The following is a 130,134-nucleotide window of genomic DNA, read 5'->3' on the forward strand; positions in this document are numbered from 1 at the left end:
CTACAAATTGAATTGTACACAGAGCAACGATAGTTTCTGAAAATTCTCAAAAATGCGCGTTTATTTGCTTTGATATACATTGAAATTTGGGGTGATCTGTTCTTTGGAAGTGACTGTGAATTACAAACGCTGATTTGCTGGGAAATATGTTATCCAAAACACTTGTGTCCGTAACTTAAGAAAACATAGTTTCATAAGCGTCTGCAAATACGCAAAAAGAAACTATTCCTCGAGTACAGTAATTATACAATGAAATTAGAGAACGGTTGCTCTGAATAAGAAATTTTAAAAGAGTACAAGTAAGTTTAAGCCTAGAATTGACGACAACAGTACTAGTTTATCGTGGCACTCACGAATGTTCGCACTTTCACAATATATCGCCACACAAATAGGTATTGACACAATCAATGAACGATTACGCAGAAGCAATGTGAAAAATAAAATATGTAAATCCAGGATTTAAAATCAGCTCACTAAACTTGCACATGAAGTCTCATGCAAAGGAAAATTCCGAAGATGGCTTTTACATATAATTAAACGTGCGAATTACAGGGATTTTTCACTTAGCTGTTTCTGTGGCAACTTCTATACTGGCGTGCTGAAGAAGAAAACTGCAGCGTGAGTTTATGTCAGTCAAAATCGTGAAAATGTGCAGCACCAGCAAAGCTTGTATTCTGCCTGAAACTCAAGCTTTTGGCTCAGTTCAAAACGGAACTTATCGGTGACAAAAATTCTACTCTAGTCAATGAGATTCCAGGCTGAAGAAGTATCTGGAGACGCCCCAGAGGGCGGTGGGATGTCAACCTGACTGTCGCCCACCATACGACCCAACAACCCGTAATGATGGTTCAGGGTGCCATTTCCTTTCTTAACAGGACCCCTTTGGTTATCATCTGTGGCTCCCTTTCAGTACAGTGGTCCGTCGATATTCAACGCTCCGTTTTGCTGCCTTTCATGGCAAGCAATCCTGGGCTTACATTTCAGCAAGAAATGCCCACCCACACATGGTGAGAGTTTCTACTGCTTGTCTTCCTTCTTTCCAAACCCTGCCTAGATCAGCAAGCTCGCTGAATCTCTCCCCAATCAGGAGTGTTAGGGTATTATGGCATGTCTCGGGATTTTGACGATCTAACGCGCCAGTTGGATAGAATTGGCACAATATCTCTCAAGAAGACATCCACCAACGCCATAAACCAATGCCAATCCAAGTAACTGCTTGCAAACTGGCCAGAGGTGGACCAGTGTATTATTAACTTGCTCAATTTGTGAAGCTCTTTCTCTTGAATAAAACATCCAGCTTTTCTTAAATTATTATCATTTATTTGTCTGGACATGCACTACGTTTCTACCGATTTCCGACCCATTTCGATAATTCCTTTGTGGTGAGCTGTTTTGTTTTTTTCTTAGAGTGTGTTTGGCATACTTCCACTCAACAATGTCTTATGGAGTAATTTTCTGGGATAGCTCACCACTTAGAAAGAAAGTACTGATTACCAAAGCAAGCAATAAGAATAATATGTGGAGCTGACCATAGAAGTAGATGTATATATCTCATCGAGGAGGTAAGCATTTTAATTTTGCTGTCACAATATGTATATTCGCTGATATAATTCATCATAAATAATCCAGCACATTTCAGAAGAACAATGAGGTCCATACCTACAACACTAGAGACAAACGTGGCCCTTGATGTGTGATCTGAGGTTTTCCCGGCATACAGAAATTTTCAAAACGTGGTCCTTATCACCTATTATTAAACCTGTCAGTGCTTCAGAAATGAGTTCAACATGCAGCAACAAAAATCTTTGATCATTTGCACAGTACAGTAACTTAGTATGTCTGACAGGTATCGAAGTAAATTCCAAATCTAGTCTAAAACCATTTCTCCTTCACAAGTCCTGTTATTCCATGCTAGCCTAATGTGTTCTTTAATGTTGACAGTAATCGTCTATACATATTGTGTAAACTGACTTGTTCAACAAAGGAATCATGCAAATGATCTATGGAACTTGTAAATCACTAACTTATATATATATATATATATATATATATATATATACACACATATTGTGTAAACTGACTTGTTCAACAAAGGAATCGTGCAAATGATCTATGGAACTTGTAAATCACTAACTTATATATATATATATATATATTAGTTAGTGATTTACAGATAATATGGCGAATTTTCAGAAAATAGCATCTTGATAGATTTACCCATCTTCAAGTACTTAAGTGTACTGAAGTTATTGTTGTAAGAGCACAGACAAAAACAAATACAAATATCCAGCTTGCACTAATGACTGTTCTTAGACAGTATATATTCAGGTACCGCATTTATGTGCATGAGAACAAAGAAACATTTAGCATGAGAGATAAAAACCACAACTAAATTATTCGCAAAAAGGAAGACCTAGACATCTGAGGCTGTTGTTTATTCAAAACCTGGGACAGCTTTCCCCTATTCGTTCTGAATATTATGCTGTTTATGAACGACCCCGGGGTAGACAACATTCAATTAGAACTACTGATAGTCTTGGGAGAGCCAGCCATGACAAAATTCTTCAATCTAGTGAGCAAGATGTATGACACAAGTGAAATACCCTAGACTTCAAGAAGAATGTAATAATTCCAATCCCAAAGAAAGCAGGCATTGACAGGTGTGAAAATTACCGACCTATCAGTTTATTAAGTCATGGCTGCAAAATACTAACACGAATTATTTACAGAGGAATGGAAAGACTGGTAGAAACCGACCTTGGAGAAGATGAGTTTGGATTTCATAGAAATGTTGGAACACACAAGGCAATACTGACCCTACAGTTTAAATTAGAAGGTAGATTAAGGAACAGCAAACCTACGTTTCTAGCATTTGTAGACTTAGAGAAATCTTTCGACAGTGTTGACTGGAATACTCCCTGTCAAATTCTAAACGCGGCAGGAAGCGAAATGCTATTTACAATTTGTACAGATACCAGATGGCAGAGTCCAGGGCCATGAAAGGGAAGCAGTGGCTGAGAAGGGAGTGAGACAGGGGTGTAGCCTGTCCCCAGTATTATTCAATCTCTATACTGAGCAAGCAGTGAAGTAAACAAAAGAAAAAATTGTAGTAAGAATTAAAATCGATGGAGAAGAAATAAAAACTTTTGAGATTTGCCGATGTCATTCTGGCAGAGACAGACATTCTGGCAGAGACAGAAAAGGACCTGGAAGAGCAGTTGAACGGAATCGACAGTGTCTTGAAAGGCGGATACAAGATGAACATCGACAAAAGCAAAACAAGGATAATGGAATGTAGTCGAATTAAATCAGGCGATGCTGAGGGAATTAGATTAGGAAATGAGACACTTAAAGTAGTAAATAAGTTTTGTATTTGGGGAGCAAAATAACTGATGATGGTCGAAGTAAAGAGGATATAAAATGTTGACTGGCAATGGCAAGGAAAGCGTTTCTGACAAAGACAAATTTGTTAACATCGAGTATAGATTTAAGTGTCAGGAAGTCGTTTCTGAAAGTATTTGTATGGAGTGCAGCCATTTATAGAAGTAAACATGGACAGTAAATAGTTTAGAAGAGAATAGAAGCTTTCGAATTGTGGTGCTACAGAAGAATGCTGAAGATTATATGGGTAGATCACGTAACTAATGAGGAGGTACTGAACAGAATTCAGAAGAAAAGGAATTTGTGGCACAGCTTGACTAGAAGAAGGGATCATGGTAGGACACGTTCTGAGGAATCAAGGGATCACCAATTTAATATTGGAGGGAAGTGTGCAGGGTAAAAATCGTAGAGGAAGACAGAGGTATGAATACACTAAGCAGACTCATAAGGATGTAGGTTGCATTAGTTACTCGGAGATGAAGACGCTTACACAGGATAGAGTAGCACGGAGAGCTGCAGCAAACCAGACTCTGGACTGAAGACCACAGCAACAACAACAACATGAACGACCATCATTGGCAACGGAAAAGTTCATACCAAACAAAGATTCAAAATGCTCTGTATTCAATCTGCTATTTGTTAACACTGACACTGAAGAATTAATGTGTAGAACTGTTCGAACATTATGCTACCATATTGCTACTAAGATATGGCTATTGTAAATATTTCTTGAGTTCAATAGCTACTGATTTTAACCATGGAATGTTTTTCTCTCAAGTTATATAAGTTTTTATTTAATGTGGTCCTACTTCACTTTCCCTAATCTTTATATTTCAATGCTAGCTCAGTCTCTATAATTTGATAATGAAATGCTAAAGGGGCCCTCACACGTTCAATAATACTGTCAAACTGACAGTATATTGACTGTCTGAGGGCGCGCACGGAAGCATTGTCAGTATTAGAAACACTTACGAGCAGTATTGATGGATCTCAAAATATTCTCAATACTGTCAATACATGCTGAACGTGTGAGGTCAAGTATTGACGATTTGACAATATTCTCCATTCAGATGTTCACAGAGCTTCAGGAATCAACTAAGCGACGTTAGTGTGCACTAATTATTTTTCAATACGCCGTTGTGTGTGCTATGCCTCTCATTCAGTTTTTAAGACGTCTTTTTAATACAAAAGAATTTTGATATGCCTATTCAAGGGTAATCATTGTATATACCACTTTAGGACGGTTAATGTTGATTCATCTGCATCTACATCTACATCTATACTCCGCGAGCCACCTTACGGTGTGTGGCGGAGGGTACTTATTGTACCACTATCTGATCCCCCCTTCCCTGTTCCATTCACGAATTGTGCGTGGGAAGAACGACTGCTTGTAAGTCTCCGTATTTGCTCTAATTTCTCGGATCTTTTCGTTGTGATCATTACGCGAGATATATGTGGGCGGTAGTAACATGTTGCCCATCTCTTCCCGGAATGTGCTCTCTCGTAATTTCGATAATAAACCTCTCCGTATTGCGTAACGCCTTTCTTGAAGTGTCCGCCACTGGAGCTTGTTCAGCATTTCCGTAACGCTCTCGCGCTGACTAAATGTCCCCATGACGAATCGCGCTGCTTTTCGCTGGATCATGTCTATCTCTTCTATTAATCCAACCTGGTAAGGGTCCCATACTGATGAGCAATACTCAAGAATCGGACGAACAAGCGTTTTGTAAGCTACTTCTTTCGTCGATGAGTCACATTTTCTTAGAATTCTTCCTATGAATCTCAACCTGGCGCCTGCTTTTCCCACTATTTGTTTTATGTGATCATTCCACTTCAGATCGCTCCGGATAGTAACTCCTAAGTATTTTACGGTCGTTACCGCTTCCAATGATTTACCACCTATGGCATAATCGTACTGGAATGGATTTCTGCCCCTATGTATGCGCATTATATTACATTTATCTACGTTTAGGGAAAGCTGCCAGCTGTCGCACCATGCATTAATCCTCTGCAGGTCTTCCTGGAGTACGTACGAGTCTTCTGATGTTGCTACTTTCTTGTAGACAACCGTGTCATCTGCAAATAGCCTCACGGAGCTACCGATGTTGTCAACTAAGTCATTTATGTATATTGTAAACAATAAAGGTCCTATCACGCTTCCTTGCGGTACTCCCGAAATTACCTCTACATCTGCAGATTTTGAACCGTTAAGAATGACATGTTGTGTTCTTTCTTCTAGGAAATCCTGAATCCAATCACAAACCTGGTCCGATATTCCGTAAGCTCGTATTTTTTTCACTAAACGTAAGTGCGGAACCGTATCAAATGCCTTCCTGAAGTCCAGGAATACGGCATCAATCTGCTCGCCAGTGTCTACGGCACTGTGAATTTCTTGGGCAAATAGAGCGACCCTGCTTACTTCATTAATTTGAAAATATAGTACAAATTGATGTATTATATAGCAGTTTGGAAAAACGCACCCATTTCGAAAAATAGGTGATATATCTTCAATGACTAATAAGTGGTCTGTGAAATAGTGCCAGTTTCGCCAAATGATCAAAAAGCGAGAAAAGAAACTGTTAAACGTTAATTGCCTGAACAGATTCTTGCCAGGCAGATATAATTGCTTAATAGGTTTCCACGGAATTTTACTAATGGTGCTAGCTGATATTACAGAACTAAACTTAAACATTAGGATGACTTGCCTGCCGCCAGAAATCACTAACTCACTCCTATCCTCTTCTCGACTGCGACTGCCTCTCTCATTAACGTAAGGTATTTTGCTTCTCTATTTTATCTCGTATCAGCGCTAATAACTATACGCATGAACCAGGGCTCATGGGAAAACAACTTTCGGGTCCATGGTTCTGACTTCAGACAGTAAATTAACACGTGATCAGTCGTTCCTTTTTTCCAACCAGTCTCGGGCCCGTTTCGTCTTTTTAGTTGTTTTCTAACGCTTGCAAGCTATCTACGGCTAATATAACAGCAGCACACGCTTTCATTTGCGTGTTCGACATTTTAACTGTAAGCTCTCGTTGCCAGTTCTCAATTTTTGTCAATGTTATTGATAGTCTGAGATCGCTTCAGTATGTTGAAGGTTTGACAGCTATAATTGTCAATAAATTTGAACATGTGCATGCCTCTTAATAATAATAAAAATGATATTAAAATGCGACAATTCTGGCCATGACACCCGGCACGCTTGTACAGGCAGACTTTAATTTTTTTCTTTTCTTTCGTCTGAAAAGTCTTACTTCCCTCTGCTGCACTAAATTCACCATCTGATCTCTAACAAATCGTTATTACCGCGTTATTTTGCTGTAATGCATCATGTTTCAAGCCAAGTTGCGTCTGTAACTACAACAATGAGTAAAACGGATCGCTTTAGTGTTGAGCATTATATGCTTTAGAAAGATGACACAGAACTTTCACACTGTTACTGGACCCTGAAATTATAATAATACTTGAGAAATGATAAATATAAGAACTATTCCTATTTGTTACGTTCAAAATCGTTACCGTCGTACAGCACTTCATAACTACGCAGTGATTACTGTTGCTACGAGCCGTTTGCATCTTTGGTCTATGAAGTTGTGTTAAAATGTGTGACTTGTGTTTAAAGGCATGCGGATCAGCTGTGTGATTTAAAGTAAGCTAAGCACGAGTCTTATCGGAAGTTTAGACGCCAGTGTTTCTCTTTCTGTGTATAGAAAATATATCGATATAAATAAAATAAACATTGTGAACGCGTTTTGGTGTATTGCAGGTTAGGAAAGGACAACATATGTGCGTTTGGTTTGTTATGGTACTGTGTATATTTGTAAAACGTTTGTCGCCTCAAATTGTTTAAAATACGTCTTGTTCCTTCGCGGCTCAACTGCGTAAAGGTAATTCTCAGAAGTTCACTTGAAGCTAGGATAGTACGACTTTGTTAGTATTACCTTAACTATTTCGCTCCTCGTTTACGTCAAGGGGTGCTGGGATGTCTTCACTCAGGTCATTTTCTTGGTGTACCTTTCAGTTGAGAAGGGACTTTGCGTTTCTTATGCGGCGAAATGGGTAAAAGTGGTAATATAAAGGTGTCTGTAAATTTCACTTTTTATTTAATCTTCCCAAGAGCACTTCTTAAATTTGAAACATTGATAATCGTTTTAACCATACAATAAGTGCGCTAAATGTGAAAGAATTTGCAGAAAATCTGAATGGACTGATGACATAACCAGGAAACTCTTTAACTGAAAATGATAATTTTATTATTCATCGCCAAATACCGTTCCCTTTTTGTCTTCTACCTACTCCGCCCACTCCCTTTCTGTTGTGTAAGTTCCACTTAATAATGCACATGTGTTAGTCATTGACTCCGACGTCATTCAGTAACACGTATAACGTGATTACATTTCAGGTTTTATATACGGAAAATATATGATGAAACATTTTTCCCGAATGAGTAATCCATTAATGCTAGTGTTCACCATCTTTAACTTTACAAATTCGTCAGAGAATAACAGCTTATCATTACATCAAACAGTTTTATAAAGCTGAGAATAATTACTAGTTGTACTTTCAGTACATGTTAACATATCAAAATAAACTCTCTTACAGCTGTACACTGACATTTTTCATTGACCTTGCCTATGTAACATTTCACAAACGACGTGTATTCACTGTGAACTTTTACTGCATAACGTAATGGTAGTTGTCAGAATAAGAAACAGTTAAATGCTGCTTGCAGCTTATTTCTATGTTGTGACAGGCACAAAATCCTTCTTGCTGATAACTGTTTACATGCCTATAGGGGACTTGTTTATGCAGTAAATGATCATTTGTGAAACAAAAGAGAACACTGTGAATATCAAAAACCAAATGGAATGACATGTACTTCTTTTCATGGTGTGCACTGACCCATTTAGAAAGTTCAGGTTTCTAAAACAGGGCTTCTTAGTACTTTATGTAACAGCCTAGTGTTTAACATTTAATTTTTGCTAATTATAATAGTGTTCATTTTTCAGGCTCAACATACAACTTGCCATTTTAGTATGCATGTTAATTTGTACATAATGTCTCTAGCATGAATAGTATCATTTAATTATTAAACATTTAACTGAACTTACATAATGTGTGCTTTGGTACTTTCTTTATAGTATACTCTGGACGCAAAAGGAAAGCCATGGAGGGAAAACAGGTATTTTCCGAAAGCTTGGAAAATAACATTGTAAGAGCTTCCTGTAATGCTGAGTTTTTGCCAGAATTTCTATTCTGTAACATGCTTGTGCATTCTAACGAAGCAAGTAGCCAATTGTATAAAACCTGTAGCCTGTTCTATAACTGCTTTCTCCTTTCACCATTCATCTCATGATTTTGGCTGACAGTAACTTGATTTGTAGCAGTCTCTTTCTTCAGAAACATGATTTCTAATGACTAGTTAACTCTGAGAGGTACTCTTTTCTGTAATGATTTGATTTCCAAGTTTTGCATGAAGCTCTTCTCATGGCTCTAACAAAATATGATATGATACTGTATTTTGGGCTCTGACTATGCATTTGCTTGCCGGAGATTTAAGTAACACCTTCTGTTTTTATTCTGAAATGTGGTTCCCATTGCTAGATTGTAATGGGTTTGATGACACATTCTATGAAGTATATAGTTTATTTATATAATAATGGTAATATGTGATATGCTGTTGGCTTTTATTAGCTCTTTGTCAATGATTGTCTATGTTTTCATTTTCAAACTGTAAGTAGATGACCACATTATAGGCTACATAATGAATGACAGTAGTTTGTGATATTTGTTCTTATGTTCATGTTTAGTTTCAAAATCAGTTTTGCATTTTAATTCGCAAACTTGGCAAACAACAGGGTTATAACTCACTATATGGGCTTGATGACAGTGTAGTCCTAGTACCCTAGATTAAAGTTTAAGCTTTCCTTTAGCATTAGGACAGCACAGATGAGTTTTATGTAATCATTTTGTAATGTAATTATGCAGTCTTGAACATGGCTGTTAAAAGCAATTGTGAGTAAGCTTTGATTAATAAGACAAACTGCCAATCAGTTGTCATAAGTTTATTTATTTAAACTTGATCTAGGTTTCAATACTTCTATAATTATCTTCTTCAGAAGTACAAGACATTACTTGGTTACATTAGTTGAAACATATTATGTGAATCTTGAGCTAACCACTTGAGTCACATGCAGTAATTGAAGTATCTGTTAAAACAGTAAAAGTGAAACATATATTGCTGTTGACCAATTGCAAACGTCTAACTAAGATTTACAGTTTCATTGGACATTTTAATTACTGCATGTGACTTGAGCTGATTAGCTCATGATTATGTAATATGTTTCAACAAATATGTACCAAGTAACATCATATACTTCTGAAGGAGATACTCACAGTAGTATCGAAACCTAGGTCAAGTTTTAATAAACTTCTGGCTGCTGATTGGGGCTTTTTATTTTCTTGATCAAAGTAATGTTGTTATATATTTTGTCATTTGACATGATATTGTGCTTGGCTTTGATCCTCTCAGCACCAGCTTTTTACATTTCAACATTTCAGGCATCCTCTTCATGGTGCAATTTTGGCCTCAATTCTCCATTTGTTGTTTGTCATCATGAATGGATGAACATTGTTCAGGGCATTACTATGCAACACATTGAGATTTTCAGGGTCAATGTCAGTGACCTTGCTTGTAAAAATTCTTAGAAACCCACCATGTTACATGTGAACCTGAAGCTCTACTCATTAGCTTTCTGTTACGTTAAGTTTGACTGCTGTATCAGCATTGGAACTGGAATTATAGTCATTTATGTTTCGAGACAGATAGATATAAATTTCACACAATTTCCAAACATGGAAGAGCTGTAATTTTATTCACAATTTTCAAATACCTATGCAAATTAGTAGTTTTACACCACATACCTAGATCATTGAATTATCCAGATTTGAAATAAATCTAAAATTGTCTGTTTTATAAGCAGTAATTTAAAAAGTTAAAATATGTAATTTTTGTTAAGAAATGTAATTCTATATTTCTTAATCTACATTTCCATTTGGTAATAAATATGGAATTTAAATTTTTAAAAATTCTAATAACGAGATTGGAACCAGCGACTTTATGAGTACAGAGTTTTGCATTGCACACTTTTATTTGCTGTTAGTTGAATTCTGTGTTAGGAAAATGATTTAGTTCTGTAACAGATCAATTTTTTGATAGTTTAATGGTTAAGTGGAAGAAATTATCCACACTTTATCACTTCAGTTTATTAATTACTGGCTGCTCACCTATATTTGTGCTCTCGTGTTATTAGTTTTGTTGTGATGAGCGATGGGGAGTAAGAATGCTACTGTATGAGACTTTCACTCTGCAGCGGAGCGTGTGCTGATATGAAACTTCCTGACAGATTAAAACTGTGTGCCAGACCGAGACTCGAACTCGGGACCCGAGTCTCGGTCCGGCACACAGTTTTAATCTGCCAGGAAGTTTCAAGCTACTGTATGTTTGTATTGGGTTTAAGACTTTGGTGGTAATCTGTGACACTATTTCCAGTGGTCACAGGCTCCTTTCTCCATTGTAGTGGTCACATATAAGCTGTCACACTCTGTGAACAAAGGTGGCGTCTGGAAACTAGTAGGTGCAACGAACATTTAGTCAGGTGGATAGCGTGTACACGTCAGCCTCGGGTGGGACCAGGCATTTTCAAAATTCGAACTATGAAAATTGGTGATTTGTTCAAACAAAACAGACTAGAATGGACTCGAGGTTGTCTGACTGTCCTTTAATACCTTTAGAGTATAGCAGATGCACCTCTGAAGCTGAAAAATGTAAATGGTACATGGAATTGTTTTGGTAATTTAATTTCATTTTGAAACTTAAGTTGTTGACAATGTGTATAAAACACACACACACAGAGATATATATATATATATATATATATATATATATATATATATATATATATATATATATAAAAAGAAAGATGATGAGACTTACCAAACAAAAGCGCTGGCAGGTCGATAGACACACAAACATACACACAAAATTCTAGCTTTCGCAACCAACGGTTGCCTCGTCAGGAAAGAGGGAAGGAGAAGGAAAGACAAAAGGATATGGGTTTTAAGGGAGAGGGTAAGGAGTCATTCCAATCCCGGGAGCGGAAAGACTTACCTTAGGGGGAAAAAAGGACAGGTATACACTTGCACACACACACATATCCATCCACACATACACAGACACAAGCAGACATTTGTAAAGGCAAAGGAAACTCCTGACAGGATACTTTTCGGGACTGGATCAGATTCTGAATGTGGCTCTCCAGCAGGGATACGACTTCCTCAAATCCTGCCCTGAAATGAGATCCATCCTTAATGAAATCCTCCCCACTCCACCAAGAGTGTCTTTCCGCCGTCCACCTAACCTTCGTAACCTCTTAGTACATCCCTATGAAATCCCCAAACCACCTTCCCTACCCTCTGGCTCCTACCCTTGTAACCGCCCCCGGTGTAAAACCTGTCCCATGCACCTTCCCAGCACCACCTACTCCAGTCCTGTAACCCGGAAGGTGTACACAATCAAAGGCAGAGCCACGTGTGAAAGCATCCACGTGATCTACCAACTGACCTGCCTACACTGTGATGCATTCTATGTGGGAATGACCAGCAACAAACTGTCCATTCGCATGAATGGACACAGGCAGACAGTGTTTGTTGGTAATGAGGATCACCCTGTGGCTAAACATGCCTTGGTGCACGACCAGCACATCTTGGCGCAGTGTTACACCGTCCGGGTTATCTGGATACTTCCTACTAACACCAACCTATCCGAACTCCGGAGATGGGAACTTGCTCTTCAATATATCCTCTCTTCCCGTTATCCACCAGGCCTCAATCTCCGCTAATTTCAAGTTGCCGCCACTCATACCTCACCTGTCATTCAACAACATCTTTGCCTCTGCACTTCTGCCTCGACTGACATCTCTGCCCAAACTCTTTGTCTTTAAATATGTCTGCTTGTGTCTGTATATGTGTGGATGGATATGTGTGTGTGTGTGCGCGAGTGTATACCCGTCCTTTTTTCCCCATAAGGTAAGTCTTTCCGCTCCCGGGACTGGAATGACTCCTTACCCTCTCCCTTAAAACCCACATCCTTTCGTCTTTCCCTCTCCTTCCCTCTTTCCTGATGAGGCAACAGTTTGTTGCGAAAGCTTGAATTTTGTGTGTATGTTTGTGTTTGTTTGTGTGTCTGTCGACCTGCCAGCACTTTCATTTGGTAAGTCACATCATCTTTGTTTTTAGGTATATTTTTCCTGCATGGAATGTTTCCTTCTAATATATATATATATATATGGTTATAATAGAAGGAAACATTCCACGAAGGAAAAATATATCTAAAGACAATGATGATGTGACTTACCAAATGAAAGCGCTGGCAGGTCGACAGACACACAAATGAACACAAACATATATATATATATATATTGAAAAACAAACTCCTTGTAAAGGAACACTAACTTTTCCTGAAATTTCCAAGGACAATAAAATATTATAATTGTGTAAAGAAAAATAATATGTACGTGAAATGAAGTTTCTTCAAGAACCACCACAGCACTTGCTTCAGGGTTAGGAAAGACCATAGGAAACCTAATCAGAATAAATGGATAGGGATGTAAAGTTACTACAGTAATCATCTCTCTCTGTCAGGCACTATTTTATGAGAACCTGCTGCTCACACAGCTACATTTGATGTTGAATTATCAGTGGCAGGCAGTCAGTGATGAAGTTGAACTTACTGCAGTACCTTTCAACATCATATTCAAACCACCTTTCTTCTTGCATTGGTGAGGGCAGTTACAGCTAGCAGTGCATCTGAAGAAAAACAAATGAGAAACAGCAGCAGTGAGCATTCTTATAGCCTATGGTAAGCAGAACTTGTTTGCTATCAAAAATTTAAATTTAGATATGCCTTTCAGTGTAGGGGCAAACCAGAGTCATGTGCTGCTTTAATTTGTCAGAAGGCAGGCAACACTTTGATATTATTCATGTCGTGTGGAAGCTTACTGTAAAAAAATACTGCATGCACCTATTGAGTCTTTATCCATTAATTTCAGACACTTACTTTCTATGTGTTTATCATTCTGATTTTGTGTTGTAATCATGTGTGTCTCGACTGAAATTAGCTGAGCAGTGAAGATTTAAGAAAGGAATGACTTCGTATGTGTACAGTGCTCGGACAGTTAATATCTGGAGATATTTAAATTTGTCTCTGCAACAATTTCTACAACATATTTTCATGGTACGTGTAGTGACCGTCTTTGGAAGCTTCAACAAATTCTGCATATATACATTTGCAGCACAGCCCCAGACCATAGTACATTTTAGTAAAATGTCTTCATTAGAACTAGACATTTTCCCCGTAAGAAATATGTTGAAGCTTATTTTTGAGAAAATATGTTCCTGTGATATTCTCAAGTCGCGTGCCTGTCCAATACCACTTCCACAGATTTGTCTCTGTTTGTCTCCTGTAGAGCTTAGTTTCGAAGACATAAGTGTGCTATCAAACTTATGTTTTCTGATTCATAATGAGCATGTGTAAGCGAAAGTGACATACTCAGGTTTTGCCTGCAATGGACCAGCCACTGCAACAACCCAAACACAGCACAGTGAAATGAGATACACCATTCAGCAGTGGCTAGTGCAATAAAACTGTGCTACATTATTGTTTGTGAATTTTCTTTCCTTGGTCATTGTACATGAAACATTGCATGTTTCATGTTAAAATTTTCTTTCTGTACCAGGGAAATTCGCAAGACGTGTTTCATATGGACCTTTTGTATGATGTGAAAGCTTATATCATCCTGCGGATTGTCATTTTGAATGGTATGTAATGATGGTGTTTTCATTAAGTCTTTTGATCTTTTTGATCAACTCCTTTCCCAATTCATTTCCTGTGGGATTTATTTTCTTTACTGACAGATGTTAGAAACAGAAGAATAATAAATCAGTTTTTACATTGGTATGTGAAGAAACTGACTGTTGGCCTTTGCCAATATTAATGCTGTACAAACCACTTACAGTGTGCTGTGTACTGATACCTTTCTTTGCATACGTTTCACTATCATTACCTAATCTGATGTGAACTGTGGACTACACTACAGATAAGTCCTTCACTACAACCAAGATTCCTTAGTAACAACAAAACTGTCGCCTTCCGCCTTAACCTAGGCCTTGGACAGTGGTGTAGATCTACGTGCCACCAGAGTCAAGATTTTATGTTTCAGCCTAAATCATTAACAGCTACTTCCAACATTGCAAGCAGGTGCAAAGGTACTATGAATAAATTGATAGCATAAATGTTTATGTAAAACTTGCATAGGAAATGTGAAAAATTCTTACTTCTGGCATATGGTCATCATCTGTCATTGGCTACACCATTCCACCCTCCCATTGACTACCTCTAACTTGACATGATGAAACTTTGCCAATATGTGCTCTATACGACACTCAAGTGCATCATGTGGAAAGTCATTTTAGACTGTAGTCGGGTATGTAGATAATTCCTTTCTTTCCCTTCAGTTTTGTACAGTAGTCATTGTAAGTTGTGATTCACTACCATTTTGGTAAAATCGAGCACTTTTGTTTGTCAGTCAGCAATTCTAAGTCTTGCCTTATACCTGTTGTGTAGCATCTGTTGTGTTTAAGATATTTCCTATTTCTTACCTGCTATTTTCCTTTACCTTTCCTGGTTGCTACAATCTTTTTTTACAGATTTAGCAGTTAATTTTTTCAACATGAGCTATTTTCATGTACATATCTGTTGCTGGAATTAATTGTTTGTAGTTCCTGTTTGAAATATGGCACAATCAACTACTTGTCCATTTTACTATACATACATGGAAACTTTAATGTTTGTTTTACAGCCCTCAGTTGCTTGATAAACATTATTGCAATATCTGCATTTTGATGACTGATTCCAGTATGTGTGTGAACTTGGTCAGATATGTAAGTTTTATTTGTTTTCAAAAGATTTTCCCTGTGGAAGTGTTTTCTTCCATGCAGTGGTTAAGATATTGGTCTTCAAACAAGCTCGAATACCCATCTGATCATCCAAATTTAGCTTCTGTCTGTTTTTCCTAAATAATTTAAGATAAATTCCTGGATGGTTCCTTTGAAAAGCATATGATCAGTTTACTACCCCATGCTTGTCCTCTTAAACTAATCCACTTCTAATGATGTTGTTGATGACATTTTAAAATCCTGATATACCTTCTTTGAAAAGTGCTTCATTTAATTTCCAAAGAAAATTTTATAACAGTTGTACAGAAAGTTTGTCTCATGTGATGCAAGTAAAATAGGTTTTTTTTCCTAGGATAGTTAAAATTATTTCAAATTATACTGCATGGTTATGTAACATCTGTAGTAATGAATGAAGGTTTTCTGCTCCTACATTTTTGGCTACTTCTGATAATTGCCATGGCAGTTGGTATAGGTTTCAAACAACATTCAAATTCTTCCACAGTAAATTAAAATGGGGTATCTTTAACAGTTATAAATTACTTCCCTTTTCATGTAACCTGTTGTTCCATTAAACAATGAGGTTTGTCCTAAATATCATACTGTAACCGATTTCAGATTTTAGCCCAGACCCTGTGAAATGTTACGTGAGTCCTGTTGCTATTCAGGAGGGCTAGAAACTCTGGTAATCCTTCAAAAGTATGTACTTTTGATCGCCAATAACTTGATATTGTACATTGTCAGGAACTATTCTTGGAGCCTTATATTTGCTCTTTGGAGCAGCAGTCTGGAGACAGTCTCACAATTAAAAAAAAAAAATTCTGCCACACACTGTGACATAAAATGTGTGTTGCAGCCTAGAATGTCTTGGGGCCCAGCAGTTCTTGTCTCGGTGGTGCATGTACAGGTTGTCAGAATCACACAAGTCTCAGGTTTTGTCCTTTTGGCTCAAAATCACAGTATTACAGTTGTTTCGTTGTTAGTTGCATGAGACTGTGTCGTGGTTGTTCAACTCCACCTTCTGTGACCATCGTGTTTTCTCAGAATCCAGGTGACTGGCGTTATTTATTTTGGCATTGCTGGCAGTAACATCTCAGAGTGACCTACATCCTGGTGGCCATGAGGGAGACCTCTTAAACTTGTTGAATGGGTCGTGTGGATACACACTGAATGCACATTGTTTTCTTTTCGTTCCTTTCTGTCATCTTTCTAAGGGACACCAGTATGTGCCATGTGTTTGAAATGCATGAAGTTCGTGCACCCATTCCCCCTGCACCTTATTTAATGTAGTCGTTTCAAACAGCGTTTCATATTTGTTGATAGGGGGTAAGGGCATAGTATCCTCAGCTCTTCATTATTACTATCTGTGCTGTACAGAGGACTTAATAACTGCCTCTTTTGGTATAACTTACCACTGACAGTCTAATGGGTATGCAGTTTGTGGATCAGTTGTTCTGAAGAGAAAGCAGTGTAGTTCAATTACTTAGAGTATTCCAGTATATTACTTGTTCCATTATGCCCAACTGCCACATATACAATAGCTGCCAGTTCCTTGATAGCAGTCAGTGCACCTTTCAATTGCACAAAAAGCAGGTTCAACATGGTGATATGTTGCAATCAGTATTTAACAGTTTGTCTCTCATTTGTACTGAATAAGTTAACTTTCATAGTAACAAGGATGGACAAAAACTAACATTTACAATAAATGAAAATAGAAATAGGCACTGAAGTGGCTTTATGGTACCAGCTGTATCACTAAATGAACTCGAGGAACATCTGGATTAAATAGGTATTGGTTAAAAATAATGTAACAGATTTTTAAGATGCAATTTGAAAAGGAAAAATAAAATATGAGAAAGTATTGCTTAACACACAAATATGTGCCAAAATGAAGGAAGGTGAATCAAAGTACTAAAGGTATAGTTTTTACGGGTTACAAAAATGTCATTTGCGGCTTTTGGTTTTGTCTATGACACTACTAAATTTTGGAAACTTCACAAAGCAAGACATTCAGAAAGTTAGTACTGTTGTTCTGCTTGTTAATAGGTATACTAAGATCAAATTTCTGCCATCTTGTCTGAAACACCATGTCTGGTATAAGTAATCAAGTAGTGGTACAATCGTACCCATAGTAGTTGTTAGCTTATTTGCACCATTGATATTTTACATAGCATGTAAACAACAGTTATGGGAACATTTGTGTTGTAGTATCAAGTTGATAGTAATATACTCACCAGTTGGACATCTGCATTTGAGATTAAGTGCCACAATAGTGAATGAGCATTATTATTATTATTATTATTATTATTATGTCCATTTCTCCAAATTAAATAACAACTTTCCTATACATCAGTAATCAGTACCAGTATTTATTACAAGGCTTCATCTAGAAAAATAAAAATGGGATCTACAGTTTTCTGGATTTGAAGAAGAAGAAGAAGAAGAAGCAGGAGTGGCAATAATATCCCCAATACACCAATGTGTTGACTGGAGCTTCCAATAATGTATGTGTCATGGCATGATGAGTTATCCTTATTTAAAGTGCATGGGGACAGTGCCGAACAGTCAGTTTATTTTTAAGAACAGGTGTTTCCATTATGTTATGACTGTTGCATGTGTAAAGGGAATAAATACTAGCTCAATAAAATATATTATGCAAATATTCTTCCTGCAAGTGTTTATAGAATGTACCCATTACATTCCATTATTATTGACTGATATTGTTCGTTAAACAATTATGAAATTTACTGTTCTGGTAACTTGTTTTTATATAGTGGTTTCCTTTTATGACCTGTGTTTCCAGTAAATTTATTCTATGTATACAAATAAGGGAAAATCCAAGATGGTATAATGACAATATTATGAGAAGTGATGGATTGCTACGCACCATATAGTGAGGATATTGAGTTGCAGACAGGCACAACAAAGAGACCGCTAAACAAGTAAGCTTTTGGCTAAAAGGCCCTGTTCTGGAGTAGAAAACACACACACGTGTGCACTCCACTACTCACGGATACATGACCACTGTCTCTAATTGCCAAGGCCAGACTGTGAGTAACTGTGCGTGATGGGAGAAGCAATCTGGCTAGTGGGTGTAAGGAGGAGCTTGGGCTGAGAAGAGGAAGGGGTAGCTGTGGAGGGACAGTAAAGTGCTGCACGGTTTGTTGGTAGCCATTCATGTGGATAGACATTTTGTTGGTTGTCATGTCATGCCCATGTAGAATGCAACACAGTAGTTGCAGCTTAGCTTGTAGATCACATGACTGCTTTCACAGGTAGCCTCACTTTTGATTGGATAGGTGATATTGTGACTGGACTGGAGTAGGCAGTGATGGAGGATGTATAGGACAAGATCTGTTGCAGGAATATTAACCATGACTCAAGAAGTTGGGAGCATGGACAGAGTGGAGGTGAATGAGGACATTGTGTAGGTTCAGTGGCTGGTAGAATACCACTGTGGGTGATATGGGAAGGATATATTTCAAGGAACAACGAGAGGTAGACAAAACCTGGTGGAGAATGTGATCCAGTTGCTCCAGTCCTGGGATGTACTGAGTCATGAGGCGAATACTCCTCAGTGGCTGGACAGTGCGACTTTATGAGTTAGTGGGTTACTGGAGAAATAAGACACAGGAGAGCTGTTTCTGTACAAGAGTGGGAGCATAATTTCAGTCTGTGAAGGCATGAGTGAGAACCTTGGTATATTTCGAGAGGGACTGCTTGTCACTACAGATGCGGCAGCAGTAGGTGGTTAAGGATGTATGGAAGGGTCTTCCTGGTATGGAATGAATGGCTGCTGTTAAAATGGAGGCATTGCTGACGGTTGATAGGTTTGATATGAAAGGATACTGAAGTAGCCATTTAGGAGGTGGAGGTCAATGTTGACGAATGTGGCTTGTTGGGTTGAAGACCAGGTGAAGCGAATGGAGGAGAAGGTGTTGAGATTCTGGAGGAATGAAGATAAGGTGTTCTCATTCTCGATCCGGATCACAAAAATGTCATCAGTGAATCTGTGAATCAGGTGAGGTGTTTGGGATGGTGGGTGGATAGGAAGGAAGCCTCTAGATGGCCCATGAATAGGTTGGCAGAGGGTAGTGCTATGCAGGTGCCCATTGCCATACCATGGATTTGTTTGTAGTTGATACCTTCAGCGGTGCCTTTTATATATGGGGCAGTAAACAGAAAACTGGTTACTATGCTTCCACTGCCGTGCAGTCAAGCACACTGCTTCCTGAACGGGAAGGTGTTCCAGTCCTCGGCATGAATCTGCCTGGAGGATTATTGTCAAGGTCTGGTGTGCCAGCCAGCCTGGTGGATGGTTTTCAAGGCGGTTTTGCATCTGCCTCTGCAAATGCGGGCTGGTTCCCCTTATTCCTCCTCAGTTACACTATGTCGGCGATCACTGCGCAAAACCGTCCTGTCACAGAGGAGTGTTTCCCTCTTGACTCAGTACCACCAGAACTGTAGCAACTGAATCACTTTTTCCACCGGGGTTTCGACTATCTTTCGTCATTCTGTGAAATGAGGAATGTCCTACACACTATCCTTCCCACCCCTCCCCCAATGGTACTCCACCATCCACCAACCTACACAGTATTCTCGTCCACCTGTACTCCACCACCACTCCCAACCTGTTGCCTCATGGCTCATATCCCTGTAATAGATATAGATGCAATACCTGCCCCATACATCCTCACTCCACCACCTACTTAAATCTGGTCACAAGTATCATCTATCCCATCAAAGGCAGGGCTACCTTTAAAAGCAGTCATGTGCTTTACAAGCTAAGCTGCAACCACTGTACATTTTATGTGAGCATGGCAACCAACAAGCTGTCTGTCCACCCAAATGGCCACCAACAGACTGCGGCCAAGAAACAGCTGGACTATCCAATTACTGAACACGCTGTCCGACACAACGTTCTTCACTTCAGCGACTGCTTCACAACCTGTGCCACCTGTATCTTTCCTATCAATGCTAGCTTTTCTGAATTGTGCAGGCGTGAACTCTACATAGCAACGCACCCAGTCTTTTTACTTTTCTCATTTTCCGCTCCCTTTCCCCTCCCCCTCCTCCCTTCCACCCTCTGTCTAACCTCCCGACTACACGTAGCTGTCCTACCCTCTCTCCACCTCATCCCTGTATGCTCCTACAAGCAGCAGTTTACCGTCCCCCTCTCCGCCCCCAGCCTTCTCCTTACCCCCACCACCCAGATTGCTTCTCCCATTATGCACAATTGCTCGCAGCCTGGCCCTGGCACCCAGAGAGAGTGGTGTGTGTGTGTGTGTGTGTGTGTGTGTGTGTGTGTGTGTGTGTGTGTGTGTGTGCGCGTGTGTGCGTGTGTGTGTGTTTCTACTCCAGAATTAGTCCTTTTGGCTGAAAGGTTATTTGTTTAGCAGTATTTTTGTTTTGCCTGTTTGCAACTCAGTATCTCCAACATAGTGTATGTAGCAATCCATCATTTTATGAAGGCTTTCACGACCGGATGACATATCCTCTGGTAAACCTTCCGGGATGTAAGGTCGTGGTTAGGAGCTGAAGAGTTTCATGGACCATGACCTTACATCCCGGAAGGTTTACCAGAAGATATAATCCATCATTTTCACAATATTGTTATTTTTGATCATTGATGAGAAACTTGTGCTTTGTGGCATTGTGAGTGAAACAATTTTTGATTCAGGCCTAGTTTCAGAGATTTATTTATTTAATGAAATTTCATTTTTATCTGTCATCAAGCAATATGCCTTGGGAAGAGATTCAGGAGAATCATTCCAAGAATCAGATGAATGTTGTGGGAACCTCAGCTTCAACAGAAACCATTCAAAAGGACTCAATGAACCTTACTGTGGAACAGTTTGTAATCGCACTTATCATAGGACTATACTGATTTAATTGAAATTAAATGTTGCATGTATTACACATTCCAGTTACGTTTCTCGCTGAAGTAATTTTTACTGATCTAAATTATAACAACAATGTATTACTTGTTGTGCCATTGTTACTTAGATATAAAAGACACATTGTTTTGCAGTTTATAGAAAATTTTTGATTTGAAGTCTACTTTATTTCAAGGAGCAGTGACCAAGAAAGAGTGGATTATCATTCTTTTTATTAATTGTGTGGCCCAGGTGTACTTTCATACACCACAAGATGTTAGAAACACCAAGCCAAGCCTTCAGATATGTACAAAATGGTCTTTCCCTACTTTTTTGTAGTAATTTCAAGCAGCTGCTGTCAGTAGTAATGAAGATTGTGGTAGATTAGGAATGTAGGTCAACTGGCAAAATAAAAGTTTGGTGCAATATTATGTAGATGTTTCATCTTCATAGTGTGCTGACATGAATCTACACCAGCCAGAGTGCCTTAAAGTTCTTCGTTATTATTATTATTATTATTATTATTAAAATTTGCTTAAAACAAAGGAGCAAAATTTAGCCTGCTAGGTAATTTGTATGAAACAGTTGCATCACTCCAAGACTGTTTCTTTTGCTTAGTGTCTTCTGGCATTAGTAATAGATCATTACAATGTTCAGTAGTGCTTGAGAGCTAGGTTAGAAACAGGGGATGACTAAGCTGGAGGTGGCACTGACACACATACATAGATTCACAAAGATGGAGGAAATATGGTATATCAAGTTGTTGAATTTTGGCAATCTCTACGACAAAATTATTTCTTTTATTTTAGTCACTATCCTGAGATTCTGTTCCACAAAGTGAAACTCAAAGTCAGATCGCAATTATTTTGCTGCGAAATCTGAGCCCTCCCAACCCCTGTAATGGTACCCAATACATTTATAGGTGTATAAATGGGAAGCAATAGAGGGAAGTTCTGAATTGTAGCATTGATAGTGACTTTTTTATGCCATGAATGCCCTGCATTTCTATCATTTTCTCATTCTATTTTAAATGTGTACAGGTGTACAGTTATTTGTAACTGTTTGTTTTGATGTGGCGGTAACTAAACTATATGGAGAGTTCCGCACACCAATAACATTGTACTCTTGAGTTATATGGGTCTCACGTCGCTAGCTTTAACTGCATTATCTGGATCAGCTGCGTCAATAGTCTGTTGCTCCTCAAACCTTTGGATACTACCTCAGACATCAATAAAATAATAATAAAAAAATTAACAGTGTTGATTGTACTCAGAAACTAAACTTTCAAGGTTGAAAGATATAGCAAGAGGGAGAGACTTCAAAAGCATAGAACTATGAAGTGTGGATGTTGACACACACCTAGCAGAGTGATACCTTCTTCCACTTCTTTCAGATATTTATTTTTACTCACACACACACACACACACACACACACACACACACACACACACACGAGTTATTCATATCCGTTATCTCCATAAAATAAACAGATCTCTTTTATTTATTTATTATTATTATTAATAAAATGATTTTTAGAGTGAGAGATATTTTTCCATTGTTAAAACCTTGTATCTTACGTAACATCACATTTATGTTAATGTTGCTGTTTTTAAAATGTGGTTTAACTACTGATCACAATCTTTGTGTTACAGGACGTGCAACATCAGAGAGAAACAGTTAAAAGGAAGCAAAAGTCAGCAACAGTGCAGAATGAAAATCAACATAAACACATTGAAAAAAATTGTGAATTGAAAGCCAAGAGAAAAAAGAAGGGTCTTGGACCCTTAGTACCTACCCAAACCATAGAGAATTCATCTTTAAGTAAGGCATCAGTTGATAAAAAATCTGAAAATAAATTAACTCAGAATGTGTCCAAGACTAGAAGAAACGCCAAAAAAACTTGTGTTTCAAATGAAAAAATAGGTTTGTGTTTCCAGGACCATGCTGCTCAGTCACTGTCCTTATCAGAGAAACAAAATATCTCAAATAAAAACGAAGTAAAACCTAAAGACCTTGAGACTGGACATGCTGTGGTCCCATCATCTGATGAAAGTGGATCAAAAGTGCCATTGAGTAAAGCAAAAAAAAGAAGACTAAGGAAGAAGCGAATTCTGCAGGTGTTGGGTCTTGTAAACAAACAGGTTCCAGCAAAGTCCCGAAAGAAGAAAAAGAAGAAGTGTGGTGATAGTGAATCTAATCTTGAGGAGAAAGCAAATGACAGCAGCAATTCACAGACTGAATTTAGTAATTTATCTAGTGACATCAGTACTAGAAACTTTTTGTTTGAACAGAATTCAGATAGTTTAAGAAACGCACACAAAACCAATAATATTTGCAATCACATTGTACCCAGAAGGCCAGTAATAGAGGACACATGTTTAGATGACAATGGTGGACATTTGTGTTCTGCTGTGAGAAACAGTTATTCCCAGGGAAATACTTTGCCAAATGGTACAGCTTCAGAAAATCCCAAAGCAGTGTCGGAAAATATTTTAGCGACCAAGAGAAAACAGAAGAAAGAGAAACAGGCTGTAGTAAGCTCAAACAATCCTTTATCCTCAGAAACCAGCAATGGTATTCTATTTGAGGATTTACAGAATGATATTAGCTTGTCACTGAATAGCAGAAATAAGGCAAAGAAGTCATCGGGTCGAAATGACAATACTGTAGAGAAAGGTAAACCTGTTACTGAATCAGTATCAAAACTTCCCAAAACAAAAGAGAAGGAAAAGAAGATTACTGTTTCAAATCGAAGTTTGGCAAGTACTGAAACATCCAGCTGTGATACTGCATCCAAAGTTTCTGGGAAGACACTTTTGCCTGAAAACACAGTTAGAATTTTACATGAGAGAAAAAAGGAGCCTATAGGTAAAGGCTTTCCAGCCAGTTCAGTAGACAGCACTGATTGTTTAAATGTAAGAGTACACACGTTCCTTCCAGAAACTGAAGGTAAAATAATTAAAAATCCTCTTTGCGATACGGAATTGCCCTCTGCTCTCTCACTACAGAGAAGTGTCCTTATAAGTGGCCCCATATATACCAGTCCAAACTTTGAAAACAGAGTCACTAGTAGTGCCGAAAGCAATCAGATATTCAACATCAGCAAGACCTCCTCAGTGCTTTCCAGCAGCATTTGCAGTGCAGCACCTGTAAAATCAAAGGAGAGTGATAACAGTCACGTGAAGATTCAGAATACTAAATCATCCATAATTACTTCAAAGAGCCCTACATGTCGTGTAGACTCATCTGGATTTTGTGTGAATGAGCATTTTTCACTTACTGATAAAAAGTGCGAGAAGACGTTATTAGAGGAAAAGGCTGTTTTTAGCAAAAGTGTGGAAAAAGAAAGTCATATTTCTATACGTGAGTTAAAGCAAAGTCCTTTGGAGTTGCAGGAAATTTCTAAAGAAACAGCTGTTTCATCGTGCGAGAAAAAGAATCTCCCCTTGTTGACTAAAAAGGAGAATACTACCATAGAAAATACTAAGGGCATCAAAAATACTCCTGTAAGTTTAGTTGAGGCTGATTGTGGTAAAAGTGCTGCAGATAATTGTTTAAGTGAGTCTTCATCAGAACCCCTCACAATGCCAAAAACGGACAAAACACGTGAAGAAATAAAGGCAGAGAGGGAGGCAAGAAAGTTAGCTAAACAAGCAAAAAAATCAAAGGTGGTAGTTACGCAGAAGCAGCCAACTGCAACACAAACAAATGATGCTGCTTCCACATCCAGTATCACTGCCGAGCAAGCAAATGTTGATGATAATAAACAAATAAAGAAATCCAGTTCAGCTAACACTGTTCAGCTACAACATACTGAAGTTGCTGGTAGCAGAAGTTCCAAGCTAAATGCTGCTGCTGCTGCCGCCACTGAAAAACGAAGTGCAAATGATCCACAGAAGTTACCTGATGGAACCTCAAATATGGCGAACTCGAGTCAGTCATGTGTACAGGCTGATGATAGTAGGCCCAAAGTAAATACTGCAGGTGAGAAACCAAATAAAAGTGATGCCTTGAAGTTAGCTGATGGTATTCATCCAACAGTTGTCAACTCAAGTCAGCCTCATGAACAGGTTAGCATTACTGAACGTAAGGTAGATGTCGTTGCTCAAAGCCCAAATTCAAGCGATGCTTTAAAGTTAGCAGACAGCATTCATCCTGCAGTGATCAACTCAAGTCAATCTCTTGTGCAAGCTGGAAACAGTGGACATAAAGCCAGTGCTGTCAAAAAACCAAATACCAGTGATGCCGTGAAGTTAGCAGATGGGCTGCACACTTCAGTGATGAATTCAGGTCAGCCTCATTCACAAGTTGGGAGTAGCGTTCCTAAAATAGATGCTGCTAGTTCTACTCATACAGAGGGAACAAATGTGAATGTTTCTGTGAAATCTGTTGATGGAATTAGTCTCACACAGCACGTATCACCTTGGTCTGAGTTGAAACCTGCTGCAAATGAATCCAAGACAGATGCTGCTGCAACTGAGCACCCAAATGCAAGCGACTCTTTGAAGTTAGTTGATGGAATTTCTACTCCACAACAGACCACAAATCGGACCCTCACCCAGACTGGCAGTAACAGTCCCATATCAGGAGTTGCAGGTGAGCAAACCAATACCAGTGATGCGTTGAAATTAGTTGACGGTGTTCATCCTACACTGCAGGGCACGAGTTGTGTGGACACAAGTGATGTAGCATCAGGAATTCAGGCAGCAATGGCCCAAATTAATGACCACAAGGCAAGGAAGTTGCCGCAACAGTCGGTACCAGTACAGAAACGAATCAATGCTTCAGATGATGAAAAAGTGAAGGAAAGGTCTGTTATAATGAAACAGAAGACAGAAACTCCAGTGGCAGCTCCAAGTACAGATGGAAAGTCAAAAGCTGAGCTCAGAGCTGAAAGGAGAGCAAAGCAGGTATATTTTTTTGTATCATTTCTTTGCATTTATTAATAATATAAAGTACCTAAATGTAGTATACATCTAGTGCTTACTTTTTTATTTCATAAGCAAAACATATGTGAGTTTTTCTGTGAAACTATGTGATTATGCAAAGTTTTAAAATAACAATTAGATTTACTCTTTATTACACCAAATTATATTCCAGTAATACATTAATGAAACACACAGATCCTCTAATTTAAGGTTTACTAGTAAACTAAGATCTTCAGTGGGTTACCATAGTAAAAACAGCCACATTTTTCGGCTGCACTTTACAGCTCAGCACCAAGTGTTAACACTGGAACAGTACTCAAGAATAGATCACATTTTAGTCTATATCAACAAAAATAATTATTTTCTGAAAATATAATTGTAGAGATCAAAAAATCTACTCACCAAGCCGTGCCGAAACCACACACACAAATGTTGAGGAAATATGCAAGCTTGCAGAGCCACTGACTCCTCCTGACGGAAGGGCTGAAGGGAAACGAGGAGTGGCGAGATTTAGGATATGAGGAGAATTACGGAAAAGGTGGCCAGAACCATGGATTGGGCAGACTTAACAGACGGAATGAGAAAGAAAGACTGATTCAGTCTTTCCTTCTCATCCCATCCAGTAAGTCTCCCTGGACATGTGGTCATGGATGACTTTTCCATAACCCTTCCCATTTCTTACACCTTTCCAGTCCTTTTCCTTCATCCTCCTTCCTTCCCCTTAAAAGCTTGTACTAGAAGGAGTCACTGACTCTAAAAGCTTGCACATTTCCCTAACTTTTATGTGTTTTATCCTGCCGGTGCTTGTTGTATAGATTTTTTATCTGTCTATTTATATCACATTTTTCTGTGGTATGCAGTTTCATTAATAGCTGCATTAGATTGTCCCAGCAAATCCAGACCTCGCTTTCCCTTTCCCTATCGCTGTTTTCAAATTTGTTCTATTTCATTTTACTTCCTAGTCTAGTATGTAAGCATTTAAGTGATATAACACCTTCCTGATGTGTATCAGTAATGTTACAATCCAATACTATTGGGTTCTTTGTGGAGAATAATGGAACCTCCAGTCAGCTGCACTCCTGAAAATATGTTCCCTGTAATCATACTGAGATTAACTCAGTGATTACATATTTTTTTATTTACAGATTTGTCTGCAACTCCACCATCTGAAAAATCAATGTCACTATCCTCAAAATAATCAGATAACTCTTGAGCAATTTCAGCATTTGTCAAACTGAATCTTGCCATGTTGATGCAACTAAGTGCATGTGAACTGAAAAATGCTGTTGTGAAGACCTGCAAAAATACTCTTCTATAGGATACCTGCTCAATCTGGTAATCAATACTTGAGCTACAGTCTTTAACGAGATTCCTAGTTGTTTGAGAAGTACAAGAACACAAACAAGATTGAAGGAGAACATCGAGAAAGTGCACTTGTAAGATTATGTGTGGTGGTGGACTTTCAGGCAGCTCCAAAGTATTATGAGTCCTAATCAATAGGACCTGTAAACAGGGGTGTGGTCTTTCACCCCTGCTGTTCAGTCTGTACATCAAAGAAGCAATGATTGAAATAAAAGAATGGATCAATAGTGGAATTAAAATTCAAGGTGAAAGGATATCAGTGATATGATTTGCTGATGACATTGGTATCCTGAGGGAAAGTGAAGAAAAATTGCAAGGTCTGCTGAATGGAATGAACAGTTGACGAGTACAGAATATGGATTGAGAGTAAATCAAAGAAAGACAAAAGTAATGAGAAGTAGCAGAAATGAGAAAAGGGAGAAACTTAGTATAGGTAGCAAAATAACCGACGACAGATGGAGCAAGGAGGACACCAAAAGCACACTAGCAATGGCAAGAGAAGTCTGCTAGTATCAAACCTAGGCCTTAATTTGAGGAAGAAATTTCTGAGAATGTACATCTGGAGTATGTTAGTGAAACATGGGCTGTGTGAAAACAGGAACAGAAGAGAATCGAAGCATTTCAGACTGAGTGCTACAGACGAATGTTGAAAATTAGGTGGACTGTTAAGATAAGGAATGAGAAGGTTCTGCGCAGAATCAGAGAGGAAAAGAATATGTGGAAAACACCAATAAGGAGAAGGGACAGGATGATAGGACATTTGTTAAGACATGAGGGAGTGACTTCCATGGTACTAGACTGAGCTGTAGAGGGTAAAAACTGTAGAGGAAGGCAATATTGGAATACATACTGCAAATAACTGAGGAGTAGGTTGCAAGTGCTACCCTGAGATGAAGAGGTTAGCACAGGAGAGGAATTTGTGGTGGGCCACATCAAACCAGTTGGAAGAATGAAGACTCAAAAAATCAATTGGGTTGAAAATAGAGCATCAAAGCAATTCGAAGGATGCTTTTAGAATTGCAGCCCGTCAGTATAGACCACACAGAAGTGTAATAGTGGTGCTTGGGAAACTTAAGTGGTTAGAGATATAGTTTTGGGAAAGTTCTGATAGAATGTAAATGCTTTTGAATTAAAACAGACTTCACCAAAAAGCAGAAGTGTTGAGTTGTCAATACACACACACACACACACACAAGAAAGGAAACTTGCTAGCTTTCGGAGTAATCATTTTTCAAGTTAAGAAAAAGAAACACACACACTTGTGCACACATGGCTATCCTCGTACATGATTCTGTCTAGATGAGCAGTACTAGTGCTGCATTTCAGCAGCTGGACTAGTTTGTGGTGGGAGTCGTGTTGGGTGGGGTGAGTATAGGGTAGAGTGGTGGCAGGTAGGAGAGGGGTATTGGGGGTGGGTGACTAGTGACTCAGAGAGAGGCAACCAGCTTACGAGATAGGAATGCAGGATGGAAGGGTGACGGGTACGTGGGGTAGGCGTGTAATGTTCAGTTGTCGGAGATGGAGGAGAGTTGTGCACGTTGAAGATGATGTGGGAACATGAATTGGGAGGAGTTGCAGGATGGAGGAAGGAGAAACTGTTGGGTAGAGGGTGTGGGGTCATTGGGCCACCAGAGATTAAGACCAGGACCATTACAGAAGCGTAGGGTGTGGCGCAAGGATATTTCTCATCTGCGTTGTTCAGAGAACCTGGTCGTGGAGGGAAGGATCCTGATGGCCCGGGTTGTGAAGCAGAGGTTGAAATTGAGCATGTTGTTTCACCAGATGGCATGTTTTGTTATTAGCAACAGTTTGGCAGTGGCCTTTTATCCTGGTTGATGACTGGTTTGAGGCATATTGACATAATAAACAGTACAGTGTTAGCAGCAGGGTTGGTATGTGAAATGGCTACTTTCATAGGTGGTGCAACCGCTGATGGGGTAGGATAAGCCTGTGACAGGACTGGAGTAGGGAGTGATGGGTGGGTGGATTGGGCAGTCTTGCACCATGGTCTACCTCAGGGATATGACTCCTGTGACAAAGGGTTGGGAGCGGGAATGGCTTAGGGATGGACTAGGATGTCGTGTAGAATGGATGGTAGTGAGGACACCACTTCAGGATGGGTGGGAAGGATCTTGAGTAGGTTGTCAGTCATTTCAAGGGATGCTGAGAGTTCATCAATACCTTGACGAAGGATATGGCTCTGTTGTTCAACTCAGGAGTTGTGTTGGGGGATGATGGGGGCACTTTGTAGCTGATTCTGTGGGGGTGGAGAGAGGATAGAGGGTGTGTTAGTATTTGCATGGGGCATATGTTTGTTGGCTTGGTTTGCAGGGGGGGGGGGGGGGTTGATAGAGCCTCTGTGCTCTGTGAAGACCCATTTGAGAGCTTCAGCATTCTGGGCAAGGGAGTTCTCGTCATTGCAGATACATCATCCATAGGTGGTTAGGCTATATGGGAGGAATTTTTTTACATGGAAGGGATGGCAGCTATCAAAATGCAGATACTGTTGGTGATTAGTGGGTTTAATATGGACAGAGGTGTGGTTGGAGCCATCAGAGGTGGAGGTCAGTGTCCAGAAAAGTGGCACATTGAGTTGAAGAGGACCAGGTGAAGCAGATGGGAAAGAAGCTGTTGGGGTTGTTAAGAAATTAGGATAGTATGTCTTGTCCCTGAGTCCAGATCATGAAAATATCATTAGCGAACCTGAACCAGACTAGGGGAACAGAGTTTTTGGGGGCTAGGAATGTTTCCTCTAGATAGCCCATAAAAGTGTTGGCATAGGAGGGTCGCCATAGCTGCATTGCAAATTTGTTTGCACACCTTCCCTTCAAAAGAAAAGTAGCTGAGAGTCAGGATAAAGTTGTAAGGTGTATAAGGAATGCGGTGGTGGTTTTGGAGCGTGAAGGGTATTGGGAGAGGTAGTTTTCGATAGCAACAAGGCTATTGGTGTGAGGGATGTTTGTGTGTAGGGAGATGGCATTAACAGTGACGAGTAGGGATGTGCGTGGTAAATGGGTGGGGATGGTGGAGAGTTGGTGAAGGAAGTGATAAATATCTTTGATGTGAGCAGCTAGGGTTTGGGCAATTGGTTGGAGGTTTTGGTCTGTCAGAGCAGAAATTCTTTCAGTGGGAGCACAATAATCAGCCACAGTGGGGCATCCAGGAGTGTTGGGCTTGTGGATTTTGGGGAGCACGTAATAGTTGGTTGTGCAGACTGTTGTTGGGGTGAAGAGGGAGGAAGACTCATGGGAGAGGTTCTGGTAAGGACGTATGGATTTCAGTAGGGGTTGGAGCTTGTATATTGGACTTCTCAGATGGGATGCCTATAGCAGAACTTGTAGGTGGAGGAGTTAGACAGTTTTGTGGAGGCTTTCTGTTAAGTAGCCACTGCAACACATCACAAGAGTGGTGAAGCCTTTATCCTACCTAAGGTACCTCCCAACCCTCCTAAAGTGGTGTTCCTCACCCACCAAACCCCCACAACATTCTAGTCCATCCCTGTGGTAGACTATGGTGGAAGACGTGCCGAGTCAACCTACCTAGCACTTCCTACTCCATGCCTGTCACAGACTTATCCTACCCCATCAGAAGCCAGGTCACCTTTGAAAGCAGCCGTGTCACATACCAACTCTGCTGCAAACACTGCACAGTTTTTTTGCATGACTACCAACCAATTGTCCAGTAGAGTGAATGGCCTAATTCAATTTCAATGGCTTCTTACAACCTGGTCCATCTGGATCCTTCCCTTCACAACCAGGTCCTTTCAACTATGCAGATGGGAGATAGCTTAGCAACGTGCCCTCTGATACTGTAATTGCTCTGAAGTCAATCTCTAGTAACCCAATGTCCCCCCCCCCCCCCCCCATCCTCTACCCAACAGTTTTCCCTTCCTCCATCCTGCCACCCCTCCCAATTCATGTTCCCACATCACCTTCAGCATGTGCAGCTCTACACAATCTTCGACAAGTGAACATCACATGCCTACTCCATGTACTTACCACCCCTCCCTCCCTCCCTCCCTAGCCACCCCCACCCCCCAATCCCTCTCCTTACCTCTCTCCTTTCTCCCTCTACCCACCCTACCTCACAGCACTGGCATTGGAACTTTTCATTCTGCTGGCACCATGTAGGGGCATAGATGTGTGAATGGGGGGGGGGGGGGGGGCGGCAGTGTGTGTGAGTTTTACTTTACTCTAGTTGGAAAGACGATTACTCTGAAAGCTAGCAAGTATTCTTTCTTTGGTGTGTGGCTATCAACAACTTAATGCTTCTGCTTTTCTGTGAGTGATCTGCTTTAACCCAAAAGCCTTTACATAGAGATATAGTTTTTGGTGTAGGCACAATTCTACTATCTTAATAAGATATGAGGTGACTTCACAAACAAAGTTAAAAATTATCATGGCAGGCCGAATAATCGGGACGGGTTTTTAGTTTTTTAATATATTAACCGACGATTGCTGATGCGCTGCGATGTTGAAGGTTCCAAATAACTTTTATTAAATGTTACCCTACACTTCAAAGTGACACAGACACACAACACTATTTTTGTCAACATAGCCACTGAGCCTCTGTAAACAGCAGTCTGAACATGCCCCTTGATGCCAGAGATTCATTTTTTGGTCAAGGAGCCATTCAAGAACCACTATGTAAATGTCCTCACCGTTGGAAAATTTCACCTCCCCCCCCCCCCCCCCCCCCCCTATGTTTGCTAACAGAATTATGGGTGTGATTTGCATCCATTATTGAGTGCTACATTCTGCTGTTTTTACAGTACTGACATTCTAAGCAAACTGGCTCTGTGCTACTGAATTGGCAAAAATTAGATCATTTTGTGCTAACAGTGAGCATCATGAATTCCCAATCTTAAAAATCGACAGTGTTGTGGAGCAGTAACAGTTTTAGCACTCTCATTGGGAAATGGCATTTGAATAGCAAATAAATTCCAAATTTTGTTTGAAATGAAGCAAAACAGGCTAAGAAACATTGGAATGATGGAGAATTTGTTTGGTAGTGACTGATCCATTCATTGAAACATTTTTGTATCATATGCTGTATTTTGTGATGGTACAGAGGAGAATTAAGGAATTACATGAGCACAGAACCAAGAACATGTCAGCTGCCTCAAAAAATCTCAGAATGCTTGCATCTGGCAGAAATAATGGCTCAAGATTCATTAGGCAACTTCCAAGGATACCAAAAAATGTTTTTCGGCAAATATTTGCCAAAGACTTAGGCAAATGAAAGTTGTCTGTGTAGTTGTGTTAAGAATCAAAAGTGCTTATGGCAAGACTTGGTGATTTCAATGTGAACTGTTTACAAAGTAACATAGCATAATGTTGTGTAACATAAGGAATTAAAATCCTAAGTATGTTTGCGTAGAGTGCCTGTTATGTTAACATCAGAAGGTCAAATATCTTAATCTGATTATTATCTAGGAGTCCTCACTAGTGTGTGGGCAAGAATTCACCAGATGCGACCTGAATATTTGTAGCAATATACTTGATACTTCCTCCACAACTATGCCTTAGCTTGAAACTTCCAGAATGAGATTTTCACTCTGCAGTGGAGTGTGCGCTGATACGAAACTTCCTGGCAGATTAAAACGGTGTGCCAGACTGAGACTCAAACTCGGGACCTTTGCCTTTCGTGGGCAAATGCTCTACCAACTGAGCTACCCAAACACTCTGGATGCCAAGCATTCTGGATGCCTTAGCTTAATTATCATGCCCAATGTTTGCTAAATGAGGGTGCTGCTGAGTCTTGATTGTTCCCAAAAGTAAAACTGATGATGGTGAAATACCACAATCTAAGATGTGGAAAGGAAAATGTGGTTACACAAAGTGAATACATTAATTGTTTGCAAAACTAAATTGAGTCCTATGAAATTATCAAATTATTAATATCTTGTATTTCTTATGAACACAGTATTAACTGATGCAGAAAGATTGTGTGATCTGACTTACAATGCACTGTGTGCATTAATGATTTAATGAGCAGCAACAATCAAATGCTTATGTTTTAATTTGAACCAAAATTAAAATATCTGCTGTATGTTGCTGTCTTAAAACAGTGACATGCCCTGGTGTCCACACTTGTTTTGAGGTACCATTAATTTCACAACAAAAGCATTGAAAGAAAAGACAGTCTCATTCAAGAATCGAAAATTATATACCTGTGATATTTGGTGAATTAGGCTGTTTAAACAAACTACTGTTAATGATTTGTGACCCTCCCCACAGTTTTCTTCTGTCAGTAACTCTCTCATCTTCCTTCCCAACTGTATAGAAGCTCTCTGTCCCATTTCAGCTTATAGATTAAATCTGTCATGAATTTTCATGTCAATATACACTACTGTAGAGGAGAAAGTTCACTTTGCTAACGATCCTTATGTTTTAAGAGGAGAAAATTCTAAAATATTTGAAATCAGTTGGTATTAAAGCAACTGGATACCTGCTGCAGAATTATCATTAATATAATACTGAAGACAACTGCTACTATTCAATAAGCGAGCATGTCTCTCAACAAACTTCTGCAGCAGTCGAACCACAGCAGCTGTGTCATTGAACTAACTGTTGTAATTGTTAACTGCCCCAAAAGCATCACACAGGCAGTCCTCCCCAGTCAAGGGATTAACATAATCTTGTTTCCTTTTTATATGTGAAGTGTAAAAGACAAATATATGAGCTCATACTATGGAGCAGATCTGCTTATCTTCTGGTGAGATAGGAGTTACAGTTGGTACATTTTTTGCAGATGATGCTGTTGTATGTAGGAAAGTTACAATACCAGAAAATTGTAGTGAAATGCAGGAAGGCATGCCAAGGAATGACACTTGCTGCAGGAAGTGGCAGTTGATTCTCAACAAAAATAAATGTAACATAATACACATAAATATATAGAAAAGCCTATTATATTTCAGTGACACTATTGGTTATCAATCACTGGAACAATAAAATCTGTAAACTATCGTACAGTAACTGTCTGTAGTGACCTAAAGTGGGATGACTCCATAAAACTAGTTCTAGGAAATGCAAACACCAGATTGGGATCCATTGAATGAACCCTAAGAAATCCAGAAGAGAGGAATGAGGATTATTACTGGGAGCAAACCCAGAGACTTCTGCAAACCCATCTTCAGAAAGTTGGAAATCCTTACACTGCCTTGCCTATACATTCTCGAGACTAAAATTTTTCAGAAACTACATAGTGCCAACTGACTCCAGAGTTGTAAAAAATAATGAAATACATAAACACAACACCAGGAAAAACTCAAATTGCATGTTTTATGTACAAACACTCAACTGTGTAGAAAGGGAGCTTTCCACATGGGCCTCCAACTGTTCAACAATCTTCTGACTAGTATTAAGTCTATCAAAGACAACATAAAATTTAACAAAGCTGTGAAGTCATATTTGTTGTGTCACTGTTTTTACTCTGTAAATGAATACTTAGAACAGTAATCTTGCTATTTGTGTTAAATACAGGGCTATTACAAATGATTGAAGCGATTTCATAAATTCACTGTAGCTCCATTCATAGACGTATGGTCACGACACACTACAGATACGTAGAAAAACTCATAAAGTTTTGTTCGGCTGAAGCCGCACTTCAGGTTTCTGCCGCCAGAGCGCTCGAAAGCGCAGTGAGACAAAATGGCGACAGGAGCCGAGAAAGCGTATGTTGTGCTTGAAATGCACTCACATCAGTCAGTCATAACAGTGCAACGACACTTCAGGACGAAGTTCAACAAAGATCCACTGACTGCTAACTCCATTCAGCGATGGTATGCGCAGTTTAAAGCTTCTGGATGCCTCTGTAAGGGGAAATCAACGGGTCGGCCTGCAGTGAGCGAAGAAACGGTTGAACGCGTGCGGGCAAGTTTCACGCGTAGCCCGCAGAAGTCGACGAATAAAACGAGCAGGGAGCTAAACGTACCACAGCCGACGGTTTGGAAAATCTTACGGAAAAGGCTAAAGCAGAAGCCTTACCGTTTACAATTGCTACAATCCCTGACACCCGATGACAAAGTCAAACGCTTTGAATTTTCGGCGCGGCTGCAACAGCTCATGGAAGAGGATGCGTTCAGTGCGAAACTTGTTTTCAGTGATGAAGCAACATTTTTTCTTAATGGTGAAGTGAACAGACACAATGTGCAAATCTGGGCGGTAGAGAATCCTCACGCATTCGTGCAGCAAATTCGCAATTCACCAAAAGTTAACGTGTTTTGTGCAATCTCACGGTTTAAAGTTTACGGCCCCTTTTTCTTCTGCGAAAAAAAACATTACAGGACACGTGTATCTGGACATGCTGGAGAATTGGCTCATGCCACAACTGGAGACCGACAGCACCGACTTCATCTTTCAACAGGATGGTGCTCCACCGCACTTCCATCATGATGTTCGGCATTTCTTAAACGGGAGATTTGAAAACCGATGGATCGGTCGTGGTGGAGATCATGATCAGCAATTCATGTCATGGCCTCCACGCTCTCCCGACTTAACCCCATGCGATTTCTTTCTGTGGGGCTATGTGAAAGAGTCAGTGTTTAAACCTCCTCTACCAAGAAACGTGCCAGAACTGCGAGCTGGCATCAACGATGCTTTCGAACTCATTGATGGGGACATGCTGCGCCGAGTGTGGGAGGAACTTGATTATCGGCTTGATGTCTGCCGAATCACTAAAGGGGCACATATTGAACATTTGTGAATGCCTAAAAGAACTTTTTTTGAGTTTTTGTATGTGTGTGCAAAACATTGTGAAAATATCTCAAATAATAAAGTTATTGTAGAGCTGTGAAATCACTTCAATCATTTGTAATAACTCTGTAGAAAACAATGAGCAATATAATACATTATGATACTACATGTCAACAGTGTTAACTGATATTTTCCGACATTTGCAACACACTGTGTACCATCAGATCACATGGAATAAATAAATAAGTCATCCAAGAATGAAGCAACTTGGAAAACCAGAATTTGACTGAGTTTTTAGCATTACTTATCAACCTCGGAACACTTATACAGGAGAGAGAGAGAACATACAGAGGAAAAAAGAGTTTTATCACAGTTTCATTTGGAAGGTGTGTGTGCGTGCGTGCGTGCGTGCATGTGTGCGTGCGCGTGCGTGCAGGAAATGCCCATCCAACAGCTTTCATAGACACCACAAGCAAGACAATGTGCATCACAGCAGTGGTTACTGTTAAAACTCCAAAAGTGTGTGGTCCAAGAAGTTGGGAAACATATTAGTTACTCTCTGATTCATCTTGCAAAATTGCTGTAATGGGAAAATCACAGAAATAGAGCTCATGCACAGTGCCAGATCATTCATTATTCCTGCTCACCATTTGCAAATGGGAAAGAAAAGGGTAGATAGGAATGAGAATACTACACAAAGTACTGTCTACTACACACCTTAAGATGGTTTCTGGAGTACAGACATAGATGTAAAAGTCTGGGATACTTATTGGAGGAGGAAACAGATACTAAACATCAATCTTTTTGACCATTAAAAGGGAAGCACATATTTTGTCTGTTGGAAGAAAAATGTGGCAAGTAATTAGAAAAGCATATAGGACAAGCTCACTGGTGCAACATCCCTATTCTTTTTCCCATGTGCCTCCTTTGTAATAGCCGGCAGCCATCCTTCCCTCGGTCTTTGTCTTTCCCTCCTGTGACAAATCTCCTCTCACCCAATTATTTCCCCTTATTTCTTTGCCCCCCCCCCCCTTTTTAGATTTGTGCATGGTTATTTTTAAATTCAAGCCCTTGAAGACGAGTGCTGAGGAGAACTCACGTCTGCAATTTTGCAAATTGATTACTTGTAATGTATTGTGGGTTTTGGCCTGTCTCTGTTGACCAGTGGTCCTGGTTCCACCCTGAACAACCCCATTTCGTCCAACTTTTGCCTCTTCGTTAGACAAAGAATTTACAGGTCTCGGAGGGTAATAATAGTTTATGTTCAAATATATATCATTATCATTTCCTATAATCTAGGTTTCTCTATTTGTGTTTGGTTTTTAATATGGTAGTGGGAATATCTTGGATAGAACTGAAATAGTAGTTTGAAGTCGTGAAAGGTATTAAGCAGCAGCTTTACTCTCCCCCTCCCACCCCACCCCACCCTCTCCCACCGCACACACCCCCACCGCACTCCCCCCCCCACCCTCTCCCACCGCACTCCCCCCCCCACCCTCTCCCACCGCACTCCCCCCCCACCCTCTCCCACCGCACTCCCCCCCACCCTCTCCCACCGCACTCCCCCCCACCCTCTCCCACCGCACTCCCCCCACCCTCTCCCCCGCCCCCTCCCTCTCCCCGCCCCCCTCCCTCCCCCCACCCCTCTCCCTCCCCCTGTCCCCCTCCCCCTGCCCCTCTCCCTCTCCCCCGTCCCCCCTCCCTCCCCCATCACCCCCCTCCCTCTCCCCCATCCCTCCCCCTCTCCTTCACCACTCCATCCTCTGTTGTTACATACCTATCTGCTACTCAGTGCCTCTTTTTATATGTTGATTATATGTTTTCTTTCAATAGTTGTCTTCCATCATATTGTTCATGCTCTAAATTTGTGGTACTGTATACTTCATGCATGTTCACACTATATTTATTGCATTACAAATTAAAAGGATCTTACTATTTAATCTTTTCATAAAAACTTTGTAGGAGGCACAGAGAGCAGCCAAATTACAGAATCAGCAGCGTAAATCGGGAGATCAGAAAGAGGAAAGTAAAAGCAAGGCTGACAAGCCACCTAAGATTTCCAGAGACAAGGTAGGAATCCTGTTTTGTTGTTCTGTTGTGTCATAAATGAGAAAGTTATTATGGAATTGCTTATAAAACTTTAGAAACCCTGCTGTTGTCTTGTCAGAGCTTGTTTGGATAAATAATAGTTTGACTGTAAGAACCCTTATTCCGCATATGATGATTTTATCTTGTAATTAGTTATTTGTACATTGCATTTGTGCTCAAAGCACTGCAATAAAAATAATTTCCTTTCAAGAATGTGCATGTGTTCTGCATCTGAATGGAGTCAAAACAATGAAAGGTCATTTAATATTGCAGACCTTACTCATATTAGAATACGTATGTCAAGTGACATTCAGAGTTGTGTAACCTCTTCCCAGGTGCATGTTACCACCAGAATTAAATATTCCAATGATAATAGGTAAACCTTAGTGGGAGGAGGGGAATTCAGAGTTGGGGGTTCCAATGTTCGCTGTAAGGTCATGAGTAAACGCATGATCTGTGTTCATTTTTCATATGTTCGGTGTGCACTCGGGAGTGCACGTGCACACGCAGACACGTGATCGGAAACTAGTTGAGCAATATTTTTTCAGAAATCCATAAAGAAGGCATTATCATAAAAAAGAGCAGATACCACTAATTACTTTGGTTACATGGGACCTGCTGTGTGGATGTTTCTGATCAATGTGTAATAGCAGCCACTTTCATAATAGCTCTTCAACTGTCCAAGAAAAGCCACCTGAAGAGGTCTTGAGAGTAAAAGTGGAGATACTGTAAGCGAGGGTTCTGGAAGTACAACATAGTCATCAAATCATCCTGTAGAGACAGCAAAGACAAGATCAGACTAACTACAGTGCCCACTGAATCATTTAAGCAAACACTGTTCTCATGCTTAGTTTGTGAATGGTATAGGAAGAAGTCCTCATAAGTGATACAATGGGAAGTACCCCTCTGCCATTCAATTCATGTAGTTCACAGAGTGTAGATGTAGATACTAATTTGTCACATTCTATCAGTATTTAATCGTAATAAGATTGAGAAATATTTATAATTAGATATTTGATTGTGTTATAGATGTTAGTAACATTTCGTTTATGGAATGAAATACAGCTAGAGTTTTAAGAATGTTGTAGTTTACAATTTTTCTTCTCATCTTTTGCATATCGCATTCCAGCAACAAGCACCAGCCAAGAGCAGTACCGCGAGTCCTGTTTCGAAAGTAGCGCAAGGGCTTGTAGATGTTCAGCACAAAGTGAAGCTGTTCAACCATTTATATCTACGTCAGAAAGAAGCCATCTCTGCAGCTGTGTAAGCATTTCGTTCTTTAGTTTAATGCAAACCGTGCAAGAAGTTTTTGTTATATACAGACTTGCCTGTGAAAGGTTCCAAGTTAGAATTCCAGTACACAAGAATTCTTTTTGAATTACCGTAAAAGATATCTCTAAAAGTGAATGAAAGCTCTTTTGTATTGATCAGATATAAATATGGTGTACAGATTTTCTTCTAAAAGTCATTTTTCATATTGGCTTAAAAATAAAAAGGCAACTGACTAAATTCAGGTCCATGAAACACCTGCATTTACATGAGAACAGCTGTATTTACATAAACATGTATACTGCACAGCTCACCTTGAAGTCTGTCGTAGAGGGTGCATAGTATTACAGTATTGTCTCCCAGTCTTTCCTATTTGGTCTACAGGTGGCAAGTTGAAAAAAGACTGTGGGCTCATCTCAGTGTAAGCTCAGGTTTCTCTAGTGTTATCGTCATGATTATTATGTGAGATCTATTTGGAAAGAAGTAATGTTTCTTGACTCACTCCAGAACCTGTGCTGAACCATGCAGCTCTTCTGTATTAATTAATCCAATTTGTTGTGGCTCCCAAATTGATATATAATGCTCAAAATTTGATTGAACTTGGGTTTTCCTTCATGGATCTTTTCGGAGCGTTCCCCACAATCGGATTTTTGTAGATATTGCCAGCACATATTTCTAAAATTTTAGGTGTGGGAACATATCTTTTCAACCAGTCCCCCCCTCCCCCCCCACTTCCCCTTACGTGTCTGTGGAGGGGGGTCAAGGGAGCACTAAGTTCAAAATTCTCACATATTTCTGGAAATTACTGTGTCTGATTTTACTCAGCCGCATGCAAGGGGTAACACAGTGTCTCTAGTAAACACTACATTGTTTGATTGACAAGACTGCTGATTGTTTGATTGCCAAGACTGCTGACAGTAAATTATGTAATTTTCTTGTCAAGGCAGCTGTTTCAGCATTATTTTACAGTCTTGGGAAATGTGAATTTTACAGAGCATTGCGGAAATAGAGCACCCATTCTTTTCTCTGTCGCTTCCTTGTACAGTCCTTAGTGAGTTACCGAAATGGACAGATCCAACATCTAGCACAGTATAAACGTGGCTGCATTTTACATTCCCCACAACCATCCCCAGTGCCCACAAGAGCAGCCCATTTGCTTGCGTAAATCTTAATCTCAACAGTAAGTTTGCATTTGACTGATCAAAGGTTGCTGAGACTACATTCAGTTTTACACGGTAGAGCAATTGTAGTAGAGTATGAAAGATATGGTCTTGTTATACTGTAGGTTTAATCACCTATACTTCATTTGCAAATGCAAATACAGCAGAAATAGAAATTTCTGCACTTGATGAGAGGGATAAAAAGTTGAATAAAGAATGAAAAGGTGTCTAGACATTCTTGAACTATATAATTCTTAAACTATTGGGTACAACCCTGCGCAGCATCCAGCCATAGATTTAAGAGTTCCATAATCCATTTGCCATGTCTGCACCATCGCATGCGAAACATGGGAGACAAATACTAGTTTGGATAAGTCGTAGGCAGTGAAGGGCTGGTTCTATCAACCAATTTGATGGGTGTTTTCGCAGGTTTCATTCATCCATGTTCATATTAATAATATACAAAGATATACGCTGGATACAGTAATGAAATATGCTTACTTTTGAGGTACAGCAGTAATCTGCCTTACAAAAGATTCACTGGATAGCTAGCAAATGTTTGATAGAATGAGCTGTGTGTACTTCATGTCAAATTTATTTCTTGGGGACAACATGTTCTCAAACTCAACTAATCAATTGTATAAAACATGAAACTTTTGGAATCTTGCCCCCGCTTGGTTAAATTTCTGTGGATACGTGTGACATGGCAAAGGAAAGGGAGACTTGAGTAGAAAATGTGGGTGCAGAAGGTTAGCGAAGTGGGGGCTAGGGGGATTACTAGAGCAAAGAATGCGATTCAAGGATGACCCTCATCTCCTTAGTTCAGGAAAACTGGTGCAGTGCGTAAGTATACAGATGGCACAGGTTGTGAAGCAAGCACTGAACTCTAGCCTTTTGTGTGCGTAGAAGCTTGTTCTGCCAGCGAGCAGTCAACTCTGCTATTGGCCTCAGTTTGGTGGTGGTAATTCATTATAGTGGGCAACTAGTTGGTGGTCATTCCCACATAAAATGCTGTCCAGAGATTGCAGTGAAGCTGGTATATGTAATGGCTGCTTTCAGGGTTGCCGTGCCTGTGTTAGAAAGGCTTGTTACAGGATTAGAGAGTAGGAATTGCTGGGTCAGGGGAACAAAGTGAGAGTGGCATGGGGAAGGACCAGGATGTTGTGTAGTTTGGGTGGCAGACTACCATTTCATGAGGCATGGGAAGAATTATGTGTGGAATGGCCCTCATTTCCTAGCACGATCATAAAGAGGCAAAGAACATGGTTCACTTGCTCCAGTGTGGAATGATATTGGTTGATGATGGGAGTGCTCCTTTGCAGCTGGTTCAGGGGGGGAGGTTCCTGGATTAGCGGTGTGTTAGGATATGGTGTAGTAAATCTCTCTGCAGACTAGGTTATGGAGGTAGTGTCTTTTCTGTGAAGGCAGTGGTGAAGCAAGGGAATTCTCGTCACTGAGCTACACTGTTCACGGGTGGCCACACTGCATGGGAGCAATTTTTTACTATGGAAGGGATGACAGCTGTCAGAATGCAAGTACTATTGATGATTAATTGGCTTGATATGGACTCCAATTTGGATGGAGGTCAGCATCCAGGAAGCTGGCATGTTGGGCTGAAAGTGGACGAGGTGAAGTGAATGGGAGTACTGTCAACCTTTGGGGGAATGGGATTAGGGTGTCTTGGCCCTGGGATCATATCGTGAAGATATCATCAATGAACCCATACAAGACAAAGGACTTGGGGTTTTAGGAGACTAGGAAGATTTCCTCTAGCTGACCGTCTATTTGGCAAAGGAAGGTAGTGTGTGGATGCCCGTGGCTTTGCTGTAGATTTGTTTATATATTTTTGCCTCAAAGAAGAAATAGTTACGCATGAGGATGTAATTGCTTAGATATATAAGGAACAGAGTAGTGCTGGCAGGTTGATAGACACACAAACAAACACAAACATACACACAAAATTCAAGCTTTCGCAACCAACAGTTGCTTCATCAGGAAAGAGGGAAGGAGAGGGAAAGAAGAAAGGATGTGGGTTTTAAGGGAGAGGGTAAGGAGTCATTCCAATCCTGGGACCGGAAAGACTTACCTTAGGGGGGAAAAAGGAGAGGTATACACTCGCTTACGCACACAAATCCATCCGCACATACACAGACACAAGCAGACATTTTTAAAGGCAAAGAGTTTGGGCAGAGATGTCAGTCGGGGCGGAAGTACAGAGGCAAAGATGTTGAATGACAGGTGAGGTATGAGCGGCGGCAACTTGAAATTAGCGGAGGTTGAGGCCTGGCGGGTAACGAGAGGAGAGGATATACTGAAGGGCAAGTTCCCATCTCCGGAGTTCTGACACGTTGGTGTGAGTGGGAAGTATCCAGATAACCCGGACGGTGTAACACTGTGCCAAGATGTGCTGGCCGTGCACCAAGGCATGTTTAGCCACAAATCTTTCTGGTCCCGGGATTGGAATGACTCCTTACCCTCTCCCTTAAAACCCACATCCTTTCGTCTTTCCCTCTCCTTCCCTCTTTTTTCTGATGAAGCAACCGTTGGTTGCGAAAGCTTGAATTTTGTGTTTATGTTTGTGTGTCTATCAACCTGCCAGCGCTTTCGTTTGGTAAGTCACATCATCTTTGTTTTTAGATATATTTTTCCCTCGTGGAATGTTTCCCTCTATTATATTCAGAACAGAGTAGTGAGTTTGACTGGGAAGCACAATGTGAATGGTAGTGTTCAGTAAGAGAAAGGCCAGGGTAACGGAGGATTTTTGTGTGCAGGAAGGCGCCATCAGCAGAGACGAGTAAGTATTCAGGTGCTAACTGGAATGGGGATGGTCAAGAGTCAGTGGTTTGTATCTTTAATGTGAGAGGCTAGGCTACAGGCAAATCATTGAAGTTGTTGGTCGACAAGAGTGCAGATTCTTTCAATGGGAGCACAATAACTGTGACTGTGAGTGGCTCTGGGCTGTTGCATTTATGGATTTTGGGAATCATGTAGAAGACAGGTATATGGGGGACCTTTGGAGTGAGGAGGAGATGGATTCAAGTGAAATATTCTGGGATTGGCCTTCAGATGTATTTAGGGACAAGAGGTTATATTGGACTTCTGGAATGGGAATGCTGTGACAGAGCTTGTAGATGGAAGCATCAGATAGTTGGCAGGTGCCTTCTGTCAGGTGATCATTGCTACACATCACGATAATGGTTGACATGGTGTCTGTCTTGAGGTTACAGATGGCTGTTCTTAACTGTGTTGGTAGATTTGTATTTTTGGGAACGGACCTTGGGAAGGATGGTGAAGCCAAATGAGAGGTAAGTATTCGCTGGAAGGTAACAAGGGGATGGGTAGATGGAAGAGAGTGAAAGTCACAGTTGGATGATGAAGTGTATCCACTGTATGTATCAAGAGAAGGCGAATAGTGTGTTGATGAGTGCAGCTTGGTTGAACTTGGGTGTGAGGCCGAAGGTTAGGCTTTTGCTTGGGACTGAAACTTCTGTAGGATTGAGATTTTTTGTGGATTAATTGACAGCAACTCTTTTTTTAGGTTCTGGGTTTCGTGGAATGTAGGAAGGAAGTTTTGGGGGATATGGCTGAGGCAGCATTTAACAAATAGGATGTGGGACTGAGTTTCAGTTAGGGATAGGGGTACTTTTCTTCTGAAATGACATAGATAGATGGAGCAGGGGTCTATTTGCAATGAGATGTCACTGGTGTTGGGAGAGGGGGATAGGATGGGAGAACAAGATGTATGTTTGGCAAATGAAAATGCAGAAATAAATTGTGCAGAGGGAGGTAGAACAATTCTTTGACATGAGGATATCCATTCATGCATTATCTGTTGTTGTGCTCGAAAGGGGAGGGGGGCGTGAAATAGTGATGGGGATTTGATTTGATTTGATTTAATTAGGGAGATAGAGCAACAGTGGTTCTAGCCCTCTGTTACCCACACTGAAACTGGATTTATTGTGTGGTATCTCTCCCTCTCATTCTAGAACAGCCAACTAGTACCCTTAAAGAAGAATAGGAAACCTGTTACTCAATCTCTGAGAGCTACAGTTTCTTCAAGATTTAATGACCCAGATATTTTGTATCTTTCAGCATCCAGTGCTTTGCATTGGAAGTTTAACTGTAGTGTGGTCTCGTCCACTGTACCACCTGGTCTGTACTTAGTGGGTTCTTTCTGTATACCCATCATGTACAGGTGTTTCTTGAAGTTCCCATGGCTGGTCAATAGACTTACCATGAATTTAATTTGCGTCCTGTTCAAGCCCAGGATTGCAGAACATCTCTGAAAACATGGTTTTCACATCGTTAGCTTACCATGCTTTTTTACTTGGATTTTAGTCCAATATTATCCATGCTGTCTCCTGATCCAGCTACATAGTTTAGATTGTACCATGACCTTGGTAGTGGTTAAGACAGGTTCTGGTCCAGTAAATGGCATTATTGCTCCTGCCCAGGCCAGCCTGTCAGATTTATCGTTGCCACTAATTCGTGGCAGGGGACCTACAGCAGGTTACCCTGATGCTTTCCTCTAACCTCACAGGGGTTTCATGGTGTTTGGCAACAATCTTTAATCTCATTGCAAGGCGGCTAAAGATTTCAGAGCTCCTTGGCTACCTGAGTGGATGTAGGTGCTACAATCCTAGTACCATATACATAGATTCTCTTTCACACATGCTCTAATAGTCAATATGTCTGGCAGAAATACCGTAGTTGGCTTCCATAGAAAGATTATGATTTGCAGTTGAGGCTGCACCCCTTATACCTTTGCTTCAGCATCTTCATCTGTTTTTGACCTGTCAGCAAACCAGACTATCTTATCTAAATGATATTGTTGTTGTCTTTCTTCCATTGCTCCATACTTCCTCTGGTTGAATTGAAGAAGCTGAAAGTTACTGTCTAGTCAGCCAACATTTCCAGAAATATTCTTATGTTCACAACATTCATTACTTTAGTGTGAGATTCTGGAAATCCTAAAGATCGTCTGTTTTTTTTTTTTTTTTTCTTTTTTTCTTTTTTTTCTGGATTTTAATGTGTACAAATCTGCTACTGCATCCATCGTAACACAAAGAAGTAATGTGGACGTGTCTAGCTTGATCTCCAACCCAGTGGTGAGAACGCTACCAATCCTACCCATTACGGCTAGGCAGGCGAATCTGTGCACCTTCTCAAGATCATTATCAGCCATCTTCTATTGCGTTAGGTTGATGCATAAGTTTGTAGCGTTTTTGTTTTGCATTTTGTTATTCAGATTGCTTCAGATTTATTTATCAATTGTCATTTTTATTTGTAGTTCATTGTTGCTACTTGGATTTAAATATTTTCATTTTATCATTTGGAGATAATGAGTAGCGAGGATTGTTTTGACATCAGTGACCCTCTGCATTCAGGAGTTTGATGAAGACTGTTTAAATGCGTTTATCCACAATGATCATGTCAGTGTACTCAAGAACTGGCATAGGTGATGAACTGTGATCATTCCAGCATCATGTGACATTTGCATGCAGTGAGAAAGGATCAAAAAAATTGGGTATGTGGGTACTGGTTGCTCTAAGCCAAAATCAGAAAAACCAGCGGATAGCCATATGTGCATCTTTGTTTGCTTGTCATCAATTGGCTCGTGAATGACACCAACCATTCCCTAACATGTATCATTATTGCTAATGAAAAATGGGGTCTTTATGCTAGCATAAGGAAAAGGAAGGAATGGTTGAGCCCACACAAAGCAGCACCTCCCAGGACAAGAGATAATGTTATGCTTCTGGTGGAACAGCACTGATGTAATAGGAATTGCTTCCCTGAGGTGTAACCATCACTGCTGACATTTATTGTCAACAACTGAGATGCCTTGCAGACGCAATCCAAGAACGACGACCAGGAAGATTGCATGAATTGATGCTACTCCATGATAATGCCTGACCGCATTCTACTAGACTGACAGAAAACACTATACAGGAGATGGGTTGGGAAGTCATTCCACACTCGCTTTATTCACCTGATCTTACTCCCTCAGATTTTCACCTTTCCTGCTGTCTTTTGAACAACCTCCAAGGAACTTCCTCTCTGGATGAGAAAGCACTCCAAACATGGCTCAATGAGTTCTTCACCTCAAAACCATACGATTCTACAATTGCAGAATCGAAAGTTGTTGTAAATTGTAAATGAGAATACATTATTGATGATTAAAGTCTCTGTTATGTGTATCTGTTGTATTTATTAAACTTATGAAAAAACTCTATGAACTTATGCACCAATCCTTCATTTGATCTTACTGTAGGCCCATAAATTACTGAATATCTTATTAATATGGTTATAATAGAAGGAAACATTCCACGAAGGAAAAATATATCTAAAAACAAAGATGATGTGACGTACCAAATGAAAGTGCTGGCAGGTCGACAGACACACAAACGAACACAAACATACACACAAAATTCAAGCTTTCGCAACAAACTGTTGCCTCATCAGGAAAGAGGGAAGGAGAGGGAAAGACGAAAGGATGTGGGTTTTAAGGGAGAGGGTAAGGAGTCATTCCAGTCCCGGGAGCGGAAAGACTTACCTTAGGGGGAAAAAAGGACAGGTACACACTCGCACACACACACATATCCATCCACACATATACAGACACAAGCAGACATATTTAAAGACAAAGAGTTTGGGCAGAGATCTCTGCCCAAACTCTTTGTCTTTAAATATGTCTGCTTGTGTCTGTATATGTGTGGATGGATATGTGTGTGTGTGCGAGTGTGTACCTGTCCTTTTTTCCCCCTAAGGTAAGTCTTTCCGCTCCCGGGACTGGAATGACTCCTTACCCTCTCCCTTAAAACCCACATCCTTTCGTCTTTCCCTCTCCTTCCCTCTTTCCTGATGAGGCAACAGTTTGTTGCGAAAGCTTGAATTTTGTGTGTATGTTTGTGTTCGTTTGTGTGTCTGTCGACCTGCCAGCACTTTCATTTGGTAAGTCACATCATCTTTGTTTTTTGAATATCTTATTATGGAGATGTAAATCCAGTGCATGGTCTTGGGACTAATGACACCAGTTTTCTTTTCTCCTGGCCCTGCTAGTGCACATAAGAGCATCTTTTGCCTTGGAAAATATATTCCTTATGTGTGGGGCCCATTATAATTTCACATCCAGGGTTACCCCTGGGTACTTCACTAACCTCTCAACTGGTAGAATTTTGCTGAAGAGCTTAAGATTCCAGTGCATGTCCTGGATATGCCTCTTCACGAATGATATTGAAACAGTTCTCCTAAGATTAACTCTTTGATCCTGTTTCATACACTAATTTGGCGCAATAATCAGAGCACATTGTGCCAGCATTCTAACAGTACTTGCAATGTTGTCAAGTATCTCTATGTCTAAATTGTCTGCATATCCTTGGCCAAAATAGTCTTCAGCCTTTGGCTCCTTAATGAGATCATTCATCGCTAGGTTCCATAGTAATGGGGGACAAGTCTCCATCTTGTGGTCACCCTCTGTTGGTGTGGATTTTTATTATTTTATTTTATTTGCTACCATTTACAAATTACCTGCAACCTAGTTACTAAGATAGGTCATGTGATTCTTGAGTTTCTCCCAGTGTATTTGAGAATCAAAATATCCACGGGTGTACTGCCGGTCTACTGTGTCCAACGGGCACAATATTTTGGCGATCATACATGTCGCCATCATCAGGTGAACTGACTGACTGATCTCCTGTGAATGTGCCAGCACGGAGATCCGTACGCTATGGCTGCTCAGAGGGAACTGGGTTCGGTCGCGGCGGTGGCCGATTTAAATACCCGCGGCACGCTCCCTCCGCTGTCCGCACCCTGCGCCATGGTCGCGCGGTGGAACAGATTGCGACGGCGTCTGAGATGACGTCGGAGTGATGGCTCTGTCTGCCGTGGTCGTGACGACTATACGTTTGCTCGATTTACTCTTGATTAACCCAATCACTGGTTCCCAAGCCTTGCTAAGATTATAGCCACAGTCACGGTTTATGAGGTCATCATTGGTGCGAATTTCGATGGCCTCTCTAACAACACTGTCCCAGTATCTCTACGTCAGTACCAGAATCCTCATGCGTTCATACTCCATAGTGTGATTTTCCCACAAACAATGTTCAGCGACCGCCGACTTGCTCGGATACATCAGTCGAGTGTGCCTCTGGTGTTCACGGCATCGATCCTCGACAGTACGCATCGTCTGACCAATATGACTTGCCACATTGACATGGAATCTGGTACATGCCGGCCTTCCTCAATCCGAGGTCATCTTTGGCGCGATCTGTTCCACTGCGCGACCATGGCGCGGGGTGCAGACAGCGGAGGGAACGCACCGCGGGTGGAGGGTATTTAAATTGGCTGCCGCCACGATCGAATCCAGTTCCCTCTGAGCACCCATAGCGTATGGATCTCCGTGCCGGCACATTCACAGGAGATCAGTCCGTCAGTTCACCTGATGATGGCGACATGTATGATCGCCTAAATGTTGTGCCCATTGGACGCTGTAGACCGGCAGTACACCCGTGGATATTTTGATTAAGATAGGTCATGTTTTCACAGTGTGAAATTTTACATATAATTGTACTTTAATTGTAATATGAAGTTTATTTGATTTTTTATTACTTTAATGAAGTCACAGCTTTAAATTCTGGTAAACTTAAAACTAATTAGAAAATGGAAATGTTTAAAATAAATAATTTACACATTAAGAAGATAGAAAAATATGAAGATAGGGAAGAGTTGTGATCCATAGAATGCCACCATTGATGCTATACTAGAAGGAGTACCTCAGAAAGAAATTGAGCCTCTTGCTCGTATGGGCCACTGCCTGATGCCGCAATCATTGAGTACAGTCCACAGAGACTTTCTGTTAGTGATTTTTGTGTGTGTGTGTGTGTGTGTGTGTGTGTGTGTGTGTGTGTGTGTGTGTACAACGTAGAAGTAAGTGTCCCCTTTCCACAGGCACAGTCAAGCTCCTAACTGAAGTTTACAGGCAGCAAATGTTTGAGGCAAGCTCAATGCTCGTTAAGAAATGAACCACGAACCAGTGGGGATTGACATGTTTCATCCTCAATCTCTCTGCGATGTTTGGGAAGAATGCATATACTCTATGGTCCATTCTGAAGTTGTCCTGCTCCCTTTGCTATGAAATTGAAATTGCCGTGGAGGGTTTCATTTGCAGTTGCTCATAGTTTGTAGTACAGCCGACGTTTTCACTTCAAGGTGCTCTCTTAGAGTTGTTCATTATCACAAGAATTATGTCATCAACATATGTGATTACTCCTTCTGTGCAATCATACCCTTCTTTTAATGTTTGGAGTGGTTCAGTAGTTATGTTCCAGAAAATGGACCTATTATTCCTCACATGAATAAACTTAAATCCAGTTCCTTCGATTCGTGACACACCCAATTTGTACGACTATGGTTCTTAGATCAGGGCCTGTCTTACTCGAAAGTGACTCATCGTGGCAGTTGTCCCATTAGTGTGCTGCAATTTTATCTGCAACATTCCAGCAACACTTTAGGTCTTACTCTTGCGTTGCCTTCAGGGATTTCTCTTAGATTTTATCACAAGGGATTGACCTCTGTCAAGGCTGCACTTTCTGTAATGGTGTTTCTGGAGAACATCCTTAAATAGTTTTGGTACCCAGATTGATATTTTAGCGGTCTTCAACAGTCCCGCTGCTGTCCTGAGCAGCAGCTTCGCCTCTTCCCGCGGAGGTATTGTGGGCACCAAATCATTAATCCCCTTTTAGCATATTTCTTTTTTGTCATTCCCGATGCTTCAGCCACTGCTTTATTGTACCGTATTTACTTGAATCTAAGCCGCACCTGAAAAATGAGACTTGAAATGAAGGGAAAAAAAAATTCCCGAATCTAAGCCGCACCTGACATTTGAGACTCGAAATTCAAGGGGATAGAAAAGTTTTAGACCGCACCTCCAAATCGAAACAAAGTCGGTCCATTGTAACATGAGACACAATTTAGGTCGAATGGATGAAGATACAGCTACAGTAGCTTGGTTCGAGTCGTAAGTTTATCAGTTAAGCTTTACCAGGTAGCCATTGCTATGCGTCAGGCGCTCCATCCATATTTATATGGGTACTCTTCCTTTTTCATGAGCTTCGTCTGGTTTGAATCGATTGCTTATTTTGCTTTGATCTGATAAGTGTCACTCTATTTATTATAGGTCTTTATGTCACTCTAAGCTGAAAATGCATTATTGTACTGTGTCATGCATTGTTTGTCGCATTCTGATAATGAGTGTTCACGACATGTCGCCGCTCGCGCCATGGCTTGCTTTTGTGTGCACTACCGCCGCTTACAATAAAAAAAGAGAGGAATTGCCTCATTAGCGAAACAATGGCAAGCGACTGCTATTTGTTGCTACTTACACTGCTGCTTTCTTTGATAATGATAAAGAACCAAATAATAGATTGTGTGTGATAGAAGATGTTCTGAACAAGAGTTTTTCTCCATTTGAAAATCTTTGCAGACGCCTCTTGTATCACCATTCAGCATTAGAATAATATGAATACAAACATGACATGACATATCTCACTTGTTATAGTTTATTAGGCAGACAGGATTTAACCGAGATAGCAGTAAATACGAAAGTATACATGGCACAATTTTTACATACGTCTTATTCTTATGGTGATACTGTATGTGATTCACGATTCATGTAATTTCCTATTAGCAACCATCTCTTGCCACATGTAGGAAAAAATTCAGAACGTAGAGTTGGCCATATTGACCGTATCGACATACATCCCAAACAGCCTTGCCAGTCGAATTTTCATAGTAGATTTTTAGTGATGACTTCAAATCCAGAGTGTGTTGTTGTTGTTTTCAGTCCGTAGACTGGTTTGGTGCAGCTCTCCACGCTTTTCTATCCTGTGCAATAAAATAATTTAAACGCTGAAGTTTAAAACAAAATTTTATTAGGTTTGTAATACATCTTATATGAAATGTTTAAAATATCAGTCATGATTCTGAATCACTGTCACACGATTCTTTGTTGCTCATTTCTTTGTAAAGAGCTTCTTCCTGCGTGCCATCTAGTGCATTGGATATCGAACATTTTTTAAATGCTTGTTGCACGGTCTGATTTGGAACACACTTCCATGCATCATAAATCCATTGGCACACTTGGGACAAACTTGCGCGCTCTACACGTCCTGTTGTTGTCAGTTGTCTGTCGCTTTTTGAAAGCCAGTCTATGTAAATGCGTTTAACCTTGTCCTTAAATGGTTTATTCAAACAGACATCAAGTTGTTGCAGAATTGACGTGATCCTGCCTGGAATTACTGCCAAGTCCATTTTGCTTTACCTAATTTTCGTTGTATACATGGAAGAATCCTGGAGATACTAGAAGGTATCAGATAGATTATATAATGGTAAGACAGAGATTTAGGAACCAGGTTTTAAATTGTAAGACATTTCCAGGGGCAGATGTGGACTCTGACCACAATCTATTGGTTATGAACTGTAGATTAAAACTGAAGAAACTGCAAAAAGGTGGGAATTTAAGGAGATGGGACCTGGATAAACTGACTAAACCAGAGGTTGTACAGAGTTTCAGGGAGAGCATAAGGGAACAATTGACAGGAATGGGGGAAAGAAGTACAGTAGAAGAAGAATGGGTAGCTCTGAGGGATGAAGTAGTGAAGGATCAAGTAGGTAAAAAGACGAGAGCTAGTAGAAATCCTTGGGTAACAGAAGAAATATTGAACTTAATTGATGAAAGGAGAAAATATAAAAATGCAGTAAATGAAGCAGGCAAAAAGGAATACAAACGTCTCAAAAATGAGATCGACAGGAAGTCCAAAATGGCTAAGCAGGGATGGCTAGAGGACAAATGTAAGGATGTAGAGGCTTATCTCACTAGGGGAAAGATAGATACTGCCTACAGGAAAATTAAAGAGACCTTTGGAGAAAAGAGAACCACTTGTATGAATATCAAGAGCTCAGATGGAAACCCAGTTCTAAGCAAAGAAGGGAAAGCAGAGAGGTGGAAGGAGTATATAGAGGGTCCATACAAGGGCGCTGTACTTGAGGACAATATTATGGAAATGGAAGAGGATGTAGATGAAGATGAAATGGGAGATACGATACTGCGTGAAGAGTTTGACAGAGCACTGAAAGAACTGAGTCGAAACAAGGCCCCGGGAGTAGACAACATTCCATTAGAACTACTGATGGCCTTGGGAGAGCCAGTCCTGACAAAACTCTACCATCTGGTGAGCAAGATGTATGAGACAGGCGAAATACCCTCAGACTTCAAGAAGAATATAATAATTCCAATCCCAAAGAAAGCAGGTGTTGACAGAAGTGAAAATTACCGAGCTATCAGTTTAATAAGTCACAGCTGCAAAATACTAACGCGAATTCTTTACAGACGAATGGAAAAACTGGTAGAAGCCGACCTCGGGGAAGATCAGTTTGGATTCCGTAGATATATTGGAACACGTGAGGCAATACTGACCTTAAGACTTATCTTAGAAGAAAGATTAACGAAAGACAAACCTATGTTTCTAGCATTTGTAGACTTAGAGAAAGCTTTTGACAATGTTGACTGGAATACTCTCTTTCAAATTCTAAAGGTGGCAGGGGTAAAATACAGGGAGCGAAAGGCTATTTACAATTTGTACAGAAACCAGATGGCAGTTATAAGAGTCGAGGTGCATGAGAGGGAAGCAGTGGTTGGGAAGGGAGAGAGACAGGGTTGTAGCCTCTCCCCGATGTTATTCAACCTGTATATTGAGCAAGCAGTAAAGGAAACAAAAGAAAAATTCGGAGTAGGTATTAAAATCCATGGAGAAGAAGTAAAAACTTCGAGGTTCGCCGATGACATTGTAATTCTATCGGAGACAGCAAAGAACTTGGAAGAGCAGTTGAACGGAATGGACAGTGTCTTGAAAGGAGGATATAAGATGAACATCAACAAAAGCAAAACAAAGATAATGGAATGTGGTCAAATTAAGTTGGGTGATGTTGAGGGAATTAGATTAGGAAATGAGACACTTAAAGTAGTAAAGGAGTTTTGCTATTTGGGGAGGAAAATAACTGATGATGGTCGAAGTAGAGAGGCTATAAAATGTAGACTGGCAATGGCAAGGAAAGCATTTCTGAAGAAGAGAAATTTGTTAACATCGAGTATAGATTTAAGTGTCAGTAAGTCGTTTCTGAAAGTATTTGTATGGAGTGTAGCCATGAATGGAAGTGAAACATGGATGATAAATAGTTTGGACAAGAAGAGAATAGAAGCTTTCGAAATGTGGTGCTACAGAAGAATGTTGAAGATTGGATGGGTAGATCACATAACTAATGATGAAGTATTGAATAGAATTGGGGAGAAGAGGAGTATGTGGCACAACTTGACAAATTTAGCATTGGATGGCAGTGTGGAGGGTAAAAATCGTAGAGGGAGACCAAGAGATGAATACACTTAGCAGATTCAGAAGGATGTGGTTTGCAGTAAGTACTGGGAGATGAAGAAGCTTGCACAGGATAGGGTAGCATGGAGAGCTGCATCAAACCAGTCTCAGGACTGAAGACCACAACAACAACAATTTTTGTTTTACTGCAGGTGTTGTATGGCCTGCATATGCATCTAATACCAACAGGCAGCGTAAACCAAGCATTGCGCCAGGACAATGATTCCACACGCGCATAATCCATTCCAGCACCATGTCATCCGAAAACCACCCAGTTTCGTTTACTCATACAATTACAGTTTTTGGAGACACTTCCGATTTCGGTAAAGTCTTTCGCTTGAAAACTATAAATGGCTGTAATTTATGTCCATCTCCTGTGCAAGCAAGCATGACGGACATCTGCTTTTTTTCATCCCCTGATGTAAGAACACTTATGTCTTTCTTTCCTTTGGTGTTAACTGTATAATTTGTCAAAATATACGGGAGTTTGGTCAGCATGTCCCATCTGACCAAGAAGGTATTGCTTTTCTGCACGCCGCCTAATTATAAAGCGCTGAAATTCCACGTGTTTTTCTTCATAATTTTTTGGCAGCTTCTGTGCAACTGAAGTTCGCCTCCGAAGTGAAAAATCCCAGTGCTTCATAAACAGATCAATCCAGCTGTGAGTAACTTTAAAATTTTTGATTTTTTGCCCTTTAGCAATTTCATGTACCTTAATTTTTAAAATTTTGATGTTCACAGGCAGGAATTCCTCATGCTGTCCCTTAACAAATTCATTTAAAATCACTTCTAGTGCATGATATCGTCCACACTTTGGCCCACTAAATGCTTTCCTTCTACTTGAACATTGAAGTATTGTCTCTGTGCAGTTGCCATTGCCTGGCATTGCTCTCGTCAACCCCGTATCGCAGAACTGCAGCATGATTAGAACTTTATTCCGCAAAACAAATAACTCTCTTCTTGAATTTGGCACTATAATGAAAGCGCCTCGTTATGGTTCACTAACACCAACAAGCACTTCACAAAATTCCACGAAGCAATAGGTGCCACTGCGTGAAATCTTAATGAGCCCCAGTGTATCAACTTGTGCAACAATCCTAAAGCCTTCTGCATTGTTGGTATTTTTGTGTAAAGAAATTTATTTTTGTTGCTACGAATATTTGAAAGGCTTCTACATTTCAAGATGAACAGTACGGAATTTCTGTTTATTTCATTGGATAATGTATGAAAATGCAGTGGTCGAAACTCGGGGCAGAGAAAAAAGCTTGTCTTCTACCTTTTTAATTTATTTACTGACTCGGAGGTTTTGACGCCAGTATTTATCTTTGTGTCTGCAAAGCATGCCTGTGTAGCACTACATATATTCGACGGCAGCAGTTAGTTGTGGCGGCACGTACCAACATTTTTCAGAACTTCCACTTACTTTGCACTAGATTCTAAGCCGCAGGCAGTTTTTTGAATTACAAAAACGGGAAAAAAGTCCGGCTTAGTTTCAAGTAAATACGACTTTAATAGTATTCTTCTCTCCATTAATATTGTATTGAATCAAACAACATTTCTCATTTAGTCTTTATTGATAATATAGTTTGATACTATATTCTTGAATTAAATGCATTGTATAAGTTCTTGCGTCCAGCTATATGTTTACAGATGGTTTCTTTCATGTCTGAAAAAGTTGCATAACTTCTTACAAAAAGTGATCTGATGATACACCAAAGCTTCTGTAGGCCGTTTTGTCTTGTATTCTTACCCATGTCTTTTAATTTGAAAGAGTATAGCCTATTATTGAAGCTATACCTGATCTGCCCACATAAAGTTAAGGATGTCACATTGTTTAAAAATGGGTTTTATTATTCTTAGTTCATTATAAGTTGCTAACTCTGTTAGCCCCCCCCCCCTCCCCCCACTCCATGGACCTTGCCATTGGTGGGGAGGCTTGCATGCCTCAGCGATACAGATAGCCGTACCGTAGGTACAACCACAACGGAGAGGTATCTGTTGAGAGGTCAGACAAACGTGTGGTTCCTGAAAAGGGGTAGCAGCCTTTTCAGTAGTTGCAAGGGCAACAGTCTGGATGATTGACTGATCTGGCCTTGTAACAATAACCAAAACGGCCTTGCTGTGCTGGTACTGCGAACGGCTGAAAGCAAGGGGAAACTACAGCCGTAATTTTTCCCGAGGGCATGCAGCTTTACTGTATGATTAAATGAGGATGGTGTCCTCTTGGGTAAAATATTCTGGAGGTAAAATAGTCCCCCATTCGGATCTCCGGGCGGGGACTACTCAAGAGGATGTCGTTATCAGGAGAAAGAAAACTGGCGTTCTACGGATCGGAGCGTGGAATGTCAGATCCTTTAATCGGGCAGGTAGGTTAGAAAATTTAAAAAGGGAAATGGATAGGTTAAAGTTAGATATAGTGGGAATTAGTGAAGTTCGGTGGCAGGAGGAACAAGACTTCTGGTCAGGTGACTACAGGCTTATAAACACAAAGTCAAATAGGGGTAATGCAGGAGTAGCTTTAATAATGAATAGGAAAATAGGAATGCGGGTAAGCTACTACAAACAGCATAGTGAATGCATTATTGTGGCCAAGATAGATACGAAGCCCACACCTACTACAGTAGTACAAGTTTATATGCCAACTAGCTCTGCAGATGACAAAGAAATTGAAGAAATGTATGATGAAATAAAAGAAATTATTCAGGTAGTGAAGGGAGACGAAAATTTAATAGTCATGGGTGACTGGAATTCGAGTGTAGGAAAAGGGAGAGAAGGAAACGTAGTAGGTGAATATGGATTGGGGCTAAGAAATGAAAGAGGAAGCCGCCTGGTAGAATTTTGCACAGAGCACAACTTAATCATAGCTAACACTTGGTTTAAGAATCATGATAGAAGGTTGTATACAAGGAAGAACCCTGGAGATACTAAAAGGTATCAGATATATTATATAGTGGTAAGACAGAGATTTAGGAACCAGGTTATAAATTGTAAGACATTTCCAGGGGCAGATGTGGACTCTGACCACAATCTATTGGTTATGACCTGTAGATTAAAACTGAAGAAACTGCAAAAAGGTGGGAATTTAAGGGGATGGGACCTGGATAAACTGAAAGAACCAAAGGTTGTACAGAGTTTCAGGGAGAGCATAAGGGAACAATTGACAGGAATGGGGGAAAGAAATACAGTAGAAGAAGAATGGGTAGCTTTGAGGGATGAAGTAGTGAAGGCAGCAGAGGATCAAGTAGGTAAAAAGACGAGGGCTAGTAGAAATCCTTGGGTAACAGAAGAAATATTGAATTTAATTGATGAACGGAGAAAATATAAAAATGCAGTAAATGAAGCAGGCAAAAAGGAATACAAACGTCTCAAAAATGAGATCGACAGGAAGTGCAAAATGGCTAAGCAGGGATGGCTAGAGGACAAATGTAAGGATGTAGAGGCTTATCTCACTAGGGGTAAGATAGATACTGCCTACAGGAAAATTAAAGATACCTTTGGAGATAAGAGAACCACTTGTATGAACATCAAGAGCTCAGATGGAAACCCAGTTCTAAGCAAAGAAGGGAAAGCAGAGAGGTGGAAGGAGTATATAGAGGGTCCATACAAGGGCGCTGTACTTGAGGACAATATTATGGAAATGGAAGAGGATGTAGATGAAGATGAAATGGGAGATACGATACTGCGTGAAGAGTTTGACAGAGCACTGAAAGAACTGAGTCGAAACAAGGCCCCGGGAGTAGACAACATTCCATTAGAACTACTGATGGCCTTGGGAGAGCCAGTCCTGACAAAACTCTACCATCTGGTGAGCAAGATGTATGAGACAGGCGAAATACCCTCAGACTTCAAGAAGAATATAATAATTCCAATCCCAAAGAAAGCAGGTGTTGACAGAAGTGAAAATTACCGAGCTATCAGTTTAATAAGTCACAGCTGCAAAATACTAACGCGAATTCTTTACAGACGAATGGAAAAACTGGTAGAAGCCGACCTCGGGGAAGATCAGTTTGGATTCCGTAGATATATTGGAACACGTGAGGCAATACTGACCTTAAGACTTATCTTAGAAGAAAGATTAACGAAAGACAAACCTATGTTTCTAGCATTTGTAGACTTAGAGAAAGCTTTTGACAATGTTGACTGGAATACTCTCTTTCAAATTCTAAAGGTGGCAGGGGTAAAATACAGGGAGCGAAAGGCTATTTACAATTTGTACAGAAATCAGATGGCAGTTATAAGAGTCGAGGGACATGAAAGGGAAGCAGTGGTTGGGAAAGGAGTAAGACAGGGTTGTAGCCTCTCCCCGATGTTATTCAATCTGTATATTGAGCAAGCAGTAAAGGAAACAAAATAAAAATTCGGAGTAGGTATTAAAATCCATGGAGAAGAAATAAAAACTTTGAGGTTCGCCGATGACATTGTAATTCTGTCAGAGACAGCAAAGGACTTGGAAGAGCAGTTGAACGGAATGGATGGTGTCTTGAAGGGAGGATATGAGATGAACATCAACAAAGGCAAAACGAGGATATTGGAATGTAGTCGAATTAAGTTGGGTGATGTTGAGGGTATTAGATTAGGAAATGAGACACTTAAAGTAGTAAAGGAGTTTTGCTATTTGGGGAGCAAAATAACTGATGATGGTCGAAGTAGAGAGGATATAAAATGTAGACTGGCAATGGCAAGGAAAGCGTTTCTGAAGAAGAGAAATTTGTTAACATCGAGTATAGATTTAAGTGTCAGGAAGTCATTTCTGAAAGTATTTGTATGGAGTGTAGCCATGTATGGAAGTGAAACATGGACGGTAAATAGTTTAGACAAGAAGAGAATAGAAGCTTTCGAAATGTGGTGCTACAGAAGAATGCTGAAGATTGGATGGGTAGATCACATAACTAATGAGGAAGTATTGAATGGGATTGGGGAGAAGAGAAGTTTGTGGCACAGCTTGACCAGAAGAAGGGATCGGTTGGTAGGACATGTTCTGAGGCATCAAGGGATCAACAAGTTAGTATTGGAGGGCAGCGTGGAGGGTAAAAATCGTAGGGGGAGACCAAGAGATGAATACAGTAAGCAGATTCAGAAGGATGTAGGTTGCAGTAGGTACTGGGAGATGAAGAAGCTTGCACAGGATAGAGTAGCATGGAGAGCTGCATCAAACCAGTCTCAGGACTGAAGACAACAACAACAACAACAACAACAACAACAACTCTGTTAGCTTCTTTCCATTATTATTCAGTGTATTTTCACCCTCTGTAACTATATTCTCAATAAGTCTCTTACCAACTCTGGCATAAGTCTCCCATGTTAAGTATATATAATCATTTTTATTAATTTTTCCTGCAGTGTTCTGTAATGGGTCATAAAATCCATTAGCACTTTGAGTTCTTTCTTCTTCTGGTGCTATTTTTTCAGTCGTCAGTCTTCTGACTGGTTGGATGCCCCCCCCCTCCCATTCCTTTTCTGTACCAACCTCTTCATCTCAGAGTAGCACTTGAAACCTGCAGCCTCATATTTGCTGGATGTATTCCAATCTCTGCCTTCCTCTACAGCTCCCTCTAGTAGCATGGAAGTTATTCCTTGATGTCTTAATTGATGTTGTACCATCCTGTGCCTTCGTCTTATCAGTATTTTCCATATGTGCCTTTCCTCTCCGATTTCTGTGCAAAACCTCCTCATTCCATACCTTACCAGGCCACCTAATTTTCAATATTCTTCTGTAGTACCACATCTCAAGTGCTTTCGGGAGGACGATGGTTCAAACGCATGGCCGTCCATCTGATTTAGGTTATTCGTGTTTTCCTAAATTGCTTCAGGCAAATGCCGGGGTGGTTCCTTAAACACATGGGACCGATGACCTTGCTGTTTGGTCCCCTCCCCCAAATCAGCCAGCTCAAGTGTTTTGATTCTCTTCTGTTCCCATTTTCCGACAGGCTATGTCTCACTGCCAAACAATGCTGTACTCCATTCTCAGAAGTTTCTTCCTCAAATTAAGACCTATATTTGATACTAGTAGACTTCTCTTGGCCAGAAATGCGTTTTTGCCAGTGCTAGTGTACATTTAATGTCGTCCTTGCTCCATCCGTCACAGTTATTTTGCTAGCTAGATAGCAGAAATCCTTAACTTCATCTACTTTGTTATCACCAATCCTAGTGTTAAACTTCTCGCTGTTCTCATTTCTCCTAATTGTCATTACTTTTTTTCGATTTATTATCAGTCCATATTCTGTACTCATTAGACTGGTTATTCTATTCAGCAAATCCTGTATTTCCTTTCACCGAGGATAGCAGTGTTATCAGAGAAGCTTATCATTGACATTTTTTCACCTTGAATTTTAATCCCAATCTGGAACATTTCTTTAATTTCCATCATTGTTTCTTCAATGCACAGATTGAACAATAGCAGTGAAAGATTACATCCCTGTCTTACACCCATTTTAATCCGCACACTTCATTCTTGGTCTTTCACTCTCATTATTCCTTCTTGGTTCTCGTACATGTTGTATATTACCCATCTCTCTCTGTTGCTTACCCGTATATTCCCCAGAATTTCCAACACCTTGCACCATTTGACAGTGTCAAAAGCTGTCTCTAGGTTGACAAAGCTTGTGAACATGTCTTGATTTTTCTTTAGTCTTGCTTCCATTATAAAGTGCAACGTCGGACTTGCCTCTCTGGTGCCTTTACCTTTCCTGAAGCCAAACTGATCGTCATCCAACACATCCTCAATTTTCTTCTCCATTCGTCTGTATATTATTCTTGTCAGCAACTTGGGTGCATGAGCTAAGTTGATTGTGCAATAATTTTCATACTTGTCAGCTCTTGCAGTCTTTGGAATTGTGTCGATGATATTTTTCCTAAAATCAGATGGTATGTTGCCAGACTCATACATTCTACACACCAACATGAATAGTCGTTTCGTTGCCACTTTCCCCAGTGTTTTTAGAAATTCTGATGGAATATTATCTATCCCTTCTGTCTTATTTGATCTTAAGTCCTCCAAAGTTCCCTTAAATTTTGATTCTAATACTGGATCCCATGTCTCTTCCACCATAGCAGATAAATCTTCCCCCTCGTAGAGGCCTTCAATGTACTCTTTCCACCTGTCCACTCTTTCCTCTGCATTTAACAGTGGATCCCCGTTGCACTTTTAGTGTTGCCTTCCTTGCTTTTAATGTCGCCAAAGGTTGTTTTGACTTTCCTGTATACTGAGTCAGTCCTTCCGACAATCATTCATATTTCAATTTCTTCACATTTTTCATGCAGCCATTTTTATCTTAGCTTCCTTGCATTTCCTGTTTATTTCATTCCACAGCGACTTATATTTCTGTATTCCTGAATTTCCCTGAACATTTTTGTATTTCCTTCTGTCATCGATCAACTGAAGTGTTTCTTCTGTTACCCATGGTTTCATTCCAATTTCTGTGATTGCCGCCGGCCGGTGTGGCCGTGCGGTTAAAGGCGTGACCGCTACGGTCGCAGGTTCGAGTCCTGCCTCGGGCATGGGTGTGTGTGATGTCCTTAGGTTGGTTAGGTTTAAGCAGTTCTAAGTTCTAGGGGACTGATGACCACGGCAGTTGAGTCCCATAGTGCTCGGAGCCATTTTTCTGTGATTGCCTTTCTAGAGGTATCCATTTCTCTTCAACTAAAATGGCTACTGAGCTGTTCCTTATCACAGTATCTGTAGCCGTAGAGAAGGTCAAGCGTATCTCTTCATTCCTTAGAACTTTTTTATTCCACTTCTTTGTGTATTGATTCTTCCTGAATAGTCTCTTAAATATCAGCCTACTCTTCATTACTACTAAATTGTGATCTGAATCTGTGTCTGTTCATGGGTATGCCATACAATCTAGTATCTGATTTCAGAATATCTGGCAGACCGTGATGTAATCTAACAGAAACCTTCTCGTATCTCCCAACCTTTTCCAAGTATACTTTCTCCTATTGTGATTCTGGTGCATATACAGTAAAGACAATATGGAGATACGCCCTCTCTGAACTATAAGATGTGACAGTATTTTATTTATTTATTATTTTATTTATAAAAGTGTGCAGATATATTCTGTTCTTTTATGCTTTCTGCACTCACTTGAGATTCCAGCAGCAGCCCTTTGTTCTTGTGATACTCCGCAATGGATCATCAAATAATTCTGAAATTTGATCGTTCCCTGTAATTTCTTTTTCATTTCAATGATGGCAGCAATATCAGTTTTAGCTTTACTTAATTCTTGTTCCAAATCTGTTTCTTTATATGCCTGACCTTGTACATTCAACATTGCTATTTTAAACAATGGACTTGCATCCTCCCCAGTTTTTGAAAGTGGGCCTGCTAGAATGTCTTCTACTGTTGTGAGGTGATGTAACAAGAGGACCTTGTTGGAAAACCACCATGCTAAAACCGAGACAGCAGTACTATGGGTCTGATTCTGTTTCCTGCCCGCATGTCTCCTGTGAACTCCTTTCTCATTCTCTTGCTAACTGTCTTAGAAGAAGAAGAAGAAGAAGAAGAAGAAGAAGAAGAAGAAGTAGAAGAGGAGGAATATGTTTGTTTTTTTCGCTTCACTCTGAGACAGTCTTTCCCACTTGTGACACAGCCAAGGCTTCAGTCTTGAACTGGTCTAGCTTATCAGTAAATTCTTCTACTCTTGGAACTTTGCCCTCACATGACCAAGTTGCAGAAATGCTTCCATTGGCACAGTGCCCAATGTCTGGGTATTTCAGATATTTTGAACATCAAAACGCTAAGTGGGTCCAGTGAGTGTAGGAATGTGTATTCATCCACACAAGCAAAACCACACACTGATGTAAGGCTACTCAGGGAGGTCACGCAGTATTATTTATGAGGTCCATTCATGACACCACATCCTATCTGTCTTGCATCGCTCAGCATGTATCATGTCACACATTGGGTTGTGTGAGTGCTTTCGTTTTTTCCCCACTTGTTCAATCCAATAAACATTTTCATTTGAACTGGATTGCCCAAGGAAGAGTACGTATTCTTCTCACCTCTGTGAAATGATCTGTCATTGGATGGGCTCAAGCTCACTAGACAAAAGCGGAAGCGTTCATGAGGGAGAATGTGGGGGTAGGGTATGGTCGCGATTTGGAGATAAAATTTTATAATTTGTTTAATTTTGTGTGTTTTATGTTTCACACTATGCCTTTCCTTATTGTCCTCTTTGTTTTGTGCAGATTGGGTGTCTCACAGCCTCATTCAAACTTATATAGGTATTTGTATTTGTCTGCAGTGTGTAGAGTTTATAGCATACATATATTTGCTTTTCAGTGGAGCAGAAGCATCATTACATCCAGCCATCGTGCGGCTAGGAATACAGTATAAATCAAGGGTTGTGACTGGATCAAATGCTCGTTGTGTAGCATTATTACTTGCTATTAAACAGGTAAAGATATGGTTTATTTTTGAATATGTGATATTACTTTTGTAGAGAGGAAATGTACTTCGTTTTTAAAACCAAACCCCTAGTAGAAAGTGAGACTTTACTATTTCTTTGCTCTTGGAGCCTGTAATTTTCAATTAATTTTGACCAGAGTAGGTTTATATTTAATCATAGTTACATAATTGAAAGCTGATTTCTTCCTACATATCTCAGACTTTATCATTGTTCTGTGTCCGATGCAATTGGAATTCAGGCTAAACTGCACATTTTAGTACAATAGAATAAATTTAAATACCTTTAGCATACCTACCTGTTATGATTATCATACTTTCTTTTCCAGAGTTCTTTAGTCACATAACTGATGTCTGCCTCAACTAATTTCACCCCTCTGCTCCCAATATATTTTCTGTCATAGTATATAGTCTCACAGATTGCATTTAGCAACATGACTGTAATTTTTATGGAACATTATTCTGTGCATCATTGCATGTGCTGCGGTATTACTTAAAACTGTGTAATAGTAACTTAATATGTTGAAATTGTTGAGCTGTTATATAGAAGATCTTAACTAAAATATGTAACTTCTAGCAGACATTACTTCATTAATCAGGTTTTGGTATTGATGAGTGATGATTATTTTAAAACTGTGCAGGTGATTGAAGACTTCCACACGCCCTCACAACAAGAGTTCTCACGCGGTTTGGAGAGCTCCTTACGTCAGCTGACAACATATCTTCATGCCTGCCGTCCTCTTCCAGTTTCTGCAACAAATGCTTTACGTCATTTGAAGTGGCAGCTGACATTGTTGCCAAACAATGTGACAGACTCTGATGTAAGTTATCTTACAAGTCTTTAGTAGTCAGATAAGTATATTTGGTGTTCATGTGGCACTGCTTTCCAGATAGTATACATTTTACTTGACCTAACGAAATTTTCCTCTGAAATAATGTAAAACCCATGAAATTTACATAAACTTTTTTATATTTTGAAAGTTATATTGTTGTATTGAAACATTATTACAGAACACAATTTACTCACACGCGTGTTGCATCTAAAAAGCGAAACAAGAATTATTGAAGAGAAAAGGAAGTATTGGCATTGTAAGGAAGTATATTCACAAATAACACACTGTAAATAATTATTATATGCTGGATTGATTGAAACTGATAGAAGTGACTGTGAGACAAATATTTGGAAGGATCTGGATTCATTTCCCATCTGGCCATTTAGATTTAGGTTTTCCATAGTTTCCCATAAATCAATTAAGACAAATTCCAGGATTGTTTCTTTGTAGAGGTCACAGTGGTATCATTTTCAATCCAAATATATACACCATCTCTAATGACTCTGTTGCTCACCATTCTTTTCCTGAGTGAGTGGCATATTTTAATGTTTGACTCCTTAAATGGAGAAATAAAATATGAATATTTTATGGTGCTGCTGCTAGGTGCTGTAAATTGGAAAGGAATATGCATGTGTTAAGTACCATTTACAAAATATGACAAGGAAGTTATAACTGAAATTAAGATTAGCTTCGGAGTTAGGATTGAGATACCTTCTCTCTCATCTTCTAACCCCTTGTGTGTCAAGAAAGCTGTATTGTAAAGATTTGTGGCAAGAGATGGTGATAAGATTGTTTTTCTTTCAAAGGTAGCACATTTAGCAGTTTACCTTTTTTAGCACATGAGATTTTTTAAAAATGAGAAAAGATAAAGTGAAATCACACATGAGACACATCAATAAGCAAAAGGTAGAAAATGTTGGTGCAATCATTGATGCTTATACATAAGTGCATACTTTTGTGTACCTGCAGTTTGACAGATGAGTCATTCCATGTCAAAGGGACCATTATTAAAAGGTGTCCCCACTCAGCCACCTCCAAATCTGATTAAATTTCGTGTTAAGGTTCTATGTGGTCTTTGATGGTTATGTACCAAATTTCAGTCCAATATATTCTGTGGTTGAATTTTTAGAGACTTTTAAATAGAGGCTACTCATTTTCAAATCACATACGAAGGTGCAAATGTTCTAGCAGAATTCAGTCATTTAATTTAATGTACACAGACACCTTTTTATGCTGAATCACACCACGGCAAAAATTAGGGATTTAGCCATACCTATATACAGATAAAAGCCTCTAAAGTGGCTAAAAAAATTCATTGCACTATTCTGAGAGCCAAGGTTTGACTGATCACTGCTACTTTTCATATGAATCAAACACACCAAAACTTCAGAGGGTTATTTCTACCTCTGATGTCTGTTTGTAGATACAATTTAATTAACATTGGATGCCTAGATGAAAAGATACGCATTTGCAAAGTTGACAAAAATTTTCTACATTTAAATTTTAGGTTATTTTTGAGGGGTAATATCTCAACTTTGTCTCGTTCAATCCTTTTTGCTTGCCACAGCTGGAAAGAGCATGCTTTAAGCTTTCAAAACTATAGTGTGTATTTTCTGGATCTCGCATACTGATGAGTAAGGTTACCTATCAAAAGTAGGGAAAATTGATTACCGAGAAATACAAAAAATTAATACAATTTGAAGTTTTAAATTAAAAAAATGTATAATTGTAGTTTTAATAGTATAAGATTTGCCTGTGGTTTAGGGACTGTAACTATGCTAATAAGAAGTGTTTTTACATTGTTTTACGTTATAGAATATAAATATAATAAATCCTCAGAAAACTCTGTTAAGATTAAAAAATCTAGAAGATCATATTGGAACACTACCTCGCTTTAGATCATTTTAATCCTACAATGCATGGGGGTGCATATATGCATTGTCACTTAGTTTCCATCGACATTATAAAGCAGCAACAGTTTTTTAAGGCTCTATCCTCACAGCAGTGATACATTGCTGAATCACCACTTTCAGTTGTTGCTTTCAATATTGGCAGTTTTCACAGTGTGTCTTTTGTGCAGTGTAATCTTCGGTGTTGGACATTGTACAATCTGTCTTGGTAGTTTGAATAATCATTGTCATAGCTGAAGGTATGCACTAAAACAATATATTTTGATACATTAATTTGTATATTTTATATACAAACAAGTCTGAATCTGCTATGCTTCAAAGCAGGATATTCACGTGCTTTCAGAACTGCTTGTTATTAGTTAGTAAACTATTGTATCGAATGAACTAAGAGACTCTTGCACCCTGCTACTTTGGTGGATCAGATGGAGCTGATTGTGAAAAGTCATCACCATTGTATTATGGAAAAAGTCACCTAAAATCAGTTAAGAAAAGGTCACCAGTGGACAAGAAACTTCTACAACATAAGTCTGGTCTTGATTTTACTGAAGATGCCCCACTTTGTTATACCATAATGCCTTCTTGATGGCAAATTTCAATTCCTGCAGAAGACTTGGTGCAACCTGGTTGGTAAAGAAAAACATGTAATCAAGAAGGCTTTATCACCAGTAATCATTGCAATGCCTGATTGGCCAAGTCTGGCCGGAAAATTTGTAACAAATGTAGACCTGAAGTGGCCCAAAAAGAATCATACCGCCAGGATAATCAAGAAGCACCATCCACTGAAGACATGGATGTTGTTGTTACTTGCTTTGCTGCTAATATTTCATTATCATCACTTGGGGAGTCACCATTAAAGCTTCAACGGATTAGTAAAATGATTCAGTGAGATAAATAAAGCACAAAGTTCTGAAAGCCCAAGGCAGCGTTACTAAGGTAATTGCCACAGCTGCTGGTGTGAGCCAAGTAGGTACTGCTCAAATAAAAATGTAAGAGTGCCACAAATGTAAAGATATGGACACCTTAATTGAAGAACTTAAGATAAAACTCCAGACTTCAAGCAATTGCAGTAAAGTTCAAATTCAGACCCTGGTCCCAAATCACTGGGCTATTGAAAATATGGCTAAAGAATTTCCTGTTTCAACTAAAATGGTGAAGAATGCTAGGAAACTGAAGATGGAAGATGGGATTTTGGCAACACCTGCAAACTGAAAAGGGAGAAAGCTCAATGTTGAAGTAAAACAAAAGTTCTCATTGTTTTTGAACATCATCGGTTTTCTCATTTATGTCCTGATGAAAAGGATTGTGTTGCTGTAAGAATAAATGGAGAAAAGATTCACAAGCAGAAAAGCCTTCTTCTTTGTAACCCGAAAGAAATGTTCATTGCTTACTGTAAGCAAGGTGTAAATCAGCTGAGCTTCTCAATGTGAGCTCAGGTCAAAATGGTGTACTACAGTACACACATTCAGTAGTGTATGTGCAATTCATCAAAATGTCAAATTAATGTTGGCTTCAGCAACATCCATCTAAGATTACTACAAGAATTCGATGTAAGAAACTGTATGCAGTTTGGAATCAAAAGATTGTATGCTGCAACATTGTGAAGAATGTGCAGGAAAAATACAACTAGAGGCTTTTCTTGAAGATGCTTTTAAAAACTATGACTCTGAAGAAACAATGGAATACAAGAAATGGGCCCATACTGACAGACACACACTAGAGACATGTCAGAGAACTGTTGATGATTTCATGGAGGCACTGATTTTGAAAATTACCAGTTTAAGAAGCCATCACTTTGTATGAAAACACAACATTTATACCTTAAGCAGATATATCATGTGTACTTTGTACAATATGTGATCCACAGGATAAATAAATAAATACTATACAAATACAAATAAAAAGAAATCTCACAGAAAGTGAATTAATTATATTGATGGAGTTTGCTGAGAATTATTCATTAGTTATTCAAGATGATGTGCAAGGATTTCATTGGGAGAATAGTTAGGCCACATCAGTTTGTTGCCTATTTTGGTGGCAAAGGATGTCAGAGTATTAGCATTTGTATGATCAGCAATCTGTCTCCATCATGATACTATTGCTGTTCATGTGTTTCAAATAAAGTTAATAGCATATTTAATGACAAAGATTGAAAACATTAAGAACATTTATTACTTTAGTGATTGTTCACCTGCTTAGTATAAGAATTTCATCAATTTATGTCTGCATGAAAAGGATTTTGGCATCACTGCCAAATGGAATTTTTTTGGAACGAGCCATGCTAAATCATCTTGTGATGGCACTGGAGGAACAGCAAAAAGACTTGCAGCCTGTGCTAGTCTGTAGAGGTCATTAGAGAACCAAATATTGACTCCATAAGATTTGTTCAAACTCTGCGATGGTAATATTTCAGGCAAACGGTTTTTTTTAATGTACCAAAAGAAGATATTGAAAAAATTCAGCCTGATCAAGAAACAAGGTTCACCATGGGACATACAATATCTCGAACAAGAGAAAATCATCAGTTTAAGGCAATTAATTGTAATCAGCTCATAGCAAGCAGAGTTTCCAATGATGCTACAGCATTGACAATTCATGCCTTCGATGCACATGGAGAAATTCCAGCTATCTGAATTGCAAGTTTACAGCCAGGACAATATGTTGCACGTATCTATGAAAATTTTTAGTGGGTTAGAAACGTGTGTGAAATTTCACACGAACAACAAGATATCATCATGAACTTTGTGCACCCGCACAGTTCTGCTTGTTCCTATCATTGGCCAACTGTTAAAGACACCTGCTGGATTCCTGAGCAACATATTTTCATGACTTTAGAAGCAACATCAGTGTCATCATTAGGAAGACAATACAGTTATCCACAATCTGCCCTTGACAAAATTGTAGTAGTGTTTAACCAAAAATGGAACTGACTCTTCAGTATTTTTGTTTTGCAGCTTTGCTGTGTTGAGTATTTTACGTGTTTTTATGGCATGTGTTTAGTTAATGTTTGAAACTGATTTATATACTGGAATAAAAAAATTAATTATGGGACTTCAAGAGAGAAATATTTCACTTTTCAATCTTCTCGAAGTGCTAAAATAATAACTTTTGAAATGTATTATTACTCATAAATATGCAAGATCCAAAAGTTAAACTATATACCTTTGAAAGCTGAAAGCATGCTCTTTTCAGCTGTGGCAAGAAAAAAAGGATTGAACAAGACACAATTGAAATATTGCCCCCAAAAAATACCCAAAAATTTACATGCAGACAATTTTGGCAAACTTTGCAGATGCATATCTTTTCACCTAGGAGTCCAATGTTAATGAAATTTGATCCATACATAGACATCCAAAGTAGGAATAACCCTCTGAAGTTTTGGTGTGATTGGTTCATATCAAAAGTAGCAGTAGTTGGTCAAACCTCAGCTCTCAGAATAGCACAACAAATTTTTTAGCCACTTTAGAGGCTTGTATCTATAGTTAGGTGTGGCAATAATCCCTAATTTTTGCTATGGTGTGATTCAGCATAAAAAGTTGTCTATGTATATTAAAGAAAATGAACAAATGTTTTCTAGAACTTCTAAAAAAGCCTAGCAAACTTGGCCCATTTGCACTTTTGTATGGATTGCAAAGATGAGTAGCCTCTCTTTAAAGGCCCCTAAAAATTCACCCACTGCAGATACTGGACTGAAATTTGGTATACAAGGATCCAAGACCATATAGAACCACCACACCAAATTTCATTACATTTGGAGATGGTTGAGTGGGGAATGACTCAAGTGCTACTGTTTTTTGCCATAATGAAAATTAGCTTTCAGAAGAGTGTCTGGCTTTCTTTCTATTTGATCAGTACAAAAAGAACCCACCTTTTCTTAATTATGTTCATTTGCTTTTATTAGCATATATTTAATTGTAAGAATTCCTGTATTGGCACAATGCTTGCTATTCTTCATCAAATCACGAGTGTTATGTACTGCTGTCATCACTTCTCACTTCCCATTTTCCACACCTTTCTAGTTACTAAGTTTCCTTCCTGGAGGTCTCCAGTCATCATTGCCTGATGTTCACCTTCCTTCCATGCTCTTGGAGAGCATTCCCTCTTCCTTCTCCTTTATGGAGTCCATGTCCAAACTCGTTTTGATCACCTGCCATAATCCATCCTTTCTAGATAGACAAGCACAATAGCTGTTGAGTTTCTGTTGCTTCACTTAACATCTTGCTGGTGTATTATTCCTCACATGGTAGATCATCTGAATGCTTTGATGTTGTACATCTCCAAAAGCTAATCTCTCTCTCTCTCTCTCTCTCTCTCTCTCTCTCTCTCTCTCTCTCTCTCTCTCTCTGCGCCTGCCTGTTATTCAGCTACACCAGCTACAGCTGTCTACACCATATGTAACAGATCTATCAACAATGAATTTATAGATGAATTTCTTGGTCCTTTTTGTTATTTTACTATTCACAAAACAGAAGTGAATTGTCTTATTGCACTTAGGTTTCGTGTATTTTGTTATTTATGTCAACTCTGTGTCTACTACTGGATGGCAACAATACTCCCCAGTGTCTGAAAACATCACATCCTATGATTTTGCCAGTTCAATTTTCTGCATTTTGACTGTCAGTCACCTTTCTTCATATTTTTACTTCTGCTTTTGCAGCAAGTAGGTTGCATCATTCTTATCTCCAGCTACAACAACCTAACTGTCAGCAAAAGAAGGGTACAATGTTTTCTGCCTTGTTTTATCAGTTTCTTAAGGTCTCCCTGTAGACTTTAAATAAGTTTGGCAACCTAGAGCACCCTTGTCACATTCTTTGCAATAGAATTTTCTAAAACTGTAGTTCTTGCTCATTTTTGTAGTAAATGAAAACCATAGCTTCAAAAATTTGTTCAGTGAATGAATGTATGTTGGAATTGGTACATTTCTTCATGTCCAGTTTCTAGTTGCTAATTTATAATAGATCATCTTTGTAGTTTTTCAGCACTTATTTTCCTTAAAGGCTATCAATACAAATAAGGATTATTTTGATGATAGTGAAGTCGTGATCCTCAGAATGCATTTAACCTTCTCTCACTACTCTTCTTTAGTACACACAAATCAATCTGAAATCAATATATATTTAAGAAAGGAAGAGAACATCCAGTAGCAGTAAAAATGAACATTTTTCCAGTCGTTGTTTAATGTAATCTCTTGCACATCAATCATCACTATCCTGTATTACATGAGTGGATTGTATAATCATCCCTCGGTTATTATTTCCAATTTAGGTTGTTTTCTTCAACATTATTTTTCAATTAACTGTCTTTCCCTTTGTCAAAATATGCTATATGGTTAAGTGATTCAGAAATTCTTCCCATTTTTGTTTGAAATCATAGTTGTATCATCTCAACTTGCAATTACATTTGCATAATTGTCAAATCAACAACTGCTACACCACAGCTTTGGTCACTACATATCATTATATCATCATCTTTCTCTTTACTTACAGCAATCTCTCCACATCTTTCAGAACTCTCCCCCCCCCCCCCCTTTTTTAGCACAACCAGGAATGGTGGGGGTTAAAGCTACCCATATATAGGGTGATACAAAAAGGAAGAACAGATTCCAGTTGTTTATTACAGACACACTATGAAAGATAGAATCTTATTGTGCTTGTCACTGGATAGAGGAAGGTTTATTGAGTCTCATGTTTGCATGGACGTAAGTGCCAAGCATTCCTCAAGAAACATCCAAATAGTAATCCCTTTCATTCCACACGTGAATCAACAGGTCCTTATTTATTAAATCAGCAGCTTCAACAGTTCGATTTCTTGGCTCTTGAAGAGTAGCTGCCTTAGGTGGGACAAAGACTTTGTCTTTCATGTACCCTCACAGAAAAAAATTGCAAGATGTGATGTCTGGCAACCTCCACCTGGGAGGACAAAGACAGTGAACAAGGTCTTGTTGTCCACCTCTTCCAATCCATATGACATACATGTCCAGCCACTATTCTTCCATTTGCATGTGAAACCAGCATTCCAAGTATTTTGAGTGCCAATCATAAATCTGCTTGTGCAGATGTGGCTTCTAGCTGAATTGACGGCAGAATACATGCTGCACTTGAACTATGTATTGACTTCATACATATTCCAACACACAAAATTCTCTCTCTTGTGATGTAGTTGCCATGTTGCTACAAACAACAATGCAGCTGTGTCAGAACTTCGAACCTTCCTGTTTCCAGTAACATGAACGATGTGTTTCTATTTTTTGTAGTTTGTCTGTAATAAAAAAATTGAAATCTGTTCTTTCTTTCAGAATTACCCAGTACAGTCACTATTACTGAACCTAACATTGTCTAAAGCACAGACATATGGATCGGATATTGTATGACTGCATGCCTGAATCACTTGTTCCTGGCTCCCGTCAATGGTTGTTCTCGTACTGATGCTACCATCAACTGTTTTAACATGACACTGAACTAAAAGTATCTCCACTTGTAAAATTTACTCACATTGATTATAGGTCTCTCTTTCACTTAGAATGATTTCTGAAATTTTATCAAGTTGCTTGTCCCATAACCGCCACAACACAGCTGATTCCTGATTCGCAACACAATGCATGAGTTGACACGTACGGAGGCACGCACGCGCCCACGCCCTTCTGGACTAATCAGTGCACCATCAGGACACTCCTAGAACTTCATAAATAAGCATCTGTAAGTGATCTGTAATGCACTTACAATGGAGGGTACCCATCCGTACCTGATCTCAAACACACATTCTGTTTACTCAACTACCCCTGCCCTTTCACAGCCTTTGAGGTTCTCAGTGTTCACAAAAGCAATCTGATGATTCAGAGTTCTTTCAGATTTACCCCAGTGTGCCAGTACTACACTACCTGGCGAAAAAGTGAAGCACCTAGAAAGAGAGGAGGGAACGAAATGAATCCTCACTAGTTGAGGGGCTATGTGATGTTATTTCAGAGATTACAAAATTGAGTCAGATTTACAGAGAACTTAGCAGTATGAGCCCACTAACCAGTTACGACATTGCAACCACTCAGGCCTGGATGCATGTAGTGATTCAATTGGCCAGGGTGTCATGAAGCCATTCTGTCCTCTCCTGAAGGCACCTGTAGTAATTGGTCCTTGATGTCGTAGATACTGGTTCTGGGAAAGAGTTGACGTCCAAGTTGGTCCACGCATGTTCTATCAAGGACAGACCTAGGTATCTTGCTGGCCATCAGAGTACCTCAATATCATGCAGACAATCCATAGAAACACGTGTCATGTGTGGACGACCATTGTCCTGTTGAAAAATCGCTTCACAATAGTCACGTGAGAAGTAACGCATAAGAACACAGAGACTGTCTTGCTGCAAGTACATTGTACAGTGTGGTGTTTTATAGATATTTTATTTGTCCTAGTACATTTTGGCACTTCAAGAGTAATTTGTTAGAAAGTATGGACGATAAGAAGAAGAAAATTGTGTCAGTCACTGGCGGTTGTACGCTATGTACTCATATATTTCTCGAAAGAAAAATCACACAATACCTGTAAAATAATAGATATAAACAGCTGACAATAATGAACATGGTAGAACCAAAATTTTGTGGGCGGTCACCTACAGTGTTGGTTTACACACATCTTCCCCACTTTATACACTTCTTTTAAGAGGCCTACATTTTTCTGAGGTGATTTCTAAAATCAGTGAGGGTATTCTAAATCTGTCTTGTGACTCCAAGGAAATTCGTATTTTTGTCGCCAAATGTGTTCTCCAAAATGAAACACACATACCATTTGGCTTGCTATCTCCATCTAAAAACAGTTCATTACAAAAGATGTTGATGTTAGTACTTAAGAGTTTTGCTCATTTCAGGAAATGCTATCCGCTTGCAAGTCTGTTTTCAATATTTCCTCATTTGCACCATTGTTTCTTGTACCATAGCTGCAAAAGACAGATTGTCAACTCATGTCTTTACTAACCCTTGAGATCTCAAAATTTGTCAGGGAAAAGTGCCAAAACTTGTCTGGAAATCAGGGAAATATCATTCGGGGAAACTTGTGGCAACCCTATGAACTGTGTTTCATCACTAAACAATGTAACCCCATTCATCAGAAGTCCATGCTTCCTGGTCAAGCCATTAATGTGTTATGATGTTGATGCCAGCCTACACCTTGGATAATAATTCCCTGGTCTAGTTGCTGCTAGTCTCTGACTAGTGGTGCAGGAAGATACTGAATGCTGCAGGGAGTCCATTATTTGTTCTTTGATGGCAGGTACAGATGCGAAGGGGTTATGATATGCTCAATGTGGAATACAGTGATCCTCCGTTTTGGTGGTCAAATATAGTTGTAGCAATCTTGGTGACAATTATGCCTGCCCTCATGTTTCCACGTGTTCCATCATTGGATCACTCTCATATCTGAATGACCCACAGATCTGCAGACTGTGCTTTCTCACATCAGTATGTGGCATCTCTGTCTCCTTCACAGTGATCACTCAACATATGAAGCTGTTCACATCCCTTATGTACCGTACTAGGCTTGGTAACAACACTAAACGTGAACAACATTCTACCTAGAAGACTGCATCTCTAATCTACCTACCTGCCATGCCAATGGTGTGTGTGTGTGTGTGTGTACAAAGTTATGTTGAAATCCGTCCATGACTTCTGCCGCTTTACTTTTATTGTTAGGCAGTGTGACATACTAAAAACAGTGCGACTTACTGTCTCACTAACTTTAGCACTTTGAATTATCATTTTCGTGTTCCCTTTGATAACAGTTAATATCAGTAATGTCATTTAATGGTTGAAAAGTAAATGGTGATACTACACATAGCCAATCAAGTATGAGGGTCCGTAATGGATGTGAACATTGCTATACCATTACTACAGTGTAACGAATTGTTGGCAGAAGTGAAAAAGTGGTAACTGACCTGAAAACCTCCTAGGACAGATTAAAGACCAGACCTTTGATCCCACCAAGCCACTCCATTAACCCCTTAAAGCTGAGTGGCACAAATTTGCATCATACCTGTGCGACACTAATAAATGGAAGATTAACTGTTTTTGAGCACAGGAGCAGTAGATGCAGATTCTATATAAAGCTACCAACACTTGCAACGTATGTTGACATCTCCCGATTGTTTCAGATATGTCTAGAACTATATTTTTATTTTTTTATTTCTTTCTTTTGTGTAGGGATTTATTCAGGCATTAAGGGACGAAGTTGCACTGCTCTGCAAAACTTAAGGATTAGCTTTATGAAGTAACATAAGATACTAACTACTAGGTGGAAATAAAGGAAAAGTGTGGGAGCGTGTTGCTAGAGGTCTTCCAGTCATGTGCAGAAAGTAGGACGTCACAAGATATGAGGTTGTATGACTGTAGCACCAAATGAGGCTGGCCCCCGCAACATGAGGCAGTGGAAAGAATGGGAAGATACAGCATATGTCAATATCAATGAACAGTTATGGTGCACTGGTGGTGATCTTCATTACAGTGTAGCTGAAAGATAACATTTGGATGTTTTCACATAGGAAAGAATCATTTGGAAACCAGAAGATGGGCATAGTGTGAAAAGTGTAGCCCCAGAGATCGGGATTGGTCAAACCATTGCTTCACGTGCATGAGGCGCATTTCAAACCACAGGCACTGCTGTCCAAAGGCAACAGGCAAGAAGGGACATCAAACATTGAGTGCAGTTGCAGCTACATTGAACAGGAATCAAAGGCACACAATCCACAGTGGCACAGAAACTGCTTGGGGTGGTCCGTTTGCCCAACTACCGGTATGTTGTTTTCTGTTGACACTCGCACATCAGTGATGGTGCTAAGAGCATAGAGACTGAACTAAAGAGGAGTGGGATCACATGCTCTTCTTAGGTGAGAACAGATTCAGTCTGAGTAGTCCTTGTGGACATATGCTCATATAGTGAGAGGTGGGAACACGTAATGCACTCAAGAACATTGTCGAACATGTTTGTTTTGGTAGCACAGGTGTTGGTGTGGTAAGGCACAATGTTGCATGGGAAGACTGACCTCCAAAGCTAAGAAGGCAGTACAATCTCTGGTCAACATTATTGTGACATTGTACTCCTTTCCCATGTGTGTTTTCCCAGGGGTGCATTTGACCCTGCCTCCATTTTTATGGATGACAATGTGCAACTGCATCAAACAGCACAGGTGAAGGAGCTGGAACCAGGGGACATGCAGTGAACGGACTGGTCTGTCCATTGCCCCCGACTTAAATCACGTCAAGCACACGTATGATGCGTTTGGAAGACAAAGTAATGCAGCTTGCCCATATGCACCAACAACTGCCCAACTGGTGGGGGAAGAACAACTCCTTACCACCGTGTGGCCATCATGGAATCACGTTGTAGAGCATACATTGCTGTCCACTGCAATCGCATACCCTATTACGAACCATGTCCCACCCTTTGTAACATTGATGGTGCCATCACAAATCATGTTGACTTCAGTGCAATTATTGACTTTTAATGAAAGTGTTATTTCTGTTTATCTCATTGTTTATTTCTTTTAGTTACCTTCTGTACTATACTGTACAGTTCTTTCTATGTGTGGTCCAAGTGTCGTCGAGCTGTGTCACTTGGCAGTGATGTCATGTGCAAGTTACTTTGTCGCTAAGTTTTCTACATCATTTTATATATTCAAAGTAATTATAAATCACATAAAGTTAGTCACAGAATGATTAGAGTAGCTTAAGAGAAACATCAGACCACATTTTATATGTGTGGTTATGTCAGTGTATACATATAATAATTTGTTGTTTTTGCTAATATTGGAGTCGTGCATGTGTACTTAAAATTTACAAAGATTACATTTTTTGCAGGCAAAGAAGAAGTTACATGAATCTGTTGACACATACATAAGAGAACAGATAGATGTGGCAGGCCAGGCAATTTGCAATGCTGTTCTAGACAAAATAACTAATGGTGACGTGATACTCACGTATGGATGGTGAGTTGTAATTTGATAGCATAGTCTTGTACACTTTTCAGTGAACCATGGTCTTTCAATAAAATTGATGTGGCACCATTAAAGCAGTTATTAATCTTCAGAATATGCGAGGTATGATCAAAAAGTAAAAGAAATTTTTTAATTTCACAGGCTTGTATACATCCAATTTTCAATTTTTTTATATTGTTGGTGCACATGGTACATTTGCATTTTCAGCTGTTTTGAATATTTAGTTTATTGTTGACAATCAGAAAAATTATGTGTTTTTGAATGCTCAGTGAAGTATTACTTTCGAAAAAGATGGATCAAAGAATTTGCATTAAATTTTGCTTGAAAAATGGAATAAAGTACAGCACTGCATTCAAAATGTTGACTGACTTTTTGGCAAATTTACTATTAGTAAGACAAGAGTTTATGAGTCTTACGAATGTTTGAATCAGAGTCGAAAACTCGTTGAAGATGACAACCACCGTAGATGCCCTAGCACATCAGTTCCTGATGAAAATGTGGAAGTAGTGAAGAAAATGATTCTGGAAAATCCCAGTCACCATCAGAGAGGCTGCTGATGGTGTTGGTATATCCGTTGGCTCATGCCAAGCAATTTTTTCAAGTGTTTTCAGTATGTAATGTATAGCAGGAAAGTTTGTTCTGAAATTGTTCAACTTTGACCAAAAACAATGTCGCATGGACATCTCTTGGGAATTTCTGAATGAAGTTGACAACAATCCAGAACTTATAAAGAAGGTTATAACACATGAGAAAACGAGAGTGTACGGGTGTAACATTGAAACCAAGGCCCAATCATTTCAATGGAAACTGCCTGAAGAGCCACATGCACAAAAAAAAAAAAAAAATGTAAAGCTTCTTTTCATTGTTTTCTTCAATTACAACGGAATATTACATCATGTGTTCCAGCCTTATGATCATACGGTCAATAAGAAATACTACCTGGAAGTGATGCGCCATTTTCATAAAGTCATAAAAAATAAAAAATAAAATGACCAGAATTGTGGCAAAAGAACTCATGAAAATTTCATCACGATAGTCCTATATTCCTCGCACTCACACCTGAATGCATGTTCGTGATTTTTTGGTTAAAAAAAAAAACTGTTGTATTGCCTCAGTATTCTCTGGAAATGGCCCCCTGCAACTTCTTTCTATTCCTGAGGCTGATGGGAACCATGAAAGGATGTCGTTTGGCTACCATTGATGAGATAAAAACAGAATTGCTGGAGGAGCTGAACACCATGATGAAAGGTGAGTTTCAAAGTGCTTCTAAGATTGGAAAAAGCACTGGCATGAGTGTATTATATCTGAGTGGGATTACTTTGAAGAGGGGACAGAGTTGATGTTGATGAACAAGTAAAGATTATTAGAGAAAAACAAAAACCTCCGTTACTTGCTGATCATATCTCATATATCAGCTTATAATTCAGGAGCTGTTAGGGCCAAATATAAATGCTGGGAGGGGGACGTAGGAGAAAAAGGAAATTCTGAAAAGACCTAAATTAAGGAATGGTTCTCAAGTAATGGGGTTCTACATCTACATCCACATCTACATCTACATCCATACTCCGCAAGCCACCTGACGGTGTGTGGCGGAGGGTACCCTGAGTACCTCTATCGGTTCTCCCTTCTATTCCAGTCTTGTATTGTTCGTGGAAAGAAGGATTGTTGGTATGCTTCTGTGTGGGCTCTAATCTCTCTGATTTTATCCTCATGGTCTCTTCGCGAGATATATGTAGGAGGGAGCAATATACTGCTTGACTCTTCGGTGCAGGTATGTTCTCGAAACTTTAACAAAAGCCCGTACCGAGCTACGGAGCGTCTCTCCTGCAGAGTCTTCCACTGGAGTTTATCTATCATCTCCGTAACGCTTTCCCGATTACTAAATGATCCTGTAACAAAGCGCGCTGCTCTCCTTTGGATCTTCTCTATCTCTTCTATCAGCCCTATCTGGTACGAATCCCACACTGCTGAGCAGTATTCAAGCAGTGGGCGAACAAGCGTACTGTAACCTACTTCCTTTGTTTTCGGATTGCATTTCCTTAGGATTCTTCCAATGAATCTCAGTCTGGCATCTGCTTTACCGATGATCAACTTCATATGAATTAACAGGTTCCAGTTGCTGACCTGCTATTTTGTAGCTAAATGATAAGGGATCTATCTTTCTATGTATTCGCAGCACATTACACTTGTCTACATTGAGATTCAATTGCCATTCCCTGCGCCATGCGTCAATTTGCTGCAGGTCCTCCTGCATTTCAGTACAATTTTCCATTGTTACAACCTCTCGATACACGACAGCATCATCTGCAAAAAGCCTCAGTGAACTTCCGATGTCATCCACCAGGTCATTTATGTATATTTTGAATAGCAACGATCCTATGACACTCCCCTACGGCACACCTGAAATCACTCTTACTTCGGAAGACTTCTCTCCATTGAGAGTGACATGCTGCATTCTGTTATCTAGGAACTCCTCAATCCAATCACACAATTGGTCTGATAGTCCATATGCTCTTACTTTGTTCATTAAACGACTGTGGGGAACTGTATCGAACGCCTTGCGGAAGTCAAGAAACACGGCATCTACCTTTGAACCCGTGTCTATGGCCCTCTGAGTCTCGTGGACGAATAGCGCGAGCTGGGTTTCACATGACCGTCTTTTTCGAAACCCATGCTGATTCCTACAGAGTAGATTTCTAATCTCCAGAAAAGTCATTATACTCGAACATAATACGTGTTCCAAAATTCTACAACTGATCGACGTTCGAGATATAGGTCTATAGTTCCGCACATCTGTTCAACATCCCTTCTTGAAAACGGGATGACCTGTGCCTTTTTCCAATCCTTTGGACCGCTACGCTCTTCTAGAGACCTACGGTACACCACTGCAAGAAGGGGGGCAAGTTCCTTCGCGTACTCTGTGTAAAATAGAACTGTATCCCATCAGGTCCAGCGGCCTTCCCTCTTTTGAGCGATTTTAATTGTTTCTCTATCCCTCTGTCATCCATTTCGATATCTACCATGTTGTCATCTGTGCGACAATCTAGAGAAGGAACTACAGTGCAGTCTTCCTCTGTGAAACAGTTTTGGAAAAAGACATTTGGTATTTCGGCCTTAAGTCTGTCGTCCTCTGTTTCAGTACCATTTTGGTCACAGAGTGTCTGGACATTTTGTTTTGATCCATCTACCGCTTTGACATAAGCGCCTCTCGCAAAGCCCTCCTCGCACTACATTTCGCTTCGCGTAATGTTTGTTTGTCTGTAGGGCTTTGGCTATGTTTATGTTTGCTGTGAAGTTCCCTTTGCTTCTGCAGCAGTTTTCTGACTCGCTTGTTGTACCACATTGGCTCTTTTCCATCTCTTACGATCTTGCTTGGCACATACTCATCTAATGCATATTGTACGATGGTTTTGAACTTTGTCCACTGATCCTCAACACTATCTGTACTAGAGACAAAACTTTTGTGTTGAGCCGTCAGGTACTCTGTAATCTGCTTTTTGTCACTTTTGCTAAACAGAAAAATCTTCCTACCTTTTTTAATATTTCTATTTAAGGCTGAAATCATCGATGCAGTAACCGCTTTATGATCGCTGATTCCCTGTTCTGCGTTAACTGTTTCAAATAGTTCGGGTCTGTCACCAGAAGGTCTAATATGTTATCGCCATGAGTCGGTTCTCTGTTTAACTGCTCAAGGTAGTTTTCAGATAAAGCACTTAAAAAAATTTCACTGGATTCTTTGTCCCTGCCACCCGTTATGAACGTTTGAGTCTCCCAGTCTATATCCGGCAAATTAAAATCTCCACCCAGAACTATAACATGGTGGGGAAATCTACTCGAAATATTTTCTAAATTATCCTTCAGGTGCTCAGCCACAACAGCTGCTGAGCCAGGGGGCCTATAGAGACATCCAATTACCATGTCTGAGCCTGCTTTAACCGTGACCTTCACCCAAATCATTTCACATTTCGGATCTCCGTCAATTTCCTTTGATACTATTGCATTTCTTATCGCTATAAACACGCCTCCCCCTTCACTGTCCAGCCTGTCTCTGCGGTATACATTCCAATCTGAGTTTAGGATTTCATTACTGTTTACGTCTGGTTTCAGCCAACTTTCTGTCCGTAGTACTATACGGGCATTGTGACCGTTTATTAATGAGAGGACCTTTCTATAGACGCTCCTGCAGTTTACTATTAGCACATTAATATTGTTATTCCCTGTTGCATTTTGCCTACTCCTACCTTGCCGCGTCTCAGGAGGTGTCTTGTCGGGCCTAGGGAGGGAATTCTCTAACCTAAAAAACCCCCATGTGCGCTCCACACGTACTCCGCTACCCTTGTAGCCGCTTCCGGCGTGTAGTGCACGCCTGACCTATTCAGGGGGATCCTACATTTCTCCACCCGATAGCGGAGGTCGAGAAACTTGCACCCCACATCTCCGCAGAATCGTCTGAGCCTCTGGTTTAAGCCTTCCACTCGGCTCCAAACCAGAGGACCGTGATCGGTCCTGGGAACGATACTACAAATAGTTAGCTCTGATTCCACCCCGCGAGTGAGGCTTTCCGCCTTCACCAATTCCGCCAACCGCCTGTACGAACTGAGGATGACCTCTGAACCCAGACAGCAGGAGTCATTGGTGCCGACATGAGCAACAATTTGCAGTCACATGCACCCAGTGCTCTCTGTCGCCGCCGCTAGGGCCTCCTCCACATCTCGGATGAGACCCCCCCCGGCAAGCAGACAGAGTGAACACTGGACTTCTTCCCCGACCTTTCCGCTATTTCCCTAAGGGGCTCCATCACCCACCTAACGTTGGAGCTCCCAATGACTAATAACCCCCCCCCCCCCGCCCCCCGTATGCCTGCTCGGACCTTGCTGAAGGAGCAGCCACATGTCCACTTACAGGCAGAGTGGGTGATGCCACACGGCCAGCCTCCACATTTACCCTCCGCCTCGTGCGCCACGAACGCCGCTGAACCCGCCACTCCCCTTGGGGAGAGGGTGGTCCAACCGCGCCCGGTACCTGCGAAGATGTCTCGACAGCAGGGACAGTGGGGGATCATGTAACACCTGGGGTGTACCATGCGACACACCAGACTCTCTACTGCCGCTACACTCAGAGGCAGCAGCCTGAAGACGGCTGACCGCGGCCATCAATACGTTCAGCTGTTCGCGAACAGTGGCCAGCTCCTCCTGCATCCGTACACAGCAGTCAAACATCCTATCCATCCTAAGGAATCAATTTACTGAAGAGAGTTAATCAACTTTTAACTAGACTGCTAATTCATTAAAGGCGGCTGATTTAATGCTAAAGACTATAAATGGTTCACCAAATTGAACAGAAAGATAGCAAATTAGTATAATCTTTTTAATAAAACTTGCTTCTCAGTCAGTAAAATTAGCTCATCTATGATTTCACTTCATAGCACTAAAATTGTTTGTCATATGTTGTAGCTGACAGTAATTAATTGAACTTAAAACTGTGTACTAATTTTATTCGGTGTATGGTATCCTTAAGTAATTTAGCGGGTATGAATGTGAGTGAGACCTGATGGATACAGTCTTACTGTGTTGTCAGATTCCTTGCCATTAGATTCTGCATTCGACTAAACATGATATTTCAGTATTCCATTTGACACCATTTTTCAGATGAAATATTTTGCTTTTTATCTGTCAGAACTAATACCACACAAGAGATCCCCCCCCAACAGTCTATAGGTTGCAGGAAGGGCTTGCTGCAACTTGTGATTAAAACCATCTGCCAGCTGAAGCAAAGAACTGTGGTTTATTACATGTTCAGTGCTGAAGGACACAGGAGTGAGGTGACAACTTATGGCTCATATTTCATTCCATGTCTATTAAGTGCTACTCCAGATACAACTTTGTGTGATATTTTTTAACACATTTTGTCCTGAACAATGCAAGTAGTCTGGTAGATGCATAATTTGACTTAGTGATATGGCACGAGTGTATTATATCTGAATGGGATTACTTTGAAAAGGGGATAGAGTTGATGTTGATGAATAAATAAAGATTATTAGAGAAAAACAAAAACCTCCATTACTTGCTGATCATATCTCATATATCAGCTTATAATTCAGAAGCTGTTCAGGCCAAATATAAATGCTGGGAGGGGTACGTAGGAGAAAAAGGAAATTCTGAAAATACCTAAATTAAGGAATGGTTCTCAAGTAATTGGGTTAATGCTAAAGACTATAAATGGTTCACCAAATTTAATGACGTGGAATCTTATAAAGACAAGGGCTTAATTTAAGCCAGATGTTAAATCCCATCTTAACATGATTAAAACAAAATACTCATTGTCCTAGCAGGCGGGGGAATGTAATTGCAAATCTCAGGACACATTTATACCATTTTGACATTGCATGTTTACACGGCATCATTAGACAGCTACAATGGTGCATATCTTGACGTTTAGTGTGCACTTTCTTCTGTGAATAGAATGAGGGAGAGGGGTCATCTCTGATGAGACATCAGCTGAGCAAGATACAGTACAACAATTCTTCTGAGAATGGCAGCTGGGCAGGCCTGTGACATAGTTGAATGCAGGATCTGGTGGAAAACTCACGAAGAATATAAGTCATTATACTGGAAAAGCCTACATTTTCATTAAAATCAGTTAAGCTTCTATTGGTATAACATCACTGGCAAAGGGAGCGATGTACAGTAAGAAACAAAGCTAAAAGAAGTGTGTGAGATCCACTGTAAATAACGAGTTAAAAGCAGCAAATAACTTACTTAAGTCTGTTTGCCACAAAGACTGTCATTGTTTAGGAACATCTAGTAATAATAATCCACAAAACTGAAGAGTTTTTTCTTCCTCTCTAAGAAAGAAATCAATGTTGGCAATATTTGAGATGGGAGAGAGATATTTACATACTAGCTAGCAAGACCAAGTGAGGTGGCACAATGGACTTGCATTCAGGAGTGTGGTTCAGATTGCTTCCGGATTTAAATTTCCTGTAGTTCCCCAAAGTCACTTAAAGTGAATGGCAGGACAGTACTTTAAAAGGTAATAGTCAATTTACTTCACATTTATGTCTAAATCTAAGTTGTGGTCTGTCTCTAATGACCTCAGTCTCAAAGGGTGCTAAAATCTGTCTTCCCTGCTCCTTCCCTGTTTCCTAGCTGCCAAAACAAGAACAACTTTAAAGGAGCCAATAGTCACAAATTTTAAAAAGTTTAATCTTGTGCTTTGTTAACTCTGTAAAACCAATAAGTTATAGTACAGGTGCTGGAAAACAATAAATCAGATTGTGTGCCAGAACAGAGACAGAGACTTGGAATTAATAGTGAAATGTCCCTTCTTAGAGGACCAATTTTGCAAAAGCATGCCTGTGAAATGTTCCACAGTCTGCAGGTTTGTGTGATTCATGAAATGCCAGTAGGCAACACAGTTATTGTCACAAAGGACTCATGAATCAGCAGACCTCTATTATTTATTTGCATTGATGCATTACTGAAATAGATTTTTGTAAGGATTGATGTATTACTTCGGCTGATGAGCTGAGGTTAGGGAGTCATACTCTTCCCTGCAGCAAGCCAGCTGCACAAGATCCAACCACTGGACTGGAAACATGTTAACAATAACTGTTTAGTCTCCAAGTTACTGTTTACAGTATATTTGGTGGCCTCATCAGAGAAAAGCATCTCAGTATAACTCCCCAGAAACAATATGATTTACTCCCACTTTAATTCCAAGCAACTGTTTGCTCCCTAATCTGACACAAAATTGCCACATCAGCTGAGGCTAAATCACTGTACACTTTACTTTGAAAATCACATTGCCAATCAGGAATTACTATAGCAAAGCTGCATCTGTAAAATCTCGTGCACCTGTGCTAGAACTGTAAAGTTTCTCTGTGAAATTTAAAACTGCTGTTAGCACTCCATATCCACATCTCATCAGTCTTGCCTTCTTCCCTCCACAAGAGTCCATAACTAACTGTAAGATTTTGCAACTTAAAGCCACTTCAAAAATTTAGACTTCTTAGCCATTTGGCTATCAAGCCACAGAACGCCATTTGTTTAGCAGCCATTTGTGTTATAGCTAAAAACACTATAACTCATGACAATTTGTAAATTATCTTGCAGAAAAATTCCAATGACATCACTGTTATTGTTCTGAATACTCAGTGTAGTGAAGGCATCCCAAACTGTCATACTAATCTCAGATTTGGAGATAATCTCCCCAGCCCAACCAGACTGCCAACAAACGAAGTATCCCATTGCCTGTGAAGATTTTTACATTTCATGTTGTGACTGGTAGAATAATAATAAAGAACTATGTGAAGCAATTTCACGAACTGCTTAAGTTGGTAAAGGATGACTCATAATTGCCAATAATTGGTTTAACTGCTTATCAGAGTATCATTTTGTTTAACCAAACAATGGGAAGTCCTGGTTGGAATATCAACAATATTGTGAATGGGTAGATCACTGTGCCTGGTAAGGATAACACATTGAGATGCTGACAGGCACAGCGAAAAGACTGCTACACGTTGAGCTTACAGCCAATGTCTCTTTCAGAAAGGAGAATAAAAACTCGCAATTCACCCAGCCAGGCACACCCCATGTATACATGACAGGTATCTCCGGTCACTCTGGCCAAAATGCAATTGTATTGTTCCAGCAGTAGCAGAAATCCAGAATGCGGCAGGGAAGGGAGGAGGTATAGCAGGATATGGCTGGAGGGAGAGGAGTCAGCGCTGCCTGGAGGAGCGTGCAGGTAGTAGGAGGCAGGATAAGGCTACCAGGAGCAGCATCAGGAGGCTGTAGGAGGAGGGGAGCAGAAAAGGAGAGGAGCAGAGTAGGGGAAAAGACTGGTGGTTGCAGTGGCAGAGAGTGGTGCACAGTGAGGGTGAGGGGACATGAATTTGGAGGAGATGATAAGAGAGAAGAGGTGAAACTGTTGGCTGGAGACTGTGGAGACAGTAGGTTACCTTAGGTTGAGGACAGGATGATTTCTGGACCAGAGAATGTGTTGTAAGGATAACTCTCAACGATGCAGTTCAGAAAAGCTGGCAGTGGAGGGCAGGATCCAGATGGCCTGGGTTGTAAAGTAGGCAGTTGAAATCAAGCATCTAATGTTCTGCTGCATTTTGTGCCAAAGGTGGTCCACTTTTCTCTTAGCCACACTTTGGCAGTGGACAGCTGGTTGGTAGACATACCAATTAAAAAAAAAAAAAAAAAAAAAAAAAAAAAAAAAAAAAAACTGTGCAGTGATTGCAGCAGAGCTGGTATATGATATGGATTTTTTCTCTGGTGGCCTAGCCTGTGACAGGACTGGAATAGGTAGTGCTGGGTGGGTGGATTTGGCAGTTCTTGCACCTGGGTCTTCCACAGGCATGTGATCCCTGTGACAAGGGGCTAGGATTGGGAGTGGCATAGATGTGGGCTAGGATGTTGTGGGGTTTGGGTGGATGAAGGAACACTACTTAATGAGGTAGGGAAGGATCTTGGGTAGGATTTCCCTTGTTTCAGGGCATGGTGATAGATAATCAAAGCCCTGGCAAAGGATATGGCTCATTTGTTCCAGTCCAGGGTAATACTAGGTGATGAAGTGGGGCACTCCTTTGTAGCTGACATTTAGCAGTGGTGGGAGGATTGGGTGTGTGTGTGTGGGGGGGGGGGGGGGGATGGCATGGGAAATCTTTTTGCAGACCAGGTCTGGGGGACAGTGCCTCTCTGTGAAAGACTTTGTGAGCCCTTCAGCAAACTGGGTAAGGGAGTTCTAATCACAGCAGATGCACTGTCCCTGAGTGACCAGGCTGTATGGGAGGGATATTTTGGTGTGGAAGGGATAGCATCTGTTGAAATGCAGGCATGGTTGGTGGGTTTAATGTGGACGAAGTTGTGGATGGACCCATCAGAAGGAAGCAGGTCAACGTCCAGGAAGGTGGCTTGCTGGGTTGAGAAAGACCAGGTAAAGCAGGAGGAAGAGAAGTTGTTGAAGTTGTGAAGGAATCGGGATAGGGTGCCTTGGCCCTGAGTCCAGATAATGAAGATATTATCAGTGAACCTGAACCAGGCAAGGGGTTTAGGGTTAAGGGAGACTAGGAAGATTTCCTCTAGGTGGCACATAAAGAGGTTGGCATAGGAGGGTGTGATGCGGGTTCTCGTGCTATATCGTGGATTTGTTTGTATATCCCCCCTCGGAGGAGAAGTAGAAGTGTGTTAGTTAATAAGTTAGTAAGGTGTATGAGGACTGAGGTAGTGGTTTTGGAGTCTGAACAACAGTGGTGTACAGGGAAGGAGCGTCAACATTGAATAGGATCCAAGAGGTAAAGGAGTGTGGTTGGTGGGGAGTCGGTGAAGTAAGTTGTTGATATCAGTGACTTGGGAGGCTCAATTTTGGGTAGTTGATTGGAAGTGTAGATCAGTGAGGGCCAACATTCTTTCAGTGGAAGCACAATAACCAGCTACAACGGGTTGCTCAGGATTGTTAGGCTTGTGGATTTTGGAGATCAGGTGGAAGGTAGGTGTGTGTGTGTGTGTGTGTGTGTGTGTGTGTGTGATGTCAAAGGGGTGAGGAGGGAAATGAATTCAGGAGAGAGGTTATCTGACTTTTTCCGCAATTAGGATGATTAGTTCAGGATCTGTTCTGAGGCTGTGTTTGGCTGTCCTTTCTTCTGGTGAAAAGTTGTTCTTGGGAAGGGACCTGGGGAAGGAGGTGAGGCCAAGTTGGATTCTTGAAACGTGTGGTTAGGTTAGAGGCGGGGAGGATCACAGGTATGAATGGGGATTAGGTTGGAGGGATTGGTGGCAAAGGAGTGTTCCCATTTCAAGGATTGGGAGAAGGAGAGTAGGTCTTTGTCAAGTCCAACATGGTTAAATTTGGCTGCAGGGCTGATGGTGAGGCCTTTGGATAGGACTAGAACTTCTTTGTGGCAGAGCATTTTGGTGGAAAGGTTAAAAACAGTGTTCTGGGATTGTTTCAGATCTGGATGTAGTGGAGTGGGGCAAGGAATTTCGGTTAGCTATACAGATGTGAGTGCTATGAGGAGTTAACGAGGAGGAACACTGTGGGTAGGCTAGGAATTGGGTTGGCAGTAGGATGTCAGCAGACTGGATAACTTAGAGGTGGTGTCTGGAATGCTCTTCCAGGTGCTGGAGTGCAAGGGATTCAACTTCAGAGATATGATGCTTGTGATAGGGATTGCATAAGTAGCAGTATCTTCTTGAGGGAGCAGAGGTGGTTCTGGGATGCCTGTGCTTGGAGATGCGTTTTTGCAATAATAAGTTTCTGAGGGACACAGACTGGTGGAATCTGAAAATGTGAAGGTCAGTGTGAAAGAAGGGGGTGGGGCTATCCTTCCCCGTTCCCCACCCCACTCCAAATTGACGCTTCCACTCTGTGCAGAACAGTTGAATTCTGGCCAGAGTGACTGCAGATAGTGGTCGTGTGTGAGGTGTGCTTGCTTGTGTGAATGTGTTTTCCTTTTCGAAGAGGGCTTTGGCTGAAAGCTCAGTGTGTAACAGTCTTTTCTTTGTTTTTGTCTGCAACTAAGCATGTCGTCATATGCTGAGTAGAAATGTGCCTTTTCATAATATTTTGTTTAGTAATCTATAACTATTATTAATTTATAAACAATTTTCTTTATTTTCAGTTCATCGTTGTTGACAAGAATTCTGCTGAAGGCTCATGATAGCGGGAAAAGATTTCATGTTGTTGTGGCAGATGGGCGGCCATGGCTTGAAGGGCGGGAAATGTTGCGCCGACTTGTGAAGCATGGCCTAAAATGTTCATATGTATTGTTACCTGCTGCCAGTTTCATCATGCGTGAGGTAAGGTTCAGTCTCCCAAGCCTGTAAAAGTTTTATCATGATTTAAAGCAAAGAGAAAAGTAGAACACCCGTATAACAGTGTGATATAACAGCAAAAGATTGGCAAAACAAGATGATGAACAGCTGTGGAATGTTAGACTGGTGGTTTTTCATAAACAGCTCTTTTGCCCAGATAGATAATAAATCTGGAAAATTAAATGAAACATGAAATACACTACTGGCCATTAAAATTGCTACACCAAGAAGAAATGCAGATGATAAACAGGTATTCATTGGACAAATATATTATACTAGACTGACATGTGATTACATTTTCACGCAGTTTGGTTGCATAGATCCTGAGAAATCAGTTCCCAGAACAATCAACTCTGGCCGTAATAACGGCCTTGATACGCCTGGGCATTGAGTCAAACAGAGCTTGGATGGCGTGTACAGGTACAGCTGCCCATGCAGCTTCAACACAATACCACAGTTCATCAACAGTAGTGACTGGCGTATTGTGAAGAGCCAGTTGCTCGGTCACCATTGACCAGACGTTTTCAGTTGGTGAGAGATCTGGAGAATGTGCTGGCCAGGGCAGCAGTCGAACATTTTCTGTATCCAGAAAGGTTCGTACAGGACCTGCAACATGCGGTTGTGCATTATCCTGCTGAAATGTAGGGTTTCCCAGGGATCGAATGAAGGTTAGAGCCACAGGTCGTAACACATCTGAAATGTAATGTCCACTGTTAAAAGTGCCGTCAATGTGAACAAGAGGTGACGGAGAGGTGTGACCATTGGTACCCCATACCATCATGCCAGGTGATACGCCAGTATGGCCACACACCGTCAGGTGGCTTGCGGAGTATGGATGTAGATGTAGATGTAGATGGCGATGAGGAATACATGCTTCCAATGTGCGTTCACCGCAATGTCGCCAAACATGGATGCGATCATCATGATGCTGTAAACAGAACCTGGATTCATCCGAAAAAATGATGTTTTGCCATTCGTGCACCCAGGTTTGTCATTGAGTACACCATCACAGGTGCTCCTGTCTGTGATGCAGCGTCAAGGGTAATTGCAGCCAGGGTCTCCGAGCTGATAGTCCACGCTGCTGCAAACAATGTCGAACTGTTCGTGCAGATGGTTGTTGTCTTGCAAACGTCCCCATCTATTGACTCAGGGATCGAGACGTGGCTGCAGGATTCGTTACAGCCATGCGGATAAGATGCCTGTCATCTCGACTGCTAGTGATACGAGGCCATTGGGATCCAGCACGGCGTTCCGTGTTACCCTCTCAAACCCACCAATTCCATATTCTGCTAACGGTCATTGGCTCTCGATCAACGCGAGCAACAATGTCGCGATGGTACACATTTCTCCTCCTTACATGAGGCATCACAACAACATTTCACCAGGCGACGCCGGTCAAGTGCTGTTTGTGTATGAGAAATCGGTTGGAAACTTTGCTTATGTCAGCACGTTGTAGGAGTCGCCACCGGCGCCAACCTTGTGTGAATGCTCTGAAAAGCTAATCATTTGCATATCACAGCACATTCTTCCTGTTGGTTAAATTTCGCGTCTGTAGCACGTCATCTTCTTCGTGGTGTAGCAATTTTAATGGCCAGTAGTGTAAGTGTGGAAGGGAAGGGAAGGTGTGTGTGGGGAGGGGGGGGGGGGGCTAATATTAGTATTGGATGATGATGAGAGCAGAGAGATAGTGAAACCCGGTGCCGGCGCAGGCGCACAGACTGTTCCAAGCAAACAGCACCAAGGGGGCCACCGAGCTTAACGTTTCTATTAGACTTACGGGTCACTGTCAGCTGTGTCACATACCCTTACTTCATGAGAGACTGCAGAGAGATTTGTTATTTAAACCAGGAAATTGGCACAAAGTCTAATGATCAGGAATTTACGCCACCACCTCTGTCCCGCTTGCCAGCCAAATACTGACATTGAAAATCTATTCCACTGCCAGGATTTTAGCCAGCTTACTCCCAGTTCAAGCACCATTGACCAAGCGTGCGTTAGCGATCTTTGCCTTGGTGACGGGTACTAGGATGATAGTATTTCTACAGCTTACCCCACCCCCTGGAGAGACATTTTTTTAAATTTTTTCTAAAATTGTGATTAATGTTAACTGCTTACATACTTGTAGTAGATGAAGAAAAACTAATTATAATGCAAATTGATGTAGTTCTTAATTGGCTATCTCATAAATTCATCCAGATTGGGCACTTATTTACTAAGAATGAAAGCTGTTCGGAATATCCACCAAAAATCAATTAAAATACTTTTTTTTTTTTTGTTGAAGCTGTCGTTTTATTTGAAACCAGATATTTTACTCCACATTGTTGACCACCCTCAAACATTTGGTCATTTTCAAGAGGATTTGTATGCAAGCTTTTAAGTACACATTAACTGATCATATATGATGCTAAATTGAAGAACCAAATGTGATCCTATTTACATAGTCACTATTTAGGCTCTTCCCATTCACTGGTGTAGTGTGGGTGTACTTAATTTTGAATCTGGACATACTTTGGCACACTGTTGTATGATAAGCTGTAATAGTATGGTTAATAGTCAGTTGGGATGCTAATGTTCTTGAAGTACTCTCTCATGTTCGGTTCTTTATTGTGAAATAAACTACATTCTGTTAATTTTATACATATGAACATACGTACTTGAAAATATCGAACTAAAAATTGACCAAAAGTGTGGTGTAAAACGTTTATTGTGTAAAAAAAACTCTTTTAATACTTAGCACCATCACGTGAGACAATGTCACAATAATTTGGATTCAAGGATTATTATATTCATACTGTGCATCTCTTGTAATGAGAAATAATACTTCTTTGTAGTCAAATTATCTGTTTGTTTAAAAACCTACGTAATCACTTTGGAATCATCCACAATTCCACAGGCAACAAAGGTATTACTTGGAGCCCATGCACTCCTGGCAAATGGATATGTGATGTCTCGTGCGGGGGCCTCGCAAATAGCTTTGCTTGCTCACACTTACAATGTGCCAGTCTTGGTTTGCTGTGAAACTCACAAATTTAGTGAAAGAGTGCAGACTGATTCCTTTGTCTACAATGAACTTGGTAAGTAGGCATAAATCACAACTGTAAGTAAAAATAGTTAGATATCTTTATTGTATTGTATAAAATATTTAGCAGTGTTAAATAGTTTACCAAATTCATGTTTCAAATGGTGATGAAGAACACAATTAAGTTTCATGTAATTGTTTGTGTGTGAATGGGGACCTCGAGAAGCATATTAGGTCTAGCCACTGGTGATTTGTATGCAAATCAGAGTCTTGTTTAGCCACCAAGTGAGGTGGCAGAGAGGTTAAGACACTCGACTCAACAGTAGTAAAGATCAGGGTTAAAGTCCACATACAGCAGATTTAGGATTTTAGCAATTTCTGTAAATCACTTCAGACAAATGCAGGGATGATTCCTTTGACCAGGACAGAGCCGATTTATTTCCCTGTCCAAGCTTTAGTTCCATTCCTAATTACCTCATTTTGACAGAATCTTAATCAGGGAAAAGTTTTCATTTGTTCTTTAAGGCCGTCATTATGACTTCGACTGCAGTCATAACTGTGTTGTAGGGTCAACTAAAACTCATATTTGGGGCAACACTGTGTAAGAAGTAGTGTGTTTGAAAATATTCATTGGCCCTGTCTGTGAACTTTAAGGTTTCCCCAGTTAAAAGATGTTTCAATAACTTCTGGGACTGCAGATAGGTAAATTTGTCAGAAAGTGTCAACATTTTGAAAGGTAAACCCCCACACCTCACCTCCTCCCTGCTGCCACCCCTAATTTTCAAAAATGGTAGAGATTCCGGGATGGTCCATTTCAGCAAGAACACTTGCTATTGGCTGGATCCGACTGATGTTAGCGAGAATGCATAGTGCAACACAGCTGTGGGTTTGCATGGCAAATGCACCAAACCGCAGCCACTGGGGCGTGTTATTCATTCATTTTCCTGTTGATTAAATTTAATAAAGATTTGAATAAATCAAATCAAGTGGCTTGACAGATGTATTGCACCTTAGGACCAAATAAACCATATTTAAGATGGGAAAATAAATCACTTGTTTGATGAAGGAGCAGATGGTAATGCAGCCTTTTCCAGATTTCTCTTTATCATTTACCAGATGAAGATATAATTCTTAGCTCCTTCCTTCTTGTGGCACATTTCATTCTGGCTTCCAACTTAGTGTCTTAATTCGGATTCCTAATCGTGTTCTTACAAAAAGAGCAACGACTGTGTCGTGAACCTCAGGTAACTTTTGTTTAAAGATATAGTGCATTTTACAGCCTTTTTTATGTTAGCACACTTGTTTGCATGAAAAGCAATAAATTCTGCTGCAAAGTTCAACACTTTATTTTTCCATGCTGGCATTGGATGAGAAACATCCCCACAAGATATAATTGTATTCGCTCTGTATTATGCTTTCGTACTTTACTTTTTGTTGCTGGAAAAACCAATGATTTATCAGTGTCTTGACATTGTAATGCGATATAGCCTCCAATGTATTTCAGCACATCTGGGAGAACATGAGAGATTAGAGTTGTCGCAAACTGTTCCCACATCTCTTAATAAGATTTTTTCAACTTTCGCAGTTTCTGGTATTTCTTATACTTCTGATGCATCAGCATCATTTCCCACAGTGTCCACGTAGTATAGTGGTTTAGACACACTCATCATATGCTGAAGGTTGTGTGATTCAATCTCATCAGGTGCTTTTTCATTTTTATATGCATAACTTTTATCATTATTATATTGATTTAAACATATTTTTTTATTTGCTCTTTTTCATTTGGAATCTTTGTCCATACTTTTTATGTATTAACTTTGATTTAATTTCTACCATTTTATCATTTTACACTGCTGGAAAACAAAACTTAGTACACCTGGCAAGACAACATCGATGCGCTGATGGCATATGCCACTTGGGAGATAGTAGGTGTACTGATAATGGTTTTAACATCATCCATCAACAGACAGAATAGTGGCATAATTACCAAAGTGGCATTTGTGTCTGCTCTTTAATAGGAATGCTCATAGCGAGAAGGTTCAGTGTGATGCAAACGTGGAGCAAGCAAGCAACCATGCCACAGAGACGCACTTGTGCTTTCTAGAGCCAACTGAGTGAGTTTGAAAGGAGTTAAATTGTGGCCTTCTGAGTGGTGAGACAGACGTTTCGGAGCACCGCACAAGTTGGACATAGTGTATCAGCTGTGGAACGATGCTGGTATCGGTGGTCATGTGGACATTTTCACCTGTAGAAATAGTACTGTGTGTCTGCACAGCACGGGCGCCCACCAGTATCGTCATATTGTGAAGGGCAGCGGTGGCAGATCATACAGCTACCACAGCACAGATGGGAGGGCTTGTGAGACCAGACATGTCAACATGAACTGTTGTGAACCAGATATTAGTAGTGGGACTACAGGCGTGCACAATCTTCTGCTCATCACAGCATAGACATGCACTGCTTGACTGGTGCTGTCAGAGGATCACTCTGAAGATGGAATGGTGCGCCACAGTCTTCATCGATGAAAGCAGATTCTGCCTGGCCACAAGAGATGGACTTCAGTGCATATACCTGGTGAATGTTGTCTCGTAGAGTGCATTGATCCAAAACTTACTGGCCCCACCCCAAGCTTATTGTCTGAGGTGTGATAAGCTACAAACTTTGGTGTTTCTGGAGGGGATGGTGACCAGGGCTGGGTATGAGCAGAATGTTATTAGACCTGTTCTTTTGCCATTCTTGCAATAGGAAGGTGATGGGCTGTTCCAGTATTCTCTGCAAGATGTGCAGCAACTTCCTTGGCCAGCATGACCTCTGGACTTGTCCCCAATTGAGCATGTGTGGAACATGATGGTGGGACAAGAAGTAACTCTTCAACCGACAACTCTTACAGAACTATGTCAAGACGTCAAGCATGCTCAGCAATAAATCTTAAATGAATTGGAAGCCTCTAAAAGGAAATACTATTTTTTTTTCTTGGCCGTGTATAGTTTTGCCCATTTTATTGTATTCATTATTCCTATTCCTCGTGTTGCATGAATTTAGTTTTATTAATAACTGTATTCTTTTATTTAAACCTTAATCTCTGTTATTTTGTCCATAGTGCAGCAAGAATTCGTGTTTTAAATGTTTGTATGATGACTACTGTCAAAAAACATGTGCATCTTGTAACGAAAAATGTGTTGTCAATACCATTGCATAGCTAATACAAATAGATTATTTTGTTTTGTACCCGATAGATTGGTATTTTCAAATGCTTATTAAATACCAGTATTGTGATAGATAAATACAAGTAATTAAAAATCACATCACAAAAGTTTCAGATAAGAAAAGGATGAGAGGAAGAAGAAATGAGAACAAAAAAAAAGTTAATATGATGATTAAAATGATGCAGCAAAGCATTAGAAATAAAAATTATTTTTATAGCAATTAACTAAATAACAAGAATGATCAAAGTTATTCCAGTAAAGATGTAAAAGTAAAAATGTAGTATCATATGTAGGGATTTGAACCCACAACCTTCAGCATGTCAGGAACACTACGCTATGCCACTGGTTTTGGTAAAGGCATTATTTTTAAGTTTCTGCCACATGACGTGAAAACGTCCATGCATTTGCATCAAACTATTCATTCACATTTCAAGAGCTCATCTTTGAATTTTTCATCTTTTGAGCAACACTAATGCCCTGCACCATGGTGCAGTTGCAGTAACCCATGCTCATATTGACACAAAAAGAGTTATTTTCCTTGGAGGCACATCACAATTTCCATGTTCTACTGAATGCACAGATACTCTACATGACACCACATTGCAGAAGGAAGTGTGGGAAATTTTTGCTTGCCAGGGGCTAGAATGGCCTACTTCCTTCTTTATGTAGGGTTTTCTAGAAATGTTGCGACAAACTTCGGGGTAAGTGGGGCACATCATAAAGATTGAGAATTGCGTAGCAACCTATGGTTCAAAACGGCTGGGGTAGGTGGTAGCAGAGGTCAGAGACCAAAAAGGAAACAAAAGCATGCTTCATTTGAAACATCTTTTATACCTAATGAGTACACACTGTGTATGATATGAACACATCTCTAATATTCCAACAGGTGCTCAAAGTTAGCACCATCAGTCGGTACGCATGCCTGACAAGTTGAAACACACCAGGAGTGTATTCCAACAGGCGCTCAAAGTTAGCACCATCAGTCGCTACCCATGCCTGACACGTTGACACACTCCAGGAGTTTCTTTAATTGTAGCAGCTGCGCAGACAATTCTTGCGACATGATCCATTTTAGACTCCACAGGATCATGATACAAGAGATTTCACGGCTCCCCACAGAAAGAAATCAGGGCTCAGTACACCCAGTGAGCATTGGGGCCAGGGAACTGGTCCACCACACCCAATCCATCGAAACGGGAATGATTTGTTCAAATGCACACACAGCCAGTCCAAAATGAGCAGGTATCCCATCACAATGGAACCACATTTTTTATCCATATTTGTTGGAACATCTTCAAGCAAGTGGTGTTCCCATCCAGTGCTCTTGTCTACAGCACCATCTAGCAGTGTATGATGACTTTTGCAGCTGTGGGCTGCCGTGCAATTCTCAATCCTTATTATGTACCCCACCTCCCGTAGAAGTTTGTCACAACACTTCTGGGACACCATGTATGAGTATACATACCTTAGGGGGTACTAGTTGAAATATCAGTGTTCTTTTGACGAGTTTATCCAGCCATATACCCAAAAGTTACTTAAACGACTTTGTTGTCTCCTAGTGGCTTCATGAACATTTGATGAAACCTTCTGTTTCTGTGACACTGGTTTTCAACCTTCATAACATCTTAAGCTTCGTAAAGTTGCTTAGTCACCTTTCTTATTCCCTTCTTTTTCACATGATGCCAATGGTATTATTTATTTGTATATAGTATTAAGTATGTAGTAACAATAACACCATCAGCTGCATTTACTGATGTTGTTTATAGGAAGCTGGTTTCAACATTACAATACACCATCTTCAGGTCACTCTATAATCATTTTTCACCATACTTTATGTTGAAGGTCGGGGGGGGGGGGGGGGGGGGGAGGATTACAACAGTGTCCACAGAACTATGTAGGAGATCAGGGGAACGGGGGGTGGCGGGCATAATTCCATTCCAAGCTTTGCTAAACACCATGTGTCAGAAAATTGTCTCTGATCCGTCAGTTGTCAAGTGAGGGATTACCTGGTTATGCGCTACCCATTCCACGAGTACCTCACAAACTACGTAGTGTTTATATTGCTTATGCCCTCCATGTGGAATACTGATACTTATATACTTATTACCAATCTAGAAGGGTAATTATAATGTTCTAGCTGATCAGTGTGCATTAAAAAAAAATTAAATTTCAGCATATCACATATTTTAACTTCCATTTGCGAACCTAAAATTTTATGTTAGTGCTTTAATTCAGGAATAATTCTTAGGAACCTTATACTCTCCCTCCCCCTTTTTTCTCATCTAAGAAAGAGTGCTTTACAATCAGTAACAGTATAAACTAATGTAAGTTACTCATTATGCTTAACTACTCTAGCATCCGTTGCCAAGAAAAGATGACAGTTAAAACTGGGATGAAACAATGTCTGCTTGACAAAGACATGACTCTCTCTCTCTCTCTATCTATCTATCTATCTATCTATCTCTATCTGGTGTTTTTTTAAATATTTCCCAGTTTTACTGGGTGTCTATGGCCCTGGACAAGTGGGATAAATTCACAAATTTTTTATTGTTTTAGATTTCAGTCAAATATTTGTAATTTTTACTGATAAGAACTGATTCCCTAACAAAGAATTTGACTTTAGCCCACTGCTGCAGAGTAATACTGCAGCAATAAAATATAAACTATAGAAAAATACCAAAATAAAACTTAATTGCAAAGAGATGATGTCATTTACAACAACAAAGCACAATGTACACACAAGCGTCTCCCGACAGCAAAAAGTGTCAAGGGCTTTAGGACGAAAACTGTGCAATACTTCATAACAGAAAATTGCTTTCGATGAACATGACATCACAACTGTTTACATTTGTTTTGTTTGATCGGTAGCTAGCGGGCTCATGCACATGTGCAGAGCTGAAGTTACATATAATCAGTGCCCTCTACTGCTCATGGCTACTGGAAGTGTGACTGCTAGCTACATAAGCAGTAGCAGCAAGCAGCCAGATTCTAGCCAGAAAAACTTTCCTAGTGCACCCAAGCTGCCAGATCTGCACATGCAGAGAGTAGACTAAGTTGTTGTGGTGGGGAGGGGGATAGCCTTTACGTTACTCAAGTTTACGTTTAGAGATTTTGCTGTTTTCTCTGTGTTAATCGCTCTCACATCAAGTGGGAGGGTGGGGGGATTGTATGAATTTCTATGGCTGGGAGCTATCAACTGAATTAAAATACGTTCACATTATTACAGAAGACTGAAATATATTATAATTTTCAGTCTTCTTATTTTATTTCCACATTGTTGGCAATCAAGCATTGATTGTCTTGCAGAATAATGAAGTTATTTTTGTTGAGTTGCTAAAGCAATTAATCTTTCCTGCAGAGGCAGCCAACTTATTTGAAACTAAAGTGTTTCATTCAGCACCATTTGCTAGTTTCAACTGTTTGGTGAATTTCAAATGAACATTTTCATCTTCTGGCACAAATGGCATAACCTCAAAAAGAACAAAAATGAGATTATGCAGTAGGTGTACTCCAAGAAAATTGGCATCCCAGAAAACGTACTGAAAAGCTTATTTTCGGGTATGGGCCTAATTCATTGTGAATCTGGACATACGAATGCTCACTTAACGCTGAATTATGCATTTTAGTATGGTTTACGAAATTCCGATGCTCTAGGAGTATTCTGATGTTTCTTTTATGATCTACATCTACATCCATACTCCGCAAGCCACCTGACTGTGTGTGGCGGAGGGTACCTTGAGTATGTCTATCAGTTCTCCCTTCTATTCCAGTCTTGTATTGTTTGTGGAAAGAAGGAATGTCGATATGCTTCTGTGTGGGCTCTAATCTCTCTGATTTTATCTTCATGGTCTCTTCGCGAGATATACGTAGGAGGGAGCAATATACTGCTTGACTCTTCGGTGAAGGTATGTTCTCGAAACTTTAACAAAAACCCATACCGAGCTACTGAGCGTCTCTCCTGCAGAGTCCTCCACTGGAGTTTATCTATCATCTCCGTAACGCTCTCGCGATTACTAAATGATCCTGTAACGAAGCGCGCTGCTTTCCGTTGGATCTTCTCTATCTCTTCTATCAACCCTATCTGGTATGGATCCCACACTGCTGAGCAGTATTCAAGCAGTGGGCGAACAAGCGTACTGTAACCTATTTCCTTTGTTTTCGGATTGCATTTCCTTAGGATTCTTCCAATGGATCTCAGTCTGGCATCTGCTTTACCAACGATAAACTTTATATGATCATTCCATTTTAAATCACTCGTAGTGTGTACTCCCAGATAATTTATGGAATTAACTGCTTCCAGTTGTTGACCTGTAATGTAAGAAAAAAAAATGGTTCAAATGGCTCTGAGCACTATGGGACTTAACATCGATGGCCATCAGTCCCCTAGAACTTAGAACTACTTAAACCTAACTAACCTAAGGACATCACACAACACCCAGCCATCACGAGGCAGAGAAAATCCCTGACCCCGCCGGGAATCGAACCCGGGAACCCGGGCGTGGGAAGCGAGAACGCTACCGCACGACCACGAGATACGGGCTGTAATGTAAGACCTCTTAACGCTATAGACATATGAACACATGCAAATGTTTACTTGAAGATGCTAAACATGTAGGGTCAGTAATATTGAATAAAATATTTTGTCTCAAATATGTTGACAGCTTTAGCAGAATTTTACAAATCAGCCTTCTGTCACAAGATGTGCTTCAGAACTTGTCTTGTACCTCCACTAGACTTGATGTTATTTTTCAATTTGTGTTGTTTTGTCTTAATTTTACAGAATGCCATTCTTCAGTAATTTACAACTGGTAGCACACCATGTTTTCTTATTGTAACTCCCCACAAGACCTTATATTTACTCATTGGGTAGATTATAAACAGCCAGTTATAGTTTCTTGGTTTCACAAACAACAGATAAGTGTGTTAATTTTATATACTGTTTGAAAAAGTCATGAAAAACTAATTGTTTGTACTTCTGGCATATGCAAACAACTGGGGATGGATTTTTTATTAGATTTTTGCTGCACTGTATGGATGTAAACCTGATTGGAAATGCTACGTAAGAGTATTGCAGAGTACAATTAAAAAAAAAAAAATGTTAAAGTCACCACACAGCAAAATATTAAGGTACTTTGAGTTGTAGAGTCTAGTTTTGAAACAAATATTATTCCAAGGACTGTTTTCTTATTTTTGATTCCTTATGGGGATAGGCTATGAAAAAACAATTGCCTTAAGTACATTAACCTCGTATGCCCCCCCTCCCCCCCGAGCAACGTACTGCACATGCTCATGTGATGCCCCACTACTGACAAAATTCCAAACAGAAATGCGACTGATGAAGGCGTATGCACAGAGCAAACACTAAGCACAAGTTTCCTGTGTCACAGTAGCTGCACATGCACAGTAATGCCTGTTTTCTGGTGCACTCTGGCAACTATTCCAACAATCCTATTTCCAATAGTTCACGGGAAAATATTTCAAATGATGGGTTTGAGAAGCATTATATTGTGAATTACATTATGTGTGGGAATTTGTGATGAATTTCTTAAATCAAAGAGCATTTGACTGACATTCAAAACTTAACACTTTGAGCACCAGCCACTTAGAAAATTTTTAGGCCCAGAAGACCAGCCATTTATGTTGTTAATTAAAATTTCACTGGCACATTTGTGTTTGATGTATCTGAAGGGGTAACACACATTACCTAACAGTGATGCTTCTATTGGCTTACTGCATCAAATGATGAGCTGTGATGGGCTGACAAAAGTGCATCACCATATCAATTTCGATGCTTTGGAAACTAAAGTGCTGTATATGCTGGAATTCGCGCCCATACTTTTGTAATAAGAAAATATGCAGTGTACATGTTGCTGCACATCTAGTCTCCTAAAGCGCCAGAAAAAGGATTGATAAGTTTGCAGCTCCAAGGGAAAGAGTACTATCACTTAACAAGGAAAAGTTTATTTCCACCCAGGAAACTGGGAAATCTGGGACTTTCATACACTCTATTTTACTAAACATCTTGTTAGATAATTGCCTGTGGTATATCAGCTGTCAAGTGAGAGGTTGCCCACTAACCATTCAACCAGCAGTTCAGAATGTAGGAAAACGACCCCCCTTGGGGGGGGGGGGGGGTTGATTGTCTAAGAGTAGTGCCTACAGCTACTAACCAGCAGTAATAAAATAGCCAGCTGTTAATCGTGGGAACCATGTGTTGGAGGTGCCTCCAAAGCATCAGCAGCTTGTTGCCCAGACCAGCTCACTGTTGAGCCTAGTGTACTTCAGGTTCTCAGCCTATGTGGAATAGGATACGAGAGACTTTATATTACACTGGCATGCTCACTTACCCGGCCCATTTGCTTCTGAAACAAGGGAACCATACCAGGGATAGGAGAAGTCTGAGGGGCCAGCAACTTACCTCTGATCCAGTTGGCTTTCACTATCCATTATTTCAGCCACACAGGTCTTCATCGACCACTGTGTGAACAATGCACGACAGGTGGCCTAGTGTCTTTCATGTAAAATCTTGAGACAGGATTTTCCTTCAAGAGGCAAAATACTCAATACTGCTGACAACACTATCATAGTTGTCATAACTATTGCTTTGTAAAATAAAGGAAAAACACACAGGGCCCACGGGCTGGTGCATTTGGATGTACTTCTACCTTCTATGAGAGAGAGAGAGAGAGAGAGAGAGAGAGAGAGAGAGAGAGAGAGAGAGAGAGAAAGCTAGTATAAAATAGTTTTCTGCTGCTGTTTCCATGCACCACTCATCAGTCAGATATAGGTGAGCAGTTGCCTTTCCTTTCTTTTACGCAATATTCCATCCAGGAATCTCTGTTGTTATATCTATTAGTTCCTTCCTCAGGAAAGAGACAGGATAGGTTGGGGAATGTTAAAAAAGGAAGGACATGTCATTCAGACCCCAGGATGTGAGGGACCCACAGACAGTCTGAGGTTTAGGCTAAGGAAACATTAAATATGTAAAAGAACAAAGGGTAACTTGGACTGCTGAAAGTATAACTATATTGAGAAAAAAGGTTACAGAAGGTAAGGGATTTCTGTACAGAGATAAGAGGTGCTGAATGAATGTGCAGAAAATAACAGATAAGAGAACATCAGGTAACTGTAGTGTAAAGATTACTGAAATGGAAATGGTAAAAGACAGCTAAACACAGAATAGTAGTAGTCAGATAAAAAATTGTTAATATGTGAGAGAGGAGAAAAATCACCAAAGTGAGGGAAATAATGGAAATGATCGTATGGCATTGTTGGCCAGGAGCCCCCATTCGGGGAAGTTCGGGTGCTGTATTGCAAGTCCTTTTTAGGCGACGCCCCATCGGCGACTTGCGAGTCAATAATGATGATGGATACACAACACCCAGTCCCCTGCTGGGAATCGAACCCGGGTCCCCTGCGTGGTAGGTGATCATACTACTGCTACGCTACAGAGGCAGACACCAAATTGAGGAAGAAGGTAGCCAGACAAAGAAACAGAATGATATGGAAAGAGATAATTAAACAATAAGATTACATCCAAATAGGGGAAAGGGTTTCATTGGTAATGAGGCAAAAAGACATCCTATGTACAAAAAAAAAAGCCCTGAAGGCAAAAATATGGATTGCCAAATAATCTAAGGTGAAGAGGTAATTTACACAACCTATTAGCCACTGACTGACTCAGGACTGAAGACCACAAGAACAACAACATTGGCCACTGAAATAATGTGCAGAAAATTGAAACGAGATAGTTGTTAAATGTACTATAAATGTAACTGAAAAACCAATGCACTGCTCTGCAAAACTTAATGATGAAATAGATAAAGTAACAGAACATATTAAAAACTTGGTGGAAATGAATGAAAGCATGGGAGCATGCTGCCATAGGTCTCCCAGTCACGCGCAGAAAGTTGGATGTCACATAGCATGAAATCAACTTGACTGTAGCGCCTAATGGTGCTTGCCCCATAACATGAGGCACTTGAAGTAATGACAAGAGACAGTGTTTGTCAACCACCATGAACTTGTGGTGCACTTCGGTAATCTTCTTCGTTACAACATGGCCCAGAAATAGCATCTGGACTACTTCACGTGGGGAAGAATCCTGGGGAGACTGGAAGCAAAATGAAGTGTTGTGAGTGTAGCCCAGAAGTTTTGTATTGCTTGCAGCATTGTTTCATATGTAAAAAGTAAGTTGACAACGACAGGCACTGCTGCCTGAAGGAGAACAGGTGGTCAACTATGGCAGCAGATTATTGCTACATTGTGAAACAGGCAAGAAGGCACCCAAGTCAAACAATGGGTAAAATTGCAATCACATGCAACAGAACTGCAAGACATACAATCGCACATGTCACTGTGGCGCAGCTACCGCATCGATATGGTCTCTTTGCCCGGTGATCGGTACATTTTGCTCCATTGACATCCCCACATGGGCGGCTGGTTTCTGAGCATGCCAAAGGCATAGGAACTGGGCCAGTGAGGAGTGGGGTCACATGCTCTTCTCAGATGAGAGCAGATTCAATCTGAGTAGTGAATCAGGATTTATCCTCATATGGTAAGAGGCGGAAGCACCCAGGAATGTTGTTGCATTGTTAACATGATTTCTTTTTGCTGAGCCAGTTTTATTGTTTGGGGAGGTGTAATGTTGCGGGGTGTACAAACCTCTAAATCTTTGAAAACATTGTACTCACTTTTTAACATTTTTGCAACAGTTTACTCCTTCCCCATGTCGGTCTTTTCAGGTGTGCATGCGGCCCTTGTGGGTAACAATGCATGACCACTTCAAACAGAGCTGGTGGAACTACTCTTGAAATGAGGATATTCAACAAATTGACTGGCCTGCCAATTCCCTCAACTGAATTGCCCTCAAGTGCTTGTGAGATGCTATGGGGTGTGTTGCAGTGTGTCCACATGCACAGATAACCAGTGAACAGTTGTCAACTGTACTGGTGGAAGAGTGGAGTGTTCCACTACAGGAACTCAGCATGCGAGCTGCATTGCTGTCTATTGTGATCATACACACTATTAAGAATCACATTGTGCCTATCGTAATGTCCAGGGAACCACCATAAATCGTGATGACTTCAGTATAATCACTGCGTTTTATTAAAGCATCATTTCTGTTCGTCTCACTGCATATTTCTTTAAGTTATCTTCTGTACTACACTTAGCATTTTGTCCTGTGTGCAGACCAAATTTCATTGGGTTATGTTACTTGTCAGGGACACATCATGTGAGAGTTTGGGTCAATAGTGTAAGTCTCCAAGGAAATGAGAGAAGATTGCTAAATGCAGAAAGACAGAAGCCACACAAGAATAATTGGTCTAGGAACAAGGAAACACAACCACAGAACAAAGAGGAAAGACTGTTGAAGAATGAAAGTGGACAGCAAAGAAAAAATAATTGCTTAACAATGAAAAAAGTACACCAGATAAAGAAAAAGATATTGCTGGTGTAAGTTTATGGAAGTAAGCCATCTGTACATTTGAGGTCTTTGGGTTATGTATATAGGGTGGGCCATTGATCATGACCGGGCCAAATATCTCACGAAATAAGTGTCAAACAAAAAAACTACAAAGAACGAAACTTGTCTAGCTTGAAGGGGGAAATCAGATCGCGCTATGATTGGCCCGCTAGATGGCGCTGCCTTAGGTCAAACTGATATCAACTGCGTTTTTAAAAAAAATAGGAACTCCCATTTTTTATTACATATTCGTGTAGTACGTAAAGAAATATGAATGTTATAGTGGGACCATTTATTTCGCTTTGTGATAGATGGCACTGTAATAGTCACAAACATATGGCTCACAATTTTAGAGGAACAGTTGGTAACAGGTAGGTTTTTTTAATTAAAATACAGAATGTAGGTACGTTTGAACATTTTATTTTGGTTGTTCCAATGTGATACATGTACCTTTGTAAACTTATCATTTCTGAGAACGCATGCTGTTACAGTGTGATTACCTGTAAATACCGCATCAATGCAATAAATGCTCAAAATGATGTCCGTCAACCTCAATGCATTTGGCAATACGTGTAACGACATTCCTCTCAACAGCGAGTAGTTCGCCTTAAGTAGTGTTCGCACACGCATTGACAATGCGCTGACGCATGTTGTCAGGCGTTGTCCTTAATGTTCGCACATGCATTGACAATGCGCTGACACATGTTGTCACGATAGCAAATATCCTTCAACTTCCCCCACAGAAAGAAATCCGGGGACGTCAGATCCAGCGAACATGCGGGCCATGAGAGCTTTGGCAACCAATCCAGCTGTCATGAAATACGCTATTCAATACCGCTTCAACTGCACGCGAGTTATGTGCTGGACATCCATCACATTGGAAGTACATTGCCATTCTGTCATGCAATGAAACATCTTTTAGTAACATCGGTATAACATTACGTAGGAAATCGGCATACGTTGCACTATTTAGATTGCCATTGATAAAATGGGGGCTAATTATCCTTCCTCCCATAATGCAATGCCATACCATACATTAACACACCAAGGTCGCTGATGTTCCACTTGTCGCAGCCATCGTGGATTTTCTGTTGCCCAATAGTGCATATTATGCCGGTTTACGTTACCACTGTTGGTGAATGACGCTTCATCGCTAAATAGAATGCATGTAGAAAATCTGTCATCATCCCGTAATTTCTCTTGTGCCCAGTGTCAGAACTGTACACAACGTTCAAAGTCGTCGCCATGCAATTCATGGTGCATAGAAATAGAGTACGGGTGCAATCGATGTTGATGTAGCATTCTCAACACCGACATTTTTGAGATTTCTGATTCTCGCGCAGTTTGTCTGCTACTGATGTGCGGATTAGCCGTGACAGCAGCTAAAACACTTACTTGGGCATCATCATTTGTTGCAGGTCATGGTTGACGTTTCACACATGGCTGAACACTTCCTGTTTCCATAAATAACGTAACTATCCGGCGAACGGTCCGAACACTTCGATGATGTTGTCCAGGATAGCCAGCAGCAAACATAGCACACGCCCATTGGGCATTTTGATCACAATAGCCATATATCAACACGATATCGACCTTTTCCGTAATTGGTAAACGGTCCATTTTAACATGGGTAATGTATCACGAAGCAAATACCATCTGCACTGGCGGAATGTTACGTGATACCACGTACTTGTACGTTTGTGACTATTACAGCGCCATCTATCACAAAACGCAAAAAGTGGTCCAACTAAAACATTCATATTTCTTTACGTACTACACAAATATGTAATAAAAAATGGAGGTTCCTATTTAGAAAACCGCAGTTGATATCCGTTTGACCTATGGAAGCACCATCTAGTGGACCAACCATAGCGCCATCTGGTTTCCCTCTTCAACCTTGACGAGTTTCGTTCTTTGTAGTTTTTTTGTTTGATGCTTATTTAGTGAGATATTTGGTGCGGTCACTGTCAATGGACCACCCTGTAGAGTTGAGTCAAGACTAGTGGATCAAACGGAATAATGTGGTTGTTGGAAGTTAGAAAAGTAGCTGGAGTGCTAAGTATGTAAGAAGGAGAAAAAGCACAGGTGTGTGTTAATCATTTGTCATCAGAAATAAATGTTTAGTGAAATAAAAAGATTTGATAAACTGTTGGTTTCTAAATGTTTGTGGCTCACATAATCCAAGTCTAATGAGTGACTCGGTATATGACTGTACAGTTTCTGCTTCCCTGCACTGATATCTTAAAAAGTGGCAACAGGTGATGAGGACAATCTTCAGTTGAGAAGAGTGTGGGGGAGAATAAACCTAAACCATAAGTCTAAAAGTAAAAGTAAAAGTGATGGTTAAGAGACTAGCTTACATGCCAACCTTCGGCATAAAAGAACGCCTTGTGGAGAGGCGAGGAGGAACCACACAACCTATGAAGGAAGTATTCAATGGACTGTGAAGTCAAGTGATAACTACTGCAAATTACTCCTTATGGCTGAAAAATGGAAGTAATTATCAAGATAAATAGAGATCATGATAACAGCAAAATGAACAAGGTACATGTTATGTGTCGACAGAGGTGCCGACACAGTGTTATTTTGAGGGGGCCGATATGCACGCTATAAGCTCACCCAGAATATCGTGAAGTCTGAAACAGGATGCTCAATGAATGCTAATAATAAAAGTACGTTGCTTTGGGAATATTTAACTTTAATCCATCCTTTTGGGTATAAATCGTTTATGGTGAATACAAGTAAGACTCTCTCCAGATTGGTTAACTGCGCCTTGCTAGGTCGTAGCTATGGACTTAGCTGAAGGCTATTCTAACTGTCTCTTGGCAAATGAGAGGAAGGCTTCGTACGTCTAGTCGCTAGCAATGTTGTCCGTACAACTGGGGCGAGTGCTAGTCCGTCTTTCTAGACCTGCCATGTGGTGGTGCTAGGTCTGCAAGTACTGACAGTGGCGACACGCGGGTCCGACATGTACTAATGGACCGCGGCCGATTTAAGCTACCACCTAGCAAGTGTGGTGTCTGGCAGTGACACCACATTCCGCCCCCGCAAATCGGCGAACGGTCGTGTTATAAGGCTTCCGCCCGCCGTGGGGAGGGCCCCATGTTGACGTAGGCGATGAGGTGGGGAGCCTAACAACAGGCGAGGCTGTGCCACCCGCACCCGGCCATTCGGTCCGAGGGGAGCTAGGAAACGCCTGGAAACCTACTCCAGGGTGCACGTCAACATGCGGCGTATGCGCCCGTAATGAGACAGGAGTGGCCGAAGGCTCGACCTCCATTGCGGCGGGGTATCCGACGCGCGATGACGCCATGGGGTCCGGAGAGGGCAAGAGTTCCATGGCGGAGGACACCTGGTCACGGGAAGCGATCGGCGGCGCGTGACCCAGGGAGGCGGTTGGCGGCTGCAGCGAAGCGTCCACTGTGGGCGTCGCCGGCGGCGGCTGCGGCGGCAGCGCGACGCCATGGGGCAGAATGTAAGGCATCGTCGGTAACACCTGGGGATGAGGCGAGCCAGTAGATGGGTCCCCAGGGCGCTGACCGGATGGCTCCGTCGCTGAAAGCAGACGGGGAGCGGCAGAACCCAGGCGACGACAGAGGCGCAGCTGATTGAGATGCTGACGCACCGCACCAGAGGCCCCCGTAACCAAATACATCGCGCGGCCGAGGCAGCGAAGAATGCGCCCTGCGAGCCAACGCCGTGAACCGCGATAGTTGCGATAGAATACCACGTCGCCAGGAGCAAAAGCAGGAGTCTGCCGCTGCACAGGAACCTGATGCGGCGGATGCAGCAAAGACATCAAGGTTCGATGAGGACGACCGTGAAGCAACTCAGCCGGCGAGCGACCATCGCGGGGCTGAGAGCGATACGAAGACAAAAAGAGCAACAACGCGTCCTCCCGAGAATGCGACTCTCTCAACTTCAACATCTGTGACTTAAAAGTCCGGACCAATCGTTCAGCGGCACCGTTTGACTGAGGCGAAAACGGCGCGGACGTCAGATGGTGAATACCATTGGCCTTGCAGAATGACTGAAATTCTGCGGACATGAATTGTGGGCCATTGTCGGAAACAATAGTCTGTGGAAGACCTTCAATGCAAAAGATAGCAGACAACGCTTGGATGGTGGCAGATGACGTCGTGGAAGACATCCGGACAACAAAAGGAAAATTACTGAAGGAATCGACAACAACCAACCATCGAGCATTCCAGAATGGACCAGCAAAATCGATATGTAAGCGTTGCCAAGGGGAAGTGGCTTTCGGCCATGCAAAGAATTTCCGCGGCGGTGCGGATTGTTGTTCGGCACACGCCATGCAACAAGAGCACATATTCGTAATCGCAGCATTGATTCCGAACCAAGTACAGTGCCGACGAGCAAGTTGTTTCGTACGCACTATACCCCAATGTCCTTGGTGGAGAAGCTGTAAGACAGAGGACTGTAACGAACGTCGGACCACGACCCTAGACTGATCATTATCAGAACGCAACAACAAAACACCACGTCGTACAAAAAGTCTCTCCTTGTGAGCAAAAAATCTGCGAACCAACGGATCCGCGATCCGTGACTTTGACAAGGGCCATTGCGTAGCAACAAAACGCAAAACGGTAGCCAGGACAGGGTCAGCAGCTGTGTCTGTAGCTACACGACGAAAATCAATCGGAAACGATTCGACCACGTCATCGGTTTCCGCATCAATGAACATGCAAGCAAGTTCGGAAGAATCGAATGCTGTATCCTCAGCAACTGGCAAACGGGACAACGCATCTGCGTTTCCGTGCTTAGCAGTGGACCGATACAAGATATCGTAGCGGTACTGCGAGAGGAAAATAGACCAGCGAATGAATTTCTGCGCTGTACGTGGAGGTACAGGCTTGTGCGGACGAAAAAGCGATGTCAAAGGTTTGTGGTCTGTGATGATGGTAAAGTGACGACCATACAAGAAATCGTGAAACTTCGTAACACCAAACACGAGAGCCAAAGCTTCTTTCTCTATCTGGGAATAATTTCTTTGCGCTGACGAGAGCAATTTGGACGCAAAGGCAATAGGGCGATCATGCGAACCATCTTTGTGCGCAAGCACAGCACCGATCCCGAAATCCGAGGCATCTACCATCAACAAAAGGGGTTTCTGGGGATCGAATGGCGTAAGGCAAGTATTTGAAAGCAACGCCGATTTCAATTGGCGAAAGGCGCGTTCGCATTCCGTCGACCAGACGAACGAAACACCTTTACTGCGTAAGCGATGAAGCGGAGCTGAAATGGAAGAGGCATGCGGAATAAAGTTATGGTAGTAATTTATTTTTCCCAACACACTCTGTAGCTGCTTCAAATTCTGAGGCGAAGGCAAGTCCTGTATGGCACGGAGGTGCTCCGGACTCGGATGTATGCCTCGAGCATTGATTACATGTCCCAGATATGGCAAGTCACGAGCAAAAAACACACATTTGTCCTTCCTCAAACGAAGACCATTCTGTCGCAAGACCTGAAATAATGTTCGGAGATTTTGTAAATGTTCCGCTTCTGTCTTTCCGGAGATCACTATGTCGTCCAGATAGTTTGCTGCAGTAGGGACCGACGCACAAATAGTGTGTAAATATTGCTGAAACAATGCAGGGGCGGATGCACACCCGAATGGCAGTCTTTTGAATCGGTACAATCCAAGATGCGTGTTAACCACTAATACGCACTGGGATTCTGCGTCCACTGGTATTTGCAAGTACGCATCTGCTAGGTCCAACTTTGAAAAATATTTTCCCGGGCACAGTTTGTCAAAAAGATCTTCCGGGCGGGGCAAAGGAAAAGTAGCAGTCACTAGTTGTGGATTCACTGTGGCCTTGAAGTCCACGCAAAGTCTCAATTTTCCGGAAGGTTTTTGCAAAATAACTAAGGGTGAGGCCCAGAGAGAAGCCTGCACACGTTCAATGACACCTTGCGATTCTAGATCATTTAATGTTCTTGCGACCTCATCACGCAATGCGTGGGGAACATTGCGCGCTCTGAAAAATTTCGGTTGCGCGTTGACTTTTAGTTCCAAATGTGCTTCATAGTTCTTAGCGCAACCAAGGCCTGGTGCAAAAATGTCTGCAAATTCCTCACATAGTCGAGAAACACTGGCTGAAGGCATAGTCTGGTTCACTGATAGGACCTGGTTTACGATAGACAAGTTAAACAACTGAAATAAATCTAAACCAAACAAGTTCACTGCAGCAGAAGAACGAAGAACGTAAAATGACACAAGTTTTGTTTGTCCCTTGTATGTGGCAAGAAGGCTGCACTGTCCTAACACAGGGATATGCTGTCCTGAATAACTAGTGAGCTGAACTTTTGCGGCACGCAACGGCGGTGCGCCCAGTTGTTTGTACGTAGCGTGATTGAGCAATGAAACTGCAGCTCCAGTATCGAGCTGGAATGGTATCACTTGTCCGGCAAAGTCCAAATCTACAAAAAGTTTATTGTCCTGCTGACGACAAGAGCGACTGTTTTGTGCAACTTGAACAGACACTGGGACAGAATCACATGCGACGTGACGGGATTGCCGTCGACGTCGACGCACACTTTTTGTGGGACGAACACAGTCACTGTTAGAGAGAGGAACACTGGGCGGAGTGGCATTAACTACATGAATGTCCATGGGTGAAGGTTCCCGAGCCTGAGTGTCCTTGGTTTGATTCCGGCGCGAAGCAAAGGGCCTGGAATGGGTGGCAGTGTCCGATCTAAGCTTTTTCTGGCAAACACTTTGAACATGTCCTTTCTTATTACAGAAAAAGCAAATAGCTTGGCGTGACGGGCAATGTTCACGCGAATGTCTAGTTGCACACCGCGGGCATGATTTCAGCACTGCATTCGCTCGGTTTCGCAGGGCACGTGATGGTGCGCTTGGCGTGCGCGAAGGCTGTTTACAGTTCCTTGCAGCGCTCCCGGCGGGCCGGTTAATGCGACACACAGCTGGCGAAGTTTCAAATGATGCCTGAGCAAAGTCAAGTGTGTCTTGCCTGTCCAATATGTCTATCACTTGTTGAAGGGAGGGATTGACTAGTTTCAAAATCTGTTCCCTTATGCGAACATCAGAAACGTTCTGTGCTATTGCATCACGCACCATTGTATCTGAATAAGGAAGGCCACAGTCACATTCAAATGCGCAGTCCCTAGTAAGGCCTTGCAAAGTTGCAACCCACTCCCTATTAGGTTGACCGGCCGTACGTTTTGTACGAAAGAACGTATACCTTTTTGCAACGACATTTACTGTTTCTTTGAAATAGGCATCTAAAGCCGACACAATTTCTTCGTAGGACAGAGTTGCTACGTCGCATCGGGGAAACAATTTCACTATCACACGGTACGTTTGCACGCCGACACAAGACAATAAGTGAGGCTGCCGCTCGTTACCTTGAATTCTGTAGGCGGCGAGATGGAATCCAAACTGGTGGGACCACTCGGTCCACGTTTCCTGATTTTGGTCAAACTGACGAAACTGCGGTGCAACTGCATGTTGTGGCTGCGGTAGCGAGGAAGCGGCGGCGGCCGCATCGTTTTGCAGCGCACGTTGACCCTGGACGAGCTGTCCCAGGGCATCCAATAACGCCTGCGTCTGCTGATTCTGCAAGCGATAAAATTCGGACAGTACATCTGGAGATTGGGGCGAAGCCATGACAAGCAATTCAAATCAGAGCAAGTTACTATCAAAAGGACTGCAACGTGGGCGCGTCACTTTTCCTCGTCGCCAATGTTATGTGTCGACAGAGGTGCCGACACAGTGTTATTTTGAGGGGGCCGATATGCACGCTATAAGCTCACCCAGAATATCGTGAAGTCTGAAACAGGATGCTCAATGAATGCTAATAATAAAAGTACGTTGCTTTGGGAATACTTAACTTTAATCCATCCTTTTGGGTATAAATCGTTTATGGTGAATACAAGTAAGACTCTCTCCAGATATGGTTAACTGCGCCTTGCTAGGTCGTAGCTATGGACTTAGCTGAAGGCTATTCTAACTGTCTCTCGGCAAATGAGAGGAAGGCTTCGTACGTCTAGTCGCTAGCAATGTCGTCCGTACAACTGGGGCGAGTGCTAGTCCGTCTTTCTAGACCTGCCATGTGGTGGCGCTAGGTCTGCAAGTACTGACAGTGGCGACACGCGGGTCCGACATGTACTAATGGACCGCGGCCGATTTAAGCTACCACCTAGCAAGTGTGGTGTCTGGCAGTGACACCACAGTACAAATATAAGGATTTAGGATTTTCGGACAGTAGTGAATTCAGAGTGGGAGATTAATTTTACATCATCCTTGTGAAGATGAAGCATGAGTCTGCTTGCACCACACACTGGCGCAACTTTGCGTACGCCTTGGGGCCATATGTCAGCCACACAGTCGTTGCTGGTTGATACGTGCAGGAATGTTGATCTTGGTCCACTCGAATCAAGTCAGCTGGCAATGTCTGTATACTACAAATATCGTGCTCCAGTAACGTGGGCACCCGGACGTACCAACAATGACACACACAGACATGTCATCACACAAATAAACAGTGATTTTGTGTGCATGGAAGTGAAACTTCGAGGGATTTTCAATTTTTTTCGTTATTTCTTATTTCGTGACTGTGTTATATAGAGCATGCAAAAAGTAAGTAATCTTGTTTTCATTAGGTATCAATATTGGGGAGGGGGGGGGGGGGGGCATGTGTGTGTGCTCTCTCTCTAGCTCATTAAAGAATTCACCCAAAAGGTTGTGAAATTTTTTTAGGTATTGCCATTTCTTGATGAAGGGACACTGACTTTATAAGGTTGATGTATTTGATGACAAAATAATGAAAAGAATAGACCTTAAAGGTTTTCCTTTTGTTTTCCAAAATTTTGATAAATTTGGAAAAAGATTTAGCGGGGTGAATGTAAGGCTATATTAGGAAGCTAGCTGTGTATTTCATATGTTTAGAGTTGAGTCGAGGTTAGCATGTTGAGTGGAATAATGTGATTGTCGGCAGTTAGAACAATAGTCAGAGTGCTAAGTATGAAAGCGTATGTGCTTGCATTAACCATTTGTCATCACCTAGAGGCGTTTAGTGAAATAAAAATTGATGATTTAAATGTTGGTTTCTGAATTTTTATGCGTCTGATTAGCCAAGTATCATGTGTAACACGGCACATGACTGTTAAATTCCTGTTGCCAAAGAAAGGAAAAAATATTGCTAATTAGAGAGAGGTTATTGTTAAATTGGAGGGATCTGTACACACTAAATAAAAAAATTGCCAAATGACAAGCAAGTAAATAACCCACAAATGGGATAAAAAAAAGCTAAAAAAAAGAAAACGTGGTCAGGGTGTATACGACCCGGGACAACTAGGAGATCTGGGAATTTTTTCATCCGGGAGAAAACTGGGAAAAACCCGGGAATTTTTTAGAATTCTGGGAATTTTTTATTGTTTTAATTTTTGGTTATATTTTTGTAACTTTGACTAGTAAGAACCAATACTCTAACAAAGAATATTACTGTATTTCACTACTGCAGCAATAAAACACAACAAGCAGCCAGATACTATCCGGAAAAATTTTACTGGTGCACCTAAGCTGGCAGATTCACGTAAGCGCAACAGGCCCAGAACTAGGGGGCTGGGGCAAACCAGGGTATCTATCTGTCCCGGGCGGCAGTTTCAGAGGGGTGGGGGGCAGGGGGCACCAAATTCATATTATTGAGGAAAAAGACCGTGTTTGATAAAGCACCAAGCATCCAGCGCACGTTGATCTATCTATTACTCATATGATTTTGAACGCCTCCCTGTTGGTTTTTAAACATTTTTTGATCAAATTCTAAGTTGATTTCTGAATGAATCGTAAGTTGATTTTTGAATGCGTGCATAGTGTACGCGATGTCTCTGCCAGGGGAATCCCCGTCGCATCTAGAAATAAACTTTACTGCACACAAAAGGGGATGGGTCTATACGAGCTGAGCACCAGCCGGTGTGGCTGAGCGGTTCTAGGCGCTACAGTGTCTTTTCCGTGTATCCAAGAAAATGAAATTTTGACAGAAAATTTTTGGCCAGACCGGTACAGTACTAAGGGCCAGTTATACAGTCCCTGTCTAGCAGCCACTAAAGTTCTATTCTGGGAGTAGCGCCAAAAATGCTTTGTACGAACACTTAATAATGCCTAACCGGAGAACAAATGCGGGGTCACTAAACCGCTGATTGTGGCAGGGTTAGTGAAGTTAACCAGGGAATAAATTTTGACACTGGCAGGAATAGCTACAGAATTGGTGATGACAAGATTGTTTGTTAGAATGAGGAAGGAGAAGAAACGGAGATGCACACAAATTACGGAAGACTATGACAATTCCAAATTTATATAAAAATTTCGTACTATTTCTTTTTGATCTCATGCTTAAGAAGCTAGATAGTATGAATAAAATGTGAAACTATTTCCTAATATAAAACCTTTTGCTTGCAGTAGGACTGGTAGCATTTGATATTGGTACTTCGTGAATTATATTCTGTCCAGCTGTAAAAATGACCTTTTGTGCCAAAACAGTGCCGTTTATTTGGTTTGTGTAACAATTGCTGCAATATTAGTACGGTCAATTTCGTTTTATCTAGCAGACTATTTGGGTACTATTTGTATTAACAGCTTTTCTGCGTTTTTTCATGTAGCAAAACGTTTGACGAACTTTGATGAAGTAATAGATTCTTTCTCAGAAAGGAAAGTACGCCATATAAAGCTGTGGCAAGATTAGAGAGAAAAAAAAGCCAGGACTTAAGGGTTGAAGAAATGTGTACTGTCTTGCTTTTCTCTTGTCTTTACTCGTTTTATGTATCCCATATTTAATTTTATGTCACACAGAACAGCAAGTTATTAGCAAATAGGTAGTAAAGCCTGAAAATTTTCTGAAGAGTTCTTGTCCTCCCGGTTACAAATAATCCCATACACTACAAACTGCGAGATTTTTTTAAAGAGGGGCAGGATGTCAGACCGGCCGACTGGGAGCAGGAGAGGCACCATACGAAATGTTAATTTCCTCTAGCTTGAATATAGTTTTATGGCACCCATTACAGACTATGACATGTTTGAATTCCACAAAGCGAAATACAGAGACGTGTTATGGAAGAATTCTGTGAAGAAGCGTGGCACTGCACTTCGACACACTTAAGACCAAATAACATGTCTTACGTTCCCTCGATCATATATGTTTTATGTATCAGACTCTTCAGAAAGATGTGCGCTACAATATGAAGATATTTTTGAAAAGTCGATTTTTTAAATTTCTGGCGTCCTACCTGAAATGCTCAAGGGAGGGATAGCGACACTATTTAATATTGCCCCGGTTCGGAAATATCGAAGATCCAGACCTGATGCACAGAGCAGTCTGAGTTGTAGTGGGGAGGTGGTAGTCTCCACGTGACCCGTGTTTACGTTAAGGGGTTTTGCTGTTTCCTCTTCGTTTATTGTTCTCACGTCAAATGAAAACAAAACGGATTTCTGTGGTTGGGAGCTATCAAGTAAATTAAAATACATTCACATAATTACGGAAGGCTAAAATAGTTCTTAGTTTCAGATTTTATTTTATTTCTACCTTTCTGACAGTCAAGCGTTAATCGCCTTGCAGAACAATGAAGTTATCTTTGTCGGTTTGTTAAAGAAATTTGACTTTTATTAATTTTTTCTGCTGAAGCAGTCAATTTATTTGAAACGAAGTGTTTAATTCCACACTATTGCCCAGTTTCAACTGTTCGCTACATTTCAAGTTCATGTTTTCATCATCTAGCACGTATGGCATTAAACCATAATGAAAAACCAAACATGAGATAATGCGATACTGGTACTCCAAGAAAATTTGCATCTGAATCTGGACATAGGAATGTGCACTTTAAGCCGCATTATGCATCTTAGTAGGGTTCACAAAATTTCCATGCTTTTGGAGTATCCCCTAACGTCTTGTCTCTTTTATGACATAATGTAAGATCTTTTAATGTTTTACACGTACAAACATACGGGATTCCTGCGCAAGTGCGTTGACGCCTGTCATCTGACGCAACTACTGAAACGAATCTAGTTCTAACAGGTCGCGGGAAAATATTCCGAGTGGTTGTTTGAAAAGAGTTACTTTCAAGTAAAGTAAATTTCCTTTTACACAAGATGAACTCCGTCCGCCAATGTCCGATGAATTTCTTAAATAGCAGAGCATTTGACTCTCATTCAAAATTGAAATCTTTGAGAATGAACATTTAGAATATTTTCGAGCCCAGAAGATCAGACATTTATGTCGTTGTTAAAAATTTTACTGGCGCATTTGTGTGATGTATCTTAAAGTGTAACACGCGCAACGAAGATCAACATTATGTGTGCAAGCTTAACTTCTCTTGCAGCTTTTTAATCTTAGAGGCCAATATTATAGGCTACGTGAAAGCTTTTCTTTACTTTAAGCAGCACTATGTATATTAATTTAAACCATTACCTTTCCCTATTTGTGTGTTCATGCTACTTAACAGTGATTTTGCTATTGGTTGACTACATCACGTGTCCCATGCTCTGAATATCCGCTCTCATCGGCTGGGGAGATCGCTTGACATGAGCTACGACTGGCTTACAAAAGCGCGTCGCAATCTCGATCTCAATCCTTCAGAAAGTAACATGCGGTGTTTGGTGGAATTCGAATTTATATTTTCATAATACGAAATACGCAGTGTACATGTTGCTGCACATCAGACATCTTTCCAAAACGTGTCCCCCACCCTGGTTTCGTTTTCTAAACTGCCAGGAAATTCTACGCCGGTGTATAAAACTACAACCATTGAAAGGATTTATAAGTTTTACAGTTCTGAGCAAAAGTATACTATTACTTAACACGGAAAGAGAGTATTTTCATCTGGGAGAAAGTGTATTTTTAACCGGGAAAAATCCTGGAATTTTTTTTCCCCCGTCCACGTATACACCCTGGTGGTGCATTGCATGAAAATAAAATTATCAAGAAAAGTAATAAATTATGAGAGGATTGCTGGGCACTACATACTTTCACAAGGTCAAATATTTAGTATTGTAGATTGACACTGACGACACTGTCCCAACTTTTGGAACTATTAGTTCCTTCCAGTAGGGAGGGAGAGGAATTGGTTGAAGAAGGTTAAAACGGAACAACAGGACAATCCAGCCCCAGGATATGTGGCTCTTAATCATTTGTAATACTTGTATCCGAAAAAAATTGTTAGCAAAATGTAATAAAAGTTCTTTTTTTTTTCTCCTTCTTTTTTGCAGGTGACCCCGATGCTTTAGGTGTGCGAGGATGGCATGAAGTTGGCTGCTTGACACCTCTGAATCTCACGTATGATGTGACTCCACCAGATCTTGTAACAGCAGTTGTCACAGAACTTGCTATTCTGCCCTGTACCAGTGTTCCTGTAATATTGCGCATTAAACCATCTGAGGCTGGCTTTTGAGGGCTGACACTGGTATGAGAGTTAAATAATTAGCGTTCTGCTAATCTACAGTTTGCCTTTGTTCTGCAGCTACTAGTTTTTGTTTCAACAAAGCTTCCATGTCAATAATACCATTGTTTGAGTGAGAGTGCCAAGAAAGTAAAATCAAAAATGTTATTAACTTTATATGTGATTAAATGAAAGTTGTCAAATAATTATGATTACTTATGTACTGACACAGTACAACAGCAAAGTAAGACTGTACTTATTACAATGTAAATAACTTCAGAAACATGGTAGTAAAATAATATACATGGAAAATAAGACTGTCAAGGGAATGTGTCTTCCCAGTTTTCCCTTGTATTGAAACCGATCTTGTTATCAAGAGCCAGTAGGCATGGTTATCTCAGTGATGATTCTGTTAATCTTGTTTCATACGCCATTTGTATTGATATTATGTTGTGTTTGTTAAATATATTTTTCTTGTAATATGTTGTTTAAATTTTGGTTTTAGTAAAGTAAGTGGTACAAAAACTAAATATGTGCAGTTATTAAAATGTCTGTAATGTCATATATGGCAAGGATAGGTATCTTGTTTTACTTTTATTCACAACAGAACTGAAAAAAAAAATTGGGCAGTTAGACTTTAATAAAATAACTGTGTAATCAAGAATTCTCTCCATTGCACTGTCTATGCCGGCAAACACACAATGCCACTGCCATAGCCCTCAAGATGGACTGGTCCCACCATAGGAACGGAATAGGTATATGCCACATCTCTATATTATCACCACCATAGTTCAGTGCTTAACACATATCCCGAAGTTGTCAGTTTATGTACCCTTAAGTATCTACTGGAAGCAAATAAATGTACCACTGATGTACCTCAATATTAGAACGAGAAAAGTCTGGTTTACAGAAATGAGAAAGAAAGGAGGTTTTATTCAAACCATGGATAAAATTTTGAAGACTTTATACGCGAGGAGTCACCTGCATTCTGGTAGTGGGGCTTTTCAAGAGAGGTTGGAAGTCTCCCTGTGGTTGTAGTATTAATGCATTAGTGTCACAAAAAATTGTGACCACACAACATTCAGTTTTCTAAAATTATCTGGGTATGATGTTTCCATGAAGAAAAATTTTGGAATTAAAACCAGTCCCCGATGGAGGTCTCGGGTTAGGGACTGACAAGGTTAAAATGATATTATCTAGAATTGTTGATCAGTACTTCTGAGAGACACAAAAATACACTACCCTAGAATTCAGAACTAACAGCTCCTCCCTCAGGGAGGATAGGGCATAGTATGGAAGCAGTGCGTAAAAACAGAGGTTCAGGTCTCTCGTGCCCAGGCATATTGAGATATCTATTGGCTAGGTAATTACAATCCAAGCCTTATTGCTAGTAACAGAAAATGCGTAACAGGTGTTACATAATTATGAAGAGCAAGTTAGGAAACAGTGTGTTATGCACTGGTGGAATTATTATTCTCAAGGTTAAAACTAAATTAATGGTAACCACAGTTGTACAGTTTTACATGCCGCAATCACTAGCAGATGATAATAAAAATAAATATAATGTATGAAGAATAAATGGGAGATATGGAACAAAGAAACCAACTACTGGATGGCAAAACAAACTCATGTGTGGATACTCAGATTGTAACCTAGTGCTGGTGAGAATACAGGATATTAACAAATGAAGTTGAGACTGCTAAGACAGTTAGTGCTGAACTACATTAAAGTGTTGAGTGCAGTACAACAGAAAAGGAGTAGAATGTAACAAAAAAATAATTGAAGCCCAAAAGGTTACTGAAAGGGAAACAGCCATCAGCAACTCTCAGTATTTGGATCTGGATCAAACAAAGCAAAGAAGGGAATGATGTTTAGTAGCAGGAATATCATAATTACCAATCAGTGAAATTATGAAGGGTCACAAACAACAAAAAGAGTGCGTCAAAAGCAAAGAATATTTACAGTGTAGTTCTAATAGTAAGAAATGTGAACATAACATTTTGGAGAAGTTTTCTGAAGCAGTATTTATGGAGTATAGAGTTGTAGAAAAGTAAGATATGTACAATAGAAAGAGAAGCTTGTGAAATGTGCTGCTGCAGAAGGTGCCTTCAAACTATTAGACAGAGAAGTTCGTAGTGAAGAACCACTGACAAGAATAAACGAGGAAAGAAGTCCATGGAAAATCATTACGTGGGGGGATGTGGACCACATGTTGAAGCATCTCGTGTTCTGTACGCTAGAAGTGTTAACTAATTGATAGGGACGTGGAACAGAACTTAAATACATTCCAGCACTGAAGTGAGGAACAGGGCAAGGGTGTGGGAATAGGGGTGCAGGGTGGAGGATGTAGAAGTATGCCAATAAAGATAATTCACCACAGTGTAGGCATTGGTGTTTTGTGCTTGTGAGATGTGGAGGGCAGGATTACATAAAGGAAGAGAGAGCTGAAAGAAAAATGTGGATGAGAATTTACAGGACTATAACCCAAAGTGTCAGGCCATAGTGAAAAGGAAAGAAGCAGGAAGTGGGGTACCATTGTAAGACAGAGGCTAACAGCAGTTGAGGTCAGGGAGATTATGACATCAAAATGTGTTGAAGGCAACTTCCCCTGCATAACTCATAGGCGATCCAGATAGCAGGGGTTGCAAAACAGTTATTGAAGTTTACCATTTCATGCTCAGGAGGATGGTCTGCCTGAATAAAAATCTATGTAATAATTCCAGAAAATGTCTGTTTTTAGGCTTTTGTGACCAGAGTCAACATGCATAAAACTCTAGGTTGTAGACTATCTCAAGTAAAACGATGAAACAATATTTCAGCTAATATTGCCAGTGGCTTTCATCATGAAGTCCATGTGCAATAGTGTCTTCAGTATTGATTTAAATTTTACAACGCTTTCTGAAATGTCCCACTATAGTTGATTACTGTGCTCCCACTGAAAGAATCTCTACTTCAACACCTCCAACCAATTGCTCAGAGTCTAATCTGTCATATCAACGATACAAACTGGTTCCTTCAATGACCCAAAAATGCCATACTCTCTTCCCCTTCCCCCAGTGCTACCTGGATCCCAAGCTGTCACTGTTGATCCCACCTCCCTAAACATTCCTCATGCACCTGGCCTTGCTACTGTTTATACAACTTACCAATTACATCCCAATGCGCAACGACTTCTCTTCTGAGGGGAAGATATAAAATCAGATCTGCAGCACAGCCATGGGCATCCGCATGTCACCTTCCTTTGCCAACCTGTGTACAGGCCATGTAGAGGAAACTTTCCTAACCCTAAACTCTCAAACCCCTTGTTTTGGTTCAGGTTCTTTAATGAAATCTTCATTCCTCTACAACCTCATCACGACCTCTCCCGTCCACTTCACCTGGTCCTCCTCAACACAATATGCTACCTTCCTGGTTGTTGACTTCCACCTCTCTGATTGCTCCATCCATATTAAGCCCACCAATCACCAGCAGTACCAGCATTTTGACAGCTGTCACCACTTCCACACCAAAAATTGCTCCCATATATGCAGTGATGAAAATTCTCTTGTGTACCACACTGAAATTCTTACAAAGACTTTCACAGATACACACTACCTCACAAAACTAGGCTGCAAACAGATTTCCTGCACTATGTTCTTACATAATCGTAATCCTCCACTGTTCCCAAGAATCTGCTGAAAAGGAGTGCCCCCACCCCCATAACACAATACCACTCCGAAATGGAATAACCAAATCACATGGGCTTTGATTATGTACCCACCCACAATACTGCACACTCCTCCTAAAATGGTATACCATTGCCCAGCCAATCTACACAACATCCTGGTCCATCCCTGTGCCACTCCTAATCTCTTGCGGCAGGGTTCATATCCCTATGAAAGGCCCAGGTTCAAGACTTGTACCAACACATCCTATCCTACTCCAGTCTTGTCCAGGGTTATTCTATTCTATCAGAAGCAAGTTCACCTGTGAAAGCAGTTGTGTCATATACCATCTTCACTGCAATTTCAGCATTTTACATGGGCACGACCACCAACCATTCGTCCACCAGAATGAATGATCACTGCCAAACTGTGGACAAGAACAAAACTGACCACGCACTTGCACAAAACATTGCTGAGCATAACACACTAGAGTTCAAAGGCTGCTTCACAACCTTTGCTCTCTGGATCCTTCCCTCCAATACCAGCTTTTCTGGATGCTGAAGATGGGAGTTAATTCTTGGAACACATCCTTCACTCTTATAGTCTTCCTGGCCTCAGTCTCTGCATAACCCATTGTTCCCACACCTTCTACCCAAAAACTTTCCCTTTCTCTGTCCTGTCACTCCCTCCCTATCCACACCATGTTCCTCATGCATCATACAAATTCCCTGGCTCCAGTGCCCTTATGTAGCATGCCTAGCCCCTGCACCTGCCATCCCTCACTCCCACATTCCTATCATTATATATCTAATTCTACATCTATACTGTGCAGACAACTGTGTGGTGCATGGCAGAGGGTACATCCCACTGTACGAGTTATTACGGTTTCTTCTTGTTCCATTCATGTATGGAGAGTGGGAAGATGATTGTTTGAATGTCTCTGTGCATGCAGTAATTATTCTAATCTTATCCTCATGATCCCTATGTGAGCAATATGTAGGAGATTGTAGAGTATTCCTAGAGTAATCAATTTAAGACCAGTTCCTGAAACTTTGTTAATTGATTTTCTCAGGATAAGTTACATCTATATTCAGGAGTCTTCCAGTTCAGTTCCTTCAGTATCTCTGACACACTCTCACAGGTTAAACAAACTTGTGACCATTCATGCTGGCTTTTTCTGTATACATTGAATATCCCCTATTAGTCCTATCTGGTGCATGTCCCACACACTTGAGCAATACTCTAGAACCAGTCACAGGAATTATTTGTAAGCAATTTCCTTCGTAGACTGATTGCACTTCCCCAGCACTCTACCAATAAACCAAAGTCTAGCACCTCCTTTAGCCACGACTGAAGCTACGTGATCATACCATTTCATATCCTTACAAAGTGTTCCATTTGTATGAGTTGGTCGATTCCAACAATGACTTACTGATATTATAGTCACAGGATATTACATTTCTGAACATTTAGAGCAAGTTGCCAATCTCTGCACCAAGTTCAAATCTTATCAAGATCTGACTAAATATTTATGCAGCTTCTTTCAAATAGTACTTCATTATAGATAACTGCATCATCTGCAAAAGCCTGATTTTATTAATATTGTCTGCAAGTCCATTACTATACAACATGAGCAGCAATGGTCCCAACACACTCCCTTGAGGCACACGTGAAGTTACTTCTACGTCTGACGATGACTCTCCATCCAAAATGACATGCTGCATCCTCCCGACCAAAAAGTCCCCACCCCGAAAAAAAATTTCGCTTGATGCTCCATACGATGTACTTTTGACCATAAGCTTGGGTGTGTACTGAGACAGTGCTTTTTGGAGACCAAGAAATACTGCGTCAAGCTGATCGCCCTGATCCAAAGCTTTCAGTATGTCATAGGAGAAAAGTGCCAGTTGGGTTTCACATAATCGATGTTTTTGAAATCCATGCTGGTTGGCATTGAAGAGATCATTCTGTTCGAGATACCTCATTATGTTTGAGCTCAGAATATTTTCTAAGATACTACAACAAATTGATGTCGAGGATATTGGATCGTAGTGTTGTGGATCATTTCTACTACCCTTCTTGTAGACGGGTGTGACCTGTGCCTTTTTCCAAGAACTGGGCACAGTTTTTTGTTTGAGGGATCTATGATAGATTACTTAGAAGAGGGGCTAACTCAGCCACAAATTCAGTATAGAAACTGACAGGGATTCTATTGGGGCCTGGAGCTTTGTTCAATTTTAATGATTTCAGCTGTTCTTCAACAGCACTGACACTGATACTTACTTCATTCATTATTTCAGTGGCATGAGGATTAAATTGGGGCAGTCTAGCATCTAATGCAGCATTTAACACGATGTAGTGGGGACCAAGACAGTTATCTTTAGCATACGAACTCGTGCAGAAATGTACTGTTTTTCCCTTACACACAAAATATCACAACAAACATTGCTCTCTGACTAATGCTGCCTGTCATGTGGATCCACTTAAAAGTTGAGCTTGAAGTGACTACACAGTTATGATACCTTCGTACCATATTCCAGCATACACAATCATCAATCCCTGGTCTTCCAGCATCTGCCTCAGCCCTAACCTGTGGCAGTAGGTCTTTAGATGCCACAGTCTCGAGTAACTCAAGGATTTCATATGTGTGGTGGGTTCAGTGGGAGGGCATACATGCCAAGCAATCGGCTACCATGGCTTATCTACTGTTGCCCAAATCACTGGTCCAAATGATCTCAGACTGCACATGAAAAATGAGGTTGTGCGTCCTCGTGCTGGAACCATGCCTTTTGATACACATGCATTGACACATCTTCCAAGAGCCCATATAATATGCTGACAAGGAATCACAAGTATGCAGCTTAAGTGAAATTTGGTGGACAAAGGTATAGCCTAGTCACATGTCCATCCAGAAACTCTGTCCAAATGTTCAGACAGTATCATTTCTGAAACCCATGAGGGTGCACAGCGTGTGGGTTTCCATCAGCCCACACATGACCATTATGAGAACTCAGAACAGCTTCCCTGGTGAATGTGGCTTCATCCTTGAAAAAGGATCCGCCTTGGCAAGTTGGTTTCGTCCACAGCATGGCGCAAGAACCACGTGCAGAAGTGGGCTTGTGATGCAAAATCATGTGGCTACGTTGCCTATATATTCTGGGTGAGGTATATGTGTAGCTGCTGCTCGTACAGAACATGCCAGTCAGTTTGCTGATCCACATTCAGTCTACTTGCTACATTTCTGACACTTTTTGTCGCATTCTGTTCCACTTCGTAGAGTACAGCCTCTTCAAAACTCTGGTGTGCTGTGCCACTGTGGAACAACACTCGTCAGTCCGGCTGGTGGTAGTGAAGGTATCTCTCTCTGAGGCCCACTGGTACACTGTACCAAACAGAGATGCGAAGCTGCCTGGTGGTGTGGAAAATAGTCTGCATATTACTGACAAGCAGCCCTCCTGTTGCACAGAGCTCACATAGTAACATTTTGTTGGCATATTTCACGATTGTGTAGTCAACAGTGATATACTAAAAATGAAATGTACGCACAGCTTGTACTCTGTGTTTAATGAATTATTACTACTGTACAGCATGAAAAAAGACCACAAGCACAACAGCAGGTACAAACCTCTCTGGACAGATCACAAACTCAAGTGAACGGGATGTAAATGAATCTGTAGTGGGCATGGGACATCACATGATCAGTGCTTGAGGAGCGTAATACCCTTGTCTATGGTGCTGGAAATGTGGGAGATTTTAACGTGTGTTGTGGTATTTTATGTATAGCGAGAAAAATGGAATGTTTCCGGACGTGAGTTCCTGTCATAAACTTAACAGAATTAGTTCCCACTCCAAGGTCACAGTGTCTGTAAATGGAATTTATTGACACCCTGTACATCGGCATTGAGTCAACAGGCACATACACACATTGAAAAGTTTGCTAGCTTTTGGAGAACTCTTTTTTACACAGGAAGTTTGAATATAAATGCCTTCAGTCACAATTGTGTGTGTGTGTGTGTGTGTGTGTGTGTGTGTGTGTGTGTGTGTGTAAGTTACTTGTACTACATTACAGTATGCATTTTGCTCTGTGTGGATCCATCTTCAGGTGCAAATAATTTAATACATAATTTACATTTGCTCTTAGTGAGCTGAAATGCATTTCCCCATTATGATGAAGTTAGATATTAGGTTCTATATTTGTATGTAACATTCTCTTAACAGGAAATTGCATTTCACATCTCTCAAGAGCAAATGTAAATTTGCACCTGAAGATGGACCCACAGGATCCAAAATGCATCGTCTAATTTAACAAAACATGAAAAAACTGTGAATGAGGGCATTTTTATTCAGACTTTCTTTGCACTGAATACAGTGAAGTTCACACCTGCAAAATATGGATAAAATTGAATCCTTTTTTGAGTGTAGCGCGCACCCACACACACACACACACACACACACACACACACACACACACACACACACACACCTATACAGCTACATTCTGCAGGGTGCATACTATGTGTCTGAACCGCATCTGCAGCTTGACTAGGGAGGAGATTGTGACAAGTGTTTGAGGGTGAAGGGGAGAATGGAGGTGGGGAGTGTGAAAGAGGTTTGGGGAAAGGTGGTCGGCAGCCAGGAAGGAGGAAGCAGCAGCCTGGGATAGGGATTCAGAATGGACACCAATATTGCTACATATAATGACACAGGTGAATGAGTTGGGAGAGGGTGACAGAACAGAGGCAAGGACGTGCTAGGTGGGTTAATGGGGCAGTCCTTGTAGTTCGGTCTTCCACAGAGAGATGTCAGGGGGTTAAGACTGGATGTGGCATAAGGGTGGACCAGGAAATTGCCTAGATTGAGTGGACAATGGAATACCACTTTGGGAGGGATGGAAAGGATTGTGGGTAGCATTTTCTTTGTTTCTGGGCACAATGATGAAAAGTCAAAGCCCTGGCAAAGGATATGGTTCATTTGCTGCAGTCCGGGATAATACCAGGTGATGCTCCCTTGAAGAGGTTCTAAGTGTATGAGGATAGGCAAGGGAGATTTGTCCATGGACTAGGTTTGAGGGATAGTCCCGTCTGCAAAGATCTTAATGACATCTCCAGCACATTGGCAAAAGGAATACTTGTCACAGTAGTGTTTCAAAAAATTTGAGAATTTTTGGAGGGTGTGCCTAGAGTGCTCATCCAGGTGTTGGATGGCAAGGATTTCAATTTGGGAGGTATGTTGTAAGTAGTTCGGGTTGCACAGTAACAGTATCTTGCAGAGGGAGTGGAAGTGGACCAGAGATGTCTGTACCTTGGACATTTGTTTATCTAGTAAGAGGTTAAGCAGAATCGATTTTTCTCCTCACTCCAACAATTCCATACACATCCACCTCCTTTGTGCTTCCCAAAATCCATAAAACCAACAATTCTGGACACACTACTGTAGCGGTTACTGTGCTCCCACCAAAAAATCTCCGTTGTTGATCAGCACCTCCAAATAATTTCCCATACCCTAGCCTCCCACATCAAAGATACAAACCATTTCCTGTACCATCTGTCAACTAAGACCATCTGTATCCCAACCTGTAACTGTTAATGCCACCTCCCTTACCCAGCATCAGGCATGTCTATGACTTGCTGCTATCAAACACTGTTTTTCCTGGCTCCAAACGCACCATCTCATTTCTTATGCATCTAATTACATCTTCACACACAGCTACTTCTCCTTCGAGGGAAAGGAAAAAAAAACAGCTCTTTGGAACAGTAAGGGCCATCTAGAAGAAACCTTCCTAGCAACTCAGACCCTTGACTGGTTCGGTTTCATTGATGATATCTCCATGACCTGGACCCAGGGCCAACAAACATTATCTTCATTTCTCCACAACCTAAACACTTTCCCATTTGCTTTACCTGGCCCTCCTCGGCCCAATGCGTCTCCTTCCTCGATGTTTACCTCTACCTCTCTGATAGCTCCACTTATACCTTCTGTAGTTTGGCCACCCATGGATGTGATGCATGTGTAGTGAATATTCCTTTGCCCAGTATCCTGAAAGTGTTGTTAAGGCCTTCACAGACAGGCCTTGTTCCTCAAATATAATCCACAGACAATTTCACAAACCCCTACTCTTCCCACCACCCCTAGGAATCAAATAGAGAACAGCACCTCCCCATAATCCAGTATCATATTGGACTGGAAACTGAACCATATCCTTCACAAGGGCTTCAACTATTCATCATAGAAATGAGGAACGTGCTACCCACAATCATTCCCACCCCTCCCAAAGTGATACTCCAATGCCCACTCAATATAACAATTCCACCCTTTTGCCATATCCACTGCCAGTGTCTTGCAATAGGGATCAGATCCTTCTGGAAGATTAGGTTCATGGCCGCCGAACACATCCCACTTCAGTCCCATCTCAGACTTTTTATATCCAATCAGAGGCAGGGCTACCTGTGAAAGCACTCATGTCATATAGCAGCTCTGCTGCAATTCATGCACAGCATTTTATGTGGGTATGACTACCAACCAGATTTCTACTTGAATGAATGGCCCTGCCAAACTGTAGCCAAGAGCAGAGTTGACAACCCAGTGGCAGAACATGCTGAGCACAACATACTTGATTTCAATGGCTGCTTCACAACCAGTGTCATCTGGATCCTCCTCCCCAGCACCAGCTTCTAATAACTATGTAGAGGGGAGTCGTCCTTGCAACATAATCCTCGTTCTTATAATCCTCAGTCCTCAAGTCTCTGCTAGTCCCCCGTCCCTCACTCATCCAGGTTATCTGGCCCCCAGCGGCAGATTCAGAGGGTGCCAAATTCGTATTCTTGAAGAAAAACCTTTCACAAAGCACCTAGCATCCTGTGCACGTTGGTCTATAAGTTATTCATATGATTTTGAAAAGCATCCCAGTTTCTTTTTGAACTTTTTTTGAACACATTGTAAGTTGGGCGTCACTATCAAGTTTTTGTCCCGGTTTGGAAATATCGTAGATCTCTTGGAGAACAGTTCATGTGTCTGTGCAGGCAGATCTTCATTTTCCCAGAATATAATGCCTTATAACAATCCATAAAAATGAGCAAAGTTAGTTAAGGTTTTGACGTTTCCATCAGTTCTTCATTCAGTGGTATTGAACAGTTTGGAATTTATGTACATTTGTTGACAGTGCTTTTGCAGAGAATAACTTAATAACTGAGCCACTTTTATAATTTCATTTAGTTGTACTCTGACTTCCCAGATGGCTTTATCCTCACATCCCTGGCAATTTTCTTGTAGTTCCCATTAATCCACTTCCCTTTTTGTCAGACCTCATGGCACCAGAAAACCCCCCCCCTCTGGCAGATGGGGAGGTTATCATCATATTAAATTATAATACTGGCACAAAAAATCTGCTCACAGTAAAGAACAGTGTGAAGATTACTGTGAATCTACTGACATGATTTACTTGCTAAAAACAGCACGTTCTACCAACGTTTTGCATTCTGCAAGGCCATTGCATAGACTTATTCTCACTGCAGTTACATCTTCAGATTACTCACTTCAAATATTAGTGCTGCACAACTTTAAAGACTTAAGAACAGAAACTCTGGGCATTCTGTTGCTCTACTGCATCTATCTACGTCTCATCCAGTTGCTATCCTTTTACTAGTCTGCAGTTGCTTCCCTGCTGTGCAGATTGTGTTAATGGTGCATAACATATGGCACAATGTTCCAAATCACCTCTCTTAACTCTATTGCTTATAAGAAAAGTGTTCTTTAAATGTGTAACTGTAATCCTTAAACAGAACTATTACCTTCCCACTTGGCCATGGCTCTGTGGAACGAGGAAGACTTGGGACTGAAGGTATGCTTGCTTTAGATCTTACCAATGCTGTTTCCATGTATCTCCCTACAGCTTTTACTGTGCTCACTACTACTTCATAAAATGTATAAAAATGGTAAAAGCAGTACCTGTTGTGATTTGGGATTTAATACTTTCCCAAACTTATCTTTAATGATAACTTCACAGTACATGAAGAGTTGACTTTATAACATTAAATTACTGCTAATGTTCAGCTTTCTTTGGATATTGTGATGACTAAGGCAGGTGATGTATCTCCTAACCCCTATTTGGACGCTATTTTTTAAATCATTCCAAATTCACTGGGAGCACAGAAGTAGTCCTAATGTTCATTGTGCTAGAACTGTAAAGACAAACACTAACCTCACTTACCTTGTTTTTATGGTCCTTGTATGAACTGTGAGTTCCAACAGTTAC

At 40.7% G+C, this 130,134-nt stretch overlaps 1 protein-coding gene across 3 annotated transcripts; it reads left to right on the forward strand.

The window, feature by feature from the left end:
* Positions 1–6,949: 6,949 nt before the first annotated feature.
* LOC126093593 (uncharacterized) lies at positions 6,950–118,722 on the forward strand. 3 transcript variants are annotated; one of them, XM_049908732.1, is made up of 12 exons: positions 6,963–7,033; positions 7,151–7,271; positions 8,526–8,566; positions 22,925–26,182; positions 38,221–38,328; positions 39,476–39,609; positions 63,483–63,597; positions 64,247–64,426; positions 77,183–77,310; positions 88,949–89,126; positions 92,035–92,215; positions 118,073–118,722. In XM_049908732.1, the coding sequence occupies exons 3-12, from the start codon at positions 8,552–8,554 to the stop codon at positions 118,252–118,254; spliced, it is 4,479 nt and encodes a 1,492-aa protein (XP_049764689.1). In that variant the 5' UTR covers positions 6,963–7,033; positions 7,151–7,271; positions 8,526–8,551; the 3' UTR covers positions 118,255–118,722. The 3 variants fall into 3 exon arrangements, with proteins under 3 accessions (XP_049764690.1, XP_049764689.1, XP_049764688.1); XM_049908733.1 differs by lacking the exon at positions 7,151–7,271 and having other exon boundaries at positions 6,950–7,033; XM_049908731.1 differs by lacking the exon at positions 6,963–7,033 and having other exon boundaries at positions 7,077–7,271; positions 8,526–8,596.
* The last annotated feature ends 11,412 nt before the right edge of the window (positions 118,723–130,134 follow it).

This window comes from Schistocerca cancellata, chromosome 1 (assembly GCF_023864275.1).
Source record: "Schistocerca cancellata isolate TAMUIC-IGC-003103 chromosome 1, iqSchCanc2.1, whole genome shotgun sequence".
NCBI lineage: Eukaryota > Metazoa > Arthropoda > Insecta > Orthoptera > Acrididae > Schistocerca > Schistocerca cancellata.

What these genes read in the sequence shown, in the direction of transcription:
- LOC126093593 (XM_049908731.1), top strand. Translation starts at nt 8,552, where the DNA reads ATGGAGGGAAAACAGGTATTTTCCGAAAGCTTGGAAAATAACATT. An exon ending in AAAGCTTGGAAAATAACATT is followed by an intron (nt 8,597 to 22,924) that starts GTAAGAGCTTCC and finishes TTTGTGTTACAG; the next exon opens with GACGTGCAACATCAGAGAGA. An exon ending in GAAGCCATCTCTGCAGCTGT is followed by an intron (nt 39,610 to 63,482) that starts GTAAGCATTTCG and finishes TTTGCTTTTCAG; the next exon opens with TGGAGCAGAAGCATCATTAC.